This window comes from Felis catus, chromosome C1, assembly GCF_018350175.1.
Source record: "Felis catus isolate Fca126 chromosome C1, F.catus_Fca126_mat1.0, whole genome shotgun sequence".
Taxonomy (NCBI): Eukaryota; Metazoa; Chordata; class Mammalia; order Carnivora; family Felidae; genus Felis; species Felis catus.
The window spans coordinates 192,338,665-192,482,843 of record NC_058375.1 but is presented as its reverse complement, the minus strand read 5'-3'; the positions used below and the strand labels follow the sequence as shown (position 1 = coordinate 192,482,843).

General features: G+C 41.2%; 1 protein-coding gene across 1 annotated transcript; it reads right to left on the bottom strand.

Annotated features, from left to right (window-relative positions):
- Positions 1-41,065: 41,065 nt before the first annotated feature.
- Positions 41,066-82,904, bottom strand: CPO (carboxypeptidase O). Its single transcript, XM_045033693.1, has 12 exons — positions 82,619-82,904; positions 82,394-82,499; positions 68,812-68,899; positions 66,463-66,617; positions 55,700-55,799; positions 53,541-53,642; positions 51,936-52,040; positions 50,778-50,888; positions 49,560-49,650; positions 47,453-47,655; positions 42,262-42,346; positions 41,066-41,397 (listed from the first exon to the last, which is right to left on the bottom strand). Exons 1-12 carry the CDS (start codon positions 82,902-82,904, stop codon positions 41,135-41,137), a joined length of 1,695 nt encoding a protein of 564 aa, XP_044889628.1. The 3' UTR covers positions 41,066-41,134.
- Between the last annotated feature and the right edge of the window lie 61,275 nt (positions 82,905-144,179).

Sequence of the window (144,179 nt, the reverse complement as noted above, 5' to 3'; positions counted from 1 at the left end):
TAATTGATATTGATAGAATGCCATTCTTAAGGATCCTACATTTCTCATGGCCGATCCCCATCCTCAAGCCTCAGGAATTGGAAGAATTAACCTGGAATGTTGTTAAAATTAACTCCTCCCCAATCCTTCCTTGCCATTCTGTTTTCAGTTAGAATCATACTTTGAGTTCTTGCTGAAAATTGAACACTGGGTCAAAGGGGAGGTTTGGGATTATTAACTACCATCCATCTTCTGAGAGTGAATGTGTTTCTGCATCAAATTCTTCCTTCGATTTCCTTCTTAGATAAAATGTATTCAGCATCCAGCCTCAGAGGCAAGCTCCTCTCCTCTAGTCTTCCTGACTCACTCAAATTATTTAATTATATTGTTTTCACTATCCCTTACTGTCTGGTTTTTGGATACCCATGTAATTATCAGATTAGCTCCTATGTAAAATCCTTGCTTTTGGTTTTCCTTCCAATATGCTAAATATACGTCTAGTGGCAAAGAGCTGGCACTGGTACATTAAGCAGCCCAGAATAGAGTGGAGCCAGATGTAAAAGGGTCTCATTTCACTTGTATTAGAGATCCAGAGCTGTAAAGACTCTTGCCTTGAAAACCTGCTTGGGAGAGAATGGCATCATAGCAGTATTCTGCAGCCTGGGCCCCATTTATCTTTATTAATAACCAGCCTGTTCATAGGTTCCAAATAAAGAAGACAATGTAATCCTATTACACTAACCATTCCCTGTGAGTAATAAGATTTAATTAAAATTATTTGAAGTGTCACCTTTGGGTGCTTAGGGTTCATGCCCCTCTCAGTGTCTCTGTTTGTTTGTTTTTTTTTTTTTAATTTTTTTTTCAACATTTATTCATTTTTGGGACAGAGAGAGACAGAGCATGAACGGGGGAGGGGCAGAGAGAGAGGGAGACACAGAATCGGAGACAGGCTCCAGGCTCTGAGCCATCAGCCCAGAGCCCGACACGGGGCTCGAACTCACGGACCGCGAGATCGTGACCTGGCTGAAGTTGGACGCCCAACCGACTGCGCCACCCAGGCGCCCCTGTTTGTTTGTTTTTTAAAGATAGATTTGGAGCTGTCTGACTTGTGCAGGAATGTTTCCAGCCTGCACATTTCCTGGATATCAGCTCTTTGGTCAGAAATGTAGTTATTCGATAGTGTTTAGTCCTCAAATGCTGGTCACTGCATGCAAGCAAAGAGAAAACAATTTAACGTACACAAATGTCATTGTTCAATCACTCATCTGCAGCACACTTGTTCAAAACCAATAGAATATCTCTCTAGATCAGCACTATCCCACTGCTGCATATAAATGAATGATTAGCCAAGAGAATCTATAAATGACATTGCTTGCTTTAATTCTAGTTTGCTGTCTGTTGCTGGACTTCTTCAAGAACTTAAAAATATATTTTCTAATTATAGCCCTTTTTAAAGAAGTAGAGAGAATTGTTAGAGGGACTCCATTTTCTGTTTATTATCTTAGGTCTGCAGAATCGAGACAATTCACGAAATAACCTTGCAAGACTCCTATTTTATTTTATTATTTCATTTCATCTTATTTTATTTTGTTTCTGCCTTGGTCTCTCTCCCCATCCACCCTGCACTCCCATGAGCACCTTCTCAAGTGTTTCACATGGATTCTTCCAATCCACCTTCCATATGTTTATTTAGGTTATTAGTGTTTATTTAGAAGATTGTGTTGTGTCACTTGTGTATGCTTTTTAGTTACGTGGATGTAGTGTGCTATGAATCTCATTCTCTTTCTTACTTGTCATGTAACTTGGTGTTTCTGACATCTATTTTTCTCTATATGAATCCAGGGTGTTTCTTCTTAGTCTTGTAGATTATGCCAATACATGCATATACCATTTCTGACTCTTGCATGCAGCATATTTCACTTATTCATTTCCCTAGTGGACATTTCACGGATACGTAGATTCTCAAGTGGATAGTTAGATCGCATTCAACTTTATGGTACCACAAATGATGCTACAATCCTCTATCACCATATTTCCATGTGGATCTCTGAGCAAGTAATTCTCCGGAGTATATTCCCAAGAGTAGAATTTCTGAATTTTGAGGGTATACGTATACTTTATTTCACTAAGTACTTCCAGATTGCTGTACAGAATGTTTGCACCAATTTATAATTTCACCACCAGTGAGGGTAAAATTTCCCCATATCCTTGCCAGCACTTTCTAATTTTTGCCTATCTGGTGGGAGTGAAATGGTATTTCACTTTTTAAAATTTGCATTTCTCTGATTACTAATGAGGATGTAGATCTTTCATAACTTAGTAGTTGTTTTCATTTCCCCTTCTGTTAATTGCCTGTTCATGTCCATTGCCCATTTTTTTTTATTTTGGATTTCCTTTCTTTTTCTTTTTTTTTTGTTTGCAAAGTTCTTTGTATATTCTAAATATCAATTCCACATCACTTTTGCAAATAGCTTTTCTCCTGTATTTTGCTGATTTCTCCATAGAATATGGAAGTCTTTAATTTAGATGTGATCAAATCCATCATAAATTTTTCCATTAACAGATTTTTGTTGGCAACCCCTATATAAAATCCTTGTTTGAATTTTCCTTCTGATATGCTAAATATACATCTAGCAGCAAAGAGCTGGCTCTGGGACATTAAACAGCCCCAAATAATGTCCTTCTTTCCTTCCTTCCTTCCTTCCTTCCTTCCTTCCTTCCTTCCTTCCTGTTTCCTTAATTTATGTATCCCATTTTATTCTTATACCACTATCATTTCCCCCCAGCCAGGTTAATGTGTTTTATGTGTATCCTTTTAATTCAATACGTTCTTGAAATACATGTATTTTGGGGCACCTGGATGGCTCAGTGGGTTAAGCGTCTGACTTCAGCTCAGGTCATGATCTCACGGGTCCGTGAGTTCGAGCCCCACGTCGGGCTCTGTGCTCACAGCTCAGAGCCTGGAGCCTGCTTCAGATTCTGTGTCTCCTTCTCTCTCTGCCCCTCCCCTGCTTATGTTCTGTCTCTCTCTCTCTCAAAAAAACAAAAAAAAATAAAAATAAAAAAAATAAAAGAAATACATGTATTTTTGGGTGTACGTAATTTTTAAATTTTTGTAAGTGATACTGTATTATACATTTCACTCTATTTTTAACTTTATTCACCAACCATGTGAATATCTAATCCTTTGATCTTAATCATATTTTTCCTACCCACATTCACAGGATAAATACTCAGGTTACTTCCAAATCTCCTACATGTCCCCTTATAGACCCAAAGAATCTTTTCCTTGGGATACATGCCTGAGTGGAATTGCTGGCTCATAAGGCAAATGCCTAATTAATAAGACATCTTATTGTGTGACAATAAGATGCTCTCCAGGCTTTCATTCCTCCAGCAGTTCATCAAAGCCCCTCTGCCCCCACGTCCTCACTGGTACCTGGCATTATCCAATTTTCTCTCTCTTCACCCATTTAAATGTTTTAATTTGCATTTCACTGATTACCAATGATTTTGAGCATCTTGATAGATGCTCGTCAACTTTTTGGGTTTTCTTTTCTATAAACTGCTTTGCTCATTTTATCTATTACAGTTGTTACCTTATTGACTTTTAGAAGTTCTTTGTGTATTCAAAAAAATTATTCCTTGCTGGTTTAGAGGACACGGATATCTTCTCCTATTTTGATAGGTATCCATGAACTTTGTGCATAGTGCTTTCAATTGAACTAAAATTATTTTATTTTTTAATGTTTATTTATTCATTTTGAGACAGAAGGAGCACGAGCGGGGGATGGGCAGAGAGAGACCCAGGGAGAGAGAGAACCCCAAGCTCTGTGCTGACAGTACAGAGCCCTACCCAAGGTCTTGATCCCTCAAACTGTGAGATCATGACCTGAGTGGACTGAAATCAAGAGTCTCAACTGACTGAGCCACCCAGGTGCCCCTGAACTAAAATTCTTAATTACGGTGTAATTTAATGTCTGTCTGTCTTCTTTCTTTTTCTCTCTTTCTTTCTTTCTTTTGTCTTCTGATATATGCTTCTGATGTTTTGTTTTAGAAGTCATTCCCTGCCCTCAGTCACAAAGATATTACCTTATATTTTGTTCTTTTAACCAAATCATTTTCATATAGTTATTTCTCTTATTTTTTAAAGTTTTCTCAAATTACAAATGTAACTGTTGAACTTTATCAAACAATGTTTTGCATTTGGGATGATCAGGTGATTATTTTTGCCCATTAATGTGGTAAATTACATTTATAGAATTTCTGATTTACTCTTCTTCTGTTCCAAGGTAAACCTGACTTGATTATGAATTATTTTTTTAGTATATATTGGATTCAGTTTATTTGAAATTATTACATTGATGTTCGTATATGAAACTGACCTATACCTGCCTTTATTATACTGTTACAAAGCAGAACTTATTCAATTAAATTCTTTTTTCAATTTCGATATCAAAGATATACTAGCTTCATGAATTGTATTGGTCAGTGCTATGGGTTGAATTGTGTCTCCACAAAATTAATACGTTGAAGTTCTAATCCTCAGTACCTCAGAATGTGACCTCACTTGGAGATATGATCTTTACAGAGACAATCAAGTTAAAGTGAAGTCATTAGAGTGGACCCTAATCCAATATGAATGGTAGCCTTATAAAAAGGGGAGATTTGGACATAGAGATGCATATGCAGGGAAAACGCTATGTGAACAGGAAGACAATCATCTACAAGCCAAGGAGAGAGGCCTGGAGTAGATTTTTCTCTCACAGCTTCTAAAAGGAACTAAACCTGCCATCACCTTGTGTTTGGACTTCTAGCCTGCAGAACTTCAAGGCAATAAATTTCTGTTGTATAAGCCACTCAGTTTGTGTCACTTTGTCACAGCAGCCCTAGCAAACTGATACAGCCAGTTTTCCCTTTTTACATTTTTGGGCACAAATTATATAAAATGGAGATCATTCAAAATTAAGCATTGTAATATACTGGTACTATGTTTTCTTTCTTGTGCAATTTTTTTTTTCTTTTCCTTGGCATTAATCATTAATTTGCTTTTCTACTTGCTTACTTTTGTGGGCACCAGACACTAACTCGCCTCTAAAGTTTCTTCCATGTGTAGGTCTCGAAACATCGGATATTTTAAAATTTCACTTTCTTGGAAGCATTCCTCCCAGAGCCCTCTGACCGCCTTCTCTAACACAGACTGCTTGTTCCCTGGCTCTGCCACATGACAGTCATCCTGGCATCTCTTTCCCCCATTAACTCAAAGATCTCCTTTTCCTCACCTGTGATGAAACTACTATTTCCTGGATCCCATGTCTTTTTCTTTCTTAGTTGACTCTCCACAGAAGATCACATACGATGGTAACACAAGACAAAGGATGCAAAGGTTATATTTTGTCTTCAATTTTAGGAAATTCTTCATCACTGCTTTTTCAAATATTTCTTTTCTCCATCTGGAGATTGAGTTCCCTCCTTTTGCAACTCCTAATTGATGGAGCTGTTAACTTCTAGTTCTATCTTTCATGTTACTTAACTCTTCTCTCATTCTTTCTGACTTTTATCCCTTTCTAATGACTTTTAGGATACTTCTCATGTATAATTTTTTAACTCACTAATTCTTTCTCCAGCTATGTTCATTTACCCTGCTATTCAATCTAACCATTGAGTTCTTGATATTGTGAACTCTAGCCATTCTCTAACAGAATGCCCCTCATCCTCAGTGGTCTACTGGGCTCCATCACTGCTCTATCCTCGGACTGGGGGGCACTGGCCTGCCAACAGTGGGTGAACAGAGGTCTCCCAGGACAAAGAAAGCTGTTCCCACAGTCATCCTTTTCCTTGGCTTCTGACTGATCTTCCAAGGCTGTCCTTCTTACCACTTTTGGTCTTCCTAAGGACTACATGCAGTTAGTGGTGAATTATTAAGGTTCTGCGTTCCATTAGCCTCTTAAACTCTCATGTGGCATGCCCAAGGTTGACCTGCAGTGGGGAGGTGGGGGCAGCCAATAACCTGCACTTACCCACCATCTTGCTCAGACTGTTAAATACAGATCATCATTTTTTTTTAATTGTAGGAACTTCATTAAGTAAACTCCTTAAGCTCGGGAGTTTTTTCTTCTATATGTCAACTGAGTGATAATATTTATTCTCAATTTTGTAAGAGTCTTGGGAAAATTGAAATCATAAGGTTGAGAACGATAAAATTCCTTCACCACACCTAGAACTGATTCTAATTATAAAAATTCCCAAGATTGTTGTTGTAATGCTAGAACATTGGAAAAACAGGCTTTATTCTGGTTCTTGATGTCGTGTTCACGTCAGAAAAAGTAATCCTGACCTAGGCAATATACAATGGAAGGGGTATCGGTTATGGTCTAGGCTTTAGAGACAGATGGGCTGGATTTCATTTATGGACCCACCATGTATTACTGCATCTTAGTCATCTTTGTATCTCCAAGGCCCACCACAGTTCCTGGCACATGGTAAATCATCAGTACGTATTAAACAAAAAATTCTTAGCATGGCTAAGCCTCAGTTTCCTTCTCTTAAAAAAAATGAGATAATACATTCCTAACATAGTGCTTGGCAAAATGTATGTGTTCAACAAAAATTAATTTCCTCTCTTACCTTTCCTTCCTTGTGGTCTCAGCCACTGTATTACCCAAGTAGCTTGTTATCTGAGTGCACAGGAAACCTGTGCTAATATGCTGTTATTAGCTCACTTCTTAGAACAGAGCAGGGAGAATGATTTTCTCTAGCTCTTATTCATACAATAATTTCCTAAAATGTCAATTATGAATGAACCCAAATTGCAAAATGCATCCTAGAGTCTGAATCAGGTTAGAAGATACACTAAAGCTAATGAAATAGCTAATCTGGAAACATTTTGGAATCCACAAAGCTCAGGAATTGGCATGGTCTGATACAGAATTCAAAATTCATTCCATTCATAATCTCCTAATGTTGCTTTTTCAAGGGACATAGATGAAAAGAATTAGATGGAAATCTAACCTAGTCTTGTTGTTGTTGTTGTTAAGTGATATATTTTTGTTTAGTTTTTATGTTAGATTTGGCTTGGATGCTGAGACTGCCACCCAGGGTGCAGAATACAAAAAGGCAAATACTAGAAAAGGTTAAGTCTTGACTTTTCTTTCATGACATTTGGTGGCTAATTAAGAAATTTCCCTGCAATGTTGTTTGTTTTTTGGTTTTTTGTTCGTTTTTGTTTATTTTGTTTTTCTCCCTCAGACATTTCTAAAACAATGTAAGGTAGAAATGAGATCAAAGCTAGAACTATTGAAAATAAGTGATCCCCACCTTTGGTCTTAATATCATTGCTTCCCATCCATTTTGGCATATTGAGTTGGTAGAGTGGAGTGCGTGGTTGCAAACAGAAGGAATGGATTCGGCTAACTTATATAAAATAGGAATTTATAAGTGGGGGGAGAGATTGCAGTTGAGGGAGGCTCATAAAACTGAAGGGAAAACGGAGGAAGTGGACCAAAGGGAAAAGAAGGAACCAGACTGCTTTAGAATTCTCCATTTCAAGGTATCTCACCAGATCTTCTGCCATCATTGGGTATATGCCACCTTCGAGATATTTAGGAGGGAGGCTTTGATTGACCTGGCTCAGTGACATTTTCATCACTTATCTAGAGGAACGTGAGGAGCCTTCATTTACAGTCCCACCCAGCCTATACACCATGGGGGCGATATAGTTTCCCTAAAGGGAATTGGGATTTTGTCACCAAAAGACGAGGGGGGTGGATTCCCAATAACCAAAGAAAGAGCAGTTGTCCACTGTATATCATTCCAAACTGCAATTTAGAAGAAGAATATTTTAAGTCAAGAGGTTCTTGATGAATGCATTCATGAATTTAACATTCAAATGTCAACAAGTCATTACTTAAATTTAGTGTTCTCTTATTTGAATTATTGGGAGTAATTTGAGGAAATGCCATTGTCTTTATAGATTGGATTAAAGACGGGAGTAATTTCCCTGAAGAATAATTTGGGGGTGGAGAAAAAGCCGGTGTAGTGGTGAACAAGTTGACCTTCTGGGCTTGCCTACTAACCTACTTTATAATCAACACTGAGTAATTCAATTTACCCAGCCTTGCAAATCATTGGAAAATAAATAAATAAGTAGACCTGCAAAAATTCTGCTTGGCCTGCAAAATGTGCTTGGCTGTCATCCATGATACCACTTCTCCTCTTGCTCTCTATGGCTTCTCTCATGGACAAACTAAGAACACACAAGCTTTGAAACACTCAAGCACACTTGAACATCTCTCTTACATGGCTTCCTGGGAACCAACACTCCTATCAACACACACCCAAAACAAACAGAAATGAGGGGGTGTAAAGGGAGAGAGATGATTGTTTTCTCATGAGGCTTCACATAATTCCTTTTCCACCAAGAGCATGTGGCAGGAGGTCATTTTTTGCAAATAAATTAACCTCTGTGCTCTTTGGGGTCAATAATACTTTCCCATTCTACTAGAGAATTTAAATTATTGACTGTGTTGTGTCTCCATTCCCTAGAAGGTGAATTGAAGGAATTAATGTTTTTGAAGTAGTTTCATTTCATTTATTTATTTATTTATTTATTTATTAAAGTTTATTTATTTATTTTGAGAGAGAGAAGAAAAAAAGCACGAGTCGGGGAGGGGGCAGAGAGAGAGGAGAGAACGAGAATCCCGGACAGGCTCCGCACCGACAGTGTGGAGCCCGGTGGGGTGGGGTGGGGGGAGGGTAGCTCACACTCATGAACCATAAGAGGGAAATCATGACATGAGCCGAAACCAAGAGTTGGATATTTAACTGATTGACCAGGCGACCCTTGAAATAGGTTTTTAAAAAGTTGGTATTTTGCTAATATTATTTTATTAATCCTTGACAGTTTTTGTAAGATGAGGTAGTGACTAAAAGCACTACCCCCACTTTCTAGTGATGCACAGAGAAGATTAAGTCTGCAACTTTGAGAATAAATGGGTTTCAGAATATTCAGAGAACCTTCTAGCACATGCTGGCCCAGTGCAAGACTCAGTAAGCGTCCTCTAGTTCAACATCTACATTCCCACGGTAGCTAATTTCTAGGACTGTAGAGGAAAGTCTATCTTCCAAACTGATTGCACGCCAGTTTTCTAAGGACTGCTTTAACTAGTTGTGCCTTTAAAATTGAACTTAAATATTTGGAGCACTCTGAAAAGGAGAGAATTAAGGGTCAGACATCTCAGTACTTCTCTGACAGCCCAGATACCTATTTAACTCCAGAAAAACATATCTTAGAAAGCCATGTTTGAACTCTTTATTAAAATAAACAAACAGTAGCAACAAAATAACTTGACGAGTTGTTGAAAAAAGCTTGTTGATGCAGAATTAAAAGTGGGAGGCTTGGAATTCCAGATGAAGATTCCAGCTCTGCCTCTTGCTAGCTGTGAGCAAATTAGATATTTCCTCTTAAAGCTTCTGTTTCCTCATCCATAAAATGAGGAAAATATATAGTGCAGGTTTGGCAGTGAAAATTAAATAAGGCTAATGTATGCAAAGAACTTGTGAACTCCGTGCATACAATATGGGTTCGGTAAATGATAGCTATTAGAAAAGAGAATCCAAACCTAGTAAGCAGGCTGACTCGACTTGGGGTTTAATATTTATTTGCTTTCTCACAGAAAGTAGATCACTAAGTTATTTTTCTTTTGATGAAAAGCAGATGGGCTCGAAATAAATCTCTGGTTCATCATACACCCTCAGACAACTCTCCAGGAAAGGGAGGTTTTTGCCCTCCTTTGCAAGGTCAGTCTCTTTCCATTTTTTCCCCCAAATCTCTCCTCACCCCCGCAGGCACTTCTCCTTGATATGTTTAATTACTTCATAGCTTTTCTCTACAGTCTGTGTTTTATGCCTCCTTTCCTCTCATGCAAGAAAGATAGCTTATTTGATGATATTTCTCATTCACTAAAGAAAGTGCTAAGTCAAATAGCTATAAGGTCTGAAGAGGTGATGTTCCTCCTGTTGGGAAAGCCAGTGGCTAATAGCCATCATGCTAACTTTAAATATAGATTATTATTATTATTGAGCTTATAGCACCTTGGCTGTTTGCCCAGCATGTCCTTGCTAACTCAGGGTCACAAAAAAGAGTAATTCTCTGCCACAACTCAATAAGACATGGGATCTGCATGATTAAAATGGCCTTAGCATTTGGAATCCTGAAATAATGGCACTCCAAATTAAATTAAAAATGGGTTAGATTGCTTTCAGGGAAGAATTGCTGTTACCCTGTACCTTTCTTCTTGCTCCCCTCCAAAGTCTTTATTGATTTCATTGTTGCTCAGATCTGATAACATCTGTCCTATTGTTTGGGGGAAATTTAGGATGCTTACAAAGACATACCAAATTAATGAATTAACGGAGGAAGTTTGGAGAAACAAAGAAAACAAGGTGATTTAAATACACACACACACACACACACACACACGCACACACCCCTAACAGAGGTTGCTGCTATGGTAGACACGTTCTTTGATAAAAGCAGAGTGGAATTCTTTGTTCAATAGTTGCTTTCTGGGTAAATGTGTTTTGTCAGGACATGAGACCACTGGTCCTTGGACAACTCCAGCTCATTTGCCCCCCAGCAACCACGGTGCCCACACAGACCATTCTGATAATTAAATTCCCAGAAAACCTGTTCTGAATCACCCGATAATTGACTGAATTTGTATGTGGATGCCATTGCTGATGAGAATAAAACACCATGCAATAATGCTTTCGGTTTCACCATGGTTTTATTACCTTAGTGGACCACCAGGGACCTGGTACATCCCAGGGGGAATGCTTTTCAATTTAATTAACCTGTAGACATTGAGCTTAAAGGGTAACAAACAATAGACAAATACTCCCCTTGCCCCTGTTTGTCTCTTATGGAGAATTACAACTACTAATAATAAAATAATTGAAATCCAAAATAAAACTACATGGCCAGGGAGGTGATTGGGCAGGGAGGGTGGAGACTAAAGCTGCAGATGTCTCCCTGGGGCCTCTATACACCAGCCCAGTGACCAGGGACTCTCTCACTTTACTATGAACTGGGAGGCAGAGAAGAAAGAATTAGGTACTTTTCATGGCTAGGATTTCAGGAGTCCCAGGAAAGGGCCCTGCTCCATACAGCCTCTTTCCTCACCAGAACACTGAGCCTTTAACCAGAGAGGAAGCCGTTGTTTCTATTGTTATAGAGAAGGCTTGGAATGTGAAGTCTCCCGGGCAAGGGAGGGAGTGATGTAATCTCATTAACCACGAGAGGCTGATGACCGATGTCACATTCTCTCGAGGGCTGATTTTGATGATGAAAAAAGGGGGGAAAGACCTGGGTTTTGAAGAGGGCCGGGGAGAGAAACAGAGGCCAGGGGTTGGCATACCTTGCATTTTAAGCCAGGGTAGTTTTGTTGGTGAACCATCATCCCTTCATCATCTGAAAGCAAAGCTCCTGATATATGGAGGTGTGTTAAGCATTTATTGTGTGCCAGGTTCTGTGAGAGGTACTTCCCCACACAGAACCTCTCGTGATTATCACAACAGGCCTGCAATGGAGGATTCAGACCCCCTTTTGCAGGAGAAGAAATTGAAGCTGATATGCAAGAATTAACTTCTCTGAAATCACCCAGCTCCTATGTGGCAAAGCAGGAATTGAAACCAAGGTCAGCCTGATTCCACAAACCATAAGCTTTTTTACTCCAAGTTTCTACTGCAGAGCAGTAAGTAATTAGGATTCAGTGTTCTGATGTTATACCCAATTGCTTGATTGACCTCTCTTTTTGGGTTTCTCTTGGGCATCTCAACTCAGTCTGTGCAGAAGTGAACCCACCATCTTGTATTAGACCATTGCCCATACCCCTTTCCTGCCCTAACCTATTCTTTCTCATACTTTCTTTTAGGAGAACTGTGTACCATCATTCACCTTCAGTCACCTAAGATGGGAGTCTAAAAGTACGTCTTTCTCTTTCCCTATCTGGAACCTCCCTACTCAGTGCCCTAATCTAATCAGTCCTATTGAGTATACCTTCCAAATATGTCTCAAATCAGCTTCCTTTTTCCTTTTCTCCATCTCCAATGTCATCTCCCTAATTCTCGCCTCAGTCATTTTTCCTCTGTGTTCATCTTGTAAAGTCCTAAGTGAATTGGCCATAGTGCATCCTGCCCTCCCATGCCCCTATCATACCCAAATTGATGACAGGTTGGTTTCTTTAAAACCTAAAGCTTGGTACCTAACAAATGCTGAATGAATAAATGAGAAAATAAACAAAAAACAAATGAAAAACAAACCTACTCTCAAGTACAAATACTAGAATAGCAACAAATCAGCTAGAAAAAATACAAGCTGTTTGTGTTCCTTTAAATTGATGTAAGATACATACGCAGTGAGATATGAATCTTAAGTATAAAGTTCAATCAGTTTTGTCAAAATATATACCTATGTAAACAACACCTCAATCAAGATGTAGAAGATTTTTATCAGACTGGAAATTTCCTTCGTGCCTTTCCCTGATGAGTAATGATATTGAGCACTTTTCCACATACTTATTAGCCAACCATATATCTGCTTTTGTGAAATGTCTGATCATGTTTTTCACCCGATTTTAGATTTGGCTGTTTTTAATTGCACATTCGTAGAAGTTCTTTGTAAATATAGATGAGAACTTTTATCGGATAAAACTAATGTGAATATATGTTTCTCGACTCGCTGTTTCATCTACTTGTATTTTTTGAGAAGGAGAAAATTTTGAGTTTTGCTAAAGCCTATCGGATAATTTTTTTTCTTTTATGGTTAGTGCTTTTTGTGCCTTATCTAAAAAATCTTTGCCAACCTCAGGATTCAGTGATACTCCTTCTGTTTTCTCCTAGAAACTTGACACTGTAGCCATTATTTTTAGGTCCAGAAGCCATTTAAAATCAGTTTTGTGTACAGTGAGAGGTAGAGGTCACAGTTTTGTTTTGCTTTGTTTTTTCCTAATAAAGATATCCAGGACCGCTTATTGAAAAGATTTCCTTTCCCCATTGACTTGCCTTCATTCCTTTGTTGCAAACCAGTTGACTTAATATGTGTCTGTTTCTGGATCTGTTAAATTCTAGTGACCTATTTGTCTATCTTGACCCCAATCCCACACAACTGATTACTATACATTTATAATATGTTTTTAAAACAGGTAGTACAACTACTCCCGTTATCAAAATTGTTTTGGCTACTCTAAACGTTTGCATTTTTCCTACATATATATATATATATTTTTTTTTTTTTAATTACCCTGTCAATTTTCACAAAGAAAATTCAACTGAGATTTTGATTGAGAATGTGTAGAATCTTTAGCTCTGTTTGGAGAGAATTAACATCTTAACAATAATGACTTTTCCAAACCACGAATATGGTATAGTTCTCTAGTTTTGGGGGGGGGGTATTTATCTTCTCATAGATGTAGGTCTCACATATCTTTTATTGGATTTATTCTTAGCAATTTGACTTTTTGATGTGATTTTAAATATTTTTAAATTTCATTTGTCAATTGTTTGTTGGTAGTATACAGAAATATACTTAAAATGCTCTACATAAATAATCATGTGAATATGTGAATAAACTTCATTTTACTTTTTCCTTCCCAATCTTTAAGCTCTTTGTTTCTTTTTCTTGCCTTAAGACTTTCAGTGCAGGGGCGCCTGGGTGGCGCAGGCGGTTAAGCGTCCGACTTCAGCCAGGTCACGATCTCGCGGCCCGTGAGTTCGAGCCCCGCGTCAGGCTCTGGGCTGATGGCTCAGAGCCTGGAGCCTGTTTCCGATTCTGTGTCTCCCTCTCTCTCTGCCCCTCCCCCGTTCATGCTCTGTCTCTCTCTGTCCCAAAAATAAATAAACGTTGAAAAAAAAAATTTTTTTTAAAAAGACTTTCAGTGCAATCTGAATGGAAGTGGTGGAATTTGCATGCTTCCAATGTTGAAGTAGGTCCATTGATTCGCCACTGGACATGACGTTAGCTTTAGGCTTTTTGGATGCAGATATAGAGCAGGTTAAGACGAGTTCACTTATATTTTCAGTTTGTATGAAAATTTTTATCATGACTAAGTGTTGAATTATGTCAAATATTTTCCTGCCTCTATTAAAATGATCATACAGTTACTCTTTTTATTGCCCATTAATATGGTGAATTATATCGAATGATTTTAAATATTAAACCAGCCTTGCTGTTCACTTGGTCATGATGTATTATTCTTTTTATATTTCACTTCCTTCAATTTTCTAACATTTTATTTGGGATCTTTGTATCCATGCTCACTAGACAGACTGGTCTGTAATTGCCTTTACTTGTTATGTCTTTCTCAGGTTTTCACGTCGGGGGTATATTGGCATTATAAAATGAGCTGAGGAGTCATTTCTTCCTCCCCATCGCTCTCCAGTGCCTTAAAAACACGTCTTTATAATCTTTTTGGTTTGCTTTTTGTTGTTCTGAGGCAGTGATTCTCAAACCACCTACAGGTTGAAGCGAAATAAAAATCGATGGCCCCCTTTCCCAGAGTTCCTGATTCAGTCAGTCTGCATAGACACCAATAATTTGCATTTTTAACAAATTCCTGGGCACTTGGGTGGCTCAGTCCTTAAGCATTTGGCTTTAGCTCAGGTCATGATCTCACCATTTGTGAGTTTGAGCCCGACATCAAGTGAGCCACACTTCTCTCTCTCTCTCCCTCCCTCTCTGTCTCTCTCTGTCTTTCTCTGCTCCTCCTGGGATTCTCTCTTTCTCTGCCCCTTGCTTACTTGTGCCCTATAAGTAAATAAATACATACATACATACATACATAACAAATTTCTAGGTGTTGCTAATGTGGTTAGTCTGCAAACCAAATTTTGAGGACCACTTTTCTAGGGTTAAAATATGCATCTTTAATTTATCATAATTTATTTACCATTAATATTACACTACTTCACATAAAATGTATGATTTTCAACAATAAAATTCTATTTACTATCTTTTGTGCTATTGTGGTCATATGTTTTATATGTACCTAAGTAGTAAAACAAAATACAATTTTATCATTTTTTATTTATTTTTTTTAAATTTTTTTTTTAACATTTATTTATTTTTGAGACAGAGCATGAACGGGGGAGGGTCAGAGAGAGGGAGACACAGAATCTGAAACAGGCTCCAGGCTCCGAGCTGTCAGCACACAGCCCGACGCGGGGCTCGAACTCACGGAGCGCGAGATCATGACCTGAGGTGAAGTCGGCCGCTTAACCGACCGAGCCACCCAGGCGCCCCTATCATTTTTAATTTTTATCTAAAGAGTGAATTCCCACATAGACTTCTAGAACACCCTCTTCTGGAGTTTCCTGTTTTCTGGTACCCCATCCTGAAATTCCAGGTATTTCTGCACTCTGGAATTCTGATCCCTGCCTTTTCAACTCAGCTAGGTGGCCATCGTATTTCAGCTCAAATTTTCCACATTGTGACAGGAAGATGCCTACCAGAAGAAAGCAATGGAGCTTCCCCTTATGTGTTTCTCTTCTCTCAAGGATTGCAATTCTTAACTGTCTGTTGTTTAATGCTTAAAAATAGACACATCACATCCTTTGATCATCTTGATGTTTATTTATGGTAGGAGGGCAAATCTGGTACCAGTTATTCCTGCATGGTTGGGAACAAACCTTTGAAAGTTGTAATCTTAAGGTTCTACTGAGTACAAATGTGTTTGGTGAAAACAATGCAGTAGAAACTGAAGTTTCTGACCGCCATCCCTTCACCCAACCCTATACACACACATACACCAATTATCTGCAAATTCTGAACTCTGATTACTGTTGGGTGTTACAATGGGCTAAGACTGTATGGCTAGGACTTTGACTCCAAAGGTGTTTTACCTTTTTTTTTTTTTTTTAAATGAGTTGTCATCAGTGAAAAATTTGGAGAGTTTGATGTAGAAGTCCAGAGTTTCTGGGGCACCTGGGTGGTTCAACTGGTTAAGCATCCGACTTTGGCTCAGGTCATGATCTCACGGTTCGTGAGTTTGAGCCCTGCATTGAGTTCTGTGCTGACAGCTCAGAGCCTGGAGCCTGCTTCAGCTTCTGTGTCTCCCTCTGTCTCTCTCTCTGCCTCTCCCCTGCTTGTATTCTGTCTCTCTCTCTCTCTCTCTCTCAAAAGTGAATAAACGTTAAAAAAAATTAATAAAAAAATTTTAAAAAGAAGTCCAGAGTTTCTACTTCTTTGAAATGGAAAGATGTGGGGGCACTCAATGAACATGGCAATAGCAGCCTATAGTAGAGTAGTGGTTGCCTTCTTTGGAGAGGATATGTGTTTTCCGATTTGCCTCAGTCCCAAGCCAGTCCATTTTACAAAGTTGCATTGTCTCTCTGATCCCTGTAGTGTTCGTATACGTCCCCCTGGCATGAAGGCAGATTATCTTACTCATAAATAGCATGCCCACCATATCCAGTGTGACCCACCCCTTCGGTGCCACATTCCCCATGACAGTTTTACGTTATGAATGCACCTAGTTTTCCCACACTCCTTATGGGGATATTATCACTAAGGAAAAGAAATAAAGGAGCAGGAAGCAAAGACATAGAATGGAGTTAAACTTGGCTGGCATAGCCCTGATCTTCATGCAGGTGTGAGTTCATCAATAAGTAGTCAGGGGCCGGCCACACTGCCTGCTCCCATTCTGATTCCAAGGTTAAGATGTGTTTATGCCTTTCAGCCAACAAACCTCTCTCTTTTTAAGGTCTTCTCAGATATTGCTTTCCTGGAAATTCAATTTGGCCCTGCTCTGAATTTTATTCCCATAGTTTTGCTTGAAAACTCAAAGAAATGAAAAATCATATTGTTTCGCTTATGCAATAGGGATATGGTCTTTGTGTTTTATAATCAAAATGCAGTTTTTTTCTTGAATTTGCTGTATGTGTGTATGTGTGCATGTGTTTGGAGGGATAATAATATTAACTAAGATGCTTTGGCTACTTACTATGTACTAGGCACTCTGCTAAGCATTTTATATGAAAGGTGAAGTTTTATCTTCAACAACAATCTGAGAAGTAGGAATAATTGTTTTCTTAGTATAGATGGCAAATGAGGCACAGAGAACCTACATACCTTGCCAGAGACCTAATGGCAAGTAAGTGGTGAAGCTGGAATTTGAAATCTCTGAATTGAAAATGACGAAATATCTGAACCATGTCCTAGCCCGTGTGTGCCCTTTGACTCCCTGTAACGGTCATAAGCAAGAGTGTCAAAGTCACGTGCAGTTACCCCACTTACCACCACTCTAGCAAGTCCCTGGGTTGCACAATCCAGAGGGATCTTTCATACCTAGAGTTATGCTCTGAGGTGGCCCTGGAGACTCAATCATCCACTAGGAAAAAGAGCCCACCCATTAAAGTTTCTGCCTCTTTAGAGTACAAGTCAACAAAACATGTGAAACAAACCACAAAATGTCGCAATAAAATAACATAGAAAGTGAGTATCACTTTCTATACTCTACACGGAGTTTGCAGCTTGTCCCTGTGTATTGACCTCAGAAAGCATGAAAGACAGAGGCTTGAAGAAAATCCTGTTAGTGTCCCCAGGGCTAAAAGCTCTGGAAAGACTTAGCTGAGGCCACCAGGTAAACCTTGAGGAGTGTTCTTTTTTCTCACTCAGGGTCATGGAACATTAAAGTTGGAAGAAGCCTAGGAAGGTATTTTTCTCCAGCCATCTTGCTTGGTAGACGAGGCAACTGAAGGCCAAAGGTGGGGTCTGACTCCCCGGATACTAGGTCAGTGAAGGCAGAGTTGAGTGCAGAACCAAGGCCTCCTGGCTCTCTGATACAGTGCTTTTTTTGTACACACTCCACTATGGCACCTCTTCTGGGCGGGCCGTAAGGCTGCCCTCCAAGTTCAGGCGACAGGAGCAGAGGAAGAGCAGGAGTGACGGCATAGCTGGCAGTGGCATAACGGCGATGGTTCAATCAGAAGCCAAAATATCGAGTTACTAAAAAATAGAAATGTCTCCCATCCATTGCCACCAAAACTTTTTCGCAGGAATTCTCCAGCTGTCTTCCAGGATATTGGAAGTAAAGGGAAACAGAGGCTATTCTTTCTACTTACTTGGTTAATTCTCTGATAATTCTCAGGAAGCAGAAAAGTTAAAATCGTGAGGGCCCTAGGACACACTGACGGGTCTATGGAGCTCCTCGTTTGTTTCCATCCTTGAACGTGGTGCCTGCAGCTTGAGTTCTTTCATGGGTAGCGTCGTAAATAAAGAAAACGGGCTTGCAGAGGTGAACTGATTTTCCTAAGGCTACATAGCTTCTCAGTTCAGAGCACCTAGAACCTCTGCATTTTTGGCCATTCCTTCTGGAGATGGGTAGCCATCAAATCAAATATATCTAAACTTAAGGGAGACATCAGTATGGGGAGGCAAATTTTGAGTACAGAGTGGGGATAGTCTACCCATAGACCAATATAGCTCTCTGGCCCATGACCACGGCCAGGCACTCAATTTCCCTAAGCTTTAATTTTTCTCATCTACAAAATAACAACAATAAAGCTGCCTTGTATGATTCATATAAAGATTTCATGGCTATCTTTACATTACATAAAGTGGCTTTCGTGTAGTAGACATTCAAGAAATGTTAGAGCTTGTTCTTTCCAATATCCTCTGTCAGTGGTCAAGATATTCAAGAGGGGCAAGAACAAAAAATCTATAACTGGTTAGGTATAATCAAGATATTAACAGCAATACATACCCATGACTTCAGTAAAGCTTCTGATCAGACTTCTCCACGGCAGAGCCGTTTGTTCCCCATGTATGGAGTACACATGTATGGAGTTTTTAAAAGTTTTTATTGCAGTTCTTTTTAGTTAACACATAGTGTTTTATTAGTTTCAGGTGTGCAACACAGTGATTCAACAATTCCGCACATCGCCCGTAGCTCATCATGACAAGGGCGTTCCTTAATCCCCATCACCGATTTCACTCATCCCCTCACTCACCTCCCCTCTGGTAGCTATCTGTTTGTTCTCTATAGTTAAGAGTCTGTTTCTTGGTTTCTCTCTCTCTCTTTCTTTCTCTCTCTCACTCTCATTTATTCCCTTTGCTTGTTTGTTTTCTTTCTTAAATTTCACAGACGAGTGAAATCATATTGTATTTGTCTTTTTCTGACTTGTTTCTCTTAGCATTATACTCTCTAGCTCCATCCATGTCATTGCAAATGACGAGATTTCATTCTTTTTTATGGCTCAATAATACTCTGTTTTATGTATATATATACCACTTCTTCTTTATCCGTTCATCAATCAATTGATGGATACGTGGGCTGCTTCCAGATCTTGGCTATTGTAAATAATGCTGCCATAAACATAAGACTGTACGTGTCCCTTTGAATTAGTGTTTTTGTATTCCTTGGGTAAAGACCCAGTAGTGCAATTGCTAGATCATAGAGTAGTTCTATTTTTAACTTTTTGAGGACTCTCCACACTGTTTTCCACAGTGGCTGCACCAGTTTGCATCCCCACCGACAGTTCACAAATGTTCCTTTTTGTCCACATCCTCACCAACACTGGGTTTCTTGTGTTTTTTATTTTAGCCATTCTGACAGATGTGAGGTGATATCGCATTATAGCTTCGATTTGCATTTCCCTGATGGTAAGTGAGGATAAGCATCTTTTCATGTGTCTGTTGGCAATTTGTGCATGGGTTTAAAAGAGAGACTAGTTGAATAAAGACCTTGGATGGGTCCCTCTTCAAAGGCTATACACTCTGATACATGCATATGACGGTCCTGTTCTCAGGTTTTGGAAATGGGAAACAGAAGTCTAGGAGGTTGAGTTACATATGTCAATGATAAACCATTGATAAACCAATGATAAACCAAACTCTAGTTAAGATAAGGATATCTTTTATGGACTTACAAACACAGAACTGATCACAAGTGAAAGTACTTAGTAAACAGCCAGAAATTGACATAATGAACTATGACCAGATCTGTGTCTTCCCAGCTGCCATCTCACTTTTCTAAGAACTGTCTACCCACCCGAATGGGTGGGCTTTTGTAGCTATATTTATATTGACTGACATGTCTTTTACTGGCCATAGCTGATTGGATTAGAGATGAACAGTATGATGTCCACCATGTGCAAAAGGTGCTGGTGGGAAGAGAGAAAAAGATTAAGTAGGCACTGGGAGAGAGGTGGAGGCAAATGACACCACGGTCATAAGAAGGTTGGCAATAGCCCCCTTGGTCCTAAGGATTGTCCAGTCCCTATTTCCCTCTTTCCTGGATCACACCGGTTGTTGAGTTCTCTGAGACCAATATGGATTCTTCTAACAAATTCTCATCTTCACATTGAGTCTGTTTGTTACTTGTACTAAAAATCTCTTTATTGAGGTAGTGTCTATGATGATTAAGTGGTCAAGGTTATTATTCAGCCTCCTTGTACTGGAAGTGTCTTGTTGGGAAGGATGAGTTTCTCCTGCGGCGATCCAAGGGAGAAGGGCCTCTGCCAGAAAGTTACAACAATCTCTTTGTTCAAGGTTATCTGCCATGTAGTTCTATTTCCCCTTTTATGTACCTGTGTTCTCCCCCAACTAAACTGAAAGCTTCTTTAGGGAGATGACTCTCCTTACTCAACTTTTCATCCTCTGTAGCACCTGGACCATAATGCTATTAAATTTGCTGACAGTGTTTATGTAAAAAGAAAAAGAAAAAAATAATAAAGAAACTTTCTACTTCAATAATTTTGCATTTGGGCAAAACTTCTTTTGCCTCGATTTAGGAAATAATCACATTTCTTTCCTTTTTTTGTTGTTGTAACCAATCTCTCTCCTCAGCTTTGTGTCAATGAGGAGATAGGTTTATTTAGCCAGTAATTTCCACTGCAGAAAATCTTGGGCCCAGATTGCCCTGCAAAAGCAATATGTTCTGTTTTATTTTTATATTACATTATATTTATTTTAATTGCATTCTCCATCTGGTCAAAGATAGCATTAGGCACCATAGATGGAGAAAAGAAACAAAGAGATATCTAACCATGATAATAACTGGGATTATTATTTTTAAAAAAATCATCCAAGGGTACTATAACCCGCAGGCATGAGACACGAAACAATAGCCCTCACGTTGAAGAGCTCTAGAAGGATTCTGGAGAGGAAGAACAATGAAGGGAAATGGACCAGACCAGGACTCCTAGTGTCCCTTGAATGGCCCAGAGTGGACTCTTGCACTTACCCCACACCTGGAACTAGTTCTAGGACAGTGTGGACCCCAGTGAGAAATGATACATATAACCCCTGAGCTATCTTGAGCATTTCTACTATTTCCAAAGTAGTTTCAGCAGTTCATTAATGCACAGTTCCAGTCACATGTTTTATGAATAAACTTTAGAAGAGACCTCCATGCAAGAGGTCATTTTCTTCTCATTTCGGGGGATGTTTCTGCTAGCACCTGGAGGTCTTCCAAATGAAGCTGATGTTCTGTCAATGGTTTAGCATGTCAAAAACCAAATCCTAAAATTGGATGCCTGCAGTGGACAGCTAGGCGCTCGGTTTCCAGGTTAGGATGGTTTATGAGAGGTTGTCAGAGATGCTGAATCAACTATTCCTGCGCTTAAATCTGAACAAATGAGGGGACTTGAGGGGAGGGTTTACACGTGAAAGTTTGCCAAAAACGAGTAGGTGGTGACATTCCCGACGATGATCCATCTCTCCTCCCACCCCCTGCAGTCTATCGCTTAGGATAGTTTATGTTTCAAGCAACAAAAATCCATTTGAAACTGCATCAGCAACTAATGGAATATGTTGGTTCACATACTGACGGATTTAGGGGTATATGGCTTCCCGGACGGCTGGAAGCAGAGATTCACCATATTCTCAGGGCTCTGTTGATTTGAAAGCCTTCTGTCCACTTTTCGTGTCAGATCTTTTCTTCAGGTTGGTCCCAGGCTCAAATTCCAGAAATAGAATCACATCCTTTTCCCATGTCAGTCAGAAGACAAGACTACATCTTTACTAGTCTTTAATAAGACAAAAGAAGCATTTTCAGCCAGGACTCCAAGAAAAAGTTTCCTTGTATTTTATTGGCCCAAACCAGGTCATGTGCTCACTGCTAAGGCAATCCTTGTGTTTGGGAAGGGTGCGTTGGCTCTGCAGATTGGCTTAAGTTTATCAGAGCTCATCTCTGGAACAGAACAAGGTCATTCCCGTTGAAAGTGGGGCCTTTTACCAAGGGGAATCTGTGATGCTATCATCATGAAAGGGGGGAAATGGATACAGGCAGCAAAATCCCAGATACCTACTACAATGTTCAGAGCCATGAAAGTACCACTGTCCAAACCTTTCCCTAGCTGGGCCCCTTTCACTTACAGTTACTACTCTTAATGCTAATTTCAGTATATTTTGCAGGATAATTAAAAAATCTGTATACCAACAAAAGGCAGAAAAGGACAGCTGTTATTCATCAGGGGAGAGACTTTGTGTCCTGAGAGGTCTAACAGGAACTGTCCTTGAAACAGCAAGCCCAAACAGGAAGGTGGGTTTAACCATTAGAATGAAAGAAGGCTGTCCTAGACACAACTGGTTCCTCACCTATATCCCTTTTATCAGGTTACAGGCACCTTTCCCCAGCCGCTAAGAGCTAACAGCTTGAGGTTCCCCATTCTTTGGGGATGAACTGTGATTGGCTGATGGTCGTTAAGCCCTGCCTTCCTCCCTTACCCCCAGCCAAACACCAACTGATGAGATACAAAAGCCCCACCCCCTTTCCGCAAGCTGGGACCCACCTCTGGTGTGTTTTATCTCCTGAATGCCTGTGCTTCAGGATGAGGCTAGACTCTAGCATCCTTGCTCAGCTCTTTCCCCTTCCTTTTGATTCCCTTACAACTTCTCCTCGAAGAGCAGCCCCTGCATAAATACACCACCTGAATCTCTACCTCAGACTCTGGTTCTAGAGAACCTGACTTAAAACAGAGGCCACATGGTATAGAAGAGGGAAAATCAAAATACAAACTAACAAATGGGAACCAGGAGCCTTTGTTCAAGATGAGTTCCCAGAGCTAATGCATTATAAGAATCAGAAGGTATTAGAATGAGTTAGGACTTTACTGTTTTCCCAGGAACAGGAGCCCCCACTCCCAAAGCGACTTAAATGTAAAAGGGATGAGGTATTAGAAAGGACTGGGTGCCACAGAGGACCTAAGGGCTGCAGGCAACCCTCGGTAGAAGGCTGTTCACAGAATGGGCAGCATCAGCTGCTGCTTCCTTCCTGCTCTCTCTCACTCTGTGCTGGCTTCATTGTTTTCTTCTCTACTCCCCAGGACATGGAGGTGGAGGAGGGGACAGAGTCACCCCAGAGCTATGAATATTTCTCTCTTATACCCAGGAGATTTGACTGGACTCCATTGTCCAGTTTGGTTCCAAGAGAAGGAACTTTGGCTGACTTATATCAAGGACGCCCCGGACCAATCAATCGGAGCCAGGGAGCAAAGTTATTTAGCAACGACGACTGCTTACTAGCCATTGACACCACAAACAGAGAGACTTTTTTTTAAGGTTATTTATTTATTTTGAGAGAGAGAGAGAGAGAGAGAAGAGGGGAGGGGAGGGGAGGGGAGGGGAGGGGAGGGAGGAGAGGAGAGGAGAGGAGAGGAGAGGAGAGGAGAGGAGAGGAGAGGGAAGAGAAGAGAAAAGAAGAGGGAGAAGAGAAGAGAAGAGAAGAGAAGAGAAGAGAAGAGAAGAGAAGAGAAGAGAAGAGAGAAAAATCCCAAGCAAGCTCAGCACTGTCACTGCAGAGCCTGCCTCGGGGCTTGAACTCACAAACTGAGATCATGACCTGAGCCAAACCAAGAGTGAGACACTTACCCAACTGAGCCATCTGGGCAACCCAGAGAGACTTTAAAACCCAGTTCCCAGGTTAGATGGGTTATCTGGAAATACAAGCTTAAGAAAAATGGAACCAAGAATGATTTGACCAGAGGGGAGAAGGCCTGAAGAAATACCAAGACAACTGCATTCAGATACTCAATAAGTTGTCATGCAGAAAAAGAAATAAGGCTGGTCTCTGCTGCTTAAGAACATAAAAAAAGTACATGAAGTGTCAAATAGAGAGAGGCAGAGGCAGATTTGTGCAGAATAAAAAGGAGCTTGCTAACAATTAAGGATGTTCTATGTGAGGGAATGGGCTTTATTTCCAAGTCTACACAGTCCCCGCAAGTGTCCAGGAAAAGACTGAAGGTTAACAGGAGTAATACTAGCTGTCATTGTTGAATACCCGCTACCTGCCAGGTTCCATGGTAAGTGTTTTGTATACACTATCTCAAATTCTCACAATAATCCTGCAAGACAGAAACCCTATTATTCCATTTTAGAAATGAAGAGCCTGAGGTCTAGAGGATTAAGTGACTTGTTGAAGATTGTATTACTTATAAGGGGCAGAGCCTGGATTTGAACCCATGTCTGTTTAATTCCAAAGTAGAGGTGTTGCCGAGTAGATTCCTGCCTCAGAAGGCAGTTAGATTAGACAACTATTAAGGATTATCAGAGTAATTTTGCCAAGGTACTGGACCTCAGTTTCTGCCCAGTAAAGTTCATGACTTCTGAAGTCTTTACCAAAGAAAGCATACCATGATTCTAAGTAGGACCTTCTTTTAGAAGAGACCAGATGTTCTACCTCAGTGAGGTCAGAATAAAAGAAAATAGATCTGTCAGTAAGTATAGGCCGCAATGATGAACCATTCCAAAACCTCAATGGCTTATCCCAATACCTCCAGCAGAGGTGAGCCAGGGAGCTCTTCCCATGACAGTCAGGGACCCGGGCTGATGGCCCATGCTTGCATTACCACAGCTGCAGCATGCAAAAAGCACAACGAATTGTGCACGGGCTCTGGAAGCTTCTGCCCAGAAGCGACACACATCCCTTCCAGTGACATATCTTTGGCCAACTCCTGGTCACAGCTAACTTCAAAAGAGGTGAGGAAGTATAATATCACAGGACCAGTGATGGAAAGACATAGATTTGGGATTGTATTAATGAGTTCCACAACAGGAGTTTGACAACAACAAATAGTAAGAGTTCACATTATGTAATCATGATAATTAAGAATTCCGAGAGGAAATTGTGAAAATATAGTGTGAAATTCATTCTCTGAAACTTGGGGGGGACCATAAATTGGCTCACCAGGCTGCCAAAAGATGAACCAAGCCGGTCATTTTCATTCTGTGCCATGGAATGCCTCAGATACCTCTGTACAGAGTTAAGGGTGGGGTTCTGGATTCCCCCCCTTTTCTCTCCTCAACTATTTTCACCTGTTTCACTTGGGGTGTGTGTGTGTGTGTGTGTGTGTGTGTGTGTGTTGACGTGTTTGATGGGCTGGATGCGTTTTGCTTCTCAGCATCCATTCCTTCTTTCAACCAACACCCCAATAGTCACTTGAAGAATTACTTTTTCTGTATTGTATGCAACCTTAAGATGTCCTATCCACCAGTCAGAGACCCCCGACTCCTTTTACTTGCGGCTTTCATCATCCAGGTACAGCCAAGCATGTGATCAAAGCTGAATCATATTCTCCTTAGATTTTGACCCATAGACCTGTGACTACCACGGCAAAAGAAATGGTCAGAATTCATTCAAGACCACTTTGGTTCCTGCTACCTTGTGTATTCTCAGTCTTAGGCTCCCATCCTTCCTTCAGTCACATGAAAATACTAATATGTTTCCAGTAAATTCCCTTATGCTTGCAACCAAATAACCCTAAGTGGATAAAGTTTCATTAAGATGGGTTTTTCTTTTTTGCTTGTTTGTTTTTTACATAGAGTTCCACCGCTAAAATATTAGAATTTGTACCAGATGGTTTCAGATGTCGTTCCTAGTCCTATGTGTTTAAGTTTAAAGAACAATAACAGAAGAAAATGCTTATTGCAGATCAGGCAGCTGACTCAATACAAACATTACCACCAACGGGGAACCACAAAGAAACCTAGGTCAGTAATATGCTTGCATAAAAAATGTCTCAATATCTTTCCCACCGATCTTCCTGCACTGGCTTGTGAAATGCAGCTCTTTCTAATGTCCAAACATTCAAAAGCTGCAGGCTTGCACATTCTGGGGCTGTGTGATTTGGGTTTCCTTTGTGAACCTCACCCTATACTTCTCTCTGTAGTGGAGGAGAAAGATCATTGTCCCATGCACTTGCTGACTTTGAACCAAGTGCTCGTTAGGTTTGCGCCATTTCTGTACAACGGAGACACCATTTTTGGTGAATAATTTGTATGATCCTGGCACTACCTCCTCAATCTTCCTGGCTGATATTTACGAGTTTAAATATGGCTAATGATATAACAATCCTGCCAGATGGTCAATAGGAACTACATGGATTTAGATATCTGAGCATCAGGCAAAAGCTTGATTCTTTTGACTGAGACTCAAACATAAAGCCACTTCTGGAAAATAATTTAATTGTGAGGCGTCGTAAGCACTGTAAGAAGTAAACAGAAGTAACCAGCTCAGGTAAATGAAACAAGAAAGAATGGTCTTAGTGTGGACCATACGTTCTTGTCAGCCGTTGTGTCTTCAGGGCCGGCCCATGTCTTAGGACTCTCTGCTCGTGGGTTCTGTCTGGACTACCAGTTATCAAAGGGGCTGCAGACAGTTAACGCGTCTCCTCTGTGATCTTCCCAATATTTACTTATTTTGTTTGGAGGACCTGGCTGCCTCGTTGTAACTGTGCATAGATTTTCCTGATCGTTTTCATCACCTTCATGGTCTCCGCTGCGTTTCTCTTGTAAAGTGTCTCGTATGATAGTCTGAATATCCATCCTGTCGTGCTCTGTCTAGGGGGTGCTTCATACTCTTGTTCTCTGCCGAGTCTCTACCCTGAATGTCTGCCCATTCTGTAGTGCCCCCTGGCCTCCGTGTCTCTACCTCTCTCACTTGCTTATTGACGGTGTCCTTTGAACTCCCAGCACCCATGCCGAACAGCCCAGTTCTGCGCTCTGAATTTTTTCTCACTCTGTGCCAAATGGATACATCTTCCTACTTGCCCAGAAAGCAGCTGGGCTGCTGCGGAAAGGCTGGCCTCTTGAAAGAACACCATCCTAGCACTCAACACTGAGTTTTATCTGTCAATTTCCATTTGTTTGTTTGCTTTGTTTTCTAACTTTTAAAGTATCACTCGGCTGTGGCAAAGGCAGGCGTATATCAAGTGCTGTCGGCAAAGCATGGAGACGCTCCTCCCGTGCATTTATTGTCTACACTTTAAAGGCTTTGAGTGAGGATTACTCTTAGAATTAGGGAAGAGGGTTGAATGAAGAAAGCGTTTTAACGGGAGAAAGGATTTGTGGAGACTATAGAACAGAGTTCCAGCGGAAGAGGGTCAAGGAAGACAGAAAACAGCTAGCTTTCTATAAAAATTAAAGGGAAATCACATACAGACCCTGGAAGAGTTCAAAGACACGTAAAGACTGGCTGCCGCTCCTTTAAGTATCATTTTCCTTCGTATAAATTTCCCAAGCAACCCACCTGGCTGGCCTTACTGCTCTATCATCCATATGGAGGTCTCTGGCAAAGTCCAAGGAGCTATGAACAACAACAAAAAATGCAAATAAGAACCCTGGAAATAGAGACTCAGGTCCCAAGCTATGAACACCGCTAGTAAATTATGTGAAGTTACTAAAGAGTCGTGGCAGTCCTCCTGACCCTGACCTTATAGGGCTCATTCATTCTTATAAATGCGCCTGTGGAAACCAGCCTCAGCCAACAGCTTCCTTCAAGGGAAAGATATTTGCCTGTCCTCTCTTCCATCCTCCATCTTTAGGTGTGTCCTGAGATGTCGCTGTCACGTCTTGGGAATTACAGCATCAGTCTGCCACACCAGTAATGCCGTCAGCGTGACTACCTTTCTTACCGTGTGCGTCACACACGGTGACTCTGGCCGTGGCCACTATTCTCCTTTGTCCCCACTCCTCCCCGTCACCCCCACATCGGCATTTCCCTAGCGGTGTGGGATCCGGGGCCAGCCTTGAGAACAGCTCTGCCTCTCAGGGGAGAGGCTGATCGGCTATGCTCTTCACCCCGAACGAGGAGCCCTTTCGCTTGAAAAGAAAGATGTTTTATTTCCTCCCGGATGAGAATAATGAAATATTCCTTGTAAACCTGGAAATTAACATGCAGACAATACATGTCCTTCAGTTCCCTTTTATTGGTCTTCAGAGGTGAGCCCAGAAGAGCCGTAAATACGTATCAGGGTCGCTGCTGGCCTGGAGGTACTGAAACACTGCCGACAGCCAGGCCAATTGTTGCTGTCTGGTGACTCCAAGAGCCCCCTCCCATCTCCTCCCCCCACCCCCCGCCATCTCACTTCCGTCTCCCTACCCTGTTTACAGTGACTTTGAGACTGGTAAGAAGCATTTTGAGGTGACACTCCAGCCGCTGTATGGTCTGGAATGCATTATAATGCTATGTCTCAATTACAATGTTCTTTGGTTGATGCAGAAGGCATGAGCCAGGGTCCAGCCTTAGAGCACACTGCCATCTCCTGGAAAACCCTCTATACACGAGGCCTGCTGTCATTGCTCCTCGTGTGCCAGGGATCGGAAAACAGGCCTTGGTCATGGCCCGCTGTCGTTAGCACCAAAGATCTGGGTGCACCGATCTGGGTGTCCCTTGAAATGGGAACACACCAGTTCCCGAAGGAAATGCAAAGGTGTTGTATTGGCATCTTAATTAAAAGCAAGTAACTAGGTTGGGGAGGCCACTGGTGCCGAGACTGTGATTACTACTCCTGCCTTCTGCTCCCGATGCTGGTAACAGACGCTGCTTCCTGTAAATGAGTGCCTGGCACCGGTACAATCCTGCCCTCGGGATCTTGAGGAAAAGCAGCAACCTTATTCACACTATTAAGGACAGCACTGAGGACTCTGGGAAGAAGTCACCGGCCCAGGGAGAGCGTCAGAGAGAAGAGAGCCCTGAGTCCTTCAGCCATTTGCTCTGTGGCAATTGTTTATCGAGATCCCACTTTCCAGACAGACTGGGGCACCTGGGTGGCGCAGTCGGTTAAGCGTCCGACTTCAGCCAGGTCACGATCTCGCGGTCCGTGAGTTCGAGCCCCGCGTCGGGCTCTGGGCTGATGGCTCAGAGCCTGGAGCCTGTTTCCGATTCTGTGTCTCCCTCTCTCTCTGCCCCTCCCCCGTTCATGCTCTGTCTCTCTCTGTCCCAAAAATAAATAAAAACGTTGAAAAAAATTAAAAAAAAAAAAAAGAAAGAAAGAAAAGAAAGCACCAAAGACACAGAAAAGCACCTCTGAGTTTCCGTTTACACTCACAGCCTATGAAGGCCACCCAGCAGTGTCGTAGGGGGCCGGTGGATTTCCTAAGACACAGCTTTAGTGATTAGAGCTGGTTGGTCGTCAGATTTTGGCTGGAACAAAATCCATTTGGGAAGATATCAGACTTTTCATCATGAATAAGAATAGGGTAACGGATTTCTCTACTAACAGCTTTCTTTTGAAATAAATGATAATCCGCATAAAGACAAATACAAAATATTCTCATTAGCTGAATTAATTGATTTCAGTTAACTAACTGAATTGCTTAATTTTCACTAGCCACCCTCTCAATGAGTAGTTCTTATCTCTTGGAAGACCCTTTGAGCAATCTGAAAACGTACGTATCCTTTCCCCGGGAAAATGCGTACATGTTCCGCATATGATTTAATAAAGTTCATCACCATCATCATCAAAGCCAATTAAAATGCAGCTAGAATCCTTTTGCAAGCCTGCCTTTAAGTTTTGGGTCTCCTGGGGGAAAAGAAGGGCCACAGGAATATTTGCAAATGAGCTGACCTTTGGCTTGGCACCTGCAAGGAACGGCCAGGAATATTCCCCTTCCCTTCCATTCCCTGGCCTTATATTGAAAATAGGTTTAAATGTTTGAGAATCCTGGATTTGCAGACACACATACCTGAGAACACCTTGCTTCAGCCTGGCTCCGGGAAAACAGAGTGGAAGCACATGTTCTGCTCTGGCACCCGGTTGGACTCATCCTTTGTTTTAACCCCCAGAGAGCAACCCTAATGCAAGTAATTTGAGAACACAGCCTTCCATGTGACAGGAGGATCAGACACCGCCTCTTCTGACAAGGTCATGGTGGTAGCCCCACAACCCTTTCAGGGGACTCTTGTATATGAAGAAAGGAGCACATCTCATGACATGAAGGGTGAGATGGATTGTAAAACCTACATTAAAATAGCGATAAAACACTGACATCCAGAATTTATCCCAAGGTTTGGGCTTCTCACCAAAGACTTGTATCTTTGGCTCTGTGTTTTCATCTTTGTCATCAGTTAATAGCAGGAAGCCTTTTGTCTTCCCTTTCTCATCTGTTGCCAGAGGCTGTATGGTCACATGAGCACGTTCTGATTCGAGCCTTCAAAGAAGTTTCTATTCTCCATTTTGGCTTTGCGTGGATCACTCCAGCAGGTTACTGGGAACGCACCCTTGTTTCTCCGTCTGAAGGTGATGCAAATGGCAGTGTTTCATATCTATATAATACTTGTAACTTTTTGGAGATTTCTCCTACTTCAGCCTCATTTCTTTCCACTTAGCAAATGGGAAAACTGAAGCGCACATAAGTGAAGAGAAGGAGCACAAGCTTCTGGTACACAGTAATGACGATGACAAGGAAGCACGAATCGGTTCTTGTGTATTAGGCAGTTTGTTTCGCACATCACATGTCTTGTCTCGTTTACTGTCCCCAACAGCCCTATAAAAAGGTACGATTATGATCCTTTCTTTTCAAGTTAGGAAACTGGGAGGCGATTCAGTTAGCTCTTGCCGCAATAATGCTGTGTAACAAACAACTACATGTTACCAGTCACATGCAACAGTAAGTAGCTACTGATGTCATGCATTTCTGGGTTTTCTGGATGTTGGCTGCACTCAGCTGGGTTCAGCTGGGGTGGTTCTTCTCCCTCTGTCTCTCATCCTCCTGGATCAGTGGACTAGGTGGGCCATATTCTCCCCGCGGTGCTGGTAGAGATGAAAGCAACAAAGTGGAAACGCACGAGGCCACTAAAGTCATGGACTCAGGACTCACGTGGGGCTGATTCTTCTTAACATAAAACTAACCAAAGCGAGTCACATGGGTGAGCCCAAACTCAGAGAATGGGGAAGTACACCCTGCCCAAGATGAAACCATGGCAAGAGTAGACGTAGGGAAACATGAAGAACTGGAACCCAAGCTAGCTAAGAGGCAGGGTTAGAATTTGAACAAGACTTTAAACCCAAGTTCTTAACTACTATCTTACATCACAGGGACTTAACAAAAGGCCACCGTTGTTATCTTGAAAATGCAATTTGTCCCTTTATGGATTAAATGGATTACTGTAAACAAACAAATGAGAGTAGGAGACAAAAGCTCTTAATAAGAAGCCATGGTGGAAGAATAAGAAATGGGACAGAGAAGGAATTGGTAACGATAAATCAATTACCCAGCGCTCACTATTTACAGAATACTTTGCTCCTATTTTATATCACCATTTCATAGCAAATGAGGAGAATGTCTCATTTTTGTCTTCTGTCTATACTGGCGTGGGTCAAATGTTTTGAGATTCAAAGTCACTTTTAAGTCGTGATTTGGGACATGCGCCCCATTTTAGTGGCACGCTTAACTTTAGATAAGTCAGGTACGCTGTACTCTCCTGGAAAGGGTGCAGGGGCCAGAAACATCAGGCTCTGACCTCAAGAGGAACAGCAGGAAAGCAAGCCAACATCGATGAACCAGACGAAGACAAATAGAAAGGAATGGGCCAGTGGCTTAAAATGACCCACGAAGACTAATGAGTTTGGGATAAAATACAGACACGGATAAAGAGTAGATGAATGACACATAAGAAACCTTTGCCTCCCAGGAAAGTAGGATGACCTAGTTTCTGTAACTTTGTAACCTCAATTTGGAGGTAGACAGCTAGTGTCAACCACAGATAATCTCATGGAAGGTCAACCCTTGTCAGGGCCAGTTATCCAAATGTCACCCTCCAGCAAGAAGCCAATGAAGGCTGGAGAAGAGGTCATTAAAAAAGAATTCACTGACCCCCCTCAGCCATCTAGGACCTTCTCACTGGGTTTCCTCCTTTTTTTTTTTTTTTTTTTTTTTTTGGAAGTGATCTGTTGGGACTACCTTACACAATGATTCTACTTTCCATCTCCTCTTCCCCTAACCTGAAATCATATTTAAAGGACTACTGATAATCTGCTCTTTGCTGTACATGTGTATGCCTCATTGCTGTGATGCAGAAACTTGTCTTCTGGAAGGAACAGGGAAGAGAGCCCAGAGAGCCCAGAGAGGACCAAACAACTCTGGGGTCAGCCAAGGAAAAAGGCAATGAGAGGGAGAGGTACTTACAAGAGAAGGGAGACAATCGGGCACCTGGGTGGCTCAGTCAGTTGAGTGTCCAACTTCAGCTCAGGTCATGATCTCGCAGTTTGTGAGTTCAGGCCCCGCATCGGGCTCTGTGCTGACAGCTCAGAGCCTGGAGCCTGCTTCGGATTCTGTGTCTCCCTCTCTCTCTGCCCCTAACCCACTTGGATTCTGTTCCTGTCTCTCTCAAAAATAAACAAACATTAGAAAAAAAAAATTGAAAAAAAAAAGAGAGAAGGGAGACAAGATCCCCCTTCCTGGTGACATCAGTGAGGCATGAGTCTCAGAGTGAGGCTCAGCCTCGGTGCTGAGGCCCAGCAGGTCGCCAAGATGTGGGGGAACCCTGTGGTGCATTCTGGAGTCATTCACTTATACTTTGCCTCCCTCCTCTACCCCATCCCTCCATGCCAGGTGTCCTTGAAGGGCAAAACCCTCTTCGGTGGTGCCACTGTGAGACATCTTACTGATTCCAGAATAACAGAATGCTGACAAACCAGGAGACAGAAGAGAGAATATTGGGAAGATTTAGTCATTGATAATCACATCAGACATATCCTAGGCAAGGCAGGTCACCATGGTGGAGGACAGTTAACAGTTCAATATACCCAGGCATGCTTTCCTTTTTATTGTTACTCTATGGTGAGAGTGCCCTTCCTGTACCTTGGAATTTCCCATGAGGGCTGGGGAAAGGGGTAGTAGGAATAATAGTTAGTCTCAACTCCTTACATATAGTGAGCACTTACTCTGTGACTAGTGACGTGGTCTAGGGTGGACAAGTGACTTTGTCGTGGAAAACCAGCCTTCTTCCAAGTGTTTTACAAACATTATCTTACTGAATGTTCTCAACAACTGTATAAGGTAGATTGTCTTAGTATTCCCATTTTATCAATAAGGCTGTTAAAACATAGGTTCAGTAACTTCCCCCAGATATAGTCATGAAGTAACGGGGCTGAGCTTTTGACCTTTTGAAGCCTTTTCAACAAGGCTTCAGAATTTTTGCCACTGACACTGCCCTGTAGTTTCTCCCATAGATGAAACCTGGGAATAGTCCATGAAAACAGTTACCTGTAGAACTCGTGTGGAGGCCCAGAGACATAGTTGCTACAATCAGGTTGACCTCATGATTAGAATGGGCTTTGGCTTTGGTTTGGGGGACCTTGAATCTAGTTTTGAATGTATGCCCAGCGCACAGTTTCAAGAAATGTTTGACTTGCTTCTTGGGAATATGATCCTCGGAATCTGTTGGAACAAATTCTGAGAGAGGCCCTTCCCTCTCCCTGGTAGAGTGGTCAGCTTTGCTTTCTGACTGACCGGTGCCCACCCATCCTTCTTCCTCTACAAGTGCCTGACTTCACTCCTTGTCTCAGTCTATATGGTTTGGGAGAGCTGATCTATGAGTAGACATGTGGCCCAGGCCTGGATATCAGCATATTCCCATTTCTTGACCCAAGGAGGCCCATTCTTGGGTCTTACTGGAACTACTGGAAAAGAGAAGCACTTTTCCTGGTAGCAGAGAGGCTAGGATACAGTCCTGGAGCTGTTAGGGGTTGCTTCTCCCCAAATGGGAAGGGTCCGCTTCAGTGAAACCAACAGAAAAAAAGCTGATGCAAAATTAAAATATGAAAAAATCACCAAGCCTGAGAACATATTTGGAATTCCCAGATCCTTCTGTTCCTGAACTCCCTAGTCTAGACATTTCTGTTACACAAACCGATAGATTCCCTTTTTAAAGTTTAAAGCCAGATTGTTTGAGGTTCCAGTCCCTTGTATCAAAAAAAAAAAAAAAAGAGAGAGAAATCTGGCTGGGACACCTGTGGACCCTTGGAGGAAGGCACACCCCTTAGTCCTAGGACTTAAGAACTCTATTCCTTCAGAAGCAGGGTCCTGGGAATTTCCTCCTGTTATCAGGGGCAGCAGCTGACATCAGATGCTTAAGGCAAAGGTCCAGAAACAACCAGATGTTTCTGGACTGACTGAGAGTTAATTCCAGCCTTTTCTTCCCTGCTTGAGAGAGGGTTTGTTCAGGCTTATCCCCACAGCCACTGCTCCCCTGCAAGCCCCCTGGCTCCTGATTCTACTCCTCCAGTCCATCCCACCCAACCCCATTCTGCCTCACAAAAGACTTTGAGAGCATTCTTACTTACAAAAACATAATTGAATGGAAAATCCATAGCCATTATCAGGATCTCAAATTCAAGAATGTGTCTTGCATGGGCTACAGGTCATTTACACAATCTGCCCATTTCTAAGTTCTACTCGAGATTTAAGACAACTCGGTGAGGGGCACCTTGGTGAGTCAGTTAAGTATCTGACTCTTCATTTCGGCTCCGGTCAGATCTCACGGGTTTGTGGGATCGAGCCCTGTGTCTGGTTCCACACTGATAAGGTGGGATTCTCTGTCTCCCTCTCTCTCTCTCAAAATAAATAAACTTAAAAAAAAACAAAGACAACCAGGTGACATTTTCTCTGGCCCTCACCCACCTCACACAGAGGCTAAGTTAATGGCTCTTTCATTCTTAGTTGCATGTATATGGCCTCTGTTTTAGTCCTTATCCTTAAGTGAGGTTTACTTTTCTGTGTTTTGAACTAGACTCAAAGTCTCTTTGAAGGAAGAGACCTATCTTTCACATTTGACCTCCTTTCACTCAAAAAATAAATCAAGGCACTCTCTGCTCATCTAGTGGCGGTTTTACCCTGATTTATTTTATCCATGATTATCCCCCAAGTGTGTTCCCTGGAGCAGCAGTATTAACATCCCCAGGGAATCTTTCAAAACTGCAAATTCTCAGGCCCCACTTGCTGAATCAGAAACTGAGATGGGGCCCATCAGTCCACGTTTAACAAGGCTTCCGGGTGATTCTGATACGGGCAAATGTTGGAGAACTGCTGCTCTAGCCTCTTGGCACTCAATGTGTCGGGGGGTACCCATAGCATCAGCATCGCTAGAGAGCCTGTTACACGTGAAAATTTTACGCTCTGCCACGGACCTTTTGGCGTGGCCCAAGAATCGCTGTTTTGACGTGATTTCCAGGGGACTTGTGCACTCTAGAGCAGCACTTTCGAAATTTTCAAGGTTATTAAATTACCTAGGGATCTTGTTAAACCCAAATTCTGATACCTGAGATCCTGAATTTCTAATAAGCTTCCAGGTGAGACTGAAGCTCCTGGATCGGGGACCACACTATGAGTAGCAAGGGCCTAGAGTGAAAACAGGAAGTGTTTCAGGGCTTTGGGGAAATTGTGGGAGGGGGCTGAGGGGTGTCTCTGGACGCTCCTCCCTGTTTTTGTCTGACGGATACATCATGCCGTAAGGTACATTTTTAGTCGAAATAGGAATTCTGCTGTAAAACAAATCTTTGAAGCAACTGCGTTAGAGAAAATAGTCAACCTTTAAAGTGATAGACTTGCGAACCTAATTATAAAATAAATGTCATAGGGTACATTAGCGTATGTGCAGGAAGAAGCTGGTGGATATTATGGGTTTTTTTTTAACTTTTTTTAAAAGCTTCTACCAAGTTTCCATATTGAAGGAAATTTTGAAACATAAGATTGAAATGAAGGTTGCCCGTGTCTAGAGACCTGATTTAAAGTTGGAAAATAAACCTAAGTTTCAGCTGACGCTTCACCGTGACAATTTCATATTTCCTACTTCCTGTCTGAAACCCAGTGGTTTCCTCATTTTTCCATACTGCTTCCCTTTTGGCTTCCATAAACCCACAAGTCCATTTTCAGCATTGGTCTATTGCACCTTTCTAGCTAGGGAGGGAGGAAACAAATTTGACTTCAGACAAGTTCTCATGATCTTGTAGTTCCACAATTATTCTAGTCATCCACTCCCAATGATTTCAATGTGCTTTTTTCACATTTCCGTGTTCACATAGACCCCACATTGAATCTTTCTGAATAGCACCTCTGATTTCTGTCCCTTGGTTCCATTTTTACAGCCACCAACTCACTTGAGTCTTATTTAGTTTATATGTGCACAGTATATTTTCTCAACTGTTTGCCTCAGACTTCTCCACTCCAACTGTCTCCTAATTCATCCTCCCAGACTTAACTTTACATAACATGTGTTTATTTATCCTCCCTGTGCAAAAGCATCAGTATTCCCAGCAGCCTATCTGGACACTATTCGAACCTTTTGACATTCAGGATCTATAACCACCTGATTCCACCTTGACTCTCTACCTCAATTTCTCTAAGATCCTCTATCTAGTTAACTGGGTTCTCAGGGAGTTCAAACCTATGAATGCATGCTACTCTTTGCCTCCTCTGTGTTTCTGTGGTTGCTTTTGCATCAGAAAAGACAGTTCGCCTTTATTTGCACCATTATTTTGGAGCTGACTTGCTCAATTTTTTTTTTTTTTAAAGAACAAGTTCTTAGGGGGTAAAAAAAAAAAAAATCTGATAAGAGCTCTATGGGAAAGGCACACCCAGCTTGGGAAGGAGTTAATACACTCACCATTTAAGCTCTTTGGAGCTTTACTTTTTACTATTATTATTTTAAATGAATGACTCCTGAGAAAGAAATAAAACTCCTTTTTCAGGGTAACTAAGAAAAGACTATGCAGTCTTGATTACAGCAGAGTGGAAAACTGTTGTAAGTGGCCATTATTTTCTCATAAAGTTTTATCGTAACGCCAAATACTTCAAAATTTACAAGTCCATAAAGGCTAATCTTTTTTTACTTTGCTTTCAATAAAGACAAAACTGGAAATGCATATGTCTTCCTGAAATAAAAGCCTTATCTGAAACCAGATTCCTCACATTCTAGAATGATAACATCTTCAAAATACAAATATTTCCGTTCATGCAACATTGATAATCCCCAGGCATATTCTGATTATTAAATCCTAGCGCTACTTTTATTAAAGGTCTTTTTAGGAAAGTAAGACTGTATTTTGTTTGGATAGTACTTGCCAAGGAGGGAGTCTTATGTTGGGTTCCCTAGAGGTAGACCTCCAAGCGTGGGTTCACGCACAAATGGTTTACTCAGGAAGTGCTCCCAAGAGAAGCTGGTAAGGGATGGGGGAGAAGGACAGGAAAAGGGAAGCCATGCACAGTTGTAACTTCAGAGAAAGTTCTTCGGAGGGTAACTTCAACCTCATCCCACAAAACCTCTCCAACATGAGTTACACTTGGGAGTTTTCCCCCAACCCACTGCAAGGGGACAGAACTTTACACTCGTGAATTTAATGGTTCCCATCCAGGCAGTGGCTAGGGGTTTCTGGTGGTAGGTACAAATCCCATACACGTCTCACTCTCTGTGACTATAGGAGAAGTACGTGCAGTAGCCAAAAGTAGTCATCAGAAGATGAGTCACACATGTGTGAACGGTTGGAGGCAAAAAATACCTCCGGGGCAGAGATAGATACAGGAGAAAGGGGCTGAAGGGATACGGGTGAAGCATTGGCGGTGGCCACCGGGCAGTGCTTCCGATATCCTGGAGCCAGAAAATTCCCACAAATATGAAATTCTCAGTAATTATTTGATCAACCAACAATTATTAAGAGCAGTGTGACCGCGGTCATGCTACTTTTCTTTGTCTCGATTTCGTCTTCAAATAAATAAACGTACCCAACAGGAATCGTATGAGTATTGCACGAAGTAATATGCAATCAAGTATTTCAATCGCTTCATAGTGAAGCGGAAGTGAGTGATTATTCATTTTAATTTTTTCACTTCTTTACAGTTAGCATTGTGATTGTATATATGTAGGCAGTGGGCTTCTCTTAGTGTCATGATACATTCATGCCAGATTACAATGTATGCATGAGATGCGAATCATACTGGGGTGGTATGAAGGATACATTTTTAGGAACATATCAAAAGATGGCTAAACTGCGCAAGAAAAGGAAGGGAAACAGGAGCTCGGTCATACGTAGCAAAAACAAAAATATAACTCATTTTGCCACTGATGTAGAAAAAAAAAATAGGAGTTAGAGGTTTGCCTACCATCTGAATTTATCATTTTGCATCATTTTAAACTCTAAATTTACCTATAAGTCAAGAAGATTTAGATCCTTTGTAGGAACAGTTATGGAAAAAAAAACACACTAAGAGAGTTTGGTGGAAGGAAAGAAATAGTAACGGGAAATGCAAGATATTCAAACTTTCTTAAAAATTAAAGAAAAGGCACCATGGAGGCACCTTTATTAGCACCGAGAAATTATGTTGAACCACATAAAATCACCAACACTTGGACTTTTTAACCTATGAAGACAGCAATTTCATATGACTCAAGGGAGACATTCATCTATGGACTTCTCTTGCTCCTACGCATCTTGCTGCCTATGCCAAGGATGCAAGGTTCTGACCACTCTTCACCTGGCCCATTTCTCTGAGTTGTGTTTGCAGCAAGCAAGCAACTGTGAGTAATAAGGAAGTGTCTCCTTCTGGGATAAAGAGCAGTCTTGCTGACTGCCTGCTGTAAAAGCAGTGAAGTGCTCAAGCTCAGTGTTTCTTTCCTATGACACCACTCACTGCAAGAGCAGGTGTCATCTGAGCTCTTTTGGAACTTGAGAGCAAGAGGAACCAGTGCAAATATGTTGATGCTCAAGCTGCTTATTGTGCCGTGAGTAATGTTGTCCTGTGTCGCTGACTCAGGAGGCGCATGTCTTTCAACATCCGTGAAACGGTGACAAGCTAAGTTCTTAGCTTTAAATTGGGGTAATATCAAATCCCAGACCCAGCAACATCACAGCACAAACTTAAGACACTCTCAAGTTTGCATTAATTACATCAGTGGTGAAGTTTCCCCAACCTACTGCCATTTAAGACCAGGAAGTTGAAAGCTTCCTTAAGAAAGATCTGTGTGGGGAGTGCCTGGGTGGCTCAGTAGGTTGAGCATCCGACTTCGGCTCAGGTCATGATCTCGAGGTTAGTGAGTTCAAGCCCCGCATCGTGCGTGCTCGTGCTCGATGCTTTCAGTGCTGAAGCTGTCAACTCAGAGCCCTCTTGGGATCCTCTGTCCCCCTCTCTCTGCCCCTCCCCTGCTTGCATGCGTGCCTGCTCTCTCTCTCTCAAATAAATAAACGTTTTCTTTTTTTTGAAGAAAGATCTGTGTGGTTGTTTATCACCTTTAGATCTTTGCTCTTAGGATCTTTTCACAAGAAGTAAAAAAACTTCCAGAAAAAGTAACATACATGTCCTGGCCCTCAGATCTCCTCATGCTCTCAAAGCCACGGGAAGCCCCCCAAGAAAGCTATGATTGTGTCCCAGACTCTTGGGAGAATCCATGTAGGAGGTTTCAGGCAAGCTAATAGCTTGCATTTCCATCTGCTCCCTTCTAATTATATTTGTCCATAGGCTCAGTCTTTAGACATGAATTAAGTTTTGTAGGTCAGAGTTTCTATAGACTTGGAGGCTCAAATTGTTAAAAGACAACCATAGAAAGTAAAACACAGGCTAGATTAAGGCTGATAACCTGTGTCCCGAGACACAGCTCCTTCGCTTTATTCTTGAATATGGCACTGGTGGTCACAGTAGGTTTCTTCCCTCCTGGGTTGGCTACTGAGGAGGCCCTACCGTTTTCTCCTGACAATGCCACAATTGTGGAGTTGGCATTTTCATGTAAATAGCTGCTCTCTGATTCATTAAGCCCTATTGCCCCTGACATTTTTTTTTTTTCTTTCTGACCCTCATTAGCCGCACACTGGCAACACAGGAAGAAAGAAAGAGGGCAAAGAGAGGCAATAAAAGGGTTACGACCAAGAAGTATATTGTGACTGTGACCAACAAGGACATTTGGAAATGGGTGACTGAACACCCAAGGATGCTCTGTCGGCTGGTTACAGCCACAACATTTGTTCAAAGCCTGACAAGTGCTTAGCACCATTTCAAGGTGTCACATAGAGATACATAGGAAATGACAGTCATAGACACTACCTTAAGAGCACTTGCAGTTTAATAGACAAGATAGTACAATTAAATGCCTGTATTCCCATATATGTACGATCCGGTCCTTGCTTACCTCTCTACTTACTCTTTATTTCTCTCATAGTATCTGTCACAAGCTACAATATTCAGTTTATTTATTTGTGTTCTTAATCATTACGGCTCCCCTGAGCGGAGATTTGCCTTGTATGCAACAGGGTGTCCATTCCAATTATTTACGGCTACCATCCCCAATCTCACCCACTGAAATAGAAATTCCCAGAGGACGGGGACCATGTCTATCTTATTAACCACTGTAAGCCCAGAGCTTAGCAAAATGTACCTAGCAGATTCTCAAAAAAATTTTTCAAGTAAACAAACAAATAAAATATTGAATAAATTAAGGCAGCGATAGCTACATAGAGGGATTACGTAACATCTTCTGAGTGCCGCTAGTCATTCGATGATGCAAAATTAAGTGTGAACCTGGGTCAAAAACACAAGCAAATTTCTCAAAATATTTCGATGAGAAAAAAAAAAAAAATCTCCAGGCCCTGAAACTGACCGCAGATGCGTGAGGGAGCGTGGCCAGGATCAGCAGACCTTCCTAGCTAACCGATAGATTCATGAGCCACTGAACTTTGGTCTGATCGTAGCAGGATTATAGCAACAACTAATACTCTTTTAAAGTAATAAAAATTGATCACCAGCAAAACACACATGAAAATGCAAACGTGATTCGTCTTTATTGAAATGGGAAGTATCTTTGGTTAAATTATTTGATTCCTCCTTAACGATAGCCAAGCCCCTTGGCTGCAACCACGCTCTCGTCACTGGGGCTGAGCCGGCGTGGGGAGCCTGCGCTCAGAGAAGAGACAGGAAGGAGAAGAGCAGGCCCAGCATCACGGCGGAAGATGCTGCCTTTCCAGCACTGTCCACGCCCCAGTATTTCTCATAGACGTCATCCAGGACCGAGAGTATAGCTGCCATGCTCTCCTCGCAGGTGGCCTGAATCTGAGCTTCTGGCAGAACAAATCCGTATGTACCATTGTCCCGCAGCTCAAACGTGTATGAGAAGGGGATCCCAATGTCCCGAGCCCAGTCTCTTGAAGACCCGGATGTGGCATCTACAAACAAAAGCATGAAGGCAGAGGTAGAAGTTATACCGGGAAAGGACACGTCTCCATGGCCATTTCAGGGAGGAAAGGCTCGGTGCAGGAAAATGAGTAGACTTTTTCATAGTAAGGATTCACGGGGAGTTGTCTTCTCCCTCTCGTTGAAACGAAGCCCCCGTAGGGCAGGAATGACGTCGTGTCTAACTTCTCTGTTCCCTCTCGCCCCTCTCCCAGAGTACCTCGCATCATGCCCGGGACATAGCAGAGGACTAGTTAAGCTTCTCAGCGGAATCAAAAACCAGGAAAACCCAGCATCACATGGCAAGTGAACTGACATATAAAGGAACTGAAGCAAAATGAGCAACAGGGAAAATATTATGCAAATATCATCCAGGTGGTCCTCAGGTGGGTGGGAGATGTGGTGGCTGAGGATGGGAAAAAGCAGTGCATTGTCCTTTTAACGAAATTTTTTATTGTCTTAGATCTTTTCTCCGAGCCCCACCTGCTTTGCTTTCTCAGCCTGATAGGTCCTCTGAGAACTGAATCAACTGACCAAGGGTCACTGGAAAATGTCCTTCCTGTTAACTCCTGTACCTTCTCACTTGCCAGCTCTTTTTAACTGAAGCCAGAGGGAGTTCTGGTATGCGCCAGTGTATGAATTTTTTTTTTTCTTTTAGCTCACACCTTATCCCTAGAGAGCATAATTCTAGATTGGTACAGATTCCCTTTTATCCTCAGTCATTTTGATTTGTACAACTTCCTGTTGACCTGTGGAGCTCTTCCGTCCTTCTGCCCATCCCACTCCCCAAAGTCCACTGGTTTCTTTTGTTCCTTGGATACTATTGAAGAGGAGAAAAAAAAAAAAAAGCTACTTACATAAAATATCTGCACTCGATCCAACTCTATAATTGGTTCCATGCTTTTCTTTCAATGCATTTGCTGCCTTCTGTCCAACTTGGATCTGTAGGTGGGAAATGCAGAGACAGATATCTGGTGTTAAAAATAAATCCAACAATCCAGAGGGTTTCATATTTTGTCCAAATCCTTTTCCAGAGTTCCAGACCATCTTCCTAACTTCCTATTGGACCTCTATACCTAGGTAGCCTGCTGGTACCTCCGACTCAAAACATTCACACCCAATTTCATCATTCCCCCACTAATAAAGCTATTCTGGTTTCCATATTTCTGATGCCCCATGCTCCTGCAAACACATGTAAAATCTTGCCCTCACCTTTGACTCTCCTTCTTTCAAATGGTTACCAAGTTGCGTCTCCAGTGCCATCACCCTATTTCAGTCTCATTACCTCTGAAATGGACTATTGTCATCTTCTAGTAAGTTTCCCTTCCTTTCACCAATCCTTATCCTAACCGATCTCCTCTGGCTTCCAGGTGAACTTCTATAGAGTAGAACTATGATCATGATCTTGCTCAAAAGCCCTATGCTTAGCAGCCCATTGAATTAAGCCCAAGCTTCTCAGTTTCATATTTGAGATTGTAGGCTTATAGAATTTCAGAGCTGGAAGCAACACCCTTCCTCACACCTACCACCATGTTACCTGACTACACGGGAAATCCGTCAGAACCGGATGATTTCTAATGTTTCAACCTTGCTCTCTGCAGACCCTCTTCTGAGATCAGAGCCACCAATACTGAGAGATCAAGTGCATTGGCTATGTTTAGTAGCCTTCTGATAAATCTCCTCACGTACCCTTTCAACAGTCTTCTCTAAGTATTCTCCACCCCTGACTCCCTAATGTTTCCCCTTAGATTCTACACAAACACCACCCAAATCCTCCTACCCACTCCCTGCCTAGACTGGGATCTACCTTGGCTTTCTTTACCTCTTAGGGCAGCCTGACTGCTCTTGCAGATGCATCAGTTCCCCTGACTTCTGACTAGGGATGAGTCTAACTTTAAATCTTGTCTTTTCCTTCCTGGTCCTGGGTTGTCCAGCTGAATCCTAAGGTATGACAGAGTGGCGCTTGGGTAGAGTCGGGATAGGCACAATGAAATTCAAAAGGAAGAGTAAAAAAGGTAGTAAGCACAATGAAATTCAAAAGGAAGAGTAAAAAAGGTAGTAAGTCGTGGTGGGTCACATACAGCAGTTGAGAGCAGCATCCTTAGGGCATTTGGGACTTTCTGCGTGTGGTGAGAATAGAAGAAAAAACATTCAACTGAACATATGTATTTAAGATTTTCGCCTCTTTACTCAATACTGAGAATTCCGTCTTGGGCCATTCACCTTCTCTCTCTCTTCCTGAAAAGAGATTCTACGTCTGGCTTAGTTCCTGGTCTCACGTTGTCCAGAATTGACATGATGGGTAGTAAGGGCTAAAGACGCACAAGAAATAAAGCTGGTTTTCATCATTAACACTGCAAAGGGGTATAAGAGTTGTTTGTAGAAGAAGAGAAAATGATAAGAAGGAGAAGAAAGTCAGAGAGGGGATTTCTGGAGACAGAAATTCTGCTAAGGAACTAAAAATGAAAGGTGAAGGGAAAGGATCAGGGTAGTTGCTGTCCGTAAGTGAAATGAACAGCCAGGGGAAACAATTTCTGTGATTTACCAACTACAGTTCCTTTCGAAGTTCTTTCAAAGTCCGGTAGAGATACAAATTGCTTTTAATTATTTGTCATTCCTACATGTCTCCGCATTTCTTTGAGTGAAACTACATGCTAACTGGTCCGTGTGGGCCTTAACTTGTATTTGGATTATATGGACCAGTTCCAGGCTACATTTTCCTTCCAAATGGCACTTGGATTTTTTTTTCTTCTGCAGTTCACCCCAGATGATGATTTCCCTCTTCTGATTGCCAGCCATTACTTATTTTTTTTTTTTAATTTTTTTTTTCAACGTTTATTTATTTTTGGGACAGAGAGAGACAGAGCATGAACGGGGGAGGGGCAGAGAGAGAGGGAGACACAGAATCGGAAACAGGCTCCAGGCTCCGAGCCGTCAGCCCAGAGCCCGACGCGGGGCTCGAACTCACGGACCGCGAGATCGTGACCTGGCTGAAGTCGGACGCTTAACCGACTGCGCCACCCAGGCGCCCCAGCCATTACTTATTTTATCCTTTCCCTCAAATCCTGGCTGTGAACTTCTGATTTTTTTTTTCAATGATTCCATTAGCAATTCTAATGGGGAAGTCGATAGGAGTAGGAAGAATAACATAGAATAACATATAGGAGAAGTATACAGTGGTGGCCCTAGCTTATAGACTTGGTCCTTCCCAAGAAGATAAAATACAATGCGAAGATTCTGACTTCTATCTTTAGGGTGGACCTCCTGATTATTCTTCCCTGTCCTTTTGACACTATACCCCGAGGCCATACAGAGCCAATTTCTCTGCTGCCTTCTTCTCAGCCTACAGGAACTTCAGTCAAAATAATAAAAATCCCTTTGCCAGCAGCACATAGTTTACATTTCTAAAGACCTCAAGCCTCCTTCATAACTCCTTCACTGGGCCCAGAGAATTTCCTATAGTCGTATATGCCCAGGCAGACACACAAAAAAAAGGTTGATGAAGGCCCTGGCATGTGTGTGGGGGGATGGAGCTTGGGATGGAATCTAGAAGTTGAGAAGGAGAGGGTTCAAATGAAAGAATGTCCGCATTTAAAACATTAGAATTTTTACAGCTATTCTAATTTCCAGAGCCATTTAGAACAGGGCTATATATAGTTATGTTTCCCCTACTTAGTGATTGCCAAGTTGTCTATCATGCAGTGTAATATTTATCATGATCTCTACAAATTTCTGGTTTTGTAAATATATGGAGATTAATTGCTAGTCTCTGGTAGTTGTAAATAGTACCCAAACTGGAAATCTCCTTAAACAGTTGGCTTGATTCCGTGCCTCTGTGCACTCTATCAAAGCTTACCCTTAGGTTCTTAACCCAAAACCACTGCTAGCTAGCTTCAACAAGGTTGACACAAGGTGGCAAAAATTTCACACTGTCTTTTTTAGAGATGATTGTTTATGCTAACTCTTCAGCTCCTGAGACTATAAGAGATACAGAATTGAAGCAACCTTTCTCAGTTCAATGTCCCAGTTTCTGCCTGTCGTCCTAAAGTGTTCCCAGTAATTCCCACCTTGGAGTTACCGTCCAGTAGTGGTGATATCTGTGTGACAGGTCTCTCCTGCCCTCTTGCCTCTTCTAGCCTGTGGCCAGAGGGCTCTAACCAGACAGCCAACAGCACAAGAACGTCTCACCCTTGCATACAAACCTTGCAAAATGGTCACCTAGTATCTGTTTTCCTGAGCCACAAAAGGAACAAAGTTCCCTAAAATTATACCGGGGTTACAGGCTGCTTTTTTATTTTGCTGGGGGAAGGCGTGTCCCATCAAAGATCTATTAACGGCCTGTCTTTGGTGGTTCATTTGTGTTTGCCACAGATCCCTTTGCAGAAAGTAGGCATCTCCAACAAATGCCACAGAAACTGGGATATAAAAAGGGTTCTGGGCATCTCAGCTGAAAGCTCTGTTTCTACAGTTTCCTTTACAGAAGAAATGAGATTTCTAGAGCTCAGGGATAGGAAGAACTAGGACACAGTGGTCTGGGCATCTAAGTTGATAGGAGTTCCTAGAAGTTGCAAGCCATTTGAGAGCAGAAAGGAGTATGAAGTGACTAAATGAATGTAGCCTCTGGAGTCTGAAGACATGAGTTCCAGTCCGGACTCTACCAACCACTGCCTGGGTCCCCAGGCCTCTGTGATCGCAATAACAAGTGTTGATGAGCATGTGGGGCAATCGGAACCCTTGCACACTGTTGGCCGGAATAGAAAATGGTGCAGTCCCTATGGAAAACAGTATGTTCCTCATAAAATTAAAAATGATTCATCGATTCATCTGATGATTCATCGATTCCATGTCTGGTGGTATACCCCCCAAATTGAAAGTGGGATCTCAAAAGAATGTCTTTGTATACCTATGTTCATAGAGGCATCGCCGGCAATAGCCCAAAGGTGGAAGCAATTCAAATATGCACTGATGTATAAAGAAAATGTGATACGTACACATGATGGAATACTAAGCCTTAAAAAGGAAGGGGATTCTGACATATGACACAACATGGATGACCCTTGTGAGCCCGTCACAAAAAGACAGATATCACACGATCCTACTTGTAGGAGGTTATCTAGAGCGGTCAAGCTCCTAGAAAGTGAAGGCAGAATGGTGGTCGACTGGGAGCTGTTTTTAATGGGTAGCGAGTGCCAATTATGCACGACAAAAGAGTTTTCTCGAGATTAGTTGCACAATAATGCGAATACACTTAACACGCCCGAACTGCCCGCTTAAAAATGGCGAATTTTAGGTCATTCCAATTTTGTCATAATTAAAAATCGAAAAAAAAAAAATAATGCTTTACAAAAGATACCAAGCGTTCCAACAATTCTAAATGTCCTCTCCCTTTACTTTGTGTCTTTTGTCCTCGGGTTCCTGAAAGGGCAAAGACACCTGTCCTTTTTCAGCACTTTTGCCCGGTGCTCGGGTAAACCCAGCTTCAGAAGAGCCAGGTGAGACAAAGTGCAGTTTCCCTGCCCGGCTTGGGCCTCGCGGGCGCTCCCCCTTACAGACATTCCTAGGCAAATACTAGAAGCAGAGCTTAGAAGAAAATAAAGCATTGTGTTTAGCAGAGAAGAGAGCAGATATTATTTAGCCATGTTATTTTAGATATGCCATATTCCACTAACAGCTGGCAAGTTCTTTAAAGCACGGTTCAAAAGCTATAATTGCTGAACGGAGCTTCAAGAGAATTTACAGAAATGAAAGCACATTCCTGCAGATTATTAACATAATCGTCTCATTTATATTATAGACGAATACCTAAGATGTCTCCCAACTTGACACTTTGTGAAACAGGTAGTTAATTAAGGTAAGTAAAGCAGCATTTAACCCGAAGCCTTCCCAGCAGGCGTCTGGCAAGGTGTAAAAAGCAGACGAAAGAAAATAAGGAAGAGCCGGGAGAACAAAAGCGGGGCTGGAGCCAAAATCTCGAAAATGGAAACCGAGGAAAGGAAGGCAGGGGTCCCATGGAGGCTTTTGTTAAAGCCTCTGCTGCTGTGGGCTTACCAGCTCCTCGTGGTTACTGGACTTATTTTTAGTGTAGCCATAAGGAGTGAGAATGAGCTGCCCAAAAGAGTGCATGGTCAGGAAGCACACGATGTTGTCCTTCTTGCTCTCTATTAAGCTGGAGACAGCTTTAGTCTCCGGTTCCGATACCGGTCCTGTCCCGCAGAACGTTATATCTTGGCAGTTTCTAGATGCGCCGATGCCTGGAATATACGGGACACCACGGGGAGGTCAACATGATGCCAGTTGAGAACTGAGGACAAGGAGTCACCCTTGCTCAGGGCAACCCGTGGGTGGAATCAGGGTTTTTCCTGGCTTGTCGAAGTTAGTTCCGGACAAATTCGCGAACGAGGATGGTCACTCAAGGCGGAACACAGAAAGGCAGGAGGGCCGGCGTTCAGACTTAGAGACAAACTCCACGCTTCCATGGGCTGCGGAGGGCGATGCAAAATGAAATGGCATTCCTTTTACTTAAATCTGTGCGGGGCCCTGAAACAGACGTTTGGGAACCAGTTCGTGGGTTCCTAGGTCAGGCTCTGCCATAGCCTTATTGGCCTAAGTCTCTTTCACTGACTTTCTGGCTTCCATATCGTGAGGGTTATTTTGCAAGGACGCAGTAGCCTGTTCTCGCTGATAGTATAAGGACCATCAGCCGCACACCTTGTCCGCACTGGGCACTGTGGTTGGCTCCTCCTCTGTGGAAACTGATCAAATCTCCACAACAATCTACCGATTGGATGGTATGACTACGGGCCACATTTTATTATTTTATTTTATTTTATTTTATTTTATTTTAGCTTAGTTTAGCTTAATTTAGCTTAGTTTAGCTTAGTTTAGTTTAATTAATTAATGAATTTATTTTGAGAGAGAGAGAGGAGGGGAGGGGCAGAGAGAGAGAGAAGGAGAGAATCTTGAGCAGGCTCCACGCTGTCAGTGCAGAGCTCGACATGGGGGTTTTGCATCTCAGGAGCCATGAGACCATGACCTGAGCCGAAATCAAGAGTTGGATGCTTAACCAACGGAGCCACCCGGGGCCCCCCCCAGGCCACATGTTAAATAAGAGAAAACTAAAGCAGAGAAAGATGAAGCAATTTTTCCAAGACCATACAGCTGTCAAGTCTGAATTTTAACCCTTACCATCTGGTTTTTAACCAGACTGCTCTGAACTATTTTTTTACCTCTTTATTTGCTTCTGATTCCTTGGGCATGTTGAGATTCAGAAACATGAAAATGCTTTAAGAAAGAAATGTTTGCCTTATTTACTTCTGCCTCCCTGCTATAAAAATAATCTGCACGGATAATTCTCTGACTTTTCTTTATGATAATTCGTATATTTAAAAATAAGGTGTGGGGCACCTGGGTGGCTCAGTTGGCTAAGTGTCCGACTCTTGATTTCAGCTCAGGTCATGATCCCATGGTTCATGAGAAAAACCCAGCATTGGGCTCCATGTTAATAGTGTGTAGCCTATTTGGGATTCTCTCTCTCTCTCTCTCTCTCTCTCTCTCTCTCTCTCTCTCCCTTTCTCTCTCTCTCTCTCTTTCCCTCTCTCAAAATAAATAAACTTAAAAAAAAGAATTGAAGTTTTTTTTTTTTAATTTTTTTTTCAACGTTTTTTTATTTTTGGGACAGAGAGAGACAGAGCATGAACGGGGGAGGCGCAGAGAGAGAGGGAGACACAGAATCGGAAACAGGCTCCAGGCTCCAAGCCATCAGCCCAGAGCCTGACGCGGGGCTCGAACTCACGGACCGCGAGATTGTGACCTGGCTGAAGTCGGACGCTTAACCGACTGCGCCACCCAGGCGCCCCTGAAGTTTTAAAAAAGAAGTAAAAATAAGGTGATAGATTTCAAACATATTCACTTTGATCTAGGTTTTCTTTGCCCTTGTTTACCCCATCCCACTTGATGAGAGTCCTGCATTTGAGTGTTGCTGGTTCTTACTATATAGATGTCATTCCTTAGAACAAAAACACTGGTCAAGAAGTCCAGAGAGTTGTGCAAAATTAGCTGTCTACTTTTGTAAATTATATCTCTAGTAGTTCACCTCGGTCCTAGCTTCTCCTCTCTGCTTTTTGTTCAGCAGGTCATCTACTAAACATGTACTTACTGCACCACGATACATTGAAATTTCGATTGAGATCTGTCCCAAAACATGTGCCATTATTGTGTGATGAACGGGATTTCCTCCAAAGCCGATCCTGTAACAGAGGAACACAGAGATGCTGCTCTTCTAAGGTCTCATAAATCACAGTGTTGGTAATGATTGGGTGGCTCTCAAACATAAAAATATTCTCTAGGATTGTCTGGAAAAACTTGCCTTTAACATAATGAAGCTTGTGCATGTAATTTTTAGTCTCACAGAGGGGCCAGCAACCCCTAATAACAGAAACACCTGTACAATTCAAGCGTACCTACATGTAAACCATCAAATTGGAGGGAGTATGGCCTTTTCCTCATGAGCAGATGAGCAGTGCCTGGTGGACGTGATCTGCTTAATCAGGGATAGCTTCAGAGAGTCATTTTTTATGTCCGAGCGATACAGGATGAAAGGTAAATAGCTTGGCAGATGGAAAAGGGCTGTTCCAGGTGTATCAGTGATGGTCTCTGCACATTTCTGGAAGCAAAAGACTGATGAGCAGAGATGAAGATAAAGACAAGTTTCTCCAGACAAGCTCAGAGGAAAGAATTTGATTCACACCCACGCCGAAAGGCTATTGCAGAGAAAGGGGTCCCAGGAACAGCTTTTGGAGGAGCAAAGGGAGAGAGGGAGGAATGGATACTCTTTAGAAACAGGGCTTCTTGTTTGTGGAGTGATATGCTTTAGTGAGATTTTAAAGAGGAAGCTTTCTACTAACTAAAAACCTTATGAGACATTGGTTCCCTGTGTGAATGATCACAATGAAAAATGGAAGTTGGGTTAGAGTTTATATATCATTTGTGCCCCTCATGCTTCAAAACTAGGTGGATACTAGGCAGCATATGAATCTTACACCAATGTGGCAAGCAATCCCCAAACTTTAAGGAGGTGGAGTTGGAATTGGAGAAACGTTAACTCTGGCTGGAAAACTGGGGATACGTTAAAAACAAACAAACATAAAAATATGTGTTGGATTTCAACTGTAAAAAGACCTCAGCTCTCTCAATCCTAAACCTGATGTAGATTGTTGGCTTAACATTATTGAGTTGATTTTTATTCCAAATGGGGTTTCTTTCTTTCCATGGCCACAAAACATGTTGGTCGCTCCAACGACTAAGGTCAGAAAAACGAACCTGAGTCAAGATCTAGTTCGTGAACTCATTCCAGAACCAGACTCGACATACTCACAGTTGTCCAAGTGTAGATATAACCATCTATGTTCAGAACGGGAAGCACATAAAAGTCCAGGTTTCTAAGCAACTTTTTTATCCTTGAGTCGTCTTTATAGTTTTGTAGAATCTGAAAATTTAAGAGAGAAACATTTGGAATGCTCCTGGGAAGAGATATTTTCTTTCAATTTTCTAACAATTTCAACTTAATTACAAGAGGTGATTGATTGCACATGGAACTTCTACCCTTCTACCCTCCAGCCTGCCTCAGTTGTCCTGTTTGTTATGGTAGTGGTTCTCAAGCTTCATTGTGCATCAGAATCACCTGGAGGGCTTGTTAAAATATACACATCCTGGCTCTCTTCCCTCATTTCCATCCCCTACCCCTAATTCCCTAGGTCTAATGTGGTAAGAATTTGCATTTCTAACAAGTTCCCAGTTATGTTGATGCTGTTGATCTAGGAACCGCACTTTGAGAACTACTCTTTGTAGGTATCTTTCTGTTGGTTTCTCAAGACTTATAGGGTCCAGCTAATAGGTAACAATTCACTGAGCAAGGTATTTTCCACATGCTAAATCTCTCCATCCATACAACAGACCCCCTGAAGAAGCCACTCCATGCTCCTTCTGCTGGTGAAAAAGTAGGGATCCTAGTGTTAGAAAAACTGCCCAAAATTATTTGAAAAAGACGGCACCAGGCTTTACTCATCTCTGACTTCCAAGGTGTATTGTCATATACATTTAGGTATGTTAACCTTCCAGTAAAAATTATTTGGGATCCACTAAAAAGAGATCAGAATACCTAACCCAGTTTTCAGTAAAGTTCCTTATACATTCCATGTTCCTCGGGGTGAAGGAGTAATTCATGCCTACATGTGAAAGAAGCATGCTTTCTAAATAGCTGTTGTGACAGGTATTTTGTTGGGTGGTTAACCGTTATAAGAAAACTAAAGAGGGACGCCTGGGTAGTTCAGTCATTTGAGCGGCCAACTTCAGCTCAGGTCATGATCTCATAGTTTGTGAGTTTGAGACCTGTGTCTGGCTCTGTGATGACAACTCAGAGCCTGGAGCCTGCTTTGGATTCTGTGTCTCCCTCTCTCTCTGCTCCTCCCCCCCTCTCAAAAATAAATAAGCATAAAAATAGAAAAGGAAAGAAAAGGAAGCTAAAGACACTTACTTCTTTCACAAACCATTGGCAAAAAGCTGGGGCAATCCATTCCCTGGCATGAATTCCACAGTCCATCCAAATGATCTTCTTGGGATTATTGGATGGTTGGCTGATCTGGAGGGACATTCATACTCTGTTACCAAACAATTGCTTATAATCATAAGCCACTGTGCAAAGTTATCAGGGTTTGTTTATTCCCCCACAGGTCCCTTTCTTCCTCAACTCTGTGGTTCCAAGCACGAGGCAGGGATGATGGCAGAGACATTTACCAATATGACCCTTTCCATGGCTGTCCTTGCTCTCCTGCTAGGTACCTTGGCTGCTATTCTTAGGACCATATTCTGACTCCCCATGTCCCCCACCCAAAGCCTGGCCTTCCCTTCACCCCTATTTCCTAATTATAAATAAAGGCAGAAACCCCCAAGTTATAAACCAGGAGACCAAGTCTTTATAAACCTTATAAAGGCTTACCACATAGGATTCACTCAGAGTGGTAAAGTACCTACAAGAGGTAAGGTTCAAGTAGTTAAAAATGAATCCGGGTCTTCATTTAAACTTCTTGGAACTGTTGGGGTGCCTGGGTGGCTCAGTCGGTTAAGCACCCGACTTCGGCTCAGGTCATGATCTCATGGTCAGTGAGTTCGAGCCCCATGTCGGACTCTGTGCTGACAGCTTGGAGCCTGCTTCAGATTCTGTGTCTCCCTCTCTCTCTGACCCTCCCCCATTCATGCTCTGTCTCTCTCTGTCTCAAAAATAAATACTTTAAAAAAATTTTTTAACTTCTTGAAACTGTGAATGGATCCAAATACATAACCTCCTACAATATCTACTAAATTCATTAACTTCCCCTATTCCTTAGAGACTCTTCCAATCCCAGTCAACCAAATCTTCTTTCCTTTCTCCCTGTGCCATTCTTGAACATCAGTTCAGCCTTACTCCAGTAAGAAAGATCCCCTCCCCTTTCAGAGGGGTGGGGTGAGTGGGGATTAACCTGGCAAGTGTGTATTCCCTTTGATGGAAAAGAGGTTGTGAACACTCCCAAGTTTGTAACAGTCATATCTGTTTTGAATGTAAATGGCCTAGACTCTAGTCATTGAAAGCCTTTGGAAGAGGTTGATCAAGACTCTCCCTCTTTATCAATGAGAAATTTACAAATTGAGATAAATACAAGACTGGATTCATCAAATTCAAGGAACCTTTTCCTTCTAACCTCACCCATTTTCAAAACTGCCAGCATATTTCCTAATCCACCTTTTATCTTAACTCTCTTTTATAATTACCCCTTTTATGAGTGCGTGTATTTGGTGATTAGTTTCTTTTTATTGCTTCCTTATTCTTTAAAATATGCCCCAGGCAGAGGATATTTACACATCTTTTTTGGCTGACTTAGCTCAGAGTTTGATGGCCTATTGAAAATCAAGTAGGTAGTGAATGAACCAATCATTCACTCGATTCCTGAGTAAATTCTATTTCAGAGCCAATACAACTTATTTTTTTGTAGTTATAGATAACTCTCAAATTTGGGAATGTGCTTTGTAAATTAATATGTCTACAATAAGTGGTAATAGGGCAGTGAACCAAGGAATTAAGGTAATTCTCAGCCTTCTCACTCACCTTCAAATAATACATGGGCCGGGTCTCATAGGTCATTCCCAAGAAATGCTGTGTCACGACTTCTGCGTACTTCTCACTTATCTGGATCATCCACTGATAGATCTGAAACAGTCAGGAAGGACTGCGGATATCAATAAGAAAATCGTTTGCTTGCCTCTAATTAAGATAACTGCTTCTCTCATTAAGAAACTGAACTCTGGACTATTTGTTCTACATTACAACGACTGTGTGCTAAACAAACTACAAGACTCAACAAATAAACTACCACTGACTGCCTCCCATTTTCTTTAAAGATCTACTCTGCCACCCAATCTTAGAACACCTTATTGAACTTTACAAATAAATTATTGAGAATTCATAGTTTCAATAATCCACTGATAACAGGGAATATCAGAACATCCTACTGGGGCAACTGGGTGGGGTGGCTCAGCCAGTTAAGCAACTGACTTCGGCTCAGGTCGTGATCTCACAGTTCATGGGTTTGAGCTCTGTGTTGGGCTCTGTGCTGTCAGCTCAGAACCTGGAGCCTGCTTCAGATTCTGTGTCTCCCTCTCTCTGCCCCTCACCCACTCATACTCTGTCTTTCTCTCTCTCTCAAAGACGAATAAACATTAAAAAAACTTTTAAAGAAACATCATACAATAACACGTCCTTCAAATGGTCACACACCTCTAGGCTTCCATGTGGTACCCAATCATGCCAGAAGTTTCAGTCAGGCTTTTGGGGGATCTTTTTGGATCCCAGCAATATCCTTTGCTAATGCCCATGGATCCAAGATTAGAGAGGAGCTGGATATGCCCTTTACAGAACATGCCAATAGAAGTTCCTCAATCAATCCCAAATCAATCATTTTGATTCATGTGAGGAGACCTGAATGGATGTTGATTTAATTAAAAGTCTTATACCATGCTTGGAAAAGCAGGGTCTTATACCTTCACCTGTATGTCAGTACTATGGGATTCTATAATGGTGAATGGAATAAGGGAATTCGTAAACATAAAATATATTAGGATAGCCATTATCCTATTGAGTGTGGGACAGTCCCACACTCAATATCTGTATAGTTGAAACATCTCTTCCATAAGAGTTATGGTAAATAGCAATAATTACTTTGGGATAATATTCTATTCAAAGAATTTGTATCTCGGTTGAGATACATGGAATATCTGCAGATAAAATTCGTTATTATAACACTAGTAATAGGTCAGTGGGGTTTTTTCAACTCAGTTCTGTTAACTGAAGAGAGCAACAGCTTATCACGTGGGTATTGTGCATGCTTCTTGATGGCATTGAGTCAGATGAAGGTGTCTTAAGCCGTGGGAGGGCTACAAATAACAGCACAGCAGCAGCAATTATGTCTTTATTGTTTTTTTTTTTAATGTTTATTTATTTTTGAGAAAGAGAGAGACAGAGTGTGAGTGGGGGAGGGACAGAGAGAGAGACACAGGATCCGAAGCAGACTCCAGGCTCTGAGCTGTCCTCACACAGCCCGATGTGGGGCTCGAACCCATGAACTCTGAGATCATGACTTGAGCTGAAGTCAGACGCTTAACCGACTGAGCCACCCAGGCGCCCCCCTTCATCGTTTAATCAGATGTAGTGCAGTGTATTCCATTCACTCTCACAGAAAAGCTGCAAGATAGGTACTGATTTCCTGTTTCGCAGACGAGGAAACTGAGGATCAAGGAGGTTAAATGTTTCGGTCAAGGTCACAGAGCAAGTGGCCAAGGCGGGTGTGACCTTTCCTGATACCAGAGCATAATCTTTCCAGGGGCCTTACTGTGCCTTCTTCAAATTTTTAGAATCTTCACTGCTTGAGGGTGATTGTTACAGAAGAATGTGTAAATTTGTTCCTGCATTCTTTGAAAAAAAATTCTGCAAATTATTAATAGACCCCCCCCCCCAAATGCAGAGAGAATTAATGATAAAGCCTATTTGGAAAGCCACTTGGGCATTTATATAAAAATTTAGATGTGCTTATCCTTTAACCCAGAGATTCTATTTCTAGACAATTTATACTTCGAAAAAAGCTTGGCATAACGTCACAAATATGTCTATAGAGTAGCTAATTCTTTCCTGTATCCAGTTTCAAAAACAACAACATCTTAGTAGCAATACAAATATTTCTTTAAAAAAATTTTCCCTGTGTCCTTGCTCACCTCCTCCATGGGGTGATATCTGGTATAGGAATAGGCGTCCAGGCCTCTCCTCTGGCTCACTGTCTCTTCCACAACCTCTCGTCTGTGTTGTGCTAGGGATCTGCAGAAGAAAGCCAGACTGAAAGCAGGGAAGACACTCGGATGTCCTGAACAGTGAAAAGCTGATAAAAAGGTGGTCAGAAGCGATGAGAACAGGGTTTGGAGGAGAAAAAGTCAATGTTAGCGTCTTCTCGCTGTGACTTACTGACTGTGGGGCCTTGGGCAACCATTGAGTCTCTCCAAACTGTAGTTTCTTCATCAGTTGAGTGAGGGGAGGACAGCCACCCCAATCTTGCAAGGAAGCTGAGATAATTCAGTAAGATGTTGTAGACGAACATACTTTTAACTTTATAAAAGAAGTAACAGCTATGATTTATTGAACTGAAACTTATCATGAGACACTCAAGCAATTTTTTTATTTTTTTTAATGTTTATTTTATTTCTGAGAGAGAGAGAGACGGCAGCAGGGGAGGGGCAGAGAGAGAGGGGAGACACAGAATCCGAAGCAGGCTCCAGGTTCTGAGCTGTCAGCTCAGAGCCCGACATGGGGTTCGAACTCACGCACCGTGAGATCATGACCTGAGCCAAAGTCGGGCGCTTAACAGACTGAGTCACCCAGGGAGACACTCAAGCAATTTAAATCTCCTTCACTTCTCTTGACCACTCTGGGATAGGTACTCATAGTATCCCCATTTCAGAGATGAAGAAATTGAGTCACAGGGAATGTGTTGGGATTGACCATAACTGACAGCCTGATTGAAGAGCCTGCAGTATTCTTTAAATTATTTTTCGAATGTTTTTGAAGTATGATTAAGATACAGTGTTACATTAGTTTCTGTTATACAATATGGTGATTCAACAATTCTATACATTTCTCAGTACCTATCATGATAAGTGCACTCGTAATCCCTTTACCTATTTCACCCATATCCCCATTCACCTCCCCTCTGGCAGTCATCAGTTTGTTCTTTGAATTTAATAGTTTGGTTTTTCTGTTCGTCTCTTTTTTTCTTTGTTCGTTTGATTTGTTTCTTAAGTTCTACATATGAGTGAAATCATGTGGTATTTGTCTTTCTCTGTCTGACTTATTTCATTTAGCATTACGCCCTCTAGGTTCATCCAGGTTGTTGCACACAGTAAGATCTCATTCTTTTTTACGGCTGAGGACTATTCAACACATGTATTATAATAGGAGAAGATAGGCTAAAATAGGCAGAGAGGAAAGGGTTAGGATCTGAGTTCACGGGGTGGGGGTGGGGGGACACATATTTTGCAACAATGCTGGGAGTGTCTGACCACAGCAAACCCCCTCAAGGCTTAAGGTTCCTCTTAAGAATGTAAGAGACCCCCCCCCCCCACCTCTGATTTCCCTCAGGAATTTGACAAAAGACCTAGGTTCTGCCAGAAACCACCCCTCATACAATGGAAACTAGCCAATCAGGGACGGAGAACTCAGCACCTAGCCAACAAGGGTAGAACAGGAGAAGGAACAAGGGAGAAGTGAAGGGGAGGGGGAGGGCTGACCAGAACCTTATAAGACAAGGACCCTTGCCTATAGTCCTGGGGCATTCACTTCTGAATGTCCCTTCTCTGTAAAGAGAGCTTTCCTGCTATTCTTCCTTTCTAATCTTATACTCTGATAAACTTTTGCCTGCTGCTCATTTTGTGTCCACCTCTTCATTCTTTGAAGTGGCAAGACAACAAATCCCGGGTATTGTGGTTAAAAAAAAAATCCTCCAACAGTATTGTATATTTACAATACTCCATTATATAGATACATATATGTGTGCATACACACACACACACACACACACACACACACACACACACATATATCCACCACCAGCCCTCCCACACACATATCAGTAACCCACATCACAGTGGAACATTTGTTATATTCAATGAACCAACATCAACAGACACATCTTTATTTTTCAAAGTCCATAGTTTACATTAGGGTTACCCTTGGTGTTATACATTCTGTGGATTTAAACAAATGTATGATGAACTGTATCCACCATTGTAGTATCATAGAGTCTCACTCTCCTAAAAATCCTCTGTGCTCTGTTAATCCCTGTCCCCCATCCCCCAACCACTGGCAAACACTGATATCTTTACTGTCTTCATTGTTTTGCCCTTTCCAGAATGTCACAGAACTGGAATTACACAGGGTGTAGCCTTTCAGACCGACTTCTTTCACTTAGTAACATGCATTTAACTTACCACCATGTCTGTTCATGGCTTGATAGCTCATTTCTTTTTTAGAGTTGTCTCACATTTCATTGTCTGGAATTACCACGGTTCATTTCTCCATTCACCTACCAAAGGACAATCTTAATTGCTTAACTGGCAATCATGAACAAAAATATCACAAACATCTGTGTGCAGGGCTTTGTGTGGACATAACTGCCAATTCATGTGGGTAAATCCCAAGACACATGATTACTGGGTCATATGGTTAAGAGTATGTTTAGTTCTGGAAGAAATTACCAAATTGTCTTCCAAAGTGGCTATACCATCCTGTGTTTCCACCAGCAATGTCTGAGAGTTCCTGTTGCTCTACCTTCTTCACCAACATTCGGTGTTGTCACTGTTCAGGATTTCGCCCATTCTAAGTATGTAGTGGTATCTCACTGTTTCCACTTGCGGTTCCCCAATAACATGATGTCGAGCATCTTTTTTGTACCCTCACTTGCCATCAGTAGATCTTCTTTGGTGAGGTATGTGTTCTGGTCTTTGGCACATGTTTAACTTAGGTTTTTAATTTTCTTATTGTTAAGTTTTAAGAGTTCTTAGTATATTTTTAAATAACAGTCCTTTATCGGACGCATGTTTTGCAAATATTTTCCCCCAGTTTATGGCTTGTCTTCTCATTCTCCTGACGTTGTCTTTTGCAGAGTAGAGTTTTTTAATTTTAATGAAATCCAAGCTATCAATTATTTCTTTCATTAATTGTGCTTTTGGTGTTGTATTTAAAGTCTTGCATTATCTTCTAGAAGTTTTATAGTTTTGCATTCTACATTTAGGTCTGTTAATCCAATTTGAGTTCATTTTTATGAAGGGTATAAGGTCTATGTCTAGATTCACTTTTTGTTGTTTGGCATGTAGATACCCACTTGTTCCAGTACCATTTGTTGAAAAGACTATTTTGCTCTATTGTGTTATCTTTGTTCTTTTGTCAAAGATCAATTAATTATATTTACGTGGGTCTATTTCCGGGCTTTCTATTCTGTTCCAGTGATCTATTTGTCTCTTCTTTTCATCGATACCACATTGTCTTCATTACTGTAACTTTATCATAAGTCTTGAAGTCAGGTAGTTTCAGTCCTGCAACTTTGTTTTTCTTCAATATTGCGTTGGCTATTCTGAGTCATTTGTCCCTCCATATAAACTCTAGAATCAGTTGGCCAATATCCACAAAATGACCTTCCGGGATTCTTATTGAGATTTCATTGAATCTATAGATCAACTTGGGAAGAACTGACATTCTGACAATAGTGAGCCTTCCTATCTATTAATATGGAACATCTCCCCATTTATTTGGTTCTTCTTTGATACCTTCCACTAGAGTTTTATATCAGAGCTTTTCTGATATAGATCTTGTGCATATTTTTTTTAGGCTTATACCTAAGTATCTTATTTTGGGAGGTGATAATATAAATGATAATATGCTTTTATTTTCAAATCTCTCTTATTCATTGCTGTTATATACAAAAAGCAATTGACTTTTGTACATCACCCTTGTGCCTTACAACCTTGCTTAATTGCTTCTTAATTCCAGGATGGGTTTTTTGTCACTTCTTTCAGATTGTCTACATGGGTGATCATGTCATCTGTGCACATAGTTTTCTTTCTTCCTTCCCAGTCTGTATACCTTTTATCTCCATTACCTGTCTGATGGTGTTAGCTAAAACTTCCAGTGCAACGTTCAAAAGTAGTTGTGAGAGTGGACATCCTTGCCTTGTTTCTAATCTAAGCGGAATGTTTCTAGTTTCTCACCGTGAAGTATGATGTTAGCTGTAGATTTTTTTGTTGCTACTCTTTACGATGTAAAGGAAGTTCCCCTCTATTCCTAATTTACTGAGTTTTTATCAGGAATGGGTGCCAGTGTTTGTCAAATGCCTTTTCTGTATCTATTGATTCTGCATCACATGAGTTTTTATTTCTTTGCCTATTGGTGTGATGGATTTGCATTAGTTGATTATCAAACATTAAACCAGCTCTACACACTTGAGATAGATTTCAGTTGGTGGCTGTGATGTATAATTATTTTTATATATTGTTGGATTCAACTTGCCAGTATTTTGTTGTAGATTTTTATATCTATGTTTATGTGAGATATTGATCTGTAGTTTTGTTTTGTGTTTTTTTCATAATGCTGTTTTTCTGATTTTAGTATTCGGGTAATGCTGATCTCATTGAATAAGTCAGAAAGTATTTCTTCTGTTTCCATCTTCTGATACAGACTGTACAGAATTGGTAAAATTTTCTTTCAGTGTTTGGTAGAACTCATCAAAGGCCCCATTGGGGCCTGAGCTTTCTGTTTTGGACAGGTATTAATTATTAATTATATTTCTTTAATAAATATAGGCCTACTCAGATTGTCTATATATTCTTCATCTTTTGATAAACAGTTTAATAAAACTATTCAGTTCCGCTCCTCTATGTCAGATATTGTGCCAGCACTTAAGAGAATATATTCATGCACGTTATATAATTTATTCTCATTACAACCCTGTGAAATGTTATCACCCATGTTTTATGAATAAAACAACTGAGGCCAAGAGAAATTCAGTAACTTGCAAATGGTTGCAGAACTAGTAAGTCAAACAGCTAGTACCCTATCTCTAAGTCATGCAACTGTTTGATAAATATTTTAGTTCCCTAGCTAAAAGGCTTTATTTAAGCAAGAAGTATATAATATTTTCATTATGAGCACATACCAACTGATACTTCATTCACCCAACAAATATGTATGGAGTGATTATCATATTAAGAGCACTAGGATGGGAGCCTTTGGAGAAGCTGGGGTGTGAACTTTTGGATTGTGACCTTGCACTGCAAGGATGTGTCAGAGATTGAATTAGTTAATGTTTCAATGACTTTTATCTATTTTCTCTTTTTTTTTTTTCCCTCTGAACATTCGTGGTATTATATCTGCCCTTTCCCTAAACCTTCATTTCCTTATCTGCAGAACGGGAATAACCATACCTTCCCAAAGGATTCTTACGAAAACTAAATGAATTAATACACTTATCCATGTTACAGTGAGCATAATTCTGACAACTAGTTAATGCTTGATCGGCGTTAAGGCACACTAGTAGTTCAAAACAAAGCAAAGCAGAACGCTATTTAGCTGCAATCGTTTTAAAAATAAAAATTGTGTGGAGAATACTTTAGCCACCTAACTGGTATTGTCTTCACACAATACTGAGCAACAAAATATTTTGAAAGAATTAATTAAAACTCAGGTTCCATTCATAGCTACAGAACTCCAGTAACTGAATTGACTAAATTTTATTTTTCAATCTGGTTCATTTAGCACCATGTACCACAATTACCCACTGTAATAGAAATCAATCTCTCTAACATAATTCCATGGCTTTCAACTTGGAACCACATTTATTATTTTTAATTGTTACTAATATTTATAAGAATAGCTAATATTAATAAGAATTATTATTCTAAATTTAATAACAGTATGAATTTTACCTTATTCACTCTGTGCAAATGAATATCTCATGAGATAGGATTGTCTAAATAATCAGTTAAAATAATGAAAATGAATTTTAGGGGATTAAAAGAAATAACTGTTATTAAAATTGTAATAGTTAAGAAACAACATGTTATTCAGGGATTTGTTTCTAATATTTATCATTCATTTGATTTTTTTTTTTTAGTAAGCAAGAGTGCTTCATTCAGGGTGAGCAGTTCTAATATAAAATATATATACTGATGCAAGCAATATGTTGAGGTTGATCAACAAAACATATTATCATCTTGTAAAGAAAATATGTACAACCCCTGGTGTGTTTAAATTAATAAAAATTCAATCTACACATAAATGTTCAAGGGCACATTTCATGTCTTTATCAAATAATCAGAATATATATATATATATATATATATATATTATGATACCAGCTATTCTTTATTGAGCACTATATGCTAGGCACTGATAAAAGCATTTACTTAATTCATTCAACAACCCGAGAGATGGGTGCTCTTGGTACTGTATGCAAAATTAGTAATAGATAATAATAAAAGAAAAGTCGATTTTGTTTTTACAGACCTTAAAATCTACTTAAGGGAATAAACATAAATACTCAGCCATTAAATAATAAGCCATAAAGTGTGAAAAGGAAAGTGCCCGATTGACTACCAGTTAAATGGTACACTAAGTGTATTGGAGACAAAGGAGGGAGAATTCTTAACCTGAGAATAGCCAGTAATAACAACCAACATTGTGCGAGCAATTATACGTGCCAACACTGTTCAAAGAACTTGATACATATATATACACTTATTTAATCCTGACAAAAATCCTTAAGGTAAATACTATTATCCCAGGTTGTTGTTTTATTCTGAAGATGTTGTTACATAGGTAAATTATGCATTTATTGTACCCTAGGGAATCAGCATAAAATATTTATTAGCCCATTTAAAACTTTGTCTAGCTCTAATTTGGACTATGAAGAGAGCAAAATAAGTACGAGCATTATAAAGTCACTAGAAAACAATTTTAGTGCTTTTCCTGGAAAGAGGGAGAGAGGAAATGAAGCAAAGTAGAAGGATATCTTTTCAGCCTTCCCTTCATCTTTCCTCACATTTTGGCTGTCCTGCCTGTCCAGTCTGGCCCAGAAATGAGATCATCAGAGAGGCTTTCACAACACTGTTGGGACAGAGATGGTCACTTTTCAAGAGCGACCCTGTTCCATCCTTCATATAGTTCAGCATTTACGGTTGAGTATTTATCATAGTTATCTACTCAGCAGGGTAGGAAAGTGAGTACACAAAAAACAGGGCTGGTCCCTGGTGAGTTCCTGTTTCAGTTGGGTTGATATTCCCTGGCAATTCCACAATAGAGAAGGGAAGAAATTAAAGGTAACTGGACACCATCAAGAACCAACATGTGGCTCTCCCCTAGCTAATGTCTGCTAAATGTATGAGTACCTTGCCTATTAAACCCAACATTGAATGACTGAGTTCATTTAATATGCAAAAAAAAAAAGAGAAAGAAAAGAAAAGAGGAAGAAAAAAAAGAACCGTATGGGATCTGAGTGAAAACATCTGATATTAAGAGTGCTTATCATTTTTACATGAGATTAAACACAATACCTAAATCTCAGAAACCCAAATACTTCGTTCAAGCAATGTTTAAACCATATACTTAGAAAAGGCAATTCCTTGTTTCTAGGCGATTTCTTGGATGATGCATAATGCATGCAGAGAGGGAAGAAAAGCTGGCTAATCCCCCAAATTATCACCAGTCTCATCTCACCGATCAAATGAAAAGATTATTGTACTTTGTGTATTCTTTTTGAATAGGAATTCATGAAATGTTTAACAGAGAAAATGATCCTTTGGGGTACATTATTAATAAATACTGTGGATCAAAGATTGTCTAGTGGAATTTTGACTGGAATGCATAAAGAGGCAAAAATCTAATGAACACTGAGGCAAATTTTGTATTTTCAATACTTAGTAAGGATACAGTTACATGAATATTTCATGACAGTAATGTATTTTCAAACGTTTTTTCCCTTCTTATAAAATTAGCATACACTTAACCATGGAAAATTTAGAAAGTATGGAGAGGAGAAAAATAGAAAATAGAAAGAAGGAATAATCCTTAATAATCCCATCTCCCTGAGTCCACTGTTGATATTTTGGCATATTTCTTATCTGTATTTTATCCGTGCACATTTTTTTTTCTTAAACACAATGCAGATTATATCTACATAAAATTTGTTTTTACTCCTTTGTATTGCCTATCTACCAGAAGCATTTCCTCAAACCAATGAAAACTTTTTATAAACATTGGTTTTAATGACTGCATAATATTTCACAGTAGGTATATATTACTAAGCATCACTTATTTAAACATTGTCATCTATGCTACAAATTAAATCTATTTCTCCTTTTGTTTTTTTGCTATTGTAAATAATTCTGGAGTTAATGACTTTTTGCATAAATCTTTGTGCTCATTTCTGACTATTTCCTTGAGCTACATCCCAGGGAGAAAAATTAATAGGTCAAAGAGGATGAATATTTTCAAGCATTTAGGTCACATTGCTAAATCCCAAGTGATTTCACAGACTGACACTGTCTTGGGAGTATGCAGTATATAGGAGTTCACTTCCCTAAATGCTCAAAAGAAAGATTGCAAAGCTTGTAATCTTTGTTAATCATAGGTTTTCTGGACCTTTATTGCATCACATGTAATGAATAGAGTATCAAAAATGGCAGGTAACCCATGTTTTGAGTTGGTAAGAGCCATAAAAAAAAGTGGACATTATTTTATATTAGTAAATAATAATGAAGATGCAAGCAGTCACTAAGGACCAAGACTAGCAGATTTAAAATGTTCTCCTTAAGAGCAGTCACAGCTGCACTTGAGTTATCCGATGGAAGTCATCTCGTCAGAGTCCCATTGCCTGAGCCAAATCATTCCCCTAATTTAACCTGGGCTTGAAAAATATTTTTTTCAATAAAAGTTTTATGCATCTTTATTGAAGAAAATTCACAAAATGAATAGTTGAAGGTAAAGGGGGGAAAATCACCATCCAAAGATAACAATGACCATTTTGGCACATACTTTTTCTCTTCTTTTTCTAGCTATTTTATTACATTTTTCCATTCCGCACCTTGCTTTTGGCATAAAACATGCTTTTTCTAATTCTATTAAAATTTTTTCATAATCATTATTCTAATGGATAAGTAATACTCCATTATCATAGATCATATATCAACATGTATATAACCTAATATGGGACATTTAGGTTGTTTCCAAATATTATAATATTTTATGCAATATTTATATTATTAATAAAGCTACATCTCCGTGCATAAAACTCTTTCTGTGCTTAGCTTATTTTCTCAATATAAGTTTTCAGAGACAGAGTTACTACTTGAAACAACGTGTAAGTTTTAAGGCTTTTGATATTTTTAAGCAAGTTGATTTTTTTCCCAATCAAAGCCCCATGACGTATGCAAGTCTTTGTCTCTAATTTGTGAAGGAAGAACCTCAGGTGGAAAGATAAATGGAGTGTATATATATATATATATATATATTATATATGATCATATATATCATATATATAATATATATGATATATATGATCATATATAATATATATAATATATATTATATATATGATAATATATATAATATATATATTTTATATATATATACTGATAAATGCAGTATATATATATATATATACACATATATACATATATATGAAACCAAGTAAACTGATGGAAAACATGAGATGGACTGTTCAAAGAGGTTTTGGCACTGGAAAGATCCTAGACTCTCTCTATATCTCTGAAATAAGACTTCCTATCAAGCTAAGAGATAAGCTGAGATTGCACTGTTCATCTGGGACAAAAATCAGAGTGAACTTCCCTGTTGTGTGAGAGTGAGTTTATTGCAAGATTCTTTTAACCATGAAGCAAAAGGAAAAAATACTATCTACAACCATGCATGCTTGATGAGATATGCCAAATGAGCAGGATAAACCATGCATGAACAAAGGAAAATACACACTTTATGTGAAAACTATACCCCGCGACACACACAGATTTGATATACATTACATGTTTTAAAAAGTTATGATTCATTATGAAGAGAGAAAGAACACAAACATAAGCAAATGATACGAACAGGCAATTTATAAACTAATAAAATGAGTAATAATCAAGACAAAATCCACAAAATTTTATTAGAAATCAACAAAATGCAAAGTAATCCAACTGGATATTTTCACACACAAACCGATGCAAGTTTTCTAGAGGGCAATTTGGCAATAAGCAATATGATTCTTACATTTTCCTCAGCTTCTGAATGAGGAATTCTCCTTCTAACTTATAGTAAGAAAATAATCAAAGACTTGCAAAAAATTTTTATGTGGCTGGATGCTCACCATGGCATTATTTGTAAAAATGACAAAGTAGAAATCAAGCATATGCCCCGTAGGGTACAAATGATGGGGTGTTATTAATGATTGCAATATGTTTTAAATGAATTATGAATGTCAAAGGAAATTTTCAATAATACAATTTAACAGAAAAATTCTGACAATAGTACTGAATCTATCCATATATCCAAAAACAATAATAACTATATCTTGGTGAAATTTTAAACATTTTTAAACATTTTCTCAAATAATTAGCATAATCTTATTTACCAATTATGAACCTGTAAATAAAGGATACAGAATTTTCATTAATATTTCCTTTTTTCAATCACACATGACATATCTTTGGTATTTATCATATGTCATGTTGGAAAATATTTGTCAGATATTTATCTATTTATTCAAAGATTATTAGAGTAACGTTGAATGACAAAACTTCCACAATCTTTATTATTCTTATTTCATGGTAGGTGCATATGGGTTGGCAGAGGGGAGAATCCAGCTATACTGATCTTGAAAAAAGCTTCCATTTAGATGGTCTAAATCAAGATAAATCAGCCCCTCTTCCCACGTCACTCTCACCCATCATATCCCAGCTCCTCAGGAACCAGGATGCCCAAGAGGTAAAGGGTCCCCAGCAGCAGCTTCATTCTCCTGCAGAAAGAACTAGATAATCCTGGGCTTCTCTTGCAGGCTAATGGACCAAGCACCTCTGAGAATGCATAAAGGCAGAGGCTCTCACAATCAAGATAAGATAAGTCAGTTAATGGATGTCTCAGCAGAATTTTATGTGAGCAGTTGCTTTATTAACTCTATCGTGTCCTCAAATAGCTTTTTTTTTTTTCTTAAGTAGTGGAAAACCCTACCATTTTATTTTTCATTTCTCCTTGAAAACCAAATTCACACAACCTCTTGGCTCCACTAGATCCGGAAAGAAGTTCTTCCCTACGTGAAGTCCTCACTGCCAGGCATCCCCATCACCTGTATTTACTTAGAAGCTGATTATTCCTGCTGTTCTCTCCACACAGGTCTCTGAGCAGAATGGGTTGTATGTGTTCTGCTCTGGGTATGGTGGGTGTGGTTATTATCAGGATTTCCACTCCCCTCTTAACGCTTTACGTTGGGTCAAATTCCTTCTCTTGTTCTGAGAAATCACCCCACCAGCTTCTTAAACAAATCCAGGTCTCTCTGAATCTGAGCAGTGAACACATTTTAAATCCCTTCCAAGTGGATTTTCCCACACACCCCTCTCACATAAAGGACTCTGTCACACACCCCACCATGTTTCCAGACAAACCCAGGATATGCCTGAATCTCAGTGATCACTAACAAGTAAAAGTTCAAGTTAAGATTGTTGTTAAAAGTCTAATTGAGCAAGGCAAGCTTTCGTGCAGAGAAGTGGAGGATTTAAACAGAGTCTTTGGCATTTGGGGACTTAGTCTAAATCCTGTGCTCTGTATTCATTCATTTATTCGTTCATTCATTCTGCAACAATGTAACAAATACCAACTACACACCTGGCATTAGTACAAAGATGAAAACAACAAAGATGAATGAGGCAGACCATGACTCTGCTTTATGGAATTCACAATAGAGTGGAGAGAACAATAAGCACGTGTGCAAACAATTTCAAGTACAATTTCAAGTAAAGGGGATCAAATTAAGGAGCTAGAGAGTGATCATGGGCCAAGACTATACTGAGATGGAGAGGTCTGTCCTGATTTAAGATAATATTTTTCAAATGTTTATTTATGTATTTTGAGAGACAGAGAGAGAAGAGAGTAAGCGTGAACAGGGGAGGAGCAGAGAAAGAAAGGAGAGAGAGAGAATTCCAAGCAATCTCTGATCTGTCAGCAGAGCCCAATGTGGGGTTTGAACCCATGAACCACAAAGCCATGACCTGAGCTGAAATCTAGAGTTGGATACTTAACCTACTGAGCCCCTTATTTAAGATGATTTTTGAGCTAAGTTCTAAATGATATGGTTCATGCAAAGGGTTGTAGGAAAAGTATGCTAGGTGATGGGGCAGCATGTGTAGGGGTCCCCGGGAAGAAATAAGTTTGGTGCCAGTGAGGAACTGGAAAAAAGCCAGTATTTGAGTGAAGTGGGACTTAGAGAGTGATGGAAGATGGGGTCAAGGAGATAGGCAAGGGCGCTGGTCTTGTAGAGACCATGAGCCATAGTACGGACTTTGAATATTATTCCAAGAAATCACTGCAAAGGTTTTGCTTTTATATTTTAAATAGTTTGCCTGGCTGCAGTGTAGAGAGTAGGCAAGAATGGAAACACAGAGGCCAGCTGGGAGGACACCATAGCAGTCCAAGGGAGAGATGATGGGACCTCGGGTTAGTCAGTCACACTGATATCATGTGACATGGCCACACTGGGAATTTATTTTAAAAGCAGACTCAACAAACTTGCTTATGGAATACTAATGAAGTGTGAGGGAATTAGGAAACTCAAACTCGTAGACTTTGGGACTACAAAATGGAATGACTAGTGGTGACTTCTTATGAGATGGCGGAAATTGAGGGAGATGAGATTTGAAGAAGGGGAAACTCAAGAATTATGTTTGGCTCTGATAAGTTGAAGGTGCTTATTATTATACATCCAGGGGACTGTCATGTGGGCAGCAACAATGGCAGGCTGGAGTTGAGGAAAGTTGGAGTGGGGTGCATAAATTTGTGACTCTTCAGCTTGCAAAAGACGATGCCTGAAGCCACATGAGGAGCTCATCTAGGGTGTGAACATAGATCAGGGAGGCAAGAACGAAGACTGAGCCTTGGGCTGGTCTAACATTTAGAGGTCTGGGGAGAAGAGAGGAATTCAGCAATGGAAATTGAGAACAGCCAGTGAAGTAGGTGGAAAACTGAGAGACTGTTGTATCCCAGAAGCCAAGTGAGAAAAGCATTTTAAGAAAGTGGGAGTTACCAGCTGGGCCAAATGTTGTTCAGAAGTGGAGTCAGATGAGGACTGAGAACTAGCAGTCTCATCCAGCAGGATAGAGGCTCCTGGAGACCTAGAAAAGAGCAATTTCAGTCAACACGTGGTAGGGACAAAAGCCTGACTGGAGTTGGTTAAAGAAGGAAAGCAAAGTGAGAAAGTGGAGGCAGCGAGTATAGAAAACTGCATCAGCATAGCTTGCCTAATGGAAACTTCATTGTTATGATCTTCCGCCATCCCTTTGGGATATTGTCAAGTCAGATATCTTGAATTCATTTTTTTTTTTTTATTTAAATTTGAGTTTGTTAACATACAGGGTAATCCTGGCTTCAGGAGTAGAACCATCTTGCACATGACATCCAGTGCTCATCCTGAAAAGTGCCCTCTTTGATGCCCGACACCCATTTAGCCCATCCCCCCCACCCACCTCCCCTCCATCAACCCTCAGTTTGTTCTCTATATGTCTCTATCTAGTAAAAAATCAGATAACAACGGAGAGGGAGGCAAACCATTGAATTCAAATTTTGATGATGTCCAGCATGAGAGGTAAGATGCAACACCCGACACTTTTCCCCTCACCCAAGTGCAGGGACAGAGCAGCCATCTCAGAGTCTTCATTCTGAAGCACAGGTTTTAATGGAGCTGTGAGTTCCACAGAGGGAGAGTGGAAGAGAGGAGTTGAGGGTGTTTTCTTTCCAGTCCCTCTCTGCCATGAGGCAGAGAGGCAGAGAGGAGTATGGGGGTAGTCCAAATAAAAGGTAAGATTAGAATAGGCTTCCCCCTCCATCAGATATGTGACTCTATGCAGTTATTCCGAAGCTAAAGAACACAAATAAAAATAAGAAATACATGAAAATGCACAAACAATATATACAAATTGCTATTAGAAGCCTACAAATAATTTTTAAAACTATGTTATGAGACTTGGGTGCTCGGGTGGCTCAGTCAGTGAAGTGTCCAATTCTCGTATTTTAGCTCAGGTCATGATCTTATGGTTCATGAGATAGACCCCCATGTCGGGCTCTGAGCTGACAGTGTGGAGCCTGCTGGGGATTCTCTCTCCCTCTCTCTGCCCCTCCCTAACTCTCTCTCTTATGCACTTGCTCTCTCTCTCTCTCTCTCAAAATAAATAAATAAACTAAATTTTAGAAATATGTTGTAAGCACATTTGGCATTGCTACACAGGGTTTTCCTAACAGTCGCTGGTAATTGGATTTTCCTCAATCCTCGTGTCCAAATGCACTGCAGTATGTGGTTTCCTGCCAATTCACTGGCCAAAGATTATCTTTCTGCAACCTTATGGAATGAAACCAGTAACCTAGAGCACCCAGAGCCAATGAACTGGGACCACTGGACTCCTCACTAACAAGGGTGAATTATTATCACATCTTTCCCAGTGATTAGATTATTCCTCACTGTTGTGTTTTATGGCTTTCTAGTTAGTCATCTCAAACAATTTATTCACAATAGTAGTGTTTTTTATTATTGCTGTTTTATAGTTCCTATAACAGTAAAATTTATCCTCAACTCTATTATTACGATATTCAACTACTAATGGAATTTTTGTTTCTATTTGATTGTGTTTTAAAGCCATAACAATAAAATTTACTCCCAAAACTGTTACCGCAAGTTTTATGTTCTTTAAACTACGCGATAGCATGCTCACAAACACATGTGGTTCTTTAAACCCACATGAGAGAAGACCTGCCAAACCATAAACACTGTTTTATGGGAAAAAAAAATGGGAATTTGTTGCTATTATGGTGAGACCCATGTTCTTTGAGAGAATAAGTAATAGGATTAAAGAAATGAAAGAATCTTAGCGACTACTGATTTGGAGGATGATTACGTTGTAATTGGCAGAAATATTTGTTTAAAAGATCAACCTCTTTTTATTACATGCCAAACCCTAGACATTTCCACCGTCTTCATCCTCCAAAATAATGTGGCCTCAGAACGAGGTCCATGATTTCCCATGGCTGATTGCCATATTTGTTGCAAAGAAGCTCTATGAAATATTAATAACAAAGACCAGGGTCATTTTGAAGGTAAACAACTTGAGTGGCTTAAAAATTGAAAGTTATACAGCCAAGCCAGTTCACCACCTCTGCTGCTCCTTAGTTTTTTCCACTGACCTTGAACCCATGGACATTGCAGTAAAACTCATCGCTCGCCATGCACGTTTTATGCCTGGTGATGTGACTTTCACAACTGGGTCAAAGGGCTGGAACGTGAATCATCATCCACCCAGTGGAATAAAATACCAGCAGGAAGCAAGAAGGAGGTGTGTCAGACAGGCAAAAAGTGGACTGTGTTTAAGGGCTTGGTCTCAGATGGATAATAGGTTGACTTATGGTCACAAGTAGGGACGCAGGCAGATTGCAGGGAGACACAAGCTAGTTGTCACTCAGAGATGATGGCCTTAGTGGCAGAAGAGGCAAACTCTAGATTTGGTTTGTGTGGCAGCACCTAGCATACATTCGTGTCCTGACAGAAGCTTCGGAGAATGCTGCTGTCATCTAAGACAATAGATGAGTGGATGGGTGGGTAGGTGGACGTGTGGATGCATGCATGCAGGAGTAGATGGAGGGATGCATGAATCTATATGCCTGTTATCGACAGACGGCATAAATCCATTGGCTAGATCCAGCCTCTCACCTTTATGGCTCGGCACTTAATTTTCTGTGACCATCCCCTTTCCTTCTGCCGGATGCGGTAGCTGTGATTATGCCAGCAGATTGAGATCTACTTTCAAGAGAAAAACTGCTGCCAGTCTCTGGCTGTGAGTACTTTCAGAGTCTGACTCAGCATTCAAGCTGAGACTCAGTGCTACCTAAGAGGCATTCCCTAACCAATGACTGAACACAGAAGTGGCACAAGGGCTTACCACTGTACCTGTGCAGGATTCCTCTATTAGCAATCTTTTTGGAGCTGCACTACAGTCTGAGGCCTTTCTTACTCAGTCCCTCTTTCCTGCCCTTCACTTTTCACAGTTGTCAGATCTGGGTCATGCCCTGAAGGCTGTCCTTGCCTTTTCCTGTCTCCTCTCCCTTCTGTCTTTCCCAAGGATTACCCCCTGTAAATCTCTTCCACTTCCAAGTTCATCGTGACACCTGCTTCTCAGATGGCCCAGCCAACACATCAACCAGACCCCAGGACAAATGAAAATAAATGAATACAACTGTTCTTGAGTCACAGGGGTCTTTCTGGACTTTGCGGATAGTTAGACGCAGAAACAGACAAAACAGAAGTTCAGAAGAGCAGGGACCATCCCACACAGCCAGTCCTTACCAGGCTTCCAGAACAGCCAGTGAACTACAGAAAATCACATGCTGGCTAGATTGCACGCCATACTCGTTGGCTTAGAAAACAAGCGTCGTCTGTCTCATTGTTCGCTTGCCTTGCCAAATGTGTTCACAGTACTGTGTGACAGGGTCCTCAAGGAGGGAGATGATAAACTTTGCTCCTTCCCTCGTGCTAAAGTATCTTTCATGTAGATCATCATGGACAGGAAGAGGAGCAGAGGGAAGAAATACATGCTCTCAAGTGTCAACAGGAAAGGCGGGAGGGCAAGGAGATGGGAGGAGTTTGGATTTCCTCCAGAAATCTTTGCCACCTGTCTGGATGAGGGGTGGGCATAGAACCAAGGTGTGGTAAGGGCAATTACCTTGGGAATTAGCCCTTTGGATACTTTTCTGTCTCTTTCCCAGTTGGATGGTATTTCACTCAGCATTAACCACCAACTAATTTTCAAAACAACAACAAGACACTTTTGATTCATCACCCTGGGTCATACAATACGTATATATACACACAATATATACATATATATATATATATATATACACACACACTAATATGATACAATATCATTCATCTATGAGAAAGAAGGAAATCCTGCTACTCGTGATAGCATGGATGGACCATGAGAGCTAAGGGAAATAAGTCAGAGAAAGATAAATACTGTATGATATCACTTACATACGAAATCTTGAAAAAGCCAAACTCACAGAACAGATAGTAGAAGGGCGGTTACCAAAGGACAGGAGGTGGGAGGAATGGGGAGATATAGGGCAAAGGGTACAAACTTCCGGTCAGAAGATGACTAAATTCTGGGATTCTCATGCACAGCATGGTCATTACAGTTAAGAATACTATATGATATACTTGAAAGTTGTTAAGAGAGTAAATCTTAAATGCTCTCGTCATAAAAAAAGAAAAGGTAATTATGTGGCATGATAAAGGTGTTAGCTAATTCTATGGTGGTAATCAGTTTACAATATATAAGTGTATCAAGTCAATATGTCATACATCTTAAACTTACACAATGTTATATGTCAATTATATCTCAGTAAAGCTATAAATATATATATATGCAAAGATATATATATATACACATATGTACACATATATATGTATGTATGTACATGTATGTATAAAAGAAAGGCAACACAATTAGAACAGGCTTTCTTCTCTTCTCTGGATTTTCCCCCAGCTTCATTGCCCTAACCTTTCATTCCTGTTGACTATATTTAGCAAAATCATTACAGATTACTAGAGATTATTACATTCATTGTCAGAATCTCAGTGCATTACTAGATAGACTATGTACAGAGCACTGGGTTAAAAGTCAGAAGCCTTGGGCTCTAATTTTTGTTCCCCCATTTATTAGCCATATGATTTGGGGCAAACCTCACCTGTCTTCCTTCATAAACAATTGTAACAGTCTGCCCTCCCACTCAGACTTGTGGAGCATATTAAATGAAATAATCTATGTAAGAGCCCTGTGAAGATTGTAAAAACTATCAAAAATGTATGGTGTAATTATCATTGACACTAATAACAAGGATCTGTAACCAGTTTATAGTTCTGCACGCGATTATTCCCGTATGATAACCACATTCTATAGAAAAGAAAAATCAAACTTCCAAATAGCAAAATGTAGAACTGTTTTCTCTTTTATCATCAATTTCCTAATAATATAAAGTTCTCTAGAGAAATTTTGATTTTTTAAAAAAATTATTTTTTTCTTTTACATTTATTTATTTTTGAGAGACAGAGAGAGACAGAGCATAAGCAGGAGAGGGGCAGAGAGAGAAGGAGACACAGAATCCAAAGCAGGCTCCAGGCTCTGAGCTGTCAGCACAGAGCTTGACACGGGGCTGGAACTCACCAACCCTGAGCCGAAGTCAGACGCTCAACCAACTGAGCCACCCAGGCACCCCTCTAGAGCAATTTTCTAGAGGTGAGGCAGAGGGTGGAGGGGTTTCTCAGCTTTATATCCATTAGCAAAACGGATTTTTGGAAATGAGCATCTGCTGAAAACGAGCTGTATATTAGCTACTAAAATCAGCTGGATATAATCTATATAATCCTAGCTTTCTGTTTATGACCTAAGAACGTATTAATATGAGAATATCCCTAATTTGATGTGTATTCCTATTCTCATGAGTTTCCTAGATATCGAAAATAAAAACATAGGAGTAAGACTCCTACTCTATCTCACATATGGAGATTCATTTTATACAGAAAAGTAGTTACTAAAATTATTACGGGGTTTAATAAACCCAAGTATACTAAAAAATTTCAGTTCCAGTTCCACACTTGTAGTCTGAGACTACCACATTTCACAAGATTCATACCTGTTATTCTCTTGTATGGAAATAATGTCAGCAAAGCATTCACATCCCTTACCCTAATTGTCCTATGTCCTCATCACTTCTATTAGCATTTCCTTAACCCCCCAGGAGGATGCCATTTTACTCTGATGGGAAGTCTTTTAAAAGCTAAAGCAAATTATAAAATTATAAGGAAAATTTTTAAGTGATTACTATTTCCCAGACGCTATGCTTTAATGCATAAACAACCTTCATGTAGTAGGATCAGTTATTGACCCCAATTACAGAAAAGGAAACTAAGACCCAGAGGTCTGCATTGATCATGCTATCTAAAACCAAAAATTACAAGTCAGAATATGGACTGGGAACCAGCATCATCAGCATAACTGAAGCAAGGTCAGAAAGGCCGAATCTCCATCCCAGACTCTCCATTTTAATAAGACTCCCCCGGGGGCGCCTGGGTGACTCAGTCTGTTAGGCTTCCCACTTCGGTTCAGGTCATAATGTCACGGTTCATGAGTTCGAGCCTCATAACAGGCTCTGTGCTGACAGCTCAGACCCTGGAGCCTGCTTTGGATTCTGTGTCTCCCTCTCTCTCTGCCCTTCCCCCGCTCCCACTCTGTCTCTCTCTCTCTCTCTCTCTCTCAAAAATAAATAAACATTTAAGAAAAAACACTAATAAGATGCCCCCAAATGAGTCCTATTTTGTTACTTTTGTATTCGTTTGTTTATTGTGGGTCCTATTTTCTTCTATCAGCATTTCCTTAATACTCTAGAGGAATGTTATGTCACGCACCACTGCGCTTGCTTTTGTCTCCACCCAATGCTAACCAAGATTTCCCTCATTCTCTTAGCAGCACCCCACCCTTCCCTCACCTCCATCCTCCTCCCCCCTCTCCCCCGCTGAGGCAAGTCACCAAGTCTCTCCGAGCCTTTGTTTCCTCCTTTATAATATAAACAAGGATGAAAATACCCCCCTTAGGGGGTTACCAGGAGGGTTAAAATGAAATGGAAGATCAAAGACCACTTGTAAATTGCCTAGCACTGTAGTTTGCTAACGTTGTTTCCTTTCAGAACCATCTGGAGAGTTGTGGGGGGGCACCTCCCTTTTCGGGGCAATTACATCAGAATTTCTGGTAAGGGCTCCCTGGCCGCAGCATTTTTACATTCCCAAAGGTGATTTGAATGGGGAGGCAGGTTTGAGAATCTCTGGCACCCATTGCCATGTACATTGTGGATGCTGAATAAAATGTAGCCTTGATTTTTATTTCTTCTATCCAGTCCTTGTCAAAGAGCAAAGCTCTCTGAACAGGCCATGTTGATTTCCTCTGCGCCTTATTACAGCAGGCTCTACCTTCCCATCTCTCCTGGGCTTTCTGAAGTCCTGACTCTGAAATCATACGTTTTCTCTGAAGTCTTTTCTGGTTACTCCGCCCTAATCTCCTTCTTTCCTCAAATCCAATGGCAACTTGAAGTCCCTACTGTAAACTCTACTCATTTGCCCACCTCTCTTAGGTGTAGTTTGTAACTGTTTCCCATGTGTCAAATTACCTGTTTCCCAGGCTTCGTGAGTTCCAGGCCCACATAGGGAACCTGTGCCGGCAGCACCGGGCCTGCTTAGGATTCTCTATCTCCCTCACTCTGCCCCTCCCCCGCCCCCCCAATAAATAAATAAACCTTAAAACAATTGATTCTATTTACTGCATTAATTAACAAGAGAGCAAATAGGAAGTTAGAACCGGTTCAAGGGAGAGGTCAAAGAAACACAGATATATAGGCAACAAAGAATGCTATATTGAATTTACAAAAATATGCAAAATTAGTCATTTCCTTCCACTGAACACTTTTCAATGGTATTTGGTTTTTTTTTTTAATTTTTTTAATGCTTATTCATTTTTGAAAGCTGGAGACAGAGCGTGAGTGGGAGAGGGGCAGAGAGACAGGGAGACACAGAATCTGAAGCAGGCTCCGGGCTCTGAGCTGTGAGCACAGAGCCCAACGTGGGGCTCGAACCCACAAACCGTGAGATCATCACCTGAGCAGAAGTCAGACGCTTAACTGACTGAGCCACCCAGGCGCCCCTCAATGGTATTTCTATGGACAAGAATCATTTGGATTATTATTAATTTTTCACAATGTACAGAATTGTAAAATATATCAAAAACAATGAAAACCAGGTAGCCACAAACAGTGCTGTAGATAGTGTTCTACCTTTACCATCGTAGATGCCCCATAATCCTCGTGGTCCATTACGTAGCTTTTCACAATTTTTCCTGACAACACTCTGCATTATTATGGTCTATTCATTTCGGGGGCAATTAGAAAGGGTAGTTGAAAATCAGGTGAAGGGGCGCCTGGGTGGCGCAGTCGGTTAAGCGTCCGACTTCAGCCAGGTCACCATCTCGCGGTGCGTGAGTTCGAGCCCTGCGTCAGGCTCTGGGCTGATAGCTCGGAGCCTGGAGCCTGTTTCCGATTCTGTGTCTCCCTCTCTCTCTGCCCCTCCCTCGTTCATGCTCTGTCTCTCTCTGTCCCAAAAATAAATAAAAACATTAAAAAAAAAATCAGGTGAAAAGCTTCACTTATGTAGGAATTTGTGTGAGATTAATTCAGCTATTGGTATCTTCAAATAACTGCAACCAAGGTAAAGCCCAAATCCAAACTTTATCTGGAGTAACCCAGACTTTTGAGATGTCTGTGCAAATTTTACCAATAAGGAAATCAAACTTCCAAGGTTGCTTGGAACGTTGTTATTATCAAGCTGGTCCAGCTGGGAAAGAAAGACAACTTTTAAAATTGGTAATGACAGGGGTGCCTGGGTGGCTCAGTCGGTTAAGCACCTGACTTTGGCTCAGGTCATGATCTCGCGGTTTGTGGGCCTGAGCCCCATGTTGGGCTCTGTGCTGACAGCTCAGAGCCTGGAGTCTGCTTCAGATTCTGTGTCTCTCCATCTCTCAGCCCCTCCCCTGCTCATGCTCTGTGACTCTCTGTCTCTCAATAATAAATAAATGTTTAAAAAAAATTAAAAGTAAATAAATAAAATTGATAATGACAAAACAATCATGACTGTTAAAAATACATATGGATTTTAACACTGACTTGGCTGGCCAAAGCCCATTTATTCAACTTTATTCATTTTGAAATGTATATTATTAGTCTAATGTTAGTCACTGATAACTTCTGATGAACATACAAGTATCTGGGGTGTATTTCCTTAGGACTTACCAAAGTAGAATGAATAGGTCTACAATTACTCTGTGGAAAATTGAACTAAATTATAAATTACAGGACTCCTGCAATAGTCTCCTAATTCATCTGCCTGAAGCCATTCTTTCTCTCCTCCGATCTGTTCTCTACTCTGATTCCAAAAAAAAAAAAAAAAGCTTTTCAAATCCCAAATTTGTTTATATCTTTCCCTGACTTCACATTGCTTTGAGGGTTAAGACCATCTACTTGTCATTTCCTAGGACCCTGTGGTTTGACCCTTTCTGATAACCCTACCCTAGTTTAGGTAACAACCATCACTGCCCCCGTCATACCTCAACTTATTCATTTTTCAAGGAGGTCTTCCTTGGCCCCCTCCCACTCCTAACTGGGGTACCTCTTCCTCTTATACGCTCTTTTATTAGCACTAATCAAAAGTCCTTTATAGCACTAATTAAGGCCACAATTTCATACTTACTGATGTGATGATTTGGTTATTGTCTGTCTTTGCCATTAGATTATCCATGAGGGCATGGATGTATTTCCATTGCCTAGCATGGGGCCAGCCCTAGAAATGTATCCAATAATTATGAACTTAATAACTGTATAAACGGTCACCAGTTACATACAAATGTAGCAGTTTCTTCTTGGTCCCCAGAGCTTTATCAATTTATTTGCTGGTGTGTTTTGCCTGAGCTTTTTTTGTTTTGCTTTCCTTTGTTGCTGGTTTTATAAGATTGCATCATACTAAAGGGAAGGAGGAGGGGTGCCTGGGTGGCTCAGTCAGTTAAGCATCTGACTTTGGCCTAGCTCATGATCTCGTGGTTCACAAGTTCGAGCCCTGCATCGGGCTCTGTGCTGATAGCTCAGAGCCTGAAGCCTTTTCAAATTCTGTGTCTCCCTCTCTCTCTGCCCCTCCCTGACTCACACCCTGTCTCTCTCTCTCTCTCTCTCTCTCTCTCTCTCTCTCTCTCTCAAAAATAAACATTAAAGAAAATTATTTTAAAAAAGGGGGGGGGGGGAGAAGGAGGAGACATGAACTGAGCAGGTACCAGACCCCTCACAGCATATTTTCACATGATTTCATTTGATCCTCATAATCTATATGGCATGTATTATTTTTCCAGTTTTACAAAGATGACACTGAGGCTTAGAGATATTATGCAAGTTACATCACCAGGAAATGGTAGAGCTGAGTTTGAACCCAGATTTGCCCCTTACTGCTAGACTTGGCATCAAAGACCTTGCTTGGTCAGCGGGCTGGGAGGTTATCTTCTGTACCATCATAGCAAAGCTTTGGGCCTCAGTTTCTTCCTCTACAAAATAAAGGCTGGAAGCCAATGTTAATTGCATTTCTTTATTCACTAGTACTAAAATCAAGTTTCCGTGCAATGATCTGCTATTCTGTGTGAGAGCCGCCTGTCTCCTTTGCCAATTACTGATGTGGGGTAGGTTACAAAAATGGCCACCGATCTCCCTCTTCCCTGACTCTACATACTTTGGCAATGCCCTCCCACATGGACTCTGGGACTGATCATGTGATTCTTTTGGCTCATTGAACAGTAGCCAACGTGATGCAAGCGGCGACATGTAGAGCACTTGTGCACTGGGGTTTGCCCCCTGGCTGCACTTGGTACCCATCTGCCGCACATGAGCAAACCTCGACAAGACAAGATGGGATCAGGTGCCCCACTGCATCAGCCAACAGCTGGCCTTAGGGGCCAGACCACCTAACTGACCCCAGATGCCTGAGTAAGCCAGTGTAGACCAGCAAAGGAGCAGTCAGTCCAAACTACCAACTCATGGACTCGGGCGCTAAATAAATGGTTATCATTTTAAGCCACTATCTTATGGGTTCTGACTGTGTATATAGAAAATTTTGTTTTTAACAGTAAGTTTGTGTTATACGTTGATCTTATAATTTTCCCATTCCAGGAGAAATGGCTCATATTTCCTAGATTTATTCTATTAAATGATATAAAATGTATAACATAATAGGCACATATCTCTTCTTCATCGGTGGGAGAAATAGGCTTTTTTATTTTCTTCTGATTGTAATACAATTTAACCCACTAATTCATTTGGAACTTAATGAAATTTTAGGGATGAGGCATGGATTTAAATTTTTTTCCTCCACATTAATATTCAATTGTGACATCCCTTACCATTTAATAACTCCTTTCTCAACCGCTATATTGCTTCTTGATCCTCAAGCATTAATTTCATATAATGTAGTAGTTATATTCTCTGGGATTGCTGTGGCGTTCTAGCAAGTAACTTTTCTTTTTATAATTTAATACCATAATTTTATTACAAATTTACTATTCATCAATATAAAACATATTAGTAATATGCAACTCATAAAAGTTGTTTGTTTCTAATAGTGTAATTAATGAAGGCCCTTCATGCACCGCAGAAAGCAGTTTCTTTCTCTCTGCTAATTTCCATGGCCTTTTATCTTCCCTCTGGCTCCTCCACAATTCTGCTTCTCTTGTAGTTATTTCTGCCATTCCCGGCATTCTCCATCTGACTGTAAAATTCTTGAGAGCAGGAAGAGTGCGTCTCTTCCCTTTGTTCAGTGTTTTCCACAGAGAAGATGCCCAGTACTTGTTTGCTAGAGTGATGCGAAATTTCATATCCCGGCAGACATTCGCTCTTAATGCAGTCTTCCTGAGCCTGTGAGCGCTCCTCACTCATGAAGTTCTGAAACCTGTACAAAGCGTGTCTTGTTGTCCTGCCTGGTATTGTGTAAACAGGATGTCTGCAAGCTAGAAAGGGAAACTTCTTGGGTAGCTCAAAAAACAGGCCTGTAAATTTAACCGATCGGGGTGTCCGTGGAAATAGATTCTAATTATTAGTGCAGTAAGTGAATGCAAGACCTGGGGACAGGTTTTAGGTCAATGCCAGCCTATCGGGCAATACCCCCACATGCTGGGCCCAGGGCCTACAAGGGTGACTCGGTATGGTCCGTGCTTTCAAAACCGGCATAAAAATACTGACCACTATGAGAGCCGCAAAGTTTCATGACGTGCTTTTGCAAATCTCATTTCAACTACTTGAAAGAAAGATTCTCTGTAAGAACTGAATGTCAAGACTGTCATTGAAAAACCTAGTTCTAATGTCTGCTTTCTTCTCCCACTCACAAATCTGTTTTTCAAGGAGAATCTATTTGCTGTTTAAGCTTTTTCCTCCTCCTTATCCTTGACGGTGGGAGGTTCCCACTAGGTTGTGAAGAATGCACTGAGAAGTAGAATGTCAAGGCCAGGAGCACAGTTGGACCTGCCAAGGTCATAGCCCAGCCCTGCTCCGTCTCTAGTGGTTCCCATAAACACTCCGCTCCCAAGGCCTCTCCCCAGACCTTTTCTTCACCTTGGCATGTACCACCTCTCAAATCCTGTCCAACCCAATCCTCACGGAGCATCATGTGTCCATAAGGCTCTTGCCAGCACCCTTAATGTCTTCACCCCCAGCTACACCCACCTGAAAAATCTTCTAATCACTCTGGACCATTCACTCCATCTGCCTCTTTTGCGTCTCTACCCCAACATTTTTGAGGGAATGGAGAAATCTCACAGCTGCCATATCGCTGAGGCTTATTCAACCAGTTTTGTTGAGTACCTGCTAGGCACTAGAAACAGTAGAAGAAACTATCCTAGACTCAGAAAAGAATACACCAGTGAATGAGAGAGAGGTTCTTCTTCTTCTCAGAGCAGGGAAGCTCTACAACTACACCATAGTGTTGTCATATGGGAAAACAGGGTACCATGGAAACGCACAGGAAGGCACCTAACCTAGAGACTTAAGGGGCCGAGGAAGGCTATGTCACTTCAAATTCATGGCCTTCAACTCCAGGGGGGCCCTTGGCACCACTCAGCAATTATTTTATAATTGTCTGGTCAACCGCAAATTCCCAAATGGAGTAGCTAAGTCTTCATGGCTCTCCTAAAGGGCCCCAATCCACTCTTGTCGTCCTCATCTCTCAGCAGGTGAGATAGCCCCTGACTACACTGAAGAAGTCCAGTCCATGTTTATGAAACCATTTCCACTGCAACTCTTCCCCTCCTGACTTCGGAGAAAAGGTGCCCTTTTTTTAAAAATCCTATCTTGGGGCGCCTGGGTGGCGCAGTCGGTTAAGCGACCGACTTCAGCCAGGTCACGATCTCGCGGTCCGTGAGTTCGAGCCCCGCGTCGGGCTCTGTGCTGACAGCTCAGAGCCTGGAGCCTGTTTCCGATTCTGTGTCTCCCTCTCTCTCTGCCCCTCCCCCATTCATGCTCTGTCTCTCTCTGTCCCAAAAATAAATAAAAAAACGTTGAAAAAAAAAATTTAAAAATCCTATCTCTCCACCATTATCCCCAATTCTGGGACCAGGGCCTTGGCAAGTTGGTTGATTGGACTCCTTCAGAGAGACTCCATATACTCTTCCATGTTCGAGCTCTTCCTCTTAATTACTCAAACACAGCCAATAAATACAAGTCTCTACTACACAAAAAGTAAATCATAAATAAAGAAAAATATAACGCAACCCAAATGCTCCCGGGTTTCACCAGTTTCCAGATCAAACCCGAATTGTACCGGGTTAAAAAAAAAAAAAAAAGTTTACAAATGCTTTCCTGCACCTTGCCAAGTATTCTAACCCCAACCTCCACCTACCTCTGCCTCCAGCCTATGTGAGAGCCCCAGAAGGAAGGAGGATCTTACATGTAGTCATGAAAATACTGTGTTTGTTGCTGCTGCCTTGCTAGAGACCTACCTCTCCCAGCCCGCTCCCAGCCCATGTCGGGGTTCTGTCATCCCCTGCTGGAGAGCTACTGCACTGTTGTCAAAAGGTCTGCAGCCTCCGAAGATTCCAGCTGAATCTGCAATGCGCCGAAATGCTGGCCTCACTCTGCTGAGCTAGGACTCCATGCCGGGGTACAGAGTCCTGCTGATGGTTCTGCCCCCCCAGTGTTCTCAGTGTGGACACTGACCTCGGTACCTTGCATGGGGCCTGGACAACTGCAGGGTGCAGACAGAAGAGAAGAGAAGGGATCCCACGTGTCTGCCCTAATTTCTTTAAAGAAGCCTGATGGCAAGCGTGTCCCTGACAGACCTAATGCCCTATACAGCTCCAAGAGGGCTCCTTGCACACTATTTGCTATGTGAATGGCAAACTCAGAACATAACTCCTTAGAGTCCTCTCGGCGGCAGTCCTGTCGAATATTCCAGTCTTTGCTCCCCCCACCTCCATTTGGGAGACATGTTGATATCTTCCGAATCCCCATTGTGGCTGTGACTCAGGATCTCCCAGGAGGATCTCAAGCTTCCTGCCACTCAGCGGGTGTCAGAAAATACTTGGGTGGGAGAAGGAGGTCACAACTCAATATAGTAGCTGTAGGGAATGAACAACATTTCCTTGACCCCCTTAGAGTCCCTGGCTGGATCCGAATATTAAACGGACACGAAGACTAGTTAACAAAAGAAAAGCATAAACATTTTTTTTTAAATACAGGTTTTACGTGACCTGAGGGCCTTCACTTGGTCCTGAGTATTTTTATGCTCAAGTTGAAGGGTAGGCAGTCAGGTAGAAATGTGATAGGTCAGAGGGTTTGAAGGAAGTGTAATGAACTGAAGAAAATTAGCAAGACCTGTTTGTTAGGATTCTTCTCAGTATCTCTTTGTCTTTGCAGATAAGGATGTTTCTTCCCTCCAGGTATAGAGAGGGCACCTCTCTCATGAAGGTCTTGTGATCTCTTGCAGGGCAGACTGGTGGGGGGGGGGGGAGGAAAGTCAGAGTGACCTTCCTGCTTCTGCCATTTTCTCAAACCCCTTTCGTTTAAAATAATATGCCAAGGAGCCATGATTCAGAGTAGCATTTCCCAAACCCCATCATCATTTTATACAAATCATGGAATAGCCATGACTCTGTTACAAAAAAGAAAACCTCACTCCTCAACCCTGCACCCAGTCCTGGCTCCTCCTCTCTTCTTTTCTTTTCTTCACAGCCAAGCTCTGGAAAGAATCAGTTGTAATCTCTACTTTCTCACTGTGCATGCGTTCTTTCAATTTAATAATACCTTCTTTTTAAACATAATCATATATTCACTTGGTTTAAATCTCAAAAAGTACAAAAAGCTACCCCTGGCTACCAAACATCCCTCCCTAGAGGCAACCAGTTTCCTGTGTATCCTATCAGAGATATTTTATTAAACACAAGCAAAAACAGATCTATTTCCACTTTTTTAAAAATAGCAATTGCATCCTGTATCTACACACTGTTCCTTTTTTTTTTCCTTTGCTTAACATTGTATTTTAGGGATCATTTCAAATCAACAAATAAAGTGTCCTCATCATTTTTGGGGGGTGGGGTGCTACAGAATATGATCTTGAATAGCTGTACCCCACTTTTACTTAATTAGTCCCATATTGTGGGTCGTTTTCAATTTTTCATGCCTTCCTGTAGAGCAGAATTTTTTAAAAATGCAAGTTTCCACTGAGGCACCAAGATGTTACATTTTGTTAAAAAACAAAATCCAATGGAATAAATTTTAAAGATCTTATTGGCTTTAGTTAATGATTCATGAATCATGCAGCCTCTAATCTAGCAGATAGAGAGAAGCTCCAAAAAGCTGTACAAAATGAATGACTTTTAGAGGCAGAAGGGAACAGGAACAAGGAAGTTATACTAGACAAAAATAGATTGGTTATCACAAGGTTGCTTTCCTTTAGGGGATAGAAAGGGTCTACTGGGCAGATTACCTGACTACTGCTGACCTCGCAATTCCCGACTGCCTGGTTTAAGATTCCATTTGTGGCAGAGCCAAAACCGTAATTAAGTAAAGTTTTGCTTTGGTGACATGGGGCTTAGCGGAAGCCACTCAATTTCGGACCCATTGTCTAGTGTTTAACAATCCCAAAGCGAGGTAAAGATCATATGATTTCTAAAAGAGGTGAAAAACCAGTTTTGTGACTCTTAAGCTTCTGACCCACAGAAAGGATATAAAGAGGCGGAGATTTGGAGATGAGCAAGTATTTTGGAGACGGTAGTCTTGGGTTGTGAATCCTAGTCCCCCTTGGGGAGAGCACTGGGGATCCTCGCTCTCCATTTCATGACAAAGAAAGATGCTTCCAGATGGTTGCCCAGAGAGTGTGATACGTGGCCATACATCTAGAAAACCTAAAGGTAAGGGTTGTGAGGCTAGCTGCTTAGAAGATGAACAAAGACATGGCACAGGGAACCTGCACTCCTTAAGTTGGGCAAGGAATGTGTGTTTCCTCAGGACCGGATGAGGACCCCAAGCAAGGACAGTGTGGGATGTCTTAGGTTCTGTTAAACAGGAATACCTGGAAGAAAAATTCACAGTTGAACTGAAGCCAGAGTGTTAAGAGCTAAGGAAAACATAAAAGACGTGCTGCAGGGGCACCTGGGTGGCTCAGTCGGTTGGGCGCCCGACTTCGGCTCAGGTCATGATCTCATGGTTTGTTGAGTTCCAGTCCCGCACTGGGCTCTGTACTGACAGCTCGGAGCTTGGAGCCTGCTTCGGATTCTGTCTCATTCTCTCTCTGCCCCTCCCCACTCATGCTCCGTCTCTCTCTGTCTCTCAAAAATAAATACATGTAAACAAACAAACAAACAAAAACCCTGTTGCAATAAAGGTGGATCTACCTTCCTGAAAGGTAAGCAAGATGAGAGATTCCCTGGAAATAAGGGAGACAGACCCAGCACTCCAAAAATCCATGAAAGATCTCAAGGAAGAGCTGGGTTAAAAAAAAAAAAAAAAGCCAGCACAGCCAGAAATTGGTGTTGGTCAAATGAGGCATTTCTGCTTCCTCACTCTTAGCTCTCCCCGCTGTTTCCACCTCTTGGGGGGTCTGAAGGGAGATTAGAAAGACAAGAGGAAGCACAAAAGCATGGGGTGGGGAAGAAAAAGGCACCGATGCCCCCTCTCCCACGGCTGGAGAACCCGAGAAAAATGGGACTTAAATGAACTTTTAAGTATTTATTATTATAGTGGACTAAACATTTGACTTGCTGCCTATGAGACCTTTTTATTAACTGAAAGTGATCACAGAAGTCATAAGGCTTATAGCAATTTTCACTGAGGGACTGGGTTCCACAAATAAATCTAAAGTGACATCGGGTGACTGCCATTTCCTGTGAGGATGTAAAAAGTCAGGAGAAACTGTTGCTTCTATCCTAGCAACAAGAACACTCCAGAGAAGTTACTAAATCATAGCTGTGGGCGTTTTTTTCTTCATCTGTCAGAGAGATAAGGACACAAAGAAATCTAAATGAACTGCATTCCAGAAAGTGACCGGCCCTTCTTAGGGGAAAAGAGACCCGTGGCCACATTCATCCCTGGCGGAGTAGAAAATAAGATGCTGAGAGGGGTAAGGAAAAAACAGGCAAAATCTAAATGAACTTTTAATGGCCTGCAATGGGTGTTCTGAGACCAATTTCCAATGTGGGCGGTGTTCTTCCCCATCTCTCCAGTGATTTTCTACACACCGTCTGGGTGTCCTACAACTCAGCTCAGTTCCGATACTCTCCACCTGGAGATAGAATCAGATTCCACAGATTAAAGGCTCAGTCCTACAGGACTGCCTCCCCTGCCACTGCAGGTACCAGTCGCAGGCCCAGGTGACCACCTGTGCTTCTGACCCACAGGCTATAGATTGGAGACCTTGTTACCGGTGGGGCAGTCTGAGCTGTGTGAATGGAGGTCTCTGTCCTTGGATTCCCATGAGAAGATTCATGTGAGGGTCCGTGCTCAGAATAAAGACAGCTAGAAGGAAGGTTAACAGGGCCAAAGCGGTTTACTAAAGCAAAAGTACACTTCCAAGGTGGGAGAGTGGCAGATTTCTGCTTCTAATCCTTTGGAGAGCTCCTCCCGCAGGTTGGGGAGGTAGTTTTTGACCCTACGAGGTTGTACCTGAAGGGCCCTGGCAGCCTTTCTCCATGGTGGTGGTGGTAATACCCGCGATGCAAATGTACTGTCATGAGTCTAGAAGTTGTCCTTGGGCACAGGTGGAAGAGGAGAGTGCTTCCTCCACACCTGTGCCTCTTGATCTCAGCCCCAAGGTTTTGGAAGCCTGTGACCCCAAGCTTTTAATGTGTAACCTATTTACCCTTGCCTCCAGCACCGGTCTCTATTGTTCCCCTTCAAGGACTTGGGACTCTGCCTCAGGGTGTTCCTTCCACTGGGTGGCTCAGTCATTAAGTGTCAGACTTTGGTTCAGGTCATGAACTCGCAGTTTGTGAGTTCCAGCCCCACGTCAGGCTCTGTGCTGACAGCTCAGAGCCTGGAGCCTCCTTCGCATTTGTGTGTGTGTCTCTCTCTCTGTCCCTCCCCTGTTCACACTCTGTCTCTCTTTCTCGCTCTCAAAAATAAATAAATTTTAATAAAAAAAAGTATTGTTTGAAGATAGACTATGTTAAGTTAAAGATGCTTGTTGTACTATCTAGAGCAAACACATAAAAAAAGATTACGGCTAAAAAGTCGATGGAGGAGATACAGATAATTAAAAAATCACGTTCAATTCACCAGATAGAAGTCATCAAAAAATGAACAGAGAAACAAAGAGGAGATGGAACTATCAGAAGCAAATAGCAATATGGTAGACTCAGACCCAACCATACCAGTAATTACATTAATTATAAATTAACTAAACATTCCCACTAAAAAACAAAGATTGTCAGACCAGATTAAAAAATACAAGATACAACTCTATGCTGTTTGCAAGAAACTCACTTTAATAACTTTAAAAAAAATTTCCTTAAGTAATCTCTACACCCAACATGGGGCTCAAACTCACAACCCAGAGATCAACAGCTGCATGCTCTGCCAGCTGAACTAGCCAGCCGCCACGAAAGAAATCCACTTTAAATATTAACACACAGGTAGGTGAAAAGTAAAAGTGTGCTGTAAGATAAAACATGCAAGCACCAAGTATAAGATGGGTTGTGTGACTATAATATCAGACAATGTCAATTTCAATGTATTTCCAGGGTTTAAGAGGGACATTCCTTGATGAGTTAAAAAGGTTGAGTCATCAAGAAAACATAATAATCCTCTGAATATTTCAAGATACATGGACAAAAATCTGAGAGAATGAAAAGGGAAAATGTGTAAATCTACCTTTTTTTTTAAAAAAAAAGGAAATAGGAAATTTTTATATCCCTCTGTCAGTAATTGATAAAACAAATAGACAAAATCAGTAATGATATAGAAAGCGTGAAAACTGCTATCAGTCCCCAGACTAACTGATATTTTAGAACAATACCCAACAGCTGCAATACTGAAAAGATATATTCTTTTCAAATGCACATGGAGCATTCACCAAGGTAGACATACGGAGTATGCTCTCTGACCACTATAATATTAAATTGGAAATTGATAATAATAAGACATCTAGAAAGTCTTCAAATATTTGGAAATTTATTAGCTATACACATCTAAATAACCCATGGGTCAAAGAAGAAATCACAAAGGAAATTAGAAAATATTTTAAAATGAATGGTAACAAAAATACCACACATTAAAATTTGTGAGGTACATTAAAGTAATCGTAGAAGGCAATTTATTATATTAAATACTTGTATTAGAAAATAAAATAGTATAAAAATTGATCATCTAAGTTTCCTCTTAAGGAACTAGCAAAAGGAGAGAAAATTAAACCCAAAATAAGCACAATTAAGGAAATAATATATATGAGACCAGAAATTAATGATACAAAAAGACAAAATTGAGAAAAATCAATGAAGTCAGTAACATTGATAAAACTAATAACATTGATAAACCCCTAGCAAGATCAATGAAACCACACACACACACACACACACACACACACACACACACACACACAAGCAGGGGGTGGGCGCGGGGGTGGGGGTGGGGGAGAGAGAGAGAGAGAGAGAGAACAATAAAATAAATGAAAGAGGCAAAGTTTTTTTGTTTTTGTTTTTACTAAACTGCATTCAAATGATAATAAGGGATATTATAAGCAATTTATGCCAATAGTCAAGAAATGCAAGGGTCCTGACTTCAAGAACTATGAAGATATCACTATATTTGTAAGCTAATAAGTTAGCCTGCCAATTTTGCGTATGCTGGCAGAAGACACAAGACTCCTAGGTCAGAGACAAATGATATTCCTCACAGCAAATCTATGAGCTTCATGTTTGAGCAGGTTCTCCCTTGATCCCTCAGTTCCATCAGGTGACACGGTAGTTCAGCTGGATGCTGCACATCAGTTGGTTTGTGTCACAACTGAAGAATCCCAAGGTTGAGAAACTCCAATCTTTGAAAAGGAACAGCAAGCAAACCGGTCTGACATTTGCCCCAGAGGAAGACCTTATCTTTATTATACTGGACAACAGAGAAACCTGCCCTCTACTCCAGACAGAGAAATGACTTCTATCTTCCAAGCTATTTGCCATGTAAATATCTTCAAAAGACAGTCTGAGAAAAAGCTGTCAGTGTTTCCGCTCACAAAACATGCAAAATTTGGCAAATCCATGGATAATTATCTCCCAACACCAACTAGATCAACTTTGGACAAAGTCCTTGAAAAATACAACTTACAAAAACTTGCAAAAAGACATACAATATTAAATAACTCTGTATCTACTAAATAGAAGTTATAATCAAAACATTCCCACAAAGAAATTCCAGTTTTTATCAGTTTATTCTATCAAAGATTTTAAGAAGGAAATTCTTTCAGAAAATAGAAGTGAACACTTATTATTTTTATGATGCTAATGTAACCCCAACAATAATATTTGACAAAAATATTTTTTAAAGTTACAGGCCAATATCCCACACGAACATAGATTTGAATAAACTTAAGAAAATATTAGCAGATTCAATCCAGCAATGCACAAAAAGCATGCCAAAGTGGATTTTATTCCAGGAATATAAAGTTAGTTCATTATTTGAAAAATCAATGATTGACACCAACAGAAAAAAAAGATCAAAAACATAATTATTTGAATAAATGCAAAAAAGTATTTGACAAAATTCATTGCCTATTCATAATAGAAATTCTCAACAAATGAGGGATAGAAGTGAATTTTTTCAATGCGATAACTTTTCATATGGAAAACCTATAGGTAACATTGTATATCATGAAGCCACAAACACCTTTTTTCTATGATCCAGAACAAGGCAAGGATGTATACTGTTCTCACTTCTATTAAACATTGTATTGAAGTCTAGTCCAGGGCAATAAGAAAACAAAAGAAATAAAAAAGCATAAAGATTACAGAGGAAAAAGTAAAACTGTCACTCTCTGCAGGCATGAATTGAATTTACAACACTCTTTGAAATTTGCCAAAAACTACTAGAACTAAAGTTAGGATGATACACAAGCAATTTGCAAATCCATCGTGTTTCTACATACTAGCCATAAACAATTGGAAAATGAAATTAAGCTTAAAATGCTGTATATAATAGCATCTGAACAATCAGATATCTGAAAATTAAGCTAATGAAAGACAGGCAAGACGTGTACATTGTAAGTGACAAAAGACTGCTGAGAGAAATTAAAGGAAAACACAAATAAAGGGGGAGAAACATTTGTACCCATTACTCAGTGCTCATCATGATAAGTGTGCTCTGTAATCCCCATCACCTATTTCACCCATCCCCCGCCCCCCCCAACCCTCAGTTTGTTCTATATAGTGAAGAGTCTGTTTCTTGTTTTTTTTCTCTCTCTATCTCTTCCTCTCTCTCATTTTCCTTTGTTTTGTTTCTTAAATTCCACATATGATTGAAATCATATGGCATTTTTCTTTCTCTGACTTATTTCGCTTAGCATTACACTCTTTAACTACATCCACGTTGTTGAGGATGGCAAGATTTCTTTCTTTTTTATACCATTTATGTATATATAATATATATACATGTGTACATATCATCTCTTCTTTATCCATTCATCTATCTGTGGACACTCGGGCTGCTTCCATAATTTGGCTATTGTAAATAATGCTGCTATAAGCATAGGGGTACACGTATCCCTTTGAATTAGTGTTTTTGTAGCTTTGGGGTAGGTACCCAGTAGTGTGATTGCTGTATCATAGGGTAGTTCTATTTTTAACTTTTTGAGGAAACTCCACACTGTTTCCACAGTGGCTGCCCCGGTTTGCATTCCCACCAAGAGTGCACAAGAGTTCCTTTTTCTCCACATTGTCACCAACACTTGTTGTTTCTTGTCTTTTTGATTTTAGCCATTCTGACAGGTGTGAAGCGATATTTCTTTGTGGTTTTGATTTGCATTTCCCCGATGATGAGTCATGCTGAGCATCTTTTCACGTGACTGTTTTCAGAAGACTGTTGGCCATCTGTATGTCTTCTTTGGAGAAATGTCTGTTCATGTCTTTTGCCCATTTTTTTAATTAGGTTATTTGTTTTGGGGGTGTTGAGTTGTATCAATTCTTTGTATATTTTGGATTCTAACCCTTTATCAGATACGTCAGTTGCAAATATCTCTTCTGTTCAATAGGTTGCCTTTTAGTTTTGTTCATTGTTTCCTTTGCTGTGCAGAAGTTTTTTATTTTGATGTAGTCCCAATAGTTTATTTTTGCTTTTATTTCCCTTGCCTCAGGAGACATATCTAGAAAAATGTTGTTACAGTGGATGTCAAAGAAATTACTGCCTGTGCTCTCTTCTAGAAATTTTATGGTTTCACATCTCACATTTAGGTCTTTAATTATAGTGTTCATTATTGAAAAATTCAATGTTGTTAAGATATCCATTCTCCACAAATTTATGTATAGATTCAATACACTCTCAAACAAATTCAGCAGCTTTTTGTTTTGTTTTGTTTTGTTTTGTTTTGTTTTGTTTTGTTTTTAAAGAAATTCAAGCTGATCCTGGGGCACGTGGGTGGCCCAGTCAGTTAAGCATCTGACTTCGACCCAGGTCATGATCTTACAGTTTGTGAGTTTGAACCCTGTGTCGGGCTCTGTGCTGACAGCTCAGAGCCTGGAGCCTGCTTCAGATTCTGTGTCTCCCTCTCTCTCTGCCCCTCCCCTGCTTGCATTCGGTCTCTCTCAAAAATAAATAAACACTAAAAAAAATTATTTTTTAAGAAACTCAAGCTGATCCTAAGTTTTTTCTGAAAATGCTAATGATCAAGAAGTGCCGAAATGATTTTGAAAATGAACAAATTTGATAGTATGGAAGACTTAACCTACCCAATATCAGCGACTACTATAAAACTATAATCATCAAGTCAGTTTGATATTACCATAAGGACAAATAGCTCAATGAAAGAGAATATAGAGTAGAGGCATTGACCCATACAATTGATTTTTGACCAAGGCAACAAGTCAATTTAATGGCGGAAAGAAAAGTCTTTTTAACAAATAGTGAAAGGAGATTGAAAATAAAACAAAAATAACCTTTCAATGGCTGCTATGGTGCACAATCCAGATTCCCTCTTCAGACTCTTTTCTCTGTCACTGGAGTGTTGGTGGCTGATGGCTCACAGCTGAGCCCCTTCTCCAGAAACTGTTGTCATCAACCAATGTTATAGCCTCTCCTTGGTAAAAGTGGGAATCCAATAACTGGCTAGTGTGGAGGTACAAAGGTCCGGGACTCTCGCATCACTTAAAACAATGTTGAAGAGCCATCTAAATCCTGAGCTCCTCATAGGATTGCCTGGTGCCTTTTTTGCATCACACTTTAATTTCTCCCTTTGCCCAATCCTGCTTCCTTCACGACTCACAAGTATTTTTCCTGGGAATGAATGCTCCCCAATAAACCTTCTGTATGCAAATGTGTTTCACGGAGAACACCATATATTACAAACTGGACTCTACTGACCCCATACCAAAAGGAATAATTTGAGATGGATTATAGAGACAAGTGTAAAAGGCAAAACTAGAAAACTTCTAGTAGAATAACTCATGGGAGAATTTCCTCGTGACCTTGGGGTAAATGAAGATTTCTTAGGACACAAAAGGTACTACCCAGGAAAGGGAAACATTGATAAATGAGCTTCATAAAAATTAGAAATGCCTGCTAATCAAAAGATACAGAAAGCAAGTAACGGATGGGGGAAAAAAATACGATATTTAAAAAAAAATAGCTTGTGTTCAGAAATATAAACCAGTCTTTATAAATCAACAATATAAAGACAAATGGCCCAGTAAAAATGGACAAACGACTTAAAAAGAGATTTATGAAAAGCATATGTAAAGATATTTAACGTCATTGGTTATCAGGGAAATGAAAATTAGAGGCAAAAGTGTGATACTGTTTACAACCACTTACAACGCCTAAAATTTTTAAGACTGACCACATAAGGCAAGGATGGGAGCACCTGGAACCCTGCTACATTGTTGGTGGAATGTAAAATTCCATAAAAACTTCAGAAAAATGTTTTTTTAGTTTCTTATAAAGCTAAATATACATCTACTCCAGGACTCAACAGTTCCACTTCTAGATAAGAAATGAAACCTTATGTCCCCAAAAGGATTTGTCAGTAGTGTTCCTAGCAGCCTTACTGATGTTTGCCAAAACCTGGAAACAGCCACATGTCCATCAATAGAAGAATAAACAAACAAATTGTGTATGTCCACTCACTGAAAATAACACTCAGCCAAAAAAAAAAAAAAAAAAAGACCTACTGATACACACATCAATATGGATGAGTCTCAGAAAGATGTTGAATGAGGAACACCAGACACAAAATAATCATAGTGACTGATTCCATTTATATGAAGTCCAAGAAGAGAAATATAAATCTATGGTGATAGAAAGCAGAAAATAATTGCCTCTAATTGTAAAGGAGCATGATGAAATTTCAGCTGTGGTTAAAATATTCTCAAGTATTTTTACTTGAAGAGCTTTAAAAAGAGTTCAGAAAGATTGGGATCTCCAAATAAAAGACACTACAGTTTTGGAAAAAAACCTCACAAGTTTACCAAGATTAAATTTAGTCTTTTTAGGGTGAGATAAACAGCAATTGCTTCACACAATTATTCTATCTTCAAAGTACCACATATCTGCCAAATTCAGTATTGCAAAAATTGGGGATAACTTTTTCCTGAAGTGTAAGCAACTTAATAGAAAGGACTCGAGGCTTCATTTATTTTGGAGATTAGTGCTAAGCAGTGTACTTACTGTTTTCTTTTGTTTTGGTTTTATTTATCTCAAGGCAAAGAGCTTGGGTTGTTGTTGTTGTTTTTTTTTTTCACTGGTATAATGATGTGTTCATCATTCCGGCAACCAGACAAGGAATCACTCTGGCTTTCTCAAAATCAGAGACCCCATCCTCAAAATAGTAAGACCCCATAGGCTCTTGGAAAGAATATTAAAATTATCCTTTGTTATATCACATTGTCCTACTCTTGCTAACAGATAGGGAAGAAGTATGATGAATCCTATTTTAATGATAGTAGTCTTCTCAATAGCTTCCTTTTGTGGTTTTCTACCAGAAACATTACAATCCCCCACTAAGGGGCACTTGGAGTGGTGTAGGAGCACTTTTCGGTTGTCATGGTGACAGAGTAGTACTACCACTATTTTAACATTGGGGACCAGAGTTACTGAGTATCCTGCAATGTACACAAAAGTCCTGTAATGTAAAGGATTGTTCCAACCGATGTCAGCAGCACCTGTCTCAATCTGCTTGGGCCACCATAACAACATATCAGAGACTGAAAGGCTTAAACGACAGGGATTTATTTTCTTATAGTTCTAGAAGTTGGAAGTCTGAGACCAGGGTGCTAGCATGGTTGGGTTCTGGTGAGGGCCCTCTCCCTGGCTTGCAGATGGCTGCCTTCTTGTAGTGTCCTCACATGGTGGAGAGAGAGAGAGAGAGAGAGAGAGAGAGAGAGAGAGGGAGAGAGGTGGGGATGGGGACTGGGAAAGAGGGACAGAGAAACGGTGGTGGAGAGAGAGAGAAAACTCTGTGTCTCTTCTTATAAGAACACTAATTCTATCAGATTAGGACCCACCCTGTGACCTCATTTAACCTTAATTGCTTCCATGTAGGTACAATCACATTGGTGATTGCTGTAACCAGGGCATCACCATATAACTTGGGAGGGACACAACTCAATACATAGCACACCTCTACTGAGAACAATAAACGTGAGTCTGTTCCAGTTTAAGGTTATACCAAGACATTAAAATTAATATTGTTGCTTCAAGTTAAAATTAAAATTATGCCTTCAGGATAAATCTAAACTCCTAATCATGATGTCTAGGCGTTTAATATCCTAGCCCTAAACCATTTTTCCAGTCTCACTTCTGTCCATTTCCCTCATTCCCCAATTCCATTTTTATTTTCACACCTCTGCCCTTGCCCCATTATTCCCTCACCCTGGAATGTTCTTCTCTTTTCAGTCTGCCTAGGAAGTGCTTACTCATCTTTAAAAGACCTAACTCACATGACTTCCTCTTTGCAATTTTTTCTGATCACATCACTCCTGTCAGAATTCATTAATTTCTTCTTTGGATTGTGCTGAAATTATTTACAGCCTGTCTCTTCTGACAGTTTGATCTTTATATCTCCAGCATCTTAAGAGTCCAACGTACATATGTGCCCAACAAATCGTTATTGAATTGTATTAAAATTTAGTTGATGTAATGGTGACATCATATATTTTTTCCACTTTCAACTCTGCCATGTATCTCCTTTCTCCTTGGCTTCCTGCTATAGAAAATTACGATTTAGCATCCAAACCACCCTCATGACTTCATTTCTTCTCTCCCCATTCTCCTGATTCTTATATCGCAACTTTTCATAAGGTGAATAGTAATTGTTTACAATAACGATGCCTGTAGAGTCATGAAAAATTATTATACTTCATATCTTATTTTTTCTTGTATATTTGATTCCCAAATAATCTTCTATCTGATTCATAGTTAGTCCTTGTCTTGGACAAGACACATCATGTCTTGTCCTTACCACTAAAGTTTCAACAATGCCAAGCAAATCTTCCGTCAATATAGTAGTGTCCCCCCCCTCTTACTTCCGCAGTTTCACTCTCCACCATTTCAGTTACCCAGAGTCACCTGCATTGTGTACACAGAAGATTCTCCTTCTGACCTATCATCAGATGATCAATAGTAGCCTAACACTACATGACAATGCCTGCGTCATTCACTTTACTTCATCTCCTCACATAGGTACTTTATCAACTCACATCATCGCAAGAAGGGTGAGCACAGTACAATAAGATATTTTGAGAGAGAGAGACCACATTCACCTAACTTTTATTATAATTGTTCTATTTTATTATTAGGTATATTTATTAATCTCTTACTGTGCTAAGTTATAAATTAAATTTTATCATAGGTATGTATTATGCATAGAAAAAAACATAGTATATATAGGGCTGGTACTATAAACAGTTTCAGGAATCCCCCGGGGGTCTTGGAATGTATCACCCAAGGATAAGGGGGAACTACTGTACAGATTTTGACTTTCTCAAAATCGCCAATAATATTTTTTGGTTGATGGATGAAATTCTCAATCACATATAGGTAAAACAAGCTAAATTTACTGCTTACTAAACAATGGAGAGCTATTCTTAAAAATCTCATTCTCTCTATACAAAGCAAAGTTGATATCATAAAGGGTTTTAGGAACCATGGTGTTCAAGGATTGGCAGACTCTCTAAAGTGGGAGGGTTTAGAGATTGCCTGACTTTCAGCTGTGAAGTTTAGGGATTAACTGACTTTCAGAAGCAGGTCCTGGAGTGCCACTGCTGCTGATTGGCTGACCTTCAAAAGCACGTGGCTATCCCTCATTGATTCCTATGGGCTGAATACTTGTTCTGTGGTTACTTGTTTGCTACTCTGGACTCAGACCAAAGAACAGTCTTTTAATCTTCATTTTCAAATTAGGAAGCAAGATCTTTCCAGGTAGGGCATGCATCAGAATCACCTGGAGTGCCCGTTAAGACAGATTGCTGGGCACTCCCCCCCCCATAATTTATTATGTCATCAGTCTGGAATTGTACCTTAGAATGCACACTTCTAACGAGTCCCCAGGTGCTGCTGCTGCTGGGGCAGAGACCACTGAGACCACTTTGAGAACCACTGAGTTAGAGACGAAAATGTCATAAAAGTAAACGGTAATTAGAGCTGGCCAGGTTTAAGAACTCTTTGGTGGTAGTGACCTACAAGATCAGCCGGGTTACAGTTGGATACAGGAGCTAAGGCAATGGACGGAGGCATGGGCAAGGCTAGCCATGGGGGCTTTCTCAGGGGCCCATGGATGGCAGAGCTTAAGACCTGTTGGTGTGAGATATCTGCTGGAGAGGCAGAAAAAGGACAGCTTTTGCTCTCCGCCTTCCACACAATGCATGACTGCCTTCCACTTCTAAATTGTCAGTTAGGAGCGCCTGGGTGGCACACTCGGTTAGGCTCCGACTTCAGCCAGGTCACGATCTCGCGGTCCGTGAGTTCGAGCCCCGCGTCGGGCTCTGGGCTGATGGCTCAGAGCCTGGAGCCTGTTTCCGATTCTGTGTCTCCCTCTCTCTCTGCCCCTTCCCCGTTCATGCTCTGTCTCTCTCTGTCCCAAAAATAAATAAACGTTGAAAAAAAAAAAACTTTAAAGAAAAAATAAATTGTCAGTTAGACAAAGGAAGTCACTTTACCATAATTTGTTTTCCCTTGTGTAAACACAGAATACCTAAATACAACGGGATTTTAATCTCCCCTTTCTTCTCAGTGTATGTCCATAAATTTTGCCTTTGCTAATTAGCCCATTCCTTCAAGGTAGTGGATACTTTATACATCTGAACAGGCAATTTAATGCCTTAAGGACAAGAAGATCCCCAAGGGGGGAAAAATGTGCATCATCAGTTCCTAACACATGGAAGATCTATGTTGAAAAATCAAGGCCCATGCCCAAATGTGCAATATATTTTTTGTCTTCAATCCATTCCAGCACAAGAAATATGATTCCAACTAGATTGAAGATTTTTCTTCTCCTAAGAAATGTGATAGTTGCCAACTAGTGATGAAGTTTCCAGAATTCTTCTCCCGATACTTAACAGATGAATTTATTGGATGGAAAAGTAAGAGCAAAATCTGAGCTTCTTTGGAAGCGTGCCCAAACTCAGCAACGGTGATATCCATAAGTGTCACGTGGAGTCATGTATAAAAGACAGGAAAAGAGCGAAGCAAACACAAAACCACCAAAAAGGCAGCAAAGTAGAGCATAGCTAACCTTGATGGAGCACCAGAGTCAGGATCTGAGCCTTACCCATCCATCACCATTGCGTGGTGCTCATCAGGGTAACCAGAAGGAATGAGTGTGTCCTCCCTGAAGGAACGGAATGCTCTGGGACACAGCAGGTTGTGTTTCCTATTCTCTGTAACGACTATGACAGCTCTTATCCTCCACAATGGAGGTCTTCTCTACAGAATGTTATTGACCATCCATGTTTGGAAGTACCAAGAGCTTCAGGAGAAGTCTCCAAAAAATCAGAAACTGTGAATCTCTGCATTTTGAAATGACAGAATCTTTCTTAATGGTGGGAGCACGCAATGAATTGGGCACAGAAATTCATACTTCTCTCTACTTTTAATTCCAAGCATCCCCTAGTGAATTTGCTGTGCCTATTTCTGCCTACCTAATAGAGTGAATCATTTACCAAATGTGCGAAATTTCAGCCAGAACGACATCTATTTTAACAATATTTTATTTTCAGGGTTTTTTTTTTTTTTCCCATGGAGGGTGAGCAAGCACTCTGTAGGTAGGATGTGGGTTTTTTTTTTTTTTTAATGAGTCTCATGGACAGCTCCAGAAGGCCCACAATGGCACAGATTCTCTGTGCATGCACAATTTGTATACTTTTTTTCTTTTCGCTGAGGGATATGCTAGACTGATCTGACTTTATTGATTCAACAAACATGTCTGGGCACCCACCCTGTCCCAGGTGCTGTTCTCAGGGCTGCACTTCCTAAGTGAGTCAAGTCTCTGGTTGCCTACAAGTGTGGTCTCCAGTTTTCCTTACTAGCTTTTTTATACCTGACATCACACAGAGTTCTAGTCCCTTGTTTCAAAATAAACAGGGGCTTTGTTCCTTGTTTAAAAATATGAACAATATTAAACAGGTCCCATGGTTATTTACGATTTTCTGCCACTTAACTCAGAAATGTGTATGTTTTCCAACAAACGATTTTGGCTAAGGAAAGATTAAGGGTCTGGAAGAATGGAGACATGTGAGTCTCATTTACTTCTTTCCTACTTAGGGTCTTAGTGAGAGGGCTCCATTTTGGATATATTTTCCATAGCTTTGCTTCTCACAGTGTAGTCCCTTAGCAAATGCTATCAAAGTCACCTGGGAGCACTGATCTAGATACACAGAATGCAAAGTATAATAGATACTTATTGGATATAATAGATATAATAGATATATCTATATATCTATATATAGATCTGTTATATCTATATCTATATATATCTATGTATGTATAGATATAGATATAACAGATCTATATATATATAATCTATAATATAATAGATACAATAGATACTATGCGTGATTGACTGCCACTAACCCCCTGCTCCCCATAAGTCTAGCACTTTGTTAGTCCCTCCATTCAACATTTCTGAAATACCTACGATGTGCCCATCACGATGCCAAGGACCAGAGGCACAGTAGGAGAAAACACACACATCTCTTTACCCAAGTCTACATTTTAATGGTGAAGATAGATGTAGAAAGTTGTCATTTCAGTATTTTGTGATGAGTGCTATAAAAAAATAAGAACATGCCAATATAGAAGGTAATAAGTGGGGCACCTAACCTAGTCTAGGGAGGGCTGTGAGGGAAGACAAGGAGGAATCAGCCAGGAGGAAAGGATTTAAGGTTAATATTGGGAACATTATTTGAGATTTTATATCTATATATATCTATATATATCTAGATAGATAGATCTACAGTGAAGGTCTACAGTGAGAATGGATGTGCAATAATAAGAATATATTGGTTTCTGCCCCTGGTTCTTGCAAATATTTGGGCTTTGATCCTGGTTTCTGAGACACGGAGATTTTAAAACTCCTGCAATTTCCTGAGTAATGGGGTGATAGGAGCATCTTACACAGGGCTCCCAAATCCCTTAGAATTTCCTGGGTGATGGGAGCATCATTAGTTCTAATAAAGCAACTCTTAGTGGGCTCCTGGATGGGGGTTGGTCACTAAAAGGACCAATCAAGACCGGAAGCTTGGAACTTTCAGCCGCACCTGCCATTCTCAGGGGATGAAAAGGGAGCTAAAGATTGAGTTAATAATGGATCATGCTTACATGATGAAGACTCCATAAAAATCCCTGAAGTACAGAATGGGCCATGCCTCAACCAGTTTAGAATGCAGGTATTGTATGCACAGAGAGATGTTTAGAACTTGATAATCATAATAAACCCACTTTGCAAAAAATCTACTTACTTTATGATTTTGAGGTCTCCAAGAAGAAATTAAAAGCTATTCTATTATGTTAAAGAGAAGGCCGTTAAGTCTTTGCTCTTTTGCCCACACTACTTTCCAGTCTCCTTGGTCATCTAAAAGGTCTTTGGCTTTTCTAATGGAAACAAATTTGTATTCCTGGAGAACCACAATAAAAACCCAGCTGAGTTCTGCCAGCCTGGCCCCAACCATGGACTGTTCTCCCCTCCTACATTTCTTCTTCTTCTTCTTCTTCTTCTTCTTCTTCTTCTTCTTCTTCTTCTTCCTTCTTTCTTCTTCTTCTTCTTCTTCTTCTTCTTCTTCTTCTTCTTCTTCTTCTTCTTCCTTCTTTCTTCTTCTTCTTCTTCTTCTTCTTCTTCTTCTTCTTCTTCTTCTTCTCCCTCTCCCTCCCTCTTCCCCTCCCCCCTCTTCTCCTTCTCCTTCTCCTTTTCTTCTTCTTCTTCTTCTTCTTCTTCTTCTTCTTCTTCTTCTTCTTCTTCTTCCTCTTTTTCTTCTTCTTTTTGGCAACGTATGTCTTCCCTAAAGATGAAGCTGAATCTTATTAGGTAAAAGTAGAGTATCTCCTGGTAGGAGACAACAATTTCACCTGTTACTTTAAAAGAAGAGATTTTTTTTCATGTTTATTTTGTTTTTGAGAGATAGAGAGAGACACAGAGCAGAGAGAGGGAGACACAGAATCCAAAGCAGGCTCCAGGCTCTGAGCTGTCGGCACAGAGCTGGACGTGGGGCTTGAACTCCCAAACCGTGAGATCATGACCTGAGCCTGAGCTGACATCAGACGCTTAACCAACTGAGCCACTCAGGCACCCCAAAAGAAGGAATTTAATATTGACGATTGTTCATTAGATACAAAGAACTGCTATCAAAGAGAAAGCTAAGGTAAGATGAAGTAACAACTGTTGGAAGCAGCTCTCACTCCTAAAAATGAAGAGAAATAGCAAAGAGAGGTTGGAAATTTTGAAGCTTAAAGCCTTTTGGAGGAGGGTTGGAGGAGGGGCCCCTCTGCGGTGGGGGTGTTACTCCGCCAATGCTGTGGGTGTTAGGGACACTCCAAAGTGGACTCAATGAACTGCTGTTGGTGAGATTAAAAAGTCTTGCTGTGTTATATTCACTGGAGAGAGAGCTGAAAGGAAGCCCATAGGAAGCAAACAAAAAGGAGACAGTCCATACCTCCTCCTCTAGCTTGGCAGTTCCCTCCAGCGCCTCCTGCTGGCAAGTCAAGGGTGGAATCATCTGGCAAAGCAGATGAGTTCCCAGCCTCAGCAGCAGAAAGAAGCAGGTAGATTGGTGAGTTTAAGAGATAATAAATGACACTCTTCTATTTTTTGTAAAGAAGAGGTCCTTAGTAAAAAATGGGCTATAACTTCTGAATTGGAAATCAACATCAGTGTTGAGAAATGGAAAAAATAAAACATCAGTTGTAAGTACAACAGATTTTATGAGTTAACCACCACTTGTACAAAGTATAATAAATGATAATGCAGTTCAATTTTCTTAAAGATGATGAGTTTTACTTTACACCAAATGTGGTAGATTTAATTAGTGGTTCTAATTGCTTCCTCAACCATAATAGAATCCTATAGCCACACCCCTGCCTGGCTTTATGGTGGGGAGAATGTACTCTTCTAGCTCTAGCTCTAGAGTACGCTTCTACTCTTCTTGCTGTGTCATGTGATTTGCTTTAATCAGTGAGACATTAAGTAATGTGACCAGGGTGGAAATGAACTTGCACAACTGAGCTTTTGTCCTTTGATGGTCCACTACGTGATTAACATACTCCCCATGTAGCTGCTGCCCTTTCAACTTTGGCTCCAGAATAAGGTACATGGATCATACCAAATGCTCTGGGTAACCCCTGGTCCAAGAAAGAGCAGAGATACATGGGACAAAACCTGATTTCAGCTGGAAGCCTGGAGTCCAGCCTAACCTCGCTAAGTAAAATTCAATCTACAGATCCATCAGTGTAAGAGAAAATCTGTTATGTTAAGCCTTTGAGTTTTGGAGTTTGTTATGAAGCATTAGCGTGGCCATAGCTGACTAAAACATTAGGTTTCTCAGGGTTCTTTGATGCATCAGTAGATCTAATCAGGAAGCAGAAAACACTCATTATTTAATAAAGAGACATTTAATGCAGAGAATTGATTCTAGAGGTGATAGAAAAGGCTAAGGAGTCAACCAGAGGACATTGAGAGAAGCCAGAGATTGGTAATAATAAGAAACTGCTTCCAGACCTAGACTGGAGGGAAAACAAGAGGAAGTCTGAAGGATCACTCAGTGGAGACTAAAACCTTGATAGGTCTTTCCGACAGCAACTGGAGTCACTGAAGATACATAATCACTTAAAGATGATGCCACTTAAAGCCAGACAACAGGGGAGAAATACCCTGGTTTCTCCCTTATTTCCCCTCTCCAATCTCCTGTGAAGTGCCGGTCATTGGCCAAAGCCCCCAGAAACCAGGTTTATGATGCCTGAGAAATGCAGCTTGCAGGAGACCACATGTCACACAGAGCTGAGCCCAGGGGAAGGGCAATGAATGGATCTACAGGAGATTCTCTAATCAACAGGAATGCTTATATTATTGCCTGACCACAGGAAAGTCAGCCTTGTAGAGTCTCTTTCTTCAAGAAATTTCTAGAATGTCCCCCAGGGGGGCGTGCATGCACTAATTAATCAGCCTTGGTCATTGTCACTGTGGCGACAGGTTAGAGGACTCAGGCCCCAGCAGTTCACAGTAGTTTCACTTCAAGCTATAACTCTGCTTCAGAGGCCATGGCTGCTATGCGGCCATGTCTCTGGAGCTGGAACTCTGCAAGGCCCGCATGCTGATGGAATAAGAACGCAGCAGGGCTGAGATAATACCACCATTCTTTACAGTCAGAGGTCCACATTACTAATTTCAAGCAATGAAACGGAACACATTCTTTTTGTTTTTAACCAAAAGAAGAGAAGGTCCCAGAACTAGCCTGAGTGAATCCTAAAGCATTACAGCATAGCGGTAAAGCGTGGTCCATTCCCATATGTCATTTTCTCCCAGAGCGTACAACTTATGCTAAGGCTGACTAGTGGCAAATGAACTTTCCTACCACTCGCCAAACCACTGATGGAACTATGACCTTCCTTTAATGTTTAGGGCTTTTGTGTGCTTCATGTTTTTTTCACTTATGGTGTGTTCCCTTAGAGGTCCCCGATGACCTTTTCTATGATATGGCCTTAGTCAGAGCCCCCCAACTTATTAGACATGCTTGTACGTGAGTGAAACTCCAAAACTAAAACCTTGGGTAGGGCTTAAATATTTTCCCAGGAGGCTGCTTAACCCCATTGTAAATTGGTAGAAGCAAGAGTTAATGGAGTGGGGATGACCACATCCACTAGCCAGAGCACCTGGGCCTCTCAGCTCCTTCCCAAATGAGTTACCTCACTCTGCTCACGGTTCACACACTAGAGGGAATCTAGAGGTTTCACTTAACCGTGTCAATTTAAATTTGAGAAAACTGAAGTTCAGAAACACAAAATGATTTGCCTGAGGCACAACTTTAGGTAGTGAGATGTGAAAAGTCATCCAAATAAGCCAGAGAAGACGCAAACTAAGGGAGAGTCAGCAGCAGGCCAAAGCAGAGGAGTGGAATGCTGGAAAAGAAAATAAGCCCAGGGAGAAAGTAGCTTAATTTAAAGAAATAAAGTAAGAAAAATCAAAAGATTACATCTGTATGTATGTCTGTATCTGCTCACCTACCTACCTACCTACCTACCTACTTACCTACTTACATTTAGGTTGTGATGTAGAAACTCTATTCTCTTCAAGAACCATACCATGTCTCTTCTTAATTCCTCTCTTCTTGAGTTGTAGAATTACTCAATTCATATTTTCCCAAACTAAACAAAAAACTCACAACGTATATTGAGATAATAACATTGACTGAGAGTCTACTGTGCTTACTAGAGCAGAACACAAAGCAAGAGAGACAGGCTTCCCTCCGGCATTTAGGAAAGAGATAACGTCATCACTGTGGCTCCTTTCCTACCCACATAGGTGGTTTCACCTGGTGCAAGCCATCTTGCCTCCCTGCGTCTGTTTCCTCATCTCTAGAATATGATTAACTACATTAACTCCATGAGACCCCGTCCGTCTCAGGGAAATGCTGCTAGAATCGTGTTGATCTTGAGACGATTTTTAACTCTTTGGATTGATGTGGGAATACCAAAGGAAAACGAGATGAGTTGTGGAAATACAGATGATTATTGTTTTGTAGGCGTAGAGTTTTAATAATCAGAAAATAAAAACGATAGAAAACCTGCTCTTATTGGAGTTTAAGTTAATAATCATCCCCCCGCCCCATCTTCTTTGAGCTCAAATCCAATTATAGATAAAGGGGTTTAAAAAATTTTTTTGATTCGTACTAGTACAACTGCATTGAAGAACAAAGCTTGGACTTGAGGCCAGTGTAGGCTTCTGGACACTTCCCCCTCACCCTTCACACACTCCAAGACCTCAGACCTGCAGAAAAGACACTCGCCCCACTAGGTGCTGGAGGATCCTGGCTTGTCTCTCCCCTTTGAATGCGGAGGGTCCTATTAACAGAGACAACACAGGGAGGCCACAAAGTGCCTACAACCCTTCACACGTCAACTCCACCTACCAGCAGACTGCTAGAGGCCCAAGCTCACCGTCACACCAAACGGATAATACCACCCTTTCTTTTATGGAAATGGCCCAGGAAAAGAGAACACACACACACACACACACACACACACACACACACACACAGTTCCTCTTACCTCACACGGGCTGGAAATGTCTATTTTATTGGCCAGGAATCGAGGGAGAGGATGGTGCCTCTATAGGTCCTCACTGTCCCAGTGACCCTGGCAGAAAGGGACAAGGCAGCAGCGTGCAGCATGCTACTGACAGCTGTGTCCCTGCAGCTTTCTAGACAGGGCACCTGTGTGAATAGTTGACTGAAGCAATGGCAGTGATGTTTGTGGCTCCCTCGGCCTATGCTGACCCCACTGGATGAAGAGGGAGCTATAAAATCAGGCAGAAAAAAACCCAGTTGACCAAGTAGTCCATGTGTAGAGACTATTCATTTCCTCTATGGTTAACTGGAATTTGGGGTTTGGAAATAAAGTCTTTTTTTCCCCCTTTTGATAGATAAGGAGGGTGGATCTTCACAATATTCAAGAGGAGGCAGCTGCATATTTTGGCAACCATTTAGAGGAAAAGAGTGAATATATGAAATATTACTGCAAACGTATAAGGGAGAAATTTGAGTAGACAGCCAAGAAAAAAAGCGAGGAGTGGAGAACAGTAAATTTAGGAGATCTCCATATGATGTGGTTTCTCAAAGATGGTGTATTAAAAAAAAAAAAAAAGGAGCAAGGAGAGAGGGATAGAAGCAAAGGCTTGGAACAGTGAGCACCAAATTGAGGAAAAACTTTCCCGAGAGACACTTAAAAAGTAATCACAGAAGCAAGTTCAAGACCCAGAAAGGGCAGTTTGTCTGGGGCTTGAAATGGAAAGAATCACAACGAGATTCCCCTACTATATCACACTCTCACTGGACCGAGAAATCTGCTGGGCTAATAGCTCTGAACCAATTGCTTTGCATGAGATCTGGGCTAATCTAAATGACTTTGTCAAACTTCAATTTCCCATTTTAAACGCAGAACAAATAATGACTTCGAGGTGTATATAGCATTAGAGCTATCCAGTTAACTCCTTGCCAAGAAGCCAAGTTAAGTGTATACGCTCGGGAGTTTTCTCGTAAGATTGATTCTGAGAAAGGCTGGATTAGCCACTTTCTGTAACACACCTTTCCTGCTCTGCCCTTCTCACCTTCAGCGTGCACTTTTCTTCATCTCATAGCTCATTCCTGGAGAATGCTGGGTCATCATTCCATTCTTCTCCCTTATCTGGCATATCTACTGATGGACTCGGTGTGGCTACAGAGAATTCATGGTTGATATAAATTTAAAGTTTCTGCGACTTTAGATGACTCTCTGTTTTACACCTAACCTGACTTCTTATCATGCTTGGATAAAAAGTGTGCTGTTCTTATGTAATCAAGTGGTACATTTTGCTGAAAGCAACCCTGAAAACTGGCTTAGGGATCTAACATTTAAATCAAATAAAATCCCAGCTGAGAAAAAGCGACAATCATTAAAGGGTATTAACATTGAACTGCGACCGAGTAAGGGGTCATTGAATCAAGACGGAAGTATCTGAATTTCTCAGTGACACCATCTGAAACGGATCTCCCTCTGCTAATCAGCCAAGTGGAGGGATGGAGAGAAGCATTGGCCAAAATATTGTGGACTGTCTTCTGGAATCAATGGAAGGAAGCTCAACTGTAAATGAGAGTCTTCTAAATTCCACAGCCTTTGCCAGCTGATTTTATAAACTTCATCTCACGGTGGCACTGGTATCACTACTTTCATTTTAAAGGCATGTAAACAAAATCCAAGAGTTTATGGCACTCACTCAGATTCACACCGCTGTTACATGGCAAATCCAGACTCCATGCTCTGGGCTATTTGACTCTGAGTTCACTGCTATTCCATTCTTCAGAAGTGAGTTCTTAGAGTTGTCCTACGGGATTCTTTTTCCTCTTCGGGCCACAGCCCTGGGTCTTATCTCAGGGGGACTCCCAGAGAGAAGTCAACACCCACTGAGAGAACAGATTCCTCTGTGGACCTGGAAGAACTCGATTCGGTCCAGTGGAGTACACGTCTAAGACACTATGATAGGTGTCGGGACAGAGAGGAGAGAACCTGGAATAGAAACACAAATAGAAGTATGACATGTCTTCAACGCTTTGCAACAGTTTTTCTTGCTATGAAGTCTTTTCTGCATTTGCCTTCCTGGATTGACTTCTCCCACTTGAGGCCCTCACTAGACCAGGGACATCCCCCACCTTTGCACCTCTCGTGTTTCATTCCACTTGGAGCCTGTTTTACAAAGGAGAAGTCAGCAGTTGGCCCCCCTTAAAAGGGCTGGAGGAGAGGAGAAATTTGTAAACGAAGCTAACACTTATTTTTCTCCCTACATTTGACTGTCTGCTCCTTGAGGGCAGGGAATGCATCTGTACTGAGTGTTTAGCACAGGGTCTGGGGCATAATGAAGTTCAGAGTGAATCACTACATGAACGAATTGGGTAATGCAGTCTAGTAGTGGAGAGAAATACTTAAACGACTCAGTAAGAAACCGGACAGGTCAAATTCAACTGACTAACTAAGGGCCAATTCAACTGATAAGATTTTTCCAAATAGGGGTTTGCAGCTGAAATAAAAGAATCATCCTAAAACACACCGGCGAACATTGAAACACTGATGAGAAGAATCCATAAAATGTGCAGTGTAACGTCTTTTCACCTTTTTCAAGGTATCTTCTAAACACATCTGTAGACACCATAATTTATTCTGCCCGCCATTCTCCAACCACAAACTACAGGGGAAGGTGTGCAATGTTCACTGTAACAATATTTGTTTTCTGATCTGTTCCCCTCAGCTCATCTTCCATTATCTGTGTCACACGCTATGAGACTACATATGGGACACGCCTCATAAAAAGGCATAAACACCTTCTTTCATTCACAGTAAGGTGAATGGCTGCTATTTATCGAGTACCTATGATGGCTGAGGCACCCACTAGATTCCTGACAGACTGACTTTATTTAATCTTCACAAATATCTTGATGAAGTGACTGTTAGGCTTCCACACTTCACAGATGAGATTTCTGGGACCAAGTTAAGTAATTTACCCCCAAACTCCATGGTAACAGGAGGCAGAGTAAAGATGTGAATTTTGATTTGTCTGACTTCAGAGTCAGACTTAAACACCCATCTAAGCTCAGCAGCCTTAGACTTCCTTTGCAGGAAACAAGGATATCAAACACCACTCAACTTCTTCATTTCCAGAGAAAAAGCCCCCTCCTCATAACGGGTCCTGCTGTTCTGAGCTGCTGTGAGAGGGTAAAGTTGCAACTCTGACATGCCATGCTAGCCCAGCTCGACTGCCTTAAGGAACTATTGGCCGTGATACAGCTGGGGAGAAAGCTGGGGCTGAAATGAAGTCACACTTTATTTTGTCGGGTCGTTTTCTGCATCAGAGAAAGGGGTCTTAACACATTTTGTACCAGCAACACAACAGGTCCCCAGTAATCTCAGGAGGAAGCGTTTCCCTTTCTCACAGTTGCAAAATCTCTACTCCAATGCAGGCTTGTAAATAATTAGAATAACTAGAGTCAAATGCAGAGCCTCTAGAGAGGGAATTCATAAACACTGTGCAAAGTAGTTTATAAATGTCATGTTATGATTTCTTTAAATGGGTTGGGCAGGTGTTTATCCACGCTTTTTTAGAGACCAAAATGATTTCACATTCTCAAATCTTTCTCCTGTGGACTAGAAATGGTTGCAGGCTATCTCTAAAGGAGAAACTGAACACACATACGCACATGCGTGTCAGGGCTGGAGGAGCCTCAGAGCTCAGCTTGCCTGGCCATCATCCAGCTGAGGCCAGGGGAGCCGGTGATTGCCCTCAGGACACATCCTGGGCGCATCAGTAGCCGAGCCCAGCCTGAAACCCACGCCTGTCTGTTCTCAGCGTAGGATGACTTTTATAACACCCGAGGGGAAGCAATGGTCATTCAGGGAGAGCAAGAGGCAGAATGTCATGTAATGACTTGGAAGGCTCACACCAAGTCAATATGCACCAATATTTTTTTAAGCAAATATAAGGACTTTTACATAAATAATACAGATTGATTTTTTAATAGATAATAAAAAAAAAGAATGGATGGGAAAAAATGAAACAATCATCTTATCACCCAGAGACAGTCGCTTATTGAACGTGGGTAGCAATGCCTCTGGATGTTTCTATGCTCACATGTGCTTAGAAATTGATTCTTTTATACACATGAGACCACACTATAAACACTGTCCGATAATTAGCTTAGTAGCATATTTCAAACATCTTTCCAAGCGGATGTATCTTCATCTATGTTATTTTTATAGCTGACTAGCATTCCAAGGCATGGCTCCTCCATAATTTATTAAACTGGTTCCCTAATGTGAGACCTCAACTATTTTTTTTCTTTCACTAATAGAAACATGGTGTGATAACTGGATGGGCTCGGCCCCCTTCCAGTGGTGTTTCCTTAGAGCTGTGTCAGGACGGACAAACTACTAACTTCTCCAAACTTTTTCCTCAAGGAGCAGTCACGCTTCTCACGGGGGTTGTTTGGTATCTTACGGGAGGGGGTGCGCATAGGAAGTGCTTAACACATGTTAGTTGCTTTCCTCGTTACCATTTAGTTGGATGGTGTTGTCAGTAACAAGTCTCCCACAAAAATTTTTGCTAAATTTTTGTGCCCGCCCTTAATTATTTCCTGAGAATACGTCTTAGAAATTGTATCCTGACATCACAAAATATTTCTAGATATTTCACATTTATTGCCAAGTTGCCCTCTTAAGACGATGCCAGGTTGCTGTCCCCTGAAGAGAAACCACCGTGCTCATTACGTCATACATTCTCCACAACTGGCATTATGATTCTTTTGAAATCATCGGTGCCAAATTGAGTATTGATAAAGAGTTGCCATTATTGATTGAATGTTATTTCTTTGCGTGTCAAGATGGTCAACCTGTCAAGAAGGTCAACCGGTTCCATCCATGTTTTGGCCATTTACATCCCTCCCTCCTCCCCTTCCTCCTCCTTCTCTGTGGACTTGTCTCTGGCACAATCTTCTCTCTCTGAGATTGTTCATAAAGTCCATTTAGCAGCTGCTTTAGCCCTTTGGGTAAAAAAAAAAATCCTCTAGATTACATAAGCACCATGAGGTCAGGGATGGAGACTGTCTTCTTCGCTGTTCTCATTCTCCATAGTGCCTGGTTGTGAAATGGCCCCAGGAAACATTGATGGAATGACTGATTGAATGGATGATGGATGATGGGTGGGAGACGATAAGAATGGTTCCCTAGAATCAATATTGTGTACCTACCAAGTGAAGGCACTGGGCTCTGGGGGAAAAAAAACAACACATGACGAACTTAGAGGGAGGAACAGGGTGTGCTGTCCCCGTCCTCGGGAACAGGAGTTCCTTCAGTCCTTGCAGATGTTACAGGAGCCGGGCAGGTCAGTATTGTGGTAACACAGCCACCACCAAGGGTGAGGGAGCATGATCTTGTTTTTTTCTTTTTAATTTTTGCAATGTTTATTCCTGAGAAGGGGGGTGGGGGGGGGGTACAGAACATGAGTGGGGGAGGGGCAGAGTGAGAGAGGGAGACAGAATCCAAAGCAGCCTCCAGGCTCTGAGCTGTCAGCACAGAGCCCCACGTAGGGCTCGAACTCACGAGCCTTGAGATCATGACCTGAGCCAAAGTCGGCGCTTAACGGCGTGAGCCAACCAGGGGCCACGAGGGAGCGTGATCTCAAAGAGGGCAGTCACTTGTCAGCTCTAGTCAGAGCAAAAACATGGGCTTGGAGCTGGCAGCATCTATCTGGGACGGGATGTCAAATCACACCGTTGGTTTACTTTTCAAACATTATGTAGGTCCAACAAAAGGTTAGCTGGCCCATCCGGGAGTTCTGCTCGGGAAGCAGTCAGCTCCTAGGAAACAAAACGGCCACACTGCAAATGAGGGGCGCAGGCGGTAAAGTGCAAGGGCACGAGGGAGGGAGTACTGCTTGCGGGCGCGAAGCAGCTGCAGACAGAGGTGAGGCATGAACCTCATTTTGCAGGGCGGCGTTCAGATAGACCGAAAGGGCCATTTGAATGAACACTGAACGCATTTCTCGATCTTTCAGTTGCAAAGAACTGGTGTGTGGGGCGTAAAGGCAGAGCCCGGGCAGAGTGCCTTAAGTGAAGTGGATGTCGAATCCACCGTGAATATAGGACCTGGCGGATTCAGCAAGACGTTAGAGAGCTAGTTTGGGGAAGATGGCAAGCCCACGTCTCCACCAGACGGAGTCCCCTCCGGCCTCCACGGCATTACAGATACAGCTCTTACCCTGCCTTGTCCCTACTGCAGCGACCCAGCACACCACCAGTCTTGGACCCCCGCCAGCAGGTGTGCATGGCAACCCTAACTGGCTTCACAAAAACCAGGAGGCTCAGGAGCCTGACATTGCAGAATGTATCCTGGCAGACTCCCGTTTTTCAAGCCGCTGCCCATCCTTTTTCTCTTTAAACAGCAGACTCATGGATGATGTTCTATTTTTCCATCTGAAAACGCTCCAGCCGAACACTTGCGCGGTTACCATGGCAACTATCAGGTAGCATCGTCTTGTGCCTGAAGCTGAGACTGCCTGCAAGAAAGCCAATGCGGTAGTATATTGTTTCTTCCTGGACGAATCTTTTCCACTGTAGCCTATAGTGTTCCCATAATATATTCGATCAGAAGCTTGAGTGGTTTATTGAATTTAATGTGCCATGGCTCTCCTTTGACTGAGCAATCCATTCAGTGGTCGGCCTTTATTTTGAATCTTCTCCTTGGCAATAAAAAGTGCAGGGCCTACTGTGGTGCATGTTTTGTGATTTCTAAGGTTCTAAGAAAGCAAATGGGTTTGCACACACCAACAGACTCTATCTTTTTTAATCTCACACACTAGTTGAGGAATTATTCATCTTATTTTGACTGGACCCGAGTGGGCTATTTGCCAAACATCTGATTTCTAGATATTGTATATATCACCAGGGGAGAGCTAATACATTTCTGTGATTAGTGAACACTGTAAGGAGGCATGGAGCAAAAGCCAGCTGGCTCAGCCAGACAGTGGCCATCAATCCTAAACCCTCCAAGGTGCCCCCCTCCACCTATGCCCCTTATAGAGTGTCCATGCCCCCCAGCCTCCCTGGGCGGGAGACGTAAGGTAAGCAGAGGATGGGGGCATGTTTACCGTGGAAAGGGGCAACCCAGCAGGATGCCATGAGTGGTAGTGTTCTTTGGGATCAAGAGAATGAGACACTCGACTGTTGCACAAAGTTTCAGAGTAGACTAGCCACGGGGAGAGAGTAGGGGATTTTGAAGGAGCTGTTATACACCTGTGCATGCACCTTTGCATGTCTGAGAGGAGCGTGGGTGGACACTGAAATCCTTTTGTGGGCTATGCTTCTTCGACTGTGAAACCACTCGGGATAGGGCTGGACCGCATAGGTCATAGCTTAGTACGCACTAACAATCTGTTCATTGGAACGTTAACGTTGCCTGATAATTTAATTAATACTCGTACCAAACCACTGACTAGTTATAAAATATTTAGCATTAGGCTTCTGGGTTTTTGATTTTTTTTTTTTAAATCAGACCTTAGGCACACACTCATCATTGGCCCAAGCATGCCCTTCTTTGGTAATTGAAAAATCTACACATTGGTTTACTTCCTAATACCTTGTGGACACCCATGAACCCATCATCCTCTATTCACAGTTCTAGATGTTGTAGGAGGTACAAAGAGGAGGAAAATGTGTCGCTTCTTCCAAAAAAGCCTCTAATGTGGTATGATAGGCTGATGACGGCTCCCAAAGATATGTTCGAATCCTGCCCCTTAGAACGTGTGAATATCACCTTAGTTTGAAACAGGGCCTTTGCAGATGTGATTAAAGTAAGGATCTAGTCACGAGCAGATTATCCTGGATCCTCTGGCTGGACCCTGAATGCCATCAAAAGTGTCCTTATAAGAAAGAGACAGAGAGCGGACCCACCCAGACAGAAGAGAAGACACTCTGAAGACAGGGGCAGAGATTCAAGTGATGTGGCCGCAAGCCAACGAACACCCAGAAAATCCAGCAGGCATCAGAAGCTGGAAGACGCATGGGATAGAGTCTCCCCTAGAGCCGCGAGTGGGAATGCAGCCCTGCTTAACATTTGACTTCAGACTTCTGGTCTCCAGAACTGGGAGATAATACATTTCTGTTGTCTGAAGCCACCAAGTTCATGGTGATTTGTTACGGCAGCCCTAGGAACCTAATACATTCGGTGTGATGGCGAGGCACGCACACAAGCAGCAGCAACTAGAAAAGCCAGCACTTACTAAACACCTTCTCTACGCTAAGCATTTTACCTGCATTCTCTCTTTTCATTCTGCCAACGAATGGAGTCCCTGTCAAGCAGGGACTGTAATCCCCTCCGTTTTGTATCTGAGCTAATTGAGCCTCAGTATCTTAGAAAACTTTCCCAGAGTCCTGCACGTAATTAGTGGCATTCAGGGAATTCAAACCCGGGATTCCCCGCTGCTCTCCGAAAGCAGAACATCCCCGTGAAAACTTTCATCCGCCAAAATGGTGTAAACTGAAAAGTATCCTCTGCTTCCTGAAAGTTCCTGTTAGGCCACGTGGTTGAAAGAAAGCCAAAAGGATTTTTGCTTTTACAAAAACAGCCTTAACTGTACTAACGTAGGTTTTTGTAAAAGGGAAGTGACAAATTGCAGACTCTTTGCGCGGGTGGGTGAGGGACGCTTGTACTGAGCACTGACAAGTGCACCCTCTAACTCAGAATTGAAACACATGCACACCTGAACTCTAACGTGCAGCTCAGCCCTAAGTGCCGAAATGAACATAGTTTCCTTCTAGATTTCCTAGTAGAAAAATTCCAGATAGCTTAATAGAAGCTTCATTTTTCTCTGCACGCTCGGTCTTCATTTCACTGGTATTCTAAGCCATACCTCATCTGTCTAATAAGAAAATTGCTATGTTTGCCTAGCACAAAAATGTGCAGAATGCCTTCAGGAAACACGGGGTAGACCAGTTTTGCTGAAGCAGAGCTGTTTGCATCAGAGAGTCCCAAGGGAGGCAAACAGAATTTTGGTGCGAGCCAGATTGCAAGAGGACAAAGGAAGTCTGATCTAAGGGATCCGGACTTGATTCCGTCATCAGAAGTCGGTGGAGGTAACTATGAAAAGACAATCAGCCTAGTAAGTAGGGGTCATTGGTGACCTTGAACTTAACAGAGTCTGGGGTGAGGATGATGTAGACTGCAGGTACTTAAGGAAGAAGAGGGCATGTGGACGTGGAAGCAGATGGGACAAAGTCCTCATTGGAGGTGTCGGGCAGTGGAATAAAGGTGACAAACAGAGTGAGAGAGGGGGTAGGTGGGTGTCTGGGCATCAGCAGGTCAAGTCTCTTCCCTGTAGGAGAGACTTAGTGGGTGTGGGGCTGAAGGAGACTGGAAAGGAGGGCAGGCATTTTTTTAATTGAAGTATAGCTGACACACAATGTTCCATTAATTTCAGGTATGTGACGAAGTGATTCCACAACTTTATACTTTACGCTGTGTTCCCTACAAGGGTAGCTACCGTCTGTCACCATACAACACTATTGTAGTACCATTGACTATATTCCCTATGCTGTACCTTTCGTCCTCGTGAATTACTCGCTTCGTAAGTAGAAGCCTGTACCTCCCGCCCCCCTTCAACCCATTTCGCCCATCCCTCCACTCCCTCCCCTCGGAAGCCAGTGATTTTTGTAAAGCCCCAGGGGAAAAGCAGGGGCCCTTCCTAGATTCCAAAGCAAGTGGATTAAACTGAGTTCAGTAATTCTCAGAGGGCTCCAGGGAGGCGCTGGAGTGTATGAACTCCTTCGAGAATCTCAAGTCCAATCTCAGACACACCAATGCTGTGGTAACGTCCGTTCTTTAGTTTTTGCACGAATCACTCCCTTCACTTCAAAATAGTCTGCTAATATTTAAAGTGGCTGAGAAAAGAAGTTCCGTTTCCTTCTCGCCCCGGCCCAGCTCTGGTCCTGTGATGCCCAGCACAGAAGCCTTGTTTAGTAAGTGTGAGCTGAAGGAATGAAGGGTGTCTACAGCACGACTCTACCATATAAGTTCCATGACCTTTGGGCAAGTTAGCTAAGCTAGTTTCCCGATCGCTAACGTGCAGATAATAATATCCCGGTCGCAGAATCGTGGTGAGCATTAACGGAGATAATGAGTGTAAAACATATAGCGTGGCAGCTGACACATAATAGAGAAACTACCAAGTTGTTGAAACCACGTTTTGCAAAGCCATGTAACAGAGCTGTCAAGACGGAAACTGTGAATCGAGCACACTTGACTTCCAATTCAGTTCAGCTGCTTACTGTCTGGATGACTGTGGACGGTTTACTTATCCTCTCTAAAGCCAGTCTTGCATTTATAAAATGTGGACAATAATATTTACTTTATTAGGGATGTTTTGAGGAATTAGTGAGGTATCATATGTAGAGCTGGACTCTCCCTTCTTTTGCAGTAATATGCAAATTTTAAACGAATATTTCCCTTTGAGTGGAAAAAGAACATTGAAATTTCCAATAAAAATCATTTGGGTGCACTCTCTTCTTTTTCCAAATGAACGATGCTGTGCTTTCTTCCCTATTTTCCCTAATCTAAAAGACAAGGCATTATGCGCTGAAAAAAATCTTTTAATGTTTATTTATTTTTGAGAGTGAGTACACGCAAGTGGGTGAGGGGCAGAGAGGGAGACAGAGGATCTGAAGTTCTGTGCTGTCAGCGCAAAGCCCCACGTGGGGCTCGAACCCACAAACTGTGAGATCAGGACCTGAGCCCAAGACGGATGCTCAACCGACGGAGCCCCTCAGGCATCCCACACTGATAAACTTAATATCATTCCTTCCCTAGATTAAAAGTGTCCCCAGCCTCTCTATTCTGAATGGGATGGAACTTTACATATAGACATAAGAACATGATATTCTGTAATGTTCCTTATTCTAGTCTCTCTCTGGTTGGTTTCAATACTTCAAGGTATATAAAACTAACAAGGTTCACACTTTCTATCCCCCAGATGATGTGAGACAAATGGGAAGGATAGCAAGTAAGATCTGAGAAGATTTTGGAATGTAGATTCTCACGGTTCACACAGCCTCTGAGTGCCAGCCCATAATATCACTTCTAGATGATTATTGAAGACATGAACATGAAAATATAACAATTAGATATGACACTTCAGGGTCTAAAATCCCACAAGGTTCTGCTTGATTAAAAATGGTCCATGTGGAAACTTTCAAAACCTGAAATTAGTTTCAATATATGAGGAACTCTTCTCACACAGACTAATAACGGACAAATGAGCTTGCTACCAGGCCTTGGAAATAGTCAAAGGAAGCACAGTGAATCAACGCTCTAAGTAATAAATTCAAAACAGCCTTGTGTTCCAACTTTTACTCCATAGAGTGCATAATGATTGAGTGTCCATTTAAAGCAACGTTCCTGACATATAGGGGTTCGAGTTGCAACGGGGGAGACAGACGTGGAAACATTCAACGTAAGTGCTATAATAGAGCGGGTCTTGAGGAGTGGGTCTTGAGCAGTGGGTCTTGAGGGTACCCAGTTTGTGGAGAACAAAGCCCTGAAGCTGGATTGACAAATTTAGCAAAACATTTAATTATTTGGTCTTAATTCACTGGCTGCAGAATGAAAAAGACAGTTGGTAGAGCTCAATTTTCAGCGAAATATGAAGCTCGAATTTCACATTCTTCCTTTTTAAGATATCCGTCTCTTCTGCCTCTGATAGGAAAGTGAGGTCTCGGTGCCATGATGTATTGAAAAATAAATTTGAAAAAGAGGAAACACAGACAACCTATTGTTTATGTGACCTATGTGCTATCAAAATACTGATTTGTGTGGTGAATTGTTGTTCCATTTCTTTCTCATTGACTTTGTAGGTAGGTACACTGGGTACAAACTAGGCGAACCCAGAAACAGCAAAAGGCCCCAAGAAGATAAATCTATCAAGAATTATGAGAAGACTGATGTTACTAGAAAAGAGGGAAGAGGGGCCTGGGTGGCGTAGTCGGTTAAGCGTCCGACTTCAGCCAGGTCACAATCTCGCGGTCCGTGAGTTCGAGCCCCGCGTCAGGCTCTGGGCTGATGGCTCAGAGCCTGGAGCCTGTTTCAGATTCTGTGTCTCCCTCTCTCTCTGCCCCTTCCCCGTTCATGCTCTGTCTCTCTCTGTCCCAAAAATAAATAAACGTTGAAAAAAAAAATTAAAAAAAAAAAAAAAAGAAAAGAGGGAAGAGTCAGTTGAATGTAAATTTCAAAGCTGTCTTTATCATGCCTTAAAAAATTCCAGGTTTCGACGTATTTTTAAAGTCGTTGAATTGAGAAGCTCAGAAATTGCTGCTAGTCCTGCCTCTGACTTTTTCTAGGTCTGTCCTACCTCTGGATAGGTCACCACCACCGGTGTCGGCTCCCTAAGCCTCTAAAACGAGGGGTTTGTATACCCAGAACTCTTTTGGACCTAAGTAAGAGAAATTCAATTCAAACTGGTTTCATTTTTTCAAAGGGGGAACTTCATTGGTTTCGGTCACTGAAAAAGGTACACCAACTTCAGGCATAGCTGCATCTAGGAGCTTTGAATTATGTCACCGGGACACTGTACCTCTCCATCTATTAGCTCTAATGAGCTCTAATTTTTATTGTGCTGGCTTCATCCTCATGCACATTCTCCCTCTGTGATGACAAAATTGCTCCTCACATCTTCAGCTTTTTTCCTAAACACGTAAAGCCCAGCAAAAAAAAAAAAAAAAAAAAAAAGTTTCTCCTTCACCGTAATCCCAGGAAAAGTCCCAGAATTGAGTTTCATTGGATTTAATTGACTTCAGGCACATCCTTAAACCACTCACCTTGTGAATGGGGAATACAGTGTTTCAAACTGGTCGGGCCTGGGTAAAATGGAGCCACAGGTAGAGTCAGTACCAGGTCCGAGAGCGAGGGAAGACTGATTTCCAAAGGAAAGCCAAGAATCAGCTACAGAATAAAGGGGAAGTGGAGTTTGGAGGCCCCTAAACAACAGATGTCCACTGTAGGATGAAACACATCGCCTGTAAGGCCCCTTCTAACCCCGAAACCTACCTCTTGAAACCTACCTCTTTCCTTTATTAGGTAAGGAAATTGTCACCAAGAAAGGCCCGGTGATTTGCCCGTCTCACAGTTAGTTAATGACAGAAACCGAACCTCTGGTCTCATAAGCTGCAGTCATGTATCCCACATATTTTCAAGGGTTCCGACTCCAGGATCACAACGGACAGAGCACCAAGAGGTTCATAGAGTGTGATCGCTGCCACTCCGGGAGAGCATCGCGTTGAAGGTCACTCCTTGTCTTGCTTCTGAAGATGCCATTAGGGACCACTGATAACCGATCGCAGGTGCGGCCGAGAACCTCTGCATCGCCTCATGTGATTGGTTGACTCCACTTCAAACGTGCTATATACATCGCACCTGTTTCCAGTCCAGCTGAACACGCTTTGCGTTCTCATTTTTAACGTCTTAGAAGAACAAGCTCGTGGTTACCATAGCAACTGTCCGGCGGCGACTTCTGCTTGGAGATGAGCATGCCAACAACAATACTGCTTCTTTTTCTTGATCTAGACTAGCCTTGCGGGTGGGCCCAGGCACGGGTGATTTTTCTCTTATAAGCTTCTCAGATGATAATGTACGGCCAGTGTTAGGAGATCTGATACAGCCTTTTAAATTCTTATTAAGACTGGTCTGGCCAAGAGTTCAGCCAGTTCATTCAATCTCATGCCTCCTGTCTCACTTCCGAACTTCCCATAAGTGCCTACCTGGTGACTTATTTAAAACCCTCTTCTCAAAGGAAAGGATCTGGTCCACTCTGGCACAGTATGTGATTTCTGGCTTTCCGAGGTGCAAACTCATGAATATTCTTAATTAGAACTGGGGTTTCTCCATCTCTTTCAAATTGGGCTATGCTGGAACTTAATTGCAGCAAGGGACTAGGGACATCTGGCAGGTGTAACAGCCATGATCTGTGGTTCTGAATATACCATATGAATTACCAGCAGAGTAGTGCGTCACTGCTGTTGCCGATATGCTGTGGAGATGTGGAGGAAGAAGGAAGCAAGGCAAATAATGACCTCTCAATTAAGTTTTCCAAAAGGCCCAGATGATTAACTGCCTACGGGCAAAATTTACTCCTCAATTGAAAACATAAGCAACAACATAAAACAGGAACACCTGCCATCCCAATAACTTAGGGATGGTGAAAAGAAACATTCCATTTTTTTAAATTAGCGCGTGCCCAACGTGCGGCAGCTCTTTTCCAAATAATTTTATGTTCCTTCCTTCATTAGTGTGAAGCTTGAAATAAGGTCTATTCAGTTTCATACTATGGACTTGATTTATGTCAAAACATTGTACTGGTTATGACCTAGGCAGTGATAGACGTCTTTGAGGGAATGTGGCTCGGTATTTAAAATGTGGTCCTTGAAAACTGAGTGAGAAATATTTAGTAGGGGACTTCTGCTGCCTTATTTTTGAGCTCTTAACAGAATAAATTTAAATTTTGTGATTGAAAATCATGGGGACCATTTTGGTAAATAATAATACAGAATGTATTCAGTAGATATTTATGGAGCATATCCTGTTTGCAAACTCTTTAGATGTGATAAGGGATATAAAGATGACTGTTCTTGGTATGTTTACAATCCATATGAGGACATGAGGGAGACGTTAATCACTACAATGCTAGGCCATATGTGATAAAGTAGGATAGCGTTTTGAACGTGGTGGGGAGAGAAAGTCACATAAAAGGAGCAATAGGACAAAAATTCCTAAGGGACAGTGGGGACAGAGTGGGTGGGAGACGAGACTCACTGGGTGTCTAACGGTATGAGAAGTGGGTGACAGATTCTTGTCTACACACGTTATCACCTTTAATTCTTGCGACAACCCCATGAGTTTATTCACAGATAATTTCCAGATAAATAGACTCAAATTCTGAAATCCTAACTCATTTTCCCCAGATCACTCAAGCAGTAATAGTCACATTCATGGAAAGATGATCAGCTCAGTTCGACCACCCCGAAAGAGGAAAAGAGGCTGGAATGTAGTCAAAGAAAGCAAGATCACACAGGGCTGGAAAGTCAGACCGACGAGTTCAAAGTCAACTCCACAGGTAATGTGAGTCATTCGCAGCCTGACCTAAATCTCAGCCAGTTTGCCTGTGTCAGGAGAGCGATGACAGGAGTCTGATGCCACCCTTGTGACGGTTCAAAGCCCTCCTACGTTTCCCATGCTTTCTTACACTCATTTCCTCTCTCTTCCCGATGGCTCCGTGCTCCTGTGCCCTGCACATTTGTGTAGACGTGATGCCCAGCTCCATAGGTTCTCCCCAAGGCCACTACTTCCAAATATTTCATAAGCTTGGCGGCTTTCTAAAAGTGGGGGTCATGAAGCAAGACACATCAAGAAGAGAGATATCTAGGGGCGCCTGGGTGGCGCAGTCGGTTAAGCGTCCGACTTCAGCCAGGTCACGATCTCGCGGTCCGTGAGTTTGAGCCCCGCGTCGGGCTCTGGGCTGATGGCTCAGAGCCTGGAGCCTGTTTCCGATTCTGTGTCTCCCTCTCTCTCTGCCCCTCCCCCGTTCATGCTCTGTCTCTCTCTGTCCCCCAAAAAATAAACGTTGAAAAAAAATTTTTTTTAAGAAGAGAGATATCTATGACCCCGGGCCCATTCCTTCTATTTCCCAGTCCCTGTTTTTTGACTTTCTACTCCTTTTCCTTGTGACACAGGCAAGATGCTGCTCGTATTCATCTGTTTCGGGGAAGTTCCACCCACACCCTTGAGTGGGTCCTTGGTGCTTGTCTTCAGCACCCCCTCCCTGCCCCCCACCCCGTGAGCTATTTCTTCTAAACAAACGCCGAGAGTTCTCCTCGGCAGGAGTTCCAGTAGATAGATGGACGGGATCCTGAGAGCCTGAAAGCGGGGAGACATGTACTCAAGGCCATCGCCCAAGCGCAGCACGAGCCTATACTGACTTTACCCAGATGTTGGCAGTAAGGGCGGAAGAATAAAGGACAAACATGAGACACGAGGAAGGCGAAACTCTATTTCAAGTGACAGGAAGGAGAACTTTTCTATTTTGTAGATTCGTTTGCACCATGAAAACTACCTAAGTTCTTAATGAGGTTTATGGTATTTTTTTTTCTTTCCCATCAAATGCTTTAGTTCTATCTAAGTTTTGGACATAAGGCAGTATTCTCTCTAGTTATAAAATAGACTATCAGCAGGTGGTCTCAGAAAGGAATTTTCCTAACAGGCTGTACACTTTGTCAGAGAAAATTTTTCATGCCACTAGATCTTTTTTAAAATCATGATTTACTTTCCAGATATTTCAACCTTTATTTCCATTTCGTTTGCTTTGAAACACAGTAGATTAGCTAGAGCACGCGGTTGTCTAGGATCGGCTGAGCAGCACAGAACACTGACACAGTGAGAGAGCGGAATGTGAGTCATTTGTCTTCTCTGCAAGCACACACAAATGATCCTTTCCTGCCATATGTTCCAGAGAGTTCTTTTATTTCCCTTCAGGTATTTGACCCCCTATTGAATAGAGGCATTGATCAAAGTGGAAGCTGTAAAGTGACTGATAGAACAGCTTTAGTTCTCAGTAAATCAAATGTTAAAAAAGAATCAAAAGTTAAATTCTTGATGTTTAATTCCTGTTCCTGAGCCTGGCTTATGTGGACATGAGGATATTGCTTAACAGTCTTGTGCTTCTGGTTTTTCTTTCTTTCTTTCTTTCTTTCTTTCTTTCTTTCTTTCTTTCTTTCTTTCTTTCTCTCTTTCTAGAATAGACACAGCCAAGAAATTCTGCAACGAGAAAGATTTTTTTTTGACTTGTACTGACCTTAGAGATGAGACTCCTTAAGTAAAAGATGGTAATTTGAAATAAAGCTCCTTGTGTCTATTTCCAAAGAATTATGACTTGGAAGGTTCATGTGAGGTGAAGGAGAACAAGAAGAAATAGGCATCGAGTTGAGATGCTGTGCCAAACATCTGGAGGAGAGAATGAGAGCATTATGGGAAAACAGATGGAGGGAAGCTTGGCCAGATGAAATTAAAGGAAACGCCGCTCAACATCTGATTAGCTAAGAGAATTCTATGTAAAAGGAAAATATCTATAAAACCTGTACTTTAAATTGTCTCTTGACATACAAACACTTTTAAAAACTAGAGTTCTTATCAGGCTTGAGATTTACTTTGAAGGTTTTAATTTACTAATTACTCTGTGCATTGTCTTGTTTTGTTTTTTAATTAGAAACATGACCCTAACTGATAACCAAAAAGCTTATAGATAAAGACCTACACTAAAAATTATTTCTATGCTATTTTCATTAACCCACTGAAATTCTGCTTGAAAAACCAGGGTCTAAGTTAAGCATTTGTGGGTGTGAGTTAAATATTTGTATTTATCAAGAGAAGCTGATAATACCTCTTTGGAAATTGGCTTTCCCTCTGCAAGAAAGAGCTTACTGTCGCGTATGAACATTTTATCCATCAGTTATGTTGAGCACAGGGGCTGAAGGTTCAGAAGCTTTGCAGAGGTCCATGAAAATGTCTAAGATCTGATCTTAAAAATTCATTGGGTCCAAATGAAAACACTAAACTCTGAATAAACACAAATAATTACATCAAGAATATATATTATCAAAAGCAAAATCACAAAGATGGTTTCAGATTCTTACAAGAGAATATTGTACCATATGTAATGTGACAGATGGGACATGAGGGCTCTATAATAGGGACACCCAGGTCCTACAGAGGCCGTGGAATAGCCCTGCTAGTGGGGAGAAGCATCCTTCCGAGAGAGCACACACACCCTTATGTTAAGCATTTCTTTTGTAGCCCAAGGGAAAAATCATCCTTTCCTTTAACATCCAGAGGAAATGGTTTGAGTCACTAATCCAGGCCCCGGGAGATGTAGAGCATACTCCTCATGACTCTGTGGTATTCTCCTGGAGTCTATTGCTACCCTAGTTAGCTCCTGCCCAGACTTCCTGCCTCTTCTGACTTCTTGATCCTTGCTTACTTTCCCTTCTCCTGTGAGTCCTCTCGTCTTTCCATGCTATGTGCAGCCACCTTTCTCCCCATCTCTTCCAAAACACACTGCCAACAAAAAGCCATTGTTCACAACAGACTTTTTTGAATGCTTGGGTATAAGGAAGAGGGACCAGCACCTCATGGAATAATAAACAACTCAAAATTGAATACAAGGGAATAGTGTTCTTATAGTTCCTCATCCATCCCCCAAGGGGAAGTTTCCTATCAGCACTTTCCTGCCTTGCACGCTGGCCCGCCACCATATTGCCGGGTCCCCTCTCCCTAGCAAGATTCCCATTTTCCAACTCTCCTCTCCTAGCTCCCAGGAACCCCTGACTACCAGTAAAAAGTGAGCATTCCTGTCACAAACCATCTAGCTTGTGTACTTTCTTTTGCATACCTAGTGATGCCCCTGATTGCACTTTCCTAGCAAATATACATTTTTCCCTTAAATTCTGTTACATCCGTGAAATGTGGACACTGCTAAGTAACTTTCTTTCTTTCTTTCTTTCTTTCTTTCTTTCTTTCTTTCTCTCTTTCCTTCTTGATAGTAACCTTTACCTTTCTATGACTTCTAAAGAAGACCCACGTGCTCAAAATAACAAAAGGCCTATGTTTCAGTAAACCTTCTTTCCCCTGAGTAATTACTTTCTGATTTTTTTTCTTTTTTCTTTTCTTTCCTTTTTTTTTTTTTTTTTTTTTTTTTGACAAGGCTTTGAGAAAGAGTCCTTGGAGATTCAAGTACTTTGTTGATTAACAGAAGAGACAGTACAAAGAGCCATGAGACCCAGCTTTTGCTTCCATGGATCAACATATTTCAATTCAAAATACTGACTGAGTCCAGGGTAGGGAATTTAGGAAAGAATTATGTACAAACAACCATCATTAGAAGAGTTAAATAGAAAGAGACAAACATAGGAATGATAAGCCAACAGAGGCCCCAGGGAGAAGGTAATGTGTGAGCTAAGCCTTGAAGAAGTAGGATCACATCCTGGGAACGCTGGGGCACCATTTTCTTCAGTTTCATTTGACTCTGGACATCGTGACTGAAAATGTGCCCTAAGAAGTCCATTTTGTCTGGATGACATACTTGAAAGGAGAAAACCACAATGTTCATTTACTTCACAAATAAAGACAACATTCACTTATTTTCACCGAGTTTGCTAAGCTATCAATGGACTCAAGATACTCTTTGATTCTGACTCGGGCTCGGTGCACTATTTTTCCCCATTTAGCCAGCGATGATCATTTCAACTTGCTGTGGACACGCACGACGCTAGGAGACAGGAACAGACACGGAAGAACACACAGTAAGACATGGCCTCTCTGATCACCGAGTGAGGAATAATACGGCTACAGAGAGAGAACTGCAAAACGATGTAGTAAATGGCACCATGGAAATGGTCAGGGATAGCCATGGGCACAAAGGGTGATCGACTCTCTCCAGGGATGTTGGGGACGGTTCTAAGCGGGGGTAACACCTGAGCCCCTTCTCCAAGGCTGAGAGGAGATCACCAGGCAGCAAGGAGGAGGAGAACATTCCAGGGAGGGAGGTAGATGGTGCAAAGGGGGAGAGCACAGGGAGGGGCCCAGGGTTGAAACGGCACAGAAGGGGAGCTGGAGAAGCTGTGCCATGTGCTTTGGATGTTCATGATTAAAACAGGTCCTAAGGGATCCTGCGTGTGCCACTGAGAGGAGGAGGACGAGGGTTGGTCAAGGACAAGGGGGCCAAAGATGTGGGGACATAGACTGAATGAGCAGAGACTCTGCCCACACCCAACCCTACTCCTACGGAGCAGAGATGCTTCAGTGTTTTATATATTGGGATGTCATATTATACTTCATTTGGGGAAGAAAAGGGAAATGAAACCTTAAAAAACAGGTGACGATGAAAAGCAGGAAAATGGCAATTGTAGATTTGTGAATTAGAAAGACAACTTCACCATCAGTTACAAAGTAGATTGGAAGACGTGGAGACCATGAAGGGGTTTATCGCAATGGCTCGGGAGAGGTGATGAAGCATTGAACAAAGGCATGACATAGTTTGAAAGCCAAGTATAACTACCTCAAGGTTTTCAAATGTACTTTAGGGCATTTTGTTTTTAAAAAAAAATTTTTTTTACATTTATTTATTGATATATTTTTGAGGGACAGAGACAGAACACAAGCGGAGGATGGGCAGACAGCGAAGGACACACAGAATCCGAAGCAGGCTCCAGTCTCTGAGCTGTCAGCACAGAGCTCGAAGCGGGGCTCGAACCCACAAACAGTGAGATCATGACCTGAGCCGAAGTCGGATGCTCAACCGACTGAACCACCCAGGCGCCCCTACTTTAGGGCATTTTGTAAGGCCAGAAAGTGTTCTAGAGATCTAAGATCATGCTGGGTAAAGAGGGAGAAATGAATAATACATAAGACTACTTACTCATTTCACTTGGACCTGTGCCCCTTTACCATAGCAGGAGGGGTGATATGCTTACTGCCCACTGGTTAAATGGGTCCATTTAGGACTGTCTTCAGGACTGTCTTCCTTATGGTGGAATCCAGCTGACAGCTGGTGATGGGGAGGATGGGCAGAGCACCAAAAAGGTGGCAAACACAGACTGGGAATCCCTAAAAGGTATAGTCACTTCTCTGCCTTCGACGTGAAAAGAAGCTTTTCGTGCAGAACCAGAGGATAATGTCCCTCGTCTATTTAAGGCACCCCCGAGTTCACAGGAGTAAGACCTTTCTCTTCCCCACTTGCCCGTAGCCTCTCCCACACGTGTGCTCCCTCGACCTTGTTAATTCCTGCTTCCCTCCCTTCCTGTCCCCAAGGTCCCCCTCCTCTGTGCATTACCAGTAGCCTCCCTCCTCACAGACTGTTAAAGACTCCAGAACCCAAGGACGGAGGGAAAAAAAGAGGGAAGACCATCATTGTGGCTGAGCCTAAGGTTAGAAATAGAAGATATAGTTAGACACTAAGTGAACTACAAAGATTACATTCTGCTAACCAATCTTCTTATAGCTCATAATGCTAAGAGTGCTTCCAAAATTCTGTTGCATTTCAATATGGCTAGATATTGCTAGAGATAGATATAGATGTTTAGACACAGGTATAGATATAGAAATTATGTGTATACATATTTATACACACAATAGTTCCTCTATTTCCTTAACTTGAAGAGAAACCTAGTTCTCCCAAGGAGAACAGAGGTGGTACCCCTTTCCTGCCACAGTTTTAAATATTGTTTCTAACTTAAAGAAAGTATTTACATAATTAGATGCTAACATATTAGATTTTTCTTTCCCAAAGTCACATGCAGATTAGCAAGAGAAACCTAAAATAGAGCAAAAGGCACCAAGACCCAAAGAGACCACTGTAGGAGATTCTTGGAGGGGTGGGGAGGATTTTTGACCTTCAGGGCATCTTCAGTGGTGGGTATTTCAGCTGCTCTAGACAGAGCAGAAGAGAAGAAGCCCTCAGAGAAGAAGCCAGGTCTCCTAATTCCCCGTAGAGCAATACTGGGAACCTCTGTGCCAGTGTACGTGGATCCAAGACAATTCTAGATTGAGGCAGTGTCTGTCGCTGTGGGTTTTCCCCAGTTTAATCCGGAGAAATTGGCATTGTGGCAGAGTATGTGTTTACACACATTCTTGTCTTGTGTCTTCATAATATGCACTGGCTTGAAAACAAATATGAGTCACTGACCCTGCCATAAACCAGAGATTGCAAGAAATAGAGAAAGAAACAAAGACAGAGAACAAGAATGTGTGGGAGGGGAAGGAGGGAAGGAGGGAGGAAAGAAGGAGAGAGAGAGAGAGAGAGAATTCTGTTTCCTTTTTGAGCATCTTTAAGCATCCTTAAGACAAGTTGTGACATTCCTCTATTTGTCCTGAACCCCAGCTTCCGAGGGTGATTACAGTTTGTATTAACCACCATTCCGGGAAAACTTGTATCCCTTCTAAAGTCAGGCAAAACCAAGAATGTGGCAGTCATAAAACTCCCATTCTGCTCTAACAGAATCAGTATCGCCACCTCAGGAATCGGGGACGTAAGTCCTCTGCAAAGTTGTCAAGGAGGTTCTATTTTTGGCCCCCAGTCTGTTTCAGCAGTGATGAGAAAAAGCAGGCCAGAAAAACATGAAAAATAGTTGAGGGCATCTGTAATATCCATGAAAGGGACACGGAAGAAACTTGCATGTGTCAGATGGAGGAGAAAATTTGAAACAAAAGGAAAATCTGGAGGCAGATTATTTAACATTCATTTATGCATTCATTCAACAAATATTTGCTGAGTCCCTACTTGGTGCAAAGCACTGCACAGGGCGATCTTATGGAGGATATAAATATTAAACAGGCTCAGCTCCTGCCTTTATCTTACAGTCAAGTAGGAGAGATAAGGCATGCATGTATTTATTATTTAGTGGTGTCGTGTAAACGTTTGAGGTGGGAATCTGTGGGCTAAAGGCTATATGAGTCACTCTACCCAGAGTGGAGGTACAAATCAACCTGGCCCACAGCACCGTCAGCCGGCACGTGGCAATGACCTTCTGGCCTTTCCATAGCCAACAGCCCACAGGTCCTATGTCACGGACCCAGACTCTAAGGAATGCAACTGAGTCCTCTCTCTTTCGGAGGTAGCAATGGCTACGGAATTGCAAAAATCCTGTATTCAGCGGCAGGGGATTTCAACAGCCTAACACGAGTGGATTCAGAATTCAAGGAGGCCGTGGTCTATGGTGGCTTAGCGCAGAGGCTTTGGAAGCACAGCCACGGATTTGCTTCTCACTCCTGCCTGTTGGTTCCTTGACAATGAAACGCTCTGAATCTCTGTCTCCTCCTTTGTAAAATGTCATTTGAAAGGATACTCTGAAGCAATGTGCTCTGGAATAGAGTACTCAAAACACAGACGTTGGTAATAAATAGAACGCTAAAAAAAACCCCAGACATTAAAGTTATCTTGGTCACTTTGTGTTCAAAGAGCCCTGTACTACTCTGCTAGGGGTTAGTCCTGCAGCTTATGCTCGATTTTTCCTTTTGCCTCGTGGGGTACTAGATTCGCCATTTTCTCATTCTCTCATCCTTTTAAATCATCGTAGTAAAATATACATAACATAAAATTTACCTAACCATTCTTAAGTGTGCAGGTCAGCAGCATTATGTACATTTGTATTGTTGCACAGCCGTCACAACCCTTCATCTCCAGAATTTTTTTCATCTTCCTAAACTGAAACACTGTACACATTAAACACCAACTCCCATTTTCCCCTTTGTCCGGCCTCTGGCAACCACTATTCTTTGTTTTTGTGAGCTTTTTTTTTTTAATGTTTATTTATTCTTCAGAGAGAGGGAGGGAGGGAAAGAACAAGCAGAGGAGGGGCAGAGAGAGGGTGACACAGAATCCGAAGCAGGCTCCAGGCTCTGAGCTGTCAGCGCAGAGCCCGATGCGGGACTCGAACTCTCGAAACGTGAGATCATGACTTGAGCCAAAGTCGGATGCCTAACAGACTGAGCCACCCAGGCGCCCCAACAACCACTATTTTATTGTCTGTCTCTGTGAACGCGACTACTCTAGATAGTTCATACAAAAGGAAGTATGCGACATTAGTCCTTTTGTATCTGGCTTATTTCACTTCGCGTTACGTCTTCAAGATTCATCCATGTGGTAGCATTGTTGGAATTTCATTCCTGTTTAAGGCTGAATAATATTCCACTGAAAGTGTATATCACATTTTGTTTATCTGTTCGTCCATTGATGGGCATTTGGGTAATTTCCACCTTTTGGCTATTATGAATAATGCTACTCTGAACATCAATGTATACATACCTGTTTAACCCTTCCTCATTTTTTAAAACAATGCCTTAAAGATATTAATGCTGTATTTAAAAAAAATTTTTTAAAGTATTTTTTAAAAGTATTTTAAAAATATTTTTTTAAGTATTTTTTAAAAGTATTTTTAAAAATACTGTCTTATCCCTCTAAGTGACAATATAAGGATTGGTGAAGTAGGTTCTCTTTGACATATTCTGTGACCATAGTGGGAGTATCAGGAAAGTTATTTTATTTGGGTCCTGTAGAGGGTTCTCTGATAAGCCTCTAAAACCATAAAGCAAGTACCCTTAGAACTGGCAGAAGTTTTGTCAAATCAGATAGGCTACATTTAAAAATAATTTATTAAATGAAAAAAAGGAAAATATACTATTGTTGAAAAGTATTACATTTGTCCTATGAATAAATTAGGCATAAAGAAATAGGGATTGGCCAACAATGGCCCATGGGCCAAAACCCAGCCCACTGCCTAGTTTTTATGGTCTACAAACTAAGGATGGGTTTCACACTATTTTAACGGTTGAAAAAAATCACAAAAAGAATAATACCTTGTGACATAGTAAAATTAAACACAATGCAGATTTCAATGTCCATTAGTAAAGTTTACTGGAATACAGCCACATGCATTTAATTATATACTGTCTATAGCTCCTTTTAAAGTACAATGGCAAAGTTGGGTAGTTGTGATAGAGTTTATATAACTCTCAAATTCCAAACGTGTATGCTCTAGCCCTTTATAGAAAAAAATGTGTCAACCTCTACCATAAATCATTGATATAATCAATCCCTCATTTACAGTTAAAGAAATCAAACCCCAGGTAAGTGTCCTGTCAGACCATAGATTTTAAAGCTTGAGTGGCTAGGGGCGCCTGGGTGGCTCAGTCAGTTAAGTGTCCTACCTCGGCTCAGGTCATGATCTCACGGTTCATGAGTTCGAGCCCCACGTCAAGCTCTGTGCTGACAGCTCAGAGCCTGGAGACTGCTTCGGATTCTGTGTCTCGTTCTCTCTCTCTTTCTGCCCCTCCCCTGCTCACGCTCTGTCTCTCTCTGTCTCAACAATAAATAAAACATTTAAAAAAAATTTAAAGCTTGAGTGGCTAAAAGGAATCCATGCCCCAACCCCCGACCCTGAGTTCCTAACCATCTCTCAGTGTATTCCTAGGTTACAGTACAGTGGTTTACCTTACAGATGTAGATTATAGATGAAGACATCGCTGTTTCACATTACTAATGCAAGACAGTCAGCTTCTGTTCTTTATTTCCTCTACAGAATGCTTGGAGTACAGAGCTGGATGCTTAGTTGTTAGCTTCTTTGTGAGGTTCACATCGGTTCACATCTTTAGGTGTTGACCTTGGTCTTTAATTCCTTAAGCACTATTTCATATAATGTCAATACTTCCCAACTGCTCTTGTGATGAATCCTGTAAGATTCAATATGTCACGAGGCTTTTCTTGACATGGCTTCAACTTACCTTCCCAGTCTTATTTCCCCATCTTTGTTTTCCCCTCTTCGCTCCTTGTCCTCTATGCTCACAGGACTTCCGCAAACTCTCAGCATCCTCTGCAGACCTAGCTCATCTCTGAGTCTTTGTTCACGCTATCCATCACCAGGGAAACATTAATCTCACTCACTCAGCAAGGTCCTCTTCATTCTCCAAGACCCAGCCCAAATGCCTCTCCCAGTGAGGGGCCTCCCCAGTTCCCACCAGAGGCAGAAGCAATAACTCTCCTTCCCTGTGGGTTGTGGCCAAAATCATTTCAGGAAGGTGTATTAAACATCTGAATTTATTATGAGATAGACAAGAAGTTATTTCCATAGATAGCAGACAACGCAACATCAAAGGCGAAGGTCCGTAGACATTTCCCAAGCTTTTAATTCACAGAGATGTGAATCAATGCCATTTGCTCATCAAAATTCAAAGAAGCTTGTATTATCATCATGTGTTTTTATAGTAGTTTTTGCGTCAATGTGTAGATATTGTAACTACAGTTTCTGACTCATGGTACTTTACGCTAATATGTATGAAGCGTTATGTTTTGAAAATGAAATATTTTCTAGTGTTTATTTTGAAAGAGCACTCTGAAAACTAGAATAATGATCTCAGAGCCTCATTTTGATTGATTCCCAACCAAAAATAAAATCTTGACTGCACTGAATCTTATTATTATTTTGTTAATGTTTATTAATTTTTGAGAGAGAGAGAGAGAGAGAGAGGGCATGAACAGGGGAGGGGCAGAAAGAGAGGAAGACACAGAATCTGAAGCAGGCTCCATGCTCTGAGCTGCCAGCACAGAGCCCGACACAGAGCTTGAACCCATGAACTGTGAGATCATGACCTGAGCCGAAGTCAGTCGCTTAACCGACTGAGCCACTCAGGCACCCTGGCACTGAATTTTACATTTGACTTTCCTTCACTCTTGTTGGACTGAAAAGAACTTAATGTTGACAATTATCAATTCGGTTCATGAAATCTTCCTGAAGATGAGATGGCATACAAAGGAGTTTATTTTTTGGTGTGAATTACCAATTTAGATCTTGCTGTTTTATAATCAATTAGGTTACAATAGAGACTTGAAGGAAAACATAAATGGCATGTTGAATACGCCACTTGGATCATTTCTACCATGAATTCATTACCTCCCTGTTGATTTTCCTCTCTTCTGTAGCGCGCACTGACCAGAGGGACAATCGAATTTCCACGTGGGTAAACTTTGGAACAGCCATCCATATTTCAGGACTCCTGAGATCTTCTCTAAAGATAATTGTATAGGTAAAAACTGACTTGTTATCAGAAAACCAGGATCCAAGCCTTTATTCCTCTCATTAACTTATCTTGATCAAGTCAATCTGTCTTTGAGCTATTTCTTTTTCAGTAAAATTGCAATCGTAATTCCTACCTTCCAGTTTGTCTTCTGAGAATTATATTATGTGACTTCTTTCAAAATTGGGGCCACCCATTAGGAGTAGGAGGGTAATTCATCCCAAACTCATCCTGCCAAATGCTCACCAGATGCTGGCGAAGTACCAGAGTGTTCTGTCTAGTGAAGAGAATAGGACCGTCTCTGTGCTTGAGGAGTCAACACCCAGGTCTCAGAGAGGCAGTAAAGAAATAAATATGTGAGTAAAGATTGTGTTGGGTGCTACAAAGGAATGGACAAGCTGCCCTGAGAGACAGAAAACACCTCTGAGTGTATGACATGTAAGCTCTAGTTTCTACAGGCCGAGAAGGCATCAGCCATGGAAGGGGGATGGACGCCACGTGAGTGATTAAAAAATAATCAAAGCCAGACCCCAGCGAGACCAAAAAGACACTGCTCCCTGTGACAGGAGAGACGTTTAATCCCCTCATCTATGCCACAGAAAGAGGAAGGGCTTGTACAACACGTTTGCCCTCTCTAGGGGGCACCCAGGGGGAGGTGTCAGACATCCTGAAACTTCATGGAGCATGCAACCCACGTACAGCATTATTTAGGTATCCTGTGCAAAGAAGGTTCTTATGCATTTTCTGTAGTATTAATACTGAGAGTACTGCAGCTGGCTTTCTGAAGCCGCCCCAAGTCATATCTCTATTTGAGATAGCAGCATGAGACTTTGTAGAGCCATTCATCTGTTCCGTCAGCATCTATGTGGGCCATGCCATCTGTATGCCCGGCACTGTGGTAGGCACTGGAAAAAGACGAAGGCACACTCCCCGCCTTCTGGGAGCTCAGAGCCAAGCCCAGAATAGACAAGTAAACAAAAGAGGCCAGTGGAACACATCACAATGTGAAGGAGGACGTGAGCTCTGATGTGATAGAGGTGTGGGGGGTGGGGGGACTCGCTCAGACTCGAGGGGACACCGCTGGAGGAGGCTTCCCAGAGCCGCCATGTGTAATAACGGTTCAAGGCATGAGTTGGCACGCCCATTTGGGATATTGCAGGGGTTCCAGTCAGAGCAGAAATGTACATTTTAGGACACTAAGGAGAAGAAAAACAGGCCAATAGAGATGGGCTTTATGTGCCCTTCTGGAGATTTGAGATTATGCCCTAAAGGTCATGGATTGCTAGCAAATAGTTCTGAACAGAGAAGTTATGCATCTCCTTTGCATCCATGAGGAAATGTTATTATATTTTAGATTTAACTTTCAGAATTGTTCCATACAAGAAAATACATAAATCATAAGTGTGCAGCTCAATTAGAATTAGAAATTACGGGGGTGCCTGGGTGGCTCAGTCGGTTGAGCAAGTGACTTCGGCTCAGGTCATGATCTCGCGATTCGTGATTTCGAGCCCCGTGTCGGGCTCTGTGCTGACAGCTCAGAGCCTGGAGCCTGCTTCGGATTCTGTGTCTCCCTCTCTCTCTGCCCCTTCCCCACTCATGCTCTGTCTCTCTCTGTCTCAGAAATAAATAAACATCCAAAAAAAAAAATTCTAGAATTAGAAATTACATTTTAGGAGGGGATTTTATGTTATTTATTTATTTTTTTATATTAAATATAATTTATTGTCAAATTGGTTTCCATGCAACACCCCGTGCTCATCCCAACAGGTGCCCTCCTCAATGCCCATCACCCACTTTTGGGATCTTATTATTCTATGATAATTTACAATCATTTTGGCTACTGTCTTATATTTTCATACTACAAGTGTTTAAAGTTTCAACTAGAAGTGAAGACATTATTTATTCTGGCCTAATTCATGATAGAGCAGTGCTAAATTACTCTAATTTGTATATCTGAGGGATGTAAAGGAACTCAATAAACACTCACCAAGCTTCAGTCGTATCAGCCTCCCTTCTGTTACACAAACACCATAGCACTTGCCTCAGCTCAGAGTATTTGCACCTGTTGTTCCCTCCACCCAGCACTCCCTTCCCTCGGCACCCATTAGATTGGACTCCTTTGCATTCTTTAGAACCCAACTTAAATGTCACCTCCCTGAAGAGATAGTCCCTGACTTACTGAGTCAGCAACTCTGGGTTGGGCACAGGACACACTGAACTTTGAGAACCACTGGTTAAGAATTATAGGATAAGCCAGGGAGATTCTGAGTTCTAAAGGACTTAGGCACCATGATGAATGTATTCCAATAAATAAAAATCCTATATATATATACTTACGCATTGTTTGTGTAATAGGTGCTATAAAGAAAAGAAGATAAGTAAGGACCAATGATGATAGTGGACCATGAACCCCAAGGTTCACAAAAAATCCATTCATTTCTCCATTAAATAGGGCAGTGGCAGTGGCCAAGTACAAGGGATAAGATGGTCACAGCCAGCATCCTGTGTTCCTGAATCAGCCTTGAGTTGTGATGTGACTCAGGGGATATCTGAGGATCTGGGGACAGTGCAGTCCAGGAAAAGTTCTCGAAGCAGCAAGAGGCTTGGTGTGCTTGAGAAAGAGAAGGGAGAGCAGCATGTCTACACCACCAGAGCAGGGGCGGCGAGAGAGAAATGGGTTGCAGAATGAGGTACAAGCAAACGTACGCGGCCATGGTGACGTTTGGATTCGACTCTTCATGCAAGGACAGTTTTGGAGTGTTTTAAGCAGTCAGGTGACATGAAGGGATTCTCAGTTTTGAAAGATCACTCTAGATGCTGGGTAAGAAGGTACCATGAGGGGGGCGCCTGGGTGGCACAGTCGGTTAAGCGTCCGACTTCAGCCAGGTCACGATCTCGCGGTCCATGAGTTCGAGCCCCGCGTCGGGCTCTGGGCTGATGGCTCAGAGCCTGGAGCCTGTTTCCGATGCTGTGTCTCCCTCTCTCTCTGCCCCTCCCCCGTTCATGCTCTGTCTCTCTCTGTCCCAAAAATAAAATAAAAAGCGTTGAAAAAAAAATTTAAAAAAAAAAAGAAGGTACCATGAGGGCAGAGGTGGGCCTGATGCTATTACTGATACCCTTATGAGGCTCACAGCATACTCAGCCCTGCTTTAAACAATTTACAAGCATTAACTAATTCACCAATACCTACAACACCTGATGAGGTGGATACTATCGCTCGCCCCACTTTATGAACAAGACAACTGAGGCACAGAGAGGTCAATAACTCTTCCGACATTGGACAGCTGGTAAGTGGGAGAGGCAGGACTCAAATGCAGGCAGCATGAATTCAGAGTCTGCACTCATAACCACCATGCTAAAATAGGCATCCTGCTCTTGTCTTCCCTCCTGACAAAGGAGGGCTTTGAGCTTAAAATAGAACACTCTAGTAAAGTGCTTTGAATATTAAGAAGGGTACTATGTGAATTTAACAATGCCGTTGTATTGTATAAATATAACTCATTAAACAAAGTATAATGAATTGGCTCCTAATCTTCTGTATGTTGTGGTTAAAAGCAGCACTAATATTTCCAGCAAGAAAAACAATTAGCACATTCATTAAGTAGAGTCCTGCTTACACTTCACTCATTAACTTTAATCATCTATGAAATGCTTAAACTAAACTAACCTGTCAGCCCCAGAGTCATTAGTGCCTGTCTGCAAAAGATGATGCTTTAATTTTTAGGGTATGTTTTAATTTTACAGACTAACAAAGAACCCAGCTCAGTCACTGTTTTCCCTTAATGGTACTTGTGATCAAGATATTGAATATTATTTAAGCTAAGAAATTATTATCCTTCACAATAGCACCATAAATTGGATCCTAATTAATGGTTACATTTGTTTCCCTTCACTTTCCCAAATATCACACTCCTGTTTAGCCTTCTTTTGTCAGCAATACGCATTCTTAAATGAAATAGGTCAATACTGTTGACCCTTGAACATCGTGGCAGGTAGGGGTGCCAATGCCCTGCCTAGTTGAAAATCCACGTATAACTTCTGACTTCCCCCAAACTTAACTACTAATAGCCTACTGTTGACTGATAACATAAACAGTCAATTAACGCGTATTCTGTAGGCTATATTTTTATATACTGTATTCTTACAGTAAATTAGCAAGCTAGAGAAAAGAAAATGCTGGGGGACTTGGGTGGCTCACTCGGTTAAGCGTCCAACTTCTGCCCAGGTCATGATCTCACGCTTTGTGAGTTTGAGCCCCGCATCAGTCTCTGTGCTGACAGCTCAGAGCCTGGAGCCTGCTGCGGATTCTCACCATTGGGAAAACTTGAATATGGAGTTGATATTAGAGGTTTTTAGGATATTAGTGTTTCATAAGTGATATAATAGCATTTGTTAGGCAGGAACAGGCTCCTAGTTTTAGGAGATGTAAAAGTCTTCGGAGCTGAAGGGTCATGACTGAAATCTACATGAAAAAGGTTCAATAAGAGTAGATATACAGATGGATAGATAGATCGATTGATCGAGGGACTGAATTCTGGTTCCCCCACCAAATTCTTATGCTGTATCCCTAATCGCCCATGTGATTATATTTGGAAAGGCTGTTAAGTAATTAAGGTTAAATGATACCGTGAGAGTGGGACTTAATCAAATAGGACTAGTGTCTTATAAGAAGAGGAAGAGACAGGAGTGTGCACAGAAGAGACTGGAGGAGAGCACACAGCAAGAGGGCGAGCCAAGGAAAGAGGACTTAGGAGAAACTGAGCTTAACAACTTTGATCTTGGACTTCCAGGCTCCAGAAATGTGAGAAAATAGATTTTTGTTGTTTAAGCCACCCAGTCCATTGTATTTTGTTATGACAGCCCTAGCAGACTAAGACAGATAAGGAGATGATAGATAAAGGTTGCATGATAGATGACAGAGAGGGAGGGAGGGAGACAGAGAGAGAGAGAGAGATGAGAGATAGCTAGATAGAGAAATTAGATAGATCATAGATAGATATAGATAGATAGATAGATAGATAGATAGATAGATAGATGATAGATACTAGGTGGTGAGTATATAGTTTCTATCTTACTATTCTTGAAAATTGTTCTGACTTTGAAATTTTCATAATAAAAATGTGGAGGGAAGCATCCTTGATTTTGAGCATTTGGGGTATGGGAAAAGAAAGCATTAATGCAATTTGCAAATCGAGGTGGGGGGGAAGGTAGGATTTACATGGATATTCTAAAATAGAGGCTTCTAGTAGAAAAGTCCAATAGAAAAGAAGTTTCAGAGTTGTTCTAGAAATAAGATTAGGGAAGAGGTTAATAAAAAAGGAATGCCTCAGGTAGGGATCATCAATGGTCTACACCCACCTTAATTTCAAGTAAACTGAAACTTCTTTGCAGATTTGGCTTATTTATTCTTTTCTATATATAGCTATCACTATCAGCCTTGATCACCGGAGGATTAATTTTTGGAGGAATCTGTGAAAAATATTGATCTGACGTACGTTCTTTCAGAGTTCAAGGATATTACCAGTAACCGTAGCAGGTAAAGCTGATGTGAGAAAAGGCCCTCCCACAGCCAGAAGAATCAACGAATAAAAGGAATTTTAATGCATTACTAGGACACGTAAGAAAAACTGGATAAACGGAAAGCTATACTACATGCCTGGGTGGGAAAACTATTGTAAAAAATATCAATTCTCTCCAGATCTATACATAGATCCAATGTAATTCCAATAAAAGTCTCAGCCAGATTTTTCATGTATCTTGAAAAGCTCATTCTAAAATTTGTGTTGAAGACCAAGATTGACAATAATAGAAAAAGAAAAAAAAACTTCTCTGCATAAAAAGAAGAAAAAGATTTAGTGATTTGTCCTCACAGATACTAAGCTGTGGTTATGAAAACAGCGCGATGGCATGCTACTGGTGTGGGATAAATAAACAAAAGTGGAGTGTCCAGAAACTGATCCTCCACAGATGGAAAATCGATGTATCACAGAAAAGACTTTGCATATTAGTGAGGAAAGGATGGATTTTTTTTTAATTTTTTTAATGTTTTTATTTATTTTCGAGACAGAGTCAGAGCATGAGCAGGGGAGGGGAAGAGAGAGAGGGAGACACAGAATCCAAAACAGGCTCCAGGCTCTGAGCTGTCAGCACAGAGCCTGACGCGGGGCTGGAACTCATGGACTGTGAGATCATGACCTGAGCCAAAGTCAGACGCTTAACTGACAGAGCCACCCAGGCGCCCCAGGATGGATTTTTGAATAACTGGTGCTTGGACAATTGGCTATGTGTATTAAATATATGAACTAAATCCCTCACGGTGTAACCAAAAATCCCTTTTAATTCAGGTTAAAGTTTGAACTAAAACTTTTCTTTGTAGACTCTGGTTAGGAAAGAACTTACTTCAATATGACCAAATAAGAGAAGAAAAAAAAAAAAAAGGAAACTATTGATATTTTCCCTACCCCCAATTTAAAAATCCCTGCCATCATTTAACAGGTGAAAATAACCCACACGTTGGCAGAAGATATTTACAATTCATATAATAAACAGAGGACTGGCATGCAGAATACTTAGAACTCCTGACGGTGAAGAAGGCAAGTGAATGGGCAGAGGCATGAACCACAGCATTTCACAGAAGAGCAAACAGAGAGTCAATAAACATACAACATGTTGTTCCCTTATTAGAAGTTGAGGAGGGGCCCCTGGGTGGCTCAGTCAGTTAGGCCTCCAACTCTTGATTTCGGCTTAGGTCATGATCTCAAGGTTCGTGAGTCCAAGCCCCACGTGGGGCTCCACACTGACAGGGCGGAGCCTGCTTGGGATTCTCTGTCTCCCTCTCTCTGCCCCTCCCCTGCTTGCTGTCTAACTCTCTCTCTCTCTCAAAATAAATAAACATAAAAAAGAAAGAAAAAGAAAGAAAGAAAGAAAGAAAGAAAGAAAGAAAGAAAGAAAGAAAGAAAGAAAGAAAGAAAGAAAGAAAGAAAGAAAGAAAGAAATTGTGGGGGCTTGGGTAGTTCAGTGGGTAAAGCACCTGATTTCAGCTCAGGTGATGATCTCAACAGTTCGTGAATTCCAGCCCCACATTGGGTTCTTTGCTGTCAGCTCAGCCTGGAACCTGCTTTGGATTCTGTGTCTCCTGCTCTCTCTGCTCCTCCCCCACTTGCACGCTGTCTCTCTCTCTCTCTCTCTCTCTCTCTCTCTCTCTCTCTCTCAAAAATAAATAAACATTAAAAAACGACATTGAGGAAATGCAGATTGAAACTGCAAAAAATATACCATTTACACTCACCAGATTGTAAAGTCATACAGTCCCACATGTTGGCCAAGATGTGGAACATCAGTGACATCTCTACATAGCTGATGGGAATGTGCACCGGTGCACCCACATTTCCCAATAAAGTAAAAAATGCAGATACCCTGCAGTCCAGCACGTTAATTTCAAGCACGTACCATAAAAAAGGCTTTCATGTGTGCACCCAAGGCACAATGTGTGAATGGCCGTAACAGTGTTGCTCATGACAGCAGAAAACTGGAAAACAGCGTACATGATCGCCATGACACTGAACAGATAGCTGTATCTATATAGATAAATAGATAGGTGGACAAATAGATAGACCCTTCAATATTTTACTTTGTATTTCCTGTAAGGATATTCTCTTGCACAAATCCTAGGTAGCTCAATTATCAACATCAGGGAATTTAGCAAAAATGTACTATTTGTATCTAATCTTCAGTTCTTAAGACTTTAATCTTCCAGCCACAGCCAACCTTTCCTGTTGTTTCAATTATGTACCTTTCCCCTCCCGTATGGGATCCAACCCGGGATCATGCATTACATTCCGTGATCAGGTTGCTTTAGTGTCCCTTAATCTGAATTTCTCACATGTTTCTTTCATTGGCTTTCATGGCATTGACACTTTTAAGCATTTTGGCCAATGACTACACAGGATGTCCTGTTTTTTCTTTTACTATATGTGGTTTCAAGTCATAATTGTAAAGGCTTTTTCTACAGCTGGATTGTAGAGGAATTCATCCGTGTCTCCTAGTCATTGTAGTCTTATTTTTTCATAAATAGATCATTTATTAATTTGGAGTTTATTCTTGTGTGTAGTGTGAGTTTTATCTTTTTCCAAATGGCTCTCCAGTTGTCTCAACACCACACAGTAGAAAATCCCATTTTTGCCCCCAATGATTTGCAATACCGCCTTTTTCATACACTAGATTTTTCCATGTAGGTGGTTTATTTATGAATTTTCAATTCTGGTCTGTTGTTCTACGTGTTCATGTGCCGGTACCATACCGTTAATCATAGAAGCTTTGGAATGTGCTCTGATAATATGGGAGAGTCAGTCTTCTCTCATGCTTCTTTCTTCTCAGCACTTTTCTAATGATTCCTATGTGTTTATTTTCTCCTATTATGTTTAGAATCAACTTTCCCACCTTCAACAAAGAGCTTGTCAGTACTGGTGTTTTTATTAGGATTGCATTAAATTTATAAATTAGGGAGAAGTTGCATCTTGACTATGTTGAGATGTCCCAAGCAAAACAAGAGATGTCCTTCCATTTGCTCAAGTCTGCTTTTGTGTTTTGATCTACAAAAAATAAAAGTGGCATTTTAATATGGTTAAACCTAATAAATGCAGAAGGTTTATCACGCCTTTGGAGAGGAGATTCGATATAATGAAGATGTCATTTCTTCCCAACGTAAAGACCAAATTTAATAAAATTCTAATCATGGTCTCAGCAGCAATTTCATTACCCTTGACAATAATCCTAAAATTCATTTGCAAAGGTAAAACATCAAAGATAAGAGAGAGAAGGGGAATGCAGACTTGCCCTATTGGAAACCAAGACTTCCCCTCACACCAAAATAATTAAGACACTGTGGTATCGGTGCTTGGATAGGCAGATAAACCAATGGAAGAAAACAACCCAGAATCAGAACCATGGTATATTAATCAGGATAAGCCACAGCAACAAATTAGCCTGAAAATCTCAGAGGTTTAGCACTTAGAGGTTACTTCTTGCTCGTATAGAGTCTGCTGCTGGTACAGATAACTATGAGGTGATGTCACAATGCAGACAGCTCTGTCTTGTGGCCCTGACATCTCAACACACATTCTTCAGGGCATCTGAAATATTGATCAAGGATTTTTCATTCTTTTCCCAAAATTGACACACGAGGGCTTCTGCTCACAGGTCACTGGCCATTACTAGTTACGCAGCCTTGCCAAGCTGGAGAAGAGCTGGGAGGTGGTTTTTGATATATCCAGAAATGACAGGATCACCAGCTATTGGCGAGTGCTAGTAATGTCCGGCTTACACAAAAACTTACCATACGAAAGAGATAGCATTACAGATAGGTTATTTTTGTGGAATATGCAAGAACTGGTAGAAGGTAAATTGGTTTTCATATAGAACAAATATTAAATTTGATCCCTGTCTCACACTATGTCCATACATTACCAATGGATTAAAGATTTAAATGTGAAACATAGAACTCCAGCATTTTTAGTAGAAATTAGAAGGATACACACAGGGATTTCTTTAATAAGACAAAAAAGTACCAATTATAAAGGAAAGAAATGATAAACGTCACCAGGAACAAAAGAGAGCACAAGCAATGTGTAAAAATAAACCATAAAATTGAAGAAGATATTTGTATTATATAACAACAACAGATTGTATTAAACAATGGAAATAACTCCCTCAAATGAACAAGAAAAATAAAATAACACAAAAAAGATGAATTATATGAATAGGTAATTCTACTTCTTGGTACAAAGGTGTTTATTGGAATATTGTTGGTATTAAAGAAAAAATTAGAAGTGACCAACGTGTTCAAGGACAGAGACTTGGGTGAGTAAGATATGGTATATCTTGTACAATGGATTCTAAACCAGAGTTAAAAGGAAGATCTGGACCCACTTGTATTCATAGGGATAGGACCTGGAAAACATAACGGATAAAAAAGCAAGTTGTAGAATATGTATAGTAATAATGCCATTTATTCTGTGTATTATCCTGTGTGTTTTAAATAGGTATATGTATCATCTTGTATATTCTTATGCATACACATGCCTCTAGTCAAATAAAAACTCATGGAAAGGAAGGACACACATCACCTTTGATATAGAGATTTCCCTTGAGGAGGGAGAAGAACGGGCTTGGAAAAGTCTTTCTAAATTCTAGAGTGTTCTGTTCTTCCCACCACTTTCCCATAAAAGACATGAAGCAACATAGCAAAATAGCAGCATTTATTAAATCTTGGTAGCTGGTAACTGTGTTTGTTATATTGCTGTCTGCGCATTTTGGTGCGTTGGACACACTTCTTAATAAGGAGCGGAAATAAAAGAAAACAGAAAGCACTTAGAAGGCGTGATTTGTTAAAAGGTACCTGTTTGATCAAATCAGAGCTCCCTAACTAGTCAGGAGAAGTGAACAGGCATTGTATTCATCTATCAGAGACCAAACTAAATAGGGAGTCAGGAAGCCTGAGCTCATCTTTTAGACCAGTTCTTAGTTCTACAACTGGCTTCCTTTTAAGGATACTGCAAACACCGCAGTGTTGGTAAGAACAGATCCTACCTGGGCACTGGAAACCTTCAGAGGTGCATTTAAGTGTGCAGGTCAGAGGGATGCTATTTTATTCTGCAGAAGCAATAATTGAAGTAAAGGTATCCCAACCACCCACACAGAGTGAGCAATCACATAAATAGCCCTGTTCTGTGGTTACTACTCGGCCTGTGTCGTGTTCCCGACATGATAAGATGCTTTGAATTTCTAAGGAAAAATGATAATAAAATATTATTAACCTGCTCTTTCCCTTCTATTTTTGGACCTCAATGGCATTTTAATAGCTGCCATAATTTTGGCTACACTGTAGTCACCCATATATCATTTATGAGGCTCCCCAGACATCTTTCTTGCATTAGGTAATTAGTTCAGCACAAGTTATGGTGAATGACATCTATTCAGTTGACCATCTGCCTCCACAATGCAGTTCAGTTTCAGGAAGTGGCTCTCGTTCTGTCACACCATCAGTATTCACTGCATAGGTGCATTGCCCAAAGTTCCACTTCTACTCTCTGATCACTTGTATCTTAACTCTTTCCAAAAGATTTACAGAGCAGACCCACAACTAACACAAGGGAGATTTAGTATTAGAGAGATTTAGTAGATGCAGTCAAATCCCTTTAAAGATGGACTGGTCAAATGGTTATAAATGGATGTTTTTATATGTGATGTGGTTTTCCTAAACCAACAAATCTTATTATACGTCATACATCACCATTACAATGACAACCAAGAGCGTTGCTCCAAAACAACTCTGAAGTGTCACAGCCAATGTCTGGCATCTCTTCCGGGAAAGAACAATAATTCTCAGGACAGTGCCATGACACCAACTTTGAAACCATCTTGAATTTCCTGTTATGTTCAAAACTGCCTCTCACGTGCTGGTATAGCAGCCTTCCTGGCTCCTTGGTCTATAAGCCTTGTAAAAGTGGATGTTCATGTTATTCACAAGGGAGTTAGTTTGTGGAAAAGACCAATAAGGAAAGGTGGGAGGAGTGTGGGAGGGAGACAGGGAGACTTATAATTTTCCAGAAGATTTGAGCTATATAGGATGCAGCACGCGCGCACGTGTGTGTGTGTGTGTGTGTGTGTGTGTTAACCTGAGACTTGGTTTTCCATCATACCATTGAAAAACCCCTCCATGATGACATCACTCCTATTTTCAGTTGCCATACTGCTATTCCTGCCTTACCAAGAATTAGAGGTAAATAATTCATCCCAGTTTTCGCTTGTCTGCGTTTTCTACGTTTTTTACAACGAGCACATAGTAATGCTATAAGTAGAAGAAACAGGCACTTTAATTCAAAAATGTTTTAAGGTTTGCCAAAATATTGGGATTTCATCATATAATAGTATTTTTTTTTCTTATCTCGTTCTGCCACACGCAGATGTGAAATGTGATAGTGACGGGGAATTACTTTCTATCCATCGCTTTCCTGTATATGTGAGGTAACTATGTCATTTTAGCCTCAAATTTATTATTGTGTCCCTGCTGTTACTAGGTTACAACACTCAACTGGTGAATGTTAACAAGTAGCAGAGCAAATGTAAACAACACTTGCTCTACGATATTTTAATAGGCTTCCTTTGCTGCAAGGTCTCTTGACAACCGTAAGATGGTATATATGCAAATATCACTTAAATAGTTAAATAGCAGTGTAATGTGAGTGGATCAATAATGAGATCCCCGCAAATTTAATACACTATGAGGTTCAGCGGAAATGAAGACTGGAACAGCAAAGTGTGATTTTATCTACTAGCTTAGACCAGGATGAATAGATAAATGCACATGTTTTAAAGGTCAATAACCATAGGATCGCACATAGTAAGTGTGTCACATTTTTTTCCTTCAAGGCCTTATTCAAATTCTCCCTCTCCCATGAGGCTTTTCCTGTTATTTCTGGAATATTCTTTCTTTCCTTGGCTCTCCTCGTAATTTGTGTCTTTTCATCCTAACGCTCACCACTGCCTCATACTGCATTGTCTCCTTGCTGAGGCGCATAATTAAGCACATTTTAACATTTCTGAAATTAAGATGCATCCTATAATTTATATGCATATTTAACGTGGTGCTCTCTTCCCCCTTCTCTCCCTCCTGCACCCCCCCCAAACAGCTCTCATAAATCAGTGGAAGAATTTATAATTGAT

Coding starts and splice junctions, on each gene's coding strand:
- CPO (XM_045033693.1), bottom strand. CDS start 82,904: ATGGGGATTCGGAAGATATCAACATGTCTCCCAAATGGAGGTGGGGGG. Junction 82,500..82,618: donor TTGTCCAGGCCCCATGCAAG/GTACCGAGGTCA, acceptor GGCGCATTGCAG/ATTCAGCTGGAATCTTCGGA. Junction 42,347..47,452: donor CCAGTAACCACGAGGAGCTG/GTAAGCCCACAG, acceptor TCCCACCTACAG/ATCCAAGTTGGACAGAAGGC.